The sequence below is a fragment of the Pogoniulus pusillus genome, chromosome 9 (genome assembly GCF_015220805.1).
Source record: "Pogoniulus pusillus isolate bPogPus1 chromosome 9, bPogPus1.pri, whole genome shotgun sequence".
Lineage (NCBI taxonomy): Eukaryota > Metazoa > Chordata > Aves > Piciformes > Lybiidae > Pogoniulus > Pogoniulus pusillus.
In genome coordinates, this window is record NC_087272.1 from 16,838,518 (window position 1) to 16,952,049 (window position 113,532).

The 113,532-nt window shown below is 38.2% G+C and overlaps 2 protein-coding genes across 2 annotated transcripts; both read left to right on the plus strand.

Annotated features, from left to right (window-relative positions):
- Positions 1-28,007: 28,007 nt before the first annotated feature.
- Positions 28,008-64,066, plus strand: GUCY1A1 (guanylate cyclase 1 soluble subunit alpha 1). The gene is made up of 9 exons (XM_064148700.1): positions 28,008-28,124; positions 48,635-49,050; positions 51,384-51,445; positions 52,684-52,742; positions 53,770-54,482; positions 55,929-56,414; positions 56,909-57,052; positions 58,875-59,029; positions 61,228-64,066. The coding sequence occupies exons 2-9, from the start codon at positions 48,802-48,804 to the stop codon at positions 61,427-61,429; spliced, it is 2,070 nt and encodes a 689-aa protein (XP_064004770.1). The 5' UTR covers positions 28,008-28,124; positions 48,635-48,801; the 3' UTR covers positions 61,430-64,066.
- A 5,314-nt stretch (positions 64,067-69,380) lies between these two features.
- On the plus strand, positions 69,381-107,746 carry GUCY1B1 (guanylate cyclase 1 soluble subunit beta 1). The gene is made up of 14 exons (XM_064148701.1): positions 69,381-69,482; positions 69,758-69,831; positions 85,812-85,912; positions 86,906-87,024; positions 91,680-91,877; positions 94,191-94,421; positions 95,472-95,588; positions 96,379-96,512; positions 97,259-97,456; positions 99,148-99,385; positions 100,963-101,103; positions 102,772-102,926; positions 103,219-103,345; positions 106,473-107,746. The coding sequence occupies exons 1-14, from the start codon at positions 69,480-69,482 to the stop codon at positions 106,494-106,496; spliced, it is 1,860 nt and encodes a 619-aa protein (XP_064004771.1). The 5' UTR covers positions 69,381-69,479; the 3' UTR covers positions 106,497-107,746.
- Positions 107,747-113,532: the final 5,786 nt, after the last annotated feature.

Here is a 113,532-nt window from a genome sequence, read left to right on the forward strand (position 1 = left end):
GAATGATTACAATTGAATAATACAGGCTATTATTAATCTTAAAAAAATACAAGAGACTGTATTCTCTATGTCGCTGTGCACTCTTGCTGTCAGAGGTGTGTCCCACCTTCACAATGATTCAAGGAAGAAAAAATACTATCACACAGAGCCTCTTTGTGTCTGTGTCCTGGTCACAGCTTCTTGCTCTCCTTGCTAGTCCTCAAGTTTTGGGACATAGTAATCAATTAGCTATGGACCAATATGTGGACCAATGATGGCAGTTATCCAGTAAAAGTAATAAGGTTTTGTATTTATGTAGTTGTTTTCCAGCCATGTCTGTAAGAGCTGTTTAAGCCTGACACTTCAGAAACAACCTAAAAGGCAATTCTTCTACCATGGTTTTATAATCAGTTGCATATTTTTGTGTTTTCTCTCATGTCATCAAGAAGGGCTTATTCTACTTTCTGGCTACATAAACTTCAGTAAATTCTTTAGAATTATGTACTAAACATTAGCTTAAGAAGGCCTCTGGATAGTCTCGTTTGATCCGTCAAATAAAAGTTTATTTAGCACTTTGTCAAATTATGATTACTTTTATGTGGGTTAAATGCTATTTCTATTATGTACAGTCATGCCATGTTTGAATAGCTGCAAGTGCACAGGCTAGCTGTACTCAAGTTACAACACTTGCAAACCTTGAATAAATCATTTACGCAGTTTAAGCAAAAGTGGAAACCAGCTCTGGCATTTAAGTGCCTTGCATGCTGACTTTTCTTTTTTAAGACAAATTATACTTTCACAGTTTCTCATAATTCAGAATACAAGCAGCACATGAAAGCAACATTTTTTGTTGTTGTTGTTATTTTCAGGTTTGTACGACTACAGACCTTAGCAAAGGACCGAAATAGTGACACTGGTTTTAGAAAATGGCAGTGCATGTAGTCATGGCAACAGAGAACTTCTGTGCTGGCTTCCCAGGTATGTTCTGAATTTGGCAGTTGATGTCAATATGCACTGAATTACTTGCTATCATGGCCACATTTTGTCAGTACCTGAGGTGGTTAGTTTAGTACTAACTCAGCAACAGCCCCACGAGTATCCAAGGTATGCTAAAGCCAAAGAGTGGTTTCTTTCCAGAGTTCATAGTCAGCTGTTCTGACTTTGCCATGCACTCTGATGCTCGGGCAGAAAGTAATCTGCCTTAGATTTAGTGAAGTTTATAGTTCATCCAGGAGTGCACAGGAAAAAAAATGGTTACCAGTCCATAAGTCACATCCAGAGGGTAGTGGGCAATGGCTCGATTCACCAGTGGCCTGGTGAATGCGGGGAAGTCTGTGGATGTAGTCTGCCTGGACTTCAGCAGAGCCTTTGACACTGCCCACCACAACAAGCTCCTGGCAAAGCTGGAAGCTTGAGGCTTGGACAGATTCACCCTGATATGGGTCAAGAACTGGCTGGAGGGGCAGGCCCAGAGAGTGGTGGTGAATGGTGCCACATCCAGTTGGCAGACAGTCACCAGTGGTGTTCCCCAAGGGTCAGTGCTGGGCCTGGTCCTGTTCAATATCTTTATTGATAATCTGGATGAGGGGATTGAGTCCAGCATCAGTAAATTTGCAGGTGACACCAAACTAGGAGCAGGTATGGATCTGTTGGAGGGTAGGAGAGCCCTGCAGAGGGACCTAGACAGGCTGGATGGGTGGGCAGAGGCCAATGGGATGAGATTGAACAAGGCCAAGTGCAGGGTTCTGCACTTTGGCCACAACAAACCCAAGCAGCGCTACAGGCTGGGGACAGAGCAGCTGGAGAGCAGCCAGGCAGAAAGGGTCTTAGGGGTGCTGGTAGATAGTAGCTGAAGTCTCAAGTTGTGCCAGGCAAGCTCTGGGCTGGATGTTAGGAGGAAGTTCTTCCCAGAGAGAGTAATTTGCCATTGGAATGGGCTGCCCAGGGAGGTGGTGGAGTCGCCATCCCTGAAGGTGTTCAAGAAAAGCCTGGATGAGGCACTTCGTGCCATGGTCTAGTTGACTGGATAGGGCTGGGTGCTAGGTTGGATTGGATGATCTTGGAGGTCCAACCTGCAAGCCTTGCAACCCTAAATAGATAGTAGTGGATTCTGAATTCCTTGACCAGTCATATTTTCTTGTTTACTTTTAGTATTTAAGCAAACTACATTAATCTTAGGAGTCCTATTTCTTAATGCCATGCATGTCACCTATTAGCAATATTACTAAAAGATAGGCAGGTTTTTTTTCTTCATTTTCTACCTCTGAAGCCTGCTATGCAATTAGTCAATGTAATTAAAGGCTGCAAATCACAGGAAAAATATTATGTATGTACACAATTTGATGTGTCAGATTATCACTAATGTGCTATAGTATTTCTCTAGCAGCATTTTGGAATCTCTGTCAAATTTTCTACATGTCTTGTAAGTGTGGCAGCTTGTCTCAGATTCCTTAGTGTGTGCATGGCAATATTCCATGACTGTTCTGAAGTTCTGTCATCAGCATCCACTAATAGCATCTGTGAGCACAGGAATGCACTTTAGGAAATTAAACTCTTTGAAAATACATAAATTACATGGAAATTAGTAAATACAGCAGTTTCAAAACCAAGTGACTTATGCTGGGTTTTTGTTTGTTTGTTTATAAAAAAAAACCACCCCTGTGTTATGGACTAGTTCTTTATTGTAATCAGTGGCAAATATGCTAAACTGTAGTAAAAGTGATGAAGTTAAAAAATGTAAAATAAAATCTGGAAGTCTTAAGTTCACTGATATTTTTAGGTCTTTGTCAAACAGCATGAAGGATTTCAAACGTTTGACCCTTCGGAGCGCCCTCCATCTATGCAAACTCGTAACCTAGTTTTTTGGTTCACAGAAAACAACATTTTTCTTCTCTGTTTTATTTGGCTTGACTTTCAATTGGAACTTCTTGTTCCCACACTGTACTCTAAAATGACACAAAGATAGAGAGAGAGATCAAGTATTTTCTTAATGGATGACAGACTCAGCGGTAAAGGTCTGTGACTTGCTAATTTTCAGTCAGCGACCTCTTCAATAGTGGATATGCTAATTCATCATTATGCTCTTCAAGTTTGAAAATGTATTTATAATGTGTCCTGAGGAAGTCAGCCTTTGCCAGTCTGCAAGTCATGCTTTAAAGCACTTAGCACAACTACCTAACCTTTACTGTAGGACATCCATCCGGCCCCTGCCGAAGAGTCAGGCACCCTGCACAGCAGCAAGGCACAAAATCTACTTTTTATCATCTATGTGGATTTCAAAAGAAATCAGTAAATTGCTCTAGATCTTCTCACTACAGTTGTAAACACCTAACAAAAAAGCAGGTTTTGTTTAGTTAGTGGAAAGTCATTGTATGTGAAGCTGTGGTTGGTTTATAAAATAAACCATCCAGATGAAAAATAATGATGTGGTTCATGTTTAAAGTCTGCCACAAGAGCAGCAAGTAATAAGATAAACTGAAAGACCACATGTTGTTCTAGCCTAAGCAGTACATCCGGGTCTGATGCAAAGTTCTGCATCTTCTAAATAAAAGCCAAAATAGAGGAAAGACAATTTGCAGCTCTGAAAAGGTTAAAAAATAAACCCCCAAAACATGATGTGAGCATCTATCCCAGGAAAGAAGGATGTGACTGCATCTTCACAGAACAGCAGTCTTTACTCTTCAGCTGTGAGAGAGACTTCAACCACATAGTTTCTATTTTCTGTCCTGATTCTGGACATCACAAACTTCTAGCACTGTAGCTGTAGCATTATTAAAACCAAACTTATTTTATCTTTCTCATTATGTCTGTAAACGAGCCTGGATTCTCAGCCAGCTAATAACCTATCAGAAATGTCCTCTGACGTGATCAGTGCTCTATGAATCTACAGTGCAGACAATTGATTATGCCTGAACATCAGTATCAGTTGTGGTTATGACCTTTGTAATTTACTTGGCATACAGCAATAACAATTCTTGTCAAGAACAATAATCTGTATTTCCCAAGCTAATGCCAGCCATTCTGATAAGAGTAACACTGTAGTTTACCAACTCAGCAGCCAACCTGATGCTTGTGCATAAGCACATAAGACAGAAAGCCAGGCCTGTGGGAAGTTATGTGCTGTATCCAGAGAAGCATTTTAGTGTGTGTTTATCTTTGAATACAAGAGCAACCTCATCATTCCTGTGAGCTGACTCAGATGTTTCATACCAAGTATATGTTGACCATGTTGGCAGAACCAAAACCATAACACTGTGTGCTTTGCAAGACTGAGCCCAAAGGGCCTTTCTGTCTCAAAAAATGATTTCCAATCATACTGTGAAGTCAGCCATTCATTACTCTTAACATTTTCATTGTCAGTCAGCTGCACAGAATATATCAAAAAGCATTTAGAATAAATCTTTGTATCAAGATTATTTAATAATTTGTTGAAAAAGACTAGGCAGAAGTAATAAAACATTTGAGGCAAATCATACCATGATAAGTTTACATACAGCTTCCAATGACTTCATATCTGCTGACTGCAGGGTACCCATATGCTTCTGTCTGAAAGCAGAATTTGGCTCCATGACAACTTTAAAACAGAAAGAAGCTTTTCAAGCCAGTTGGTGGATAAATACTTTGTAATCAAAGGCCTTTGTATTTCAACCAAAATGAATCACTACTCTCTGCTTAGGCAATTTTTCAAATTAAGTCAGCTTTAGGTAAACCACAAAACCACATATCTGGATAAAAATTAGTTTGAGTGGGTTTTTTTGGGTTTGGTTTTGGTTTGTTTGGTTTGTTTTATTTTAATGAGAAAAAATCTGAACACTCAGCAAAATAGGGATAAGAATTAATTGTACTGACAAGCAGTTTACTAAATCTTTATATTCTGATAACAGAAACCCTGTTAACAAAATTGAGACACTATAGCAACTGTTTAAATACTATATATATAAAACATATACACCTTAGACTATCACGCCTGTGGTAGTTTGAGGCTGGGTGGTGCCTCTAAGAAAACCACAAAATTACAGATCTCCAGGAGTTTGAGTGTCCAGGAGGTGCACTAGAAAATGTAATCTTTTGTGTTTCTTACCGTAAGTCCTTCATCTGTATAAATATGGATGTGAGTCAGTTTTCTTCCCTTCTCCCTCCTTCTCTCCTCCTGGGAGGACATGCAGGCTCTTGTCTCCTGGTCAGCCTTGGGGATGCTGCCAGTTCGGCCTGGAGTGGCTTAATTGGGATCTAGGGCTGCCGAGCCAAATTTTAACTGCATCACAATGGTTTTGGTAGAGGGTAGAGAGGCAAGGTGGAGGGGGGTATATGAAGGCCTGGGTGTTTTGGTCTGAGTTAGAGAGAGGTTTATGTGAAGTGTGACAGAGATGTACTATGGGTTTTTTGGTGTATTTTATATGCTTTTGTACAGTTGTATCTACTTATGCAGTTAGGAATAGTCCTTCCATTTAAACTTTTCAATCCTATCCAATCCTGTGTGTGAAGCATATTTCTTTGATCCCTTTTGTAAGAGGTAAAAGAGCACCTGTCTCACTTCAAGACAACATCTGATTATTAACTACATTATTTTCCCTCATTAGTGTAGTTATACACAAGCTAATAATTAAAGACCCTATGGCTAGCTTACACAGTTTTAAATGTCACCAAGCTCCCTGGTGTGATTTGGACCTGCCTCAGCTAACAGCTAACCTGAACAGTTCAACTGACAGCACAGGCCAGAGACTGGTTAATGCTTGTGATCACTTTCCGAGGGTAAGAGTTTAGATGCATGGACATGAGTATGTATGTCTCAGGATTAGAGAAAACTCCATAGGCCATTAAAAGTCACAGAAATACAGAATAATTTCAGTTCAAAGGTGGTTGCCTGGTTCAGAGCCCTCCTAGTAGAGCTAACTTCAGTTAGATCATGGCTCAAGAACCTGTTTACTCAACTTTTCAATATCTCCAGAGACTGCAGCATTGCTGGACTACCTGCTGCAGTGCTTGACCACTCTTACTGTGAAGTTTTGTTTTCATTAGTCAGAACTTTCCTTGATGCAGTTTGTGTCTGTTATCTTTGCCTGCTTTTGCTGTGCACACAGTGAAGATTTTAGCTCCATCTTCTGTTTGTAAAGACACCAGTGAAGCTCTCCTCAGCCTCCTCTTCTTCAGACTGCCTAAACTTAGGTCCTTCAACTTAATGTTTTCCATATGTTTTCAACATAATGTTTTCCAACCTGTCAAACGTTCCAGTAATTTCCCTTTGTGCTCACTAAAGTTTGTCAATGACTTTGGAAGCAGAGAAGTGGATAGTTACACTCCAGCACAAAAACTGCTGGAGATTTTTGGAGTTGCTTTGTTGGGTTTTTTTACTAACTTCCTGAGTGTGCTTTCCTTACTTTTATTGTGAGCAGCAAAGCTTGATGGTTCCCAGGAGATATTCCCTTGGCAATTCCCCTGCAACATCCTCAGTCTGGGCCTCTGATAAGCAACAGACTTCTGGATATCACTATCACTGGGTTAAATTGACTCCTATATAACTGGAGTAGCTCATATTCAAGATAATGATCTAAATTAATTGCGCCTACAAAATCTGGTTGAGGATATCCCAGATGTTTTATATAGAGCCATGCTTATAGTCTGGATGCTAGATGCAATATAGCAACTTTTCCATTGAAGCTAATCCAACTGGCATTTTAATAAACAAATCCTATGATTTAAAGCAGTAGATACTAATCCTCATAGAAATCTTTGCTAATTTGGCTTTATTGCTCCCAGTATTCAAGCTCCTCCATTTATTCATAACTTCATCAATTCTACATTGTACTGCTATGTGCAGTGTAGTTGTAGCCTTCAGCTGGGCAAATTGTATTCTCTGTGACTAAAACCTGAAAAGTTTCCTTCTATCACATGGCATAGTTTTGGCTCATGACACAGAAATTAACTCATAGTCTTTAATGCATTCAAAAATGCATTCTACTTCCATTTTGAAATGTGTTTGCTGTCTGTTCTTTCAACATAGGTATTATTTCTGACAGCCCACTTTACCCCTGATGTCTTTAACAGTCCATTTCTACATGCAGTAATGGTGTTTTCTGGCATTCCACATCTCACCGAGTTTGGAATGAAGGTGGTTTTGCTGTGTTGCTTGAATGCTAAGTTTAGAGCAAGAGATGACAAGGTGAATGCATGACTTTGATTAGGCCCATTTTAAAAATACAACTGATATATAAAAGCTGCAGGAGATTCTCACCAAAAAAACTCTTGCCCTGTTAATACATGCTGTATTTCCTCCAGCACTGTATTAAGGGATAAGTACCTATTACTATTGATAACATTATATTATTAGAATTTTTTCTGCTTAACTTTGTTTCAAACTGATAGAAGTCAATCTTAAGACCTTCACCATAGGTGAAGGGGCAAATACCTGAGACATGGATGCGGTCGCGGGAAGACAGCGGAGGTGGGATTGGGGTACTGACGAGACGGCTCAGTCTGAGTTAGCTGCAAGTGGTACAGTATGCTTCATTGAGGCAATACAGCAGCTTACATGCTACTTGGAAGAGGTGTGCACAGCTTAGTTGGAGATTGGTGCATGTGCAAAGTACAGATTGGCTCAAGGTTATGTCTGTGATACAGATAGGTCAATCTATACCAACAACCTGTATAGTCCATCCCCTGCAGCTGGCAGGCTCTGCCATGCAGCTGCATGTAGGGGATGCCACCCTCCGCCTGGTTTCCTGCCTCCGAGATGGACTCAAGGACACTTTGCAGCATGGGTTTGCTCACTGCTTATCAGCTCATGTCCTGTTAGCAAGAAATCCTTCCACACATGGATGCTTGATTTGTGCCCTTTTCTAATCCTGTGTGCCCTCTACATGATGCCATCAGAAGAGTGCAGGGTATGGCTACCTGTACTTTTTTGCAATAGAAGACAAAGTAAGGTGCAGAAACTGTTCCCTTGGCTTTACTCTAGCCCAGGGCAATTCAGCACCAGCTGAACTCAAAGTTATGAGCTTTAAAGCTTCTGTGCTTTACCTCATAATACAAAAGGAATATGATATTGTCTGACTCAGAACATATCTCTCTAAGTTATTTTATAATATTTTCCTCACAGCTTAGCTGCAGTAGCAATAGCAGTTTGGTAAGTGATAAAGGTTTCATGAAGTCTCAAGTTGTGCTGGGGAAGGTTTAGGCTGGATGTTAGGAGGAAGTTCTTCCCAAAGAGAGTGATTTGCCATTGGAATGGGCTGCCCAGGGAGGTGGTGGAGTCACTGTCCTTGGAGGTGTTCAAAAACAGACTGGATGAGGCACTTAGTGCCGTGGTCTACTTGACTGGATAGGGCTGGGTGCTAGGTTGACTGGATGATCTTGGAGGTCTCTTCCAATCTGCTTGATTCAATGATTCTATTCTTCTGAGAGCATGCTTATTTCTTGATTTTTGTATCATAATCAACTAAAGTATGTGTGGGGATTCAGCTTCAACTATGACTATGGCTCATTTAAATGATACTGAAATAAGGCTTATGCTCATGTAGCTGGTAGGATCAGCTTTATTACAGAACTTAGGTCTTTTATTGAAGTTAGGAAGTCTAGTAGCTTATGTGAAATGTATAATGTTCCTAAATAGCATTAAATATCATCTTCCACATATATTTCAGTGCAAAATTTTTAACATGTAAAAAACCTGCATCTCAACAGTAACAGACATTGATGCATTCTTCTTGAAATGGTCATTACGTTTTTTTATCTATCTACATAATACTGTGTCACAGCATAAACACCAAGGTCATCTCTAAGTTGCAATGGGCCAATTCAAGTTTAAGCCTCCGACTGTCATTAAAAAATCCTAAATTTTCTGGTTATTTCTGTCCTGTCTCTTACTAGTAAGATATATCAATGCATAGCATCTTTAGGCAGATCTGCTGAATGTAACTATAAGCAAACCAGATTGAGCATGTCCACTGGCTTAAGTGTATAAATTTAGTTTGGCATATAGCTATTTTTAAGATTTTTCAAGTTATTTTCTCACACTGTAGGTTTACACCAACTGGTAGACTGAAAAACCTATGTAAAGATAGAGACTCCAAAAAAAGACATTCCTGAAAATATTTTGGTAACTTCTGAGATGCATGTCTCATATGGCTGGCCCAAAAATACATGGCAAGAATACACCACCCACACTGCAGCATTCCACATGTGCCAGTGTGTGGAACAAAAAAGGATTATGCTTTCTTCATGCTGCCCATTGCAAACAACTGGCATCTTGTTTGTGCCGTTGTGAAGATCTGGAGCTTTCCTCTGCTATGGGATATTAGATTCTTTAATTTGCTGAAGTAGGGTTTATTTATAACCCAGGATCAATGGATTAGATGTTTTTCTATGCATAAACACATAAACACAAAATTGTAACTTTATTCTCTACATAAATAAGAAAATTATTTAAACTCCTATCTTCTCTGGTTTCCAAGACCACAGAATCCATTTAATAACTAACTTTGACTATATTGATGTTGTAGAACTATACAAAGCAAGGTAAACAGGTCCTAAACTTGCACATTTATTAACTCCTGAGAAGATGAGAGAACTTTGCTTGGCTCCATAAATTAATATTAGTTGCCATGCAAGGATAAGGTCTGATTTTAGGAGTAAGCACATCTGCAAAACACTTGCCAAATGGATCTGTGTACATTAACTGAGTCACACTGAGGATGATCAATACTGAAGCTGTATGTTGTCACTGCAAAGGATCCTTCCAGTGATATTTACTGAATAATTACATGAATGCACTGCAACATAAAAAAGAATATGATATGTGTCCTCCTGGGGTCTTCAAGAAAAGACTGGATGAGGCACTTAGTGCCATGGTCTAGTTGATTGGTTAGGGCTGGGTGATAGGTTGGACTAGATGATCCTGGAGGTCTCTTCCAACCTGGTTGATTCTATGATTCTATGATTCTAAGGGATGCCCCCCACCCCCAGCTTTAATATGGTAAAGATAAGAAGCTATGATGGAGCTGTTTGCCATATTTGTTACAATAATTACCATTCATAACTTGCCTTTCTCCATTCCAAAGCAGAAACTTTGCCAGAAAGAAGATATTTTCTTTTTAAAATAATGCCCAACCCCTTCCACTCTCTGTGAGAGGTACTCTGCAATTTAAAGAGTTTCAGAGGTCAATGCTTCTCATATTCTCTAACAGACTGCAGAAGGGTGAAGCAACATAATCCTTCCCGATGATCAATTTTGCTCAGTTGGCTTATCCTGATTTGTATCGTGGGCTGAAAAAAACCCTGAGAGACATATAATAATCTAGCCATTCAAAATTAGGAAAATTAGGCGCCTCTTCTAAACAATGTATCTAAATATAAAGCCTACTATAATGACATAATCTTCCTGAACACTTGAGAAAAAAAAAAGAAACTAGACTTTCATGTGCATTCCCGAAGTGTGAAAGGCTAGAAACCTAAATTATATTTAGCATACATCATGCAAAAGAAAAAGTCCAAAGATTATACATACAATAATTTTGTTCAAGTTAGACATTGACATTTACTAAATCATAGCTTATATTCCAGATGGGTTCTGAAAATTCGTACAAGAAAAGATTTTTAAATGCTCAGACATGGTAAAAGAAATCTAAGAGAAGAAAGGAAAGAAAAACTAAAAAAAGGTATGTTGAGAAAAATGAGAGAACGAATGGAAAAGAACAGGATCAAATCCAGCCAGCAATACATTCATTCCATCTCTCAGGGGTAGCAACTAAACAGAAATAAGAATTTAAGATGGTCAATAAAGAAAAATAGTAGCTAAAAGGCTTACTCTACAGAATCACAGAATCAACCAAGTTGAAAAAAGGCCTTCAAGATCATCAAGTTCAACTTATCACCTAACACCTTCTTATTAACTAAACCATGTCACTAAGTGCCTCATCCAGTCTCCTTTTAAACACCCCCAGGGACTGGGACTCCACTACCTCCCCAGGCAGCCCATTCCAACGAGCAATCACTCTTTCTGTGAAGAACTTCTTCCTAACACCCAGCCTAAACCTGCCCTGTCACAACTTGAGACCGTGTCCTAATGAAATATTCCAATGTAACAAAACCCTGTTGTAAGCTTCCTCATATGCTGGAAAGTCTTCCCATTAAATACATTCCTCAGTGTATTTTTCACATTAAATACCTCTGTTCAATTTTAAATGGCATGGGTTTCTTTTTTTTTTTTTTTCCTAAAGCTGACAGCTCCTGAGTGGAGATTTCATAGTACGATGAAATTTTGTGGATGCTTTCCCTAGGTCTGTGAACCCTGATGAAAGGCAGAAGGCCAAAAATAGGTTTTTTACATGAATTCTGTTTCAATTTCCATCACAGGTTTACCTTTATGCAGTTTCTAGCCTTCCTTCTTTCTCTGTTTTCAGCTCCATTCTACAGGGCTCTACTTGTACATATATTATACATCATTACAACACTTGCTTCTTATAATTATGCCATTGGTATTTGCAGTGTATTCTGAATCTATATTGAGATGCTGAAGTTCTGTGTATTAATCCATACTGGGAAAGCATGAACATTCTTGACAGATTTTCAGACAGAAGCAGATATTACCCAAACAAACATAACACAATGTGTTCACAATTAATTAGTTTAACCAGGGCACTTTTGTTTCTCCTGAACAGAAATGTGAATTAATACAAAGAAAAAATAATTTAATTATAAATATACTTGCAGCTGAACATCCATCAATTTTTTATCAGACTCCATATTATAGTCCATGGGGGATCTCTTAAAATATTGATAGCAGGATATGGCCCATTATGAGAACACACAATGTGTTCTATTTTAAACAGAGAATTAATAAAGATCTGTTTGAGAAGGATGCTATAAGAATAAAAGTAAGGTTTATTTCAGTATACCACTGGAGCATATAAAGGAATCTAAACTATTGCCTTCCTCCCCCCCCCCTTTTTTTTTTTGCCTTGCAACATCTATGTTATTCATAGGAAAGAAGAAAAGAAGTAACTGTGAACTAAAATATTCCTATTATGTAACACATACACACAAATACACACATATATATCTATATATCTGTGTATTTCCCCCTCTCACATAATAAAAAGTAGACTCCCTAAATGGACTTGAGTACTCAAGGAAGTGGATTCTTTTTTCTTTATTTTCTGGTTTTATTTCATCCAGGTTTAGCAGAATAACAAAATATATTCCCATTGTTCAAAGGGAAGGAAATGGAAGACTCCTTTTTCAACCTCCTTGAAGCTTTGCAGAATGTGCAACAGACACAGACACCAATATAATATCTCATATATCTTGTCCTTTTCCTGCTTCCTTAGAAACAACTGAGGTACTATTTACAAATGTTTTCTAGCTAACACTTTCAAATGCTCAAAAGGGGAGAATATAACACTGGTGGCAACTCAATCTTTGGGATTTTTATATGATCATATTTTCTTATTTTATGTTTTGTTCCCTCCAAAAACATTCATTGTTCCCCCTAACTTACTTCCTCCTCTGAGGAAAGGGCAAGAAGTACAAGTATACTGGGGAAGCAGAGAATAACAAAGCTTTTCAGGCCAGCATGGCCCTTAGGACCCAATAGTTCTGATTGATAATCTCCTTCTGTTTGCTGCACACTAGGTTCATCTCCAGGTTTTGGGCAGCTTTGAAAGCCTACATTGGAAACAAGGGGAATTTATCACTGTCTAGACAGGGATCATGAAACGTGATGATCAAATCCTTTATCTTCAGATTTCACAGATTAAGTGGAAGCTTACATAACTTATTATTGATTTTAGCTAGCACAACAATATATGAAGATAAACTATGCGAAGACAGCTAGCTGACAATGACAAGATTTTGGCTGAAGCAAGTTTTTGGCATTCTCTGTTGGCAGGGCTAGGATATCTCTCTGAATAGCGATTAGGAGTTCATATCTCCCCTTACCCTCCAGAAGGGACAGAAATCTGGTGTGTCTGTGTGTGTGTTGTAGCTGCCAAGTCTGATTGAAGCTGGGGAGATTTTACGCTGGATTCCACTCTGCAAGGGCAATTAGAATGGATAGATCTTGGAAACACACGTGGCACCTCTACAAATGCCAAGTCAGAACATTAAAATTGGTGAGATTACACTAAATAATCATTAAAGAAATCAGATTTGACTGAGCTGTCAGATAAAGGGGAAAATGCCTATTTCCAAATCCCCAGTATCTAAAGTTATCTCAGCTACCTGAATTTCCTGTTTCCTTTTTAATCCATCTTTTACCTCTGTTGTCTAAGTATAGTTAGTATACAGTGGCTTGGTCATGGTCTCTCTAATATCAGTTTCAGCTGAGTTCTGGTAGGGCATAAATACTGCTAGGCTGGTTTAACCCTTGCTCTCCTCCTGTTGTGCCGGGGTCTGGGAGTCAGATGAGCAAACAATACAGGTTTGAACCTAGCAAAGCCTTGAGGGCTAGGGGGCTTAGCACTCAAATATGCAAAGAATTCTGGATTTTACAAATATTAATATTAAAAAATAATGCTACTACAGAAATTAATATTTATATTATTAATTTCCAATGCATAATCTTGATGCTATTCAAAAGTGACAAATGAAGAATATCCAGATGACTGCAACTGAAACAGCAGTCTCAAACAGTGTGATCAGGTGGGGCCAAGAGTCATTCACACTGATAAAGTTATGTTTGCACCTGGTGCTCCAGGATGTCCTCTCCTTTTGCAGAACAAGTCAACAAGTCAAGCATTAGATTCCCAAGGTTTCTTCTCTGGCAGCTGCACCACAGGATGCAGTTTTCATCATCTATACATCTGTGCCTCTTAAACTTAAAAAAAAAAATTCATTTAATGCAATCCTTGATGTGAGTATTTAGTGCTTGTTTACATAGGAAGATGTTTATGTGGAAGATCTGGAGGTCACTTGAAAACTTAAATACAGGAAATTGTACTTTTTTTTATGATGGGAAAAGTTATACCTGGTCTATGTGGCCACATATAGAAATGAGTAGGAAAAGCATCCTCTTTTCATTTGTCTGAGCTCCTGTGCCTGCATCTAAAATGGGGATAGAGACTACACACCTTCTCATATGAAGAAAGTGCTAGCAGTTTGGGCAGTCTTCATGAAGGCTTTTGACTTCAGAAGACATGCACAACACAAAATCACAGCTTTATAGAGATGGTATAAAGACTGCATTTCCCCTGAGATTTTCTATGCATGATTTTATCTGAAAGATTTATTTAATCTATCTTGCTTCTGGGAAAGAAGATAGGTACTAAATATTTTAGCAACAACAAAAACAATTTGGCTTCTGTAAATTCTGAATGCCTGACTGAATTGCCCGTTGGTTGAAGAGATGTATAGCCATGACCCACATTGCGTGTTACAAATATTTCTCCTGCAGTTCTGCATCAGGCATCATGATGGGGACACTCCTTCAATGTCACATCATGTTTTCTGGTGGGACAGCATGAAAAGGTGGGATTTTCTGACCTCCTACACTGAGATACTGAAGAACAAACAAATATTAGCAAAAACAAGAGTGAATCACAGAAATCCTTGCTTTCAACTCCTGATAGGTTCTATGGGAGTTACAGGCAATTTTGGTTTGTCTTACAGCTGTAATTCCTGCCATCAACAGAAAGATGCACAGCCCCAGTAGTGGTTTTGGCTGAATGTTTACTATTTAGGTACACCATAATGAGGTACAGAGGTTCCCAAATTGCAGTTTCAGAGACATTCCTTCCTTTCAGGGAAAAGCAGAGAGCCTATGAGTCTCAAATGTGCAAAACTGGCTGCATGCCTAGCAGGTCATTACAAGTTACTGTTATCTACATGAGCAGGCACAGAGATCATGGATTACTGAATTACTCTGTGTTGAGTCTATGCTTCTCATCTGAGCTGTTAACATTTCTAAAAGAGAAAATGAATGAATCAATCTTTCTTGTGCAGTATCCATCCATCCCAGGAGTAGAACTACTGAATTCAGTGAAGAATGGCATGAAGTAGAAATAAAGGAGAGCAGATATTGAATTTACATGTTGCCATACATTTTAGCCTTGTCTGTACATGTCATGGCTGGCCTTGAACTTTGTATTTCAGTGCTGTGAACCACATTTAGCATTTCCATTTATAAGGCTAGTCTCTTTTGGATATAATTATAATAGTAGATGAGTGTGGAGAGTAGCTCTTTTTATTTACCAGAAATGTAGCTTTTTCCCAAAAAGTCAGATGGAGGTAAGAAACAGTATGCTAAATACACTGTATTTTGTGTGCCTGCAATGCCCAGAAGAGCTGCCTGAAAGAAGACAAATGAACGGTGTCAAGCAGTCTTTTTTTGCTTTAAGTATGTCCTGAAAATACTTAGTATGAGGCCAGAACAATGGCTACAAAGTTCAGAAGACCTGAAGCTGAAAAATTGTCTTTGTTGAGTTGGGTCTTTTTCTTAAGGGAAAAAAAAAAAAAAGAACATTGGAAAATTGTTTAATCCAGATCAAAGCAGCACATTATGAGACTAAGTAAGTGACTTTCGTAAGAGTACCTGGCTCTGAAAGTATGGTGGAGTGATTACAGATGAGGTCTTATGAGATAATTATCACAGTACAGTTTATATCAGCTGATGATCAGTGCTTAGATGTCTTTCTTGTCAAGGGGAGGGACAGTAAGTGGTGGGAAAGAAGGTGATCATTTCTTGAGTGCAGCTTTATAATCTTCCATGATCTAAGACTGATCAGCCGAGGTTAGTGTTTAGTTGCTACATGACTCAGCCTGTGCTGTAACTGTAAATAGCCAGACCTACACACCACATAAGGAATATCACAGCACTTGATGTATACAATTATTTAACAAAGTACTGAGCATAAGTACTTCAAATATGGTTCAAGTAATTACCACTTCATATGATAAACTCAAGGGTTTATCTAGATTAGGGACTGCAAAAGTATTTCCTTTGCAATAACAAATAAATAGGTTGTTCTGGTATCATGCAGGGAGAGGAAAGTTAAGTAGCTTTAGTCAATGCCTGTCAACCCCTTGTATAACATATGCTGCATTCAATCTGGTGACATATTCCTTTACATAGAAAAAAGCTCGTTCATGATGAGCATTATCATGTGCATATTTATTCTCATCCATAAAAGAAATATAAACATTGCTCCAAGTCTATGCATGTAAGAGTAGGACATGGTGAGTCACCTTTGGGAATTAAATCCTTGGAACCTAAGATAGACCATGCTGTATGGTGGTGCAATACAAACCAGTACTGTTACATTGTATCCTATTTCTTTAGAGGAAACAATGGAGAAGAGAAATAGTCTTTCACACAAGTAAACCAATAAAGTTATCAGAGCAAGATATAGCTTGGCAGGACTAGCCAAGGCCTCCTACACTTGGAGGTTACTTTCTGTGCAATCTTCAGCAAAGATTCCTCTAATCATGACAGAAAAGCATGTCCTCTTCCACGCCAAAGATAGGTTTCCCATTGAATGCAAACATTGTCAAAATGTGTTGGCAGACAAGATTTTTCACAGGCCAAAATTCCACAAAGTACAGCCTAGGAACCACTGGGGCTTTAAACAGTGCTTGCTGGTCCACATAATTTCAGATGACAACGATGCTACCCACTTCTATTTTCTGGCAGCTGAGTTGCATTACAAGATTTTGAGAAATATAAAGAATGGTTTCTGAAAGTTTACATGCTCTGGAAATACCTCCTCTTGTTGCACATGAGAATTAAAATGTCTGTGAAGATGTAGTCTGGAGGAGCAATTTTCCAAGCAGTTCTGGTTTAAACAAGTATTCCACGTGAATGACCAATAAAGAATTACATTGGGTGACTGCCTCTGATAGGTCTTGAGGTCTAAGGCAAGAGATAGCAGGACAGGAGGGCATCAGCCAGGAATGAGGTAATTCCAGTCAGGTGTTCAAACCAGCCTGTGGCAGTGTGAAAATATAGAATTTGCCTCAGATACATGGCTGCACTTCCTAAACTTTTATGACACTATTTATCATTTGAAACTCAAAGTTCTTTGACTAAAGTATGGGATACACTAAGAGATAATATGTTTGGTAGTTATAAAAATCAGCTCTTTTAATTCTCTAGGAGTTTTAATTGAAGGGCAAAATTTGAACTTTCTGGTAGTTTTGTTAGGTGAAAGCAACTTAAGTTCATCTCTTTTGCTGAAAAGCTCTTCAGACACTACATTAAACTCCACATTTGTGAAGAGACCTATGTCAGTGACTAGATGTTTGGGGCTAGAAGTCACAAAATCCCTTGACACTCTAGAGACAGAAAAGTTAAAGAGGGTACCTCCCAGGTATATTCTGTATTCATCTTGATGTGTCTTGTTAATATTCATAAAAGAACTAAGCTGAATATTTTGTGCAGTGCTCTCCTAAATGCAGATGTGACTGTGACAGGTACAAAAGAGTACTGCCACCCTAGATGCTGAAGAAAATACATTTTTTTTACTCATGACTAAAAGTCTTTATCTCTCTTTCAATAGAGTTCTTTTGAAATTGCATAATAAGCTTCCAAATAGGCCCCATCAATGCTTCAATTCAATTAGTAGATTAAATTGTCTATCTCACAAAGTAATATATTTCCCATAGAAGATGGCAATTACATTTTTTAATGTACTCTTCTGCTGGGTTTATTTTCTTTTAACTAGGAAAAAATAATACAATCACAAGTATTTAATCTATTCCAAAAGTGCATGGGAAAAAATATATTCACTGAACCAAAACCAATTCATCATTCTAAGACTCAGGTAAGACATTTTTAGACAAGAGGCATGGAAGCTTCATGTGAACAGAGCAAGCCTGCAAGATTTCTGGATGCTTACTTCATCAGCCTTCTGTCCTGAAATACATTTTTGTATAGTTTGCCTTTTACAATCTCAGTGAAAAATGGTTTATCCCCTTGAAAATCTCATTTTGTGTTGCCTGCTTTCTGTCTGGAAACCTACTGAAAGAGCTCTATTCATATAATAATATATGCCACACTTCATTTCTATTATGTATTTTTCATAGGCTTATTTGCATTTATTTTAGTCCTTCCACTGGCTACAGTGAACTGGTTAAAGTTTTGCCTTTATCTTAAGCCTATGGAGGTATTAAGATGACAGAATAGTATCCTTTTAAGTTTCTGCTGGGGTCGATCCAGGCCATGGATAAAAGCAGACAGATTGATTTTAAATGCATATTTTAAACAAAATGATAGAGCATAGATATAAATATGGCACTTCCAGAATCACTGAGCTCGGAAAAGACCCTTAAAAACATTGAGTCCAACTGTTTATGCAGAACATCAGCTTCTGTCACATCTGGTAACAATCATTGCCAAAGGAATGAGAGTAATGTTACTTAATATTTAAAATAACAAAGGATAGCATAGAAAACTGCTGCATTTCTGTACATCACTTAGAAAGTTATTATCAACAGTAATTCTTCTACATACGAATCCTATTCTTCTGAGACACCAGCAGTCCACACTGACGAACAAGCAGCCACCAGTGTGCCTCTGCTGTCTTTTTTTTGGAATATGGGATCCTACACTGAGCTATCACTATTAATGTTGAAAATAATGCCCTAGATAATGAAGTAATCTGCATGTTAAAAGTACAACTGACAGTTTAGTAGGAACCTGCACGTTAAAAATACAACAAACAGTTTAATAGGAACCAACAGTTTGACAGAAATACAGGAGATTTGATATAGGTTTATTGGTTTGGGTTTGGGTTTGTTTTTGGTTTTTTTTTTCACACCAGCCTTTTCCAGAAAAATGCTGTGTATAAAAAAAAGAAAAAAAAAAGAAAGAAAAAAGAAAAGAAAAGAAAAGAAAAAAGATAAAAAAGAGAAAGAAAAAAAAAAAGAAAGAAAAAAGAAAGTTCCTTTGTCTGTGATTGGAAGACAACACATTGTTCCACTTAGTTTGGCTCACTGCCAAGAGGTACTTACATTTTCACTGGAATGTCTCAAGTTTACTCCTTTCAGGAGTTACAGAACAATGAAGTTTAGAAGTCATAAAGCAATTAAGAACATAGTTGTGGGTTTTTTTAATCCCCATACACATTAAGATCTAAATCTAGGATTTACCTAGCTGCATATATTTTTACATTATTTTTTCTAGGTGTCAAACACCTTCTTCTAACATTTACTCACCCACAAATGTTTTATTTTAAATGTGTGCATATGTGAGTACTACCTGCTATTATTTTGTACATGATTAACTCAGTGTCATGTTTGGACCCAGGGCAGGAATTCCATTTGGATGCTTTGAGATTCCTGCTGAAGTCAATTAGTCGTTTCAGCTGTCGCTTTACAAACCCACATCCCCACAGAGAGGCAGATACAAAACTGCACATCGTAGTCCCTAGCCTAGGCTAGTAATCTATTTCAGAAGTTCCCCGTGTACAGATTGCTACAACAGGACACTACCAGCTGTTCCTATTCTAGCACTGTTAGAATTTCAAAGGAAACTGTTTGGCAGCACAAATGACAAAACCACATGTGGGACAGCAGCAGTTTATACACTGAGGTGACACGTCTAAGTAAAACAAAATAAAGCAAATAGAGGCAACTTTGACCCCTGCTTAGAATGTTTTATGTGTATGAATTGTCTCATCTTGAGAGCTCTTTGTTATTGTGAGTTCTGTGATAACATTAAGATTTAAAGAGAGAAAAGCAGCAATGCAGCGACATCTCAGTTTTGACAGTTCTAACACTGTGGCTGCTAGGAGAAATTATTACAGTAAATATTCACATTTTCATCTCATTCCTGAAAGCAGCAAGCAGATTTTTTTTTTCCAGTGAACATTTACAAACAGTTATGAACAACCCATTCACTATGGACTTGATCAGAAACTGGATTGACTATCACCAGAGATGAGTAAATATACAGTATATGAACAGGGAGAGCAGACTTTGTCAGACTTTTTCTTGAGTTTAGGAAAGGACTGGGAATCTGCCATTTAAAAGATATCTGATTCTAGGATCTTTGGTGGCAGCATCTGCTTATGCAGGAAGAAAGTGAACGCTGGTGCATGTGTCTGCAAGACCATGCATGTGCTTTCTATTTTCCTGGTTGGTAGTATAGGATACAGGATTTGAAAATATTGCAAACATAATTAAATGTACTTTTCACCTCACTTTCTTAATATTTTCCACATAAGGAGCTACTTCAAGAAAATCACATTAAACTTAATGATATTAAACAAGCACCAGGAGAATGATGAGGCTAGGAACAGGTGTATGCAATCCTTAACTATTTGAGGAAGACTTTCTACTCGGCTGGTTGAAGGATGTTTGTTTGGTCTTTTTAACTTCAGTTTTAAAATACATTATCCATCTGTGCAAATTTCCCCTAACAGAAAGTTCTAACATTCAGGTTCTTTTCCTGTATCAAACTAGTTACTATAGGACTGGAAATATCATACTTTTGAAGCTTTTTAATATCGCCTCATTAACTTTGTCAGCAGCATTTTGGACACAACAAGCCTAAGCAGTGCAAGGACAGATTTTTATAACTGACTACTTTGCAGCAAGTGCAGTGGCATTTGGTGTCACCTAGCAGTGGAAATTTTCATAGAACAACTTATGTGTATGAGTGCAGAGGCAAAAGAATAAAACCACTGATGCTGCTGCTCTCTTATTGCCATTCACATTTCTTAATTCTTCTTACCTATATTTTTATTTTTCACCAGCTAGCTCTTCTGGCTTTTCAGAACTTGCCTTCTTTCCTCTCTTCCTTATTTTGGTTCTAGTCTTTATATTAACTCCATTTCAGATTTCCTCCTTTTGTTGTCTTATACTTAGCGATTCAAAAACTGAGAGCATAAGTGTTACTTTGTACTAATTTTGTACAAAGAATCTACTCATAGACTTATTTCATGGAAAGGTCTACAGAACAAAAGGAGTGTCAGGCTCATTATAGGACAATGTGCACTGCAAATAACTAATTGTCTGTGATGAATACAAGTGTGCGATGAGGGAAAATGACAAATGTTCAGGCATAACATAAAACAGAAGGTTTCTGCCAAATTGTGGAACATATGAAAAATTACTTGAGGAAGTTTTAGAATGAGGGAAATTTACACATAAATTTGGTGGAGGGTGAGGAGAAATCACTTTTTTATATTACAGAAAATCAAATCTTAATGAGCTTAATATGTCACATTCATGTGAGAATAATACGCTTCCACCTCTAGTGAGTATTGAATTCATTAATATGTCATTGTTCTTACACCATCAGTGCTCAGCTGACAAAATGCATGTGGCTTCCAAAGTTTATTGGAATAACTTTTTTCTTGTATTATTTCATAGAAAGCACTCTGCTGGCAGGAGGCGGGAGGCAGTTCTTTGTCAGTTCTATGTAACCCACTCCATTCTATCTTCCTACAATAAATGTGTTACTTCTTGCCAGGAAAGGAAAGCAAAAATGAGAAAGAAATGAAAGATGAGGAAAGTTACCTGATGGTAATCTGCATTACTGATGAAAAGTAAATAAGGACAATGTTAAAAAGCGGGGGGGGGAGTGTGAGGAGAAAAAGAAAATTAACAAATTAACAGGCAGGAGGAAGAGGAAAACTACAAGAGATTCCTTGAAAGTTTTGCTCCTATTTGGTTGATAACCCCAGAGAAGAAAACAGGACTATTTGTATGTGCATTGTCCACATGAGAAATACTGTGAGAAAGAGATTCTTCTTTGGTATTTTTCTCAAAAAGAATAACCTGAAAAAAACCTCTGAATTATATATTTATTTTCTCCTTATGAGCTCTAGCTAGGTTTCCATTATCTAGCTGTGACTTCTCTAGCTAAATTGAGTTACTGAGGTCACAGTTTAACAAGGTGAGGAGGGAGGGTTTGAAGGCTTTTCCTGATGAATTAGAAAACTAACTCTGATCAGTTCTTCACAACATGAGAAGCCTTCTCAAAAATTCCAGAATTCAGTAACAGCTCCTTAGAGCTAGATACTATTGATGACAATATATTCACTCTGTAGCTAGCCCATTCATTTTAACTCCAGGTGAACCAGGCAAACTCTACCTTGTTTACAGTATGGTCAGTAAATTTCGCCATGGTAGACAATTAGAATAAAAAAGAAACTTTTGTCTATACAAATCAGCATTTGCAAAACTAAGGTCAACCTAATTTTATTTGCAAACAATATTCTTACTTTCTCAATGATGCCTTTTGACCAAAAAGCTTTCTGGAATGAAGTCTTTTTAACTACTCCTGACAGTTTCCCATAAAAACAGGAGTGGATCCAGATGTTTGCAGAACAGTATCCAAAAGAGAAGCTTCCTGGATTTGCTCAATCATCTTTTTGTAAGTGATTATATCAAGAGAAAATTGAGACATTATGTGTACAAGATGTTGGATCTTAGTACATATTTGCAGTCTCAACTAAACATGAAAAATTACTAGAGGCATTGCACTTGACGCAATGGAAATAGAAACTCCTTAACAAAAAGCAAATGAGTGATTTTTATGATGAAGTAAATACAAAGGTTTATCTAATTTAGAAGCTCAGAGATTTAAATATTGAATGAGAACTACTGTAATGTACAAGAATAATATTTGATCCTGTTTTCAATAATGCTATGATATCAGCTAAAATGAGTGTCTCAGATCTGTTTGCCATCTTGTGCTCAGCTGCTTTTCTTTCTTACATCAGTTCAACAGCTGAATTAAGATGATACTCAGAGACTCAGCAGGAAGCGTGACATTACAGCAGTGGACAAAAAAAAATAAAGACTTCTCAAAATGGAGCAGTTTAGATACAAATACATTTTCCATATAGTAAATTTGGAATGGCTTTGTTGTCAAGTTTTCAACCACTGTCTAACGTAGTTGTGTCTTTCTTAGCTGTAAGAAATACATTGAACAGATTAATAATTAAATTTATATACATCGAGAAATAAACCTTTGCTAGACTTGAATTTCAGTATTCACAGGAAACAATTCACTATTCTGAAGATAAAACATTTTAAAAGACAAAAAAACTAATGCAGGATAAATGTACTTTATGGTGTCTGCTCCCTGCAGTCCTAATTCCTTGAGCTCTGTACTCCCTTTGGGAGCACTCTGAAGCTGCCTCCCTGCTGCTTGCCTGCCTAGGCTTCCTTTGAATGGAAATTGAAGCACAGTGCAAAAGAAAGCTCTTGCAGAGCTCATCCAAGACAAAGTCAGGGTGTCATCAGGGCATGCACCTGGAACAAGGAGATGAAAAATTATTCTGGATCACACAGCATGGACATAGCCAATGTTTAGCAGAATGCTTGACAAAGATTTCATAACAACTTACTTGGGACAGGAAGGATACATAACAATTTAAATTAGAGGAGGATGCTAAGAGTTTGAATTACCCAAGCTGGAAATTGTCCTTGAAGTTGAGAGCTTCCTAAATATGTTTGCTTCCCTGTCTAAAAAGAGGCAGGGATACTTGATCAGTACAAAGAAGCTCTGCACCCATCTTTCAACTGGAAATAAGACTGTTGGGGAAAAAAAGACAAAACCAACTGACAAGAAGTTTCCACAGGAAGTTTGACCACCTGTAATGTCCAATGAAGAAGTACAAGAATCTTGTTTATCTGTTGCTGCTGCTAGAACTGTTGTAATACTCTGTGAGACTCCAAGATAAATTACCACGAGAAGTTCACAAAACTGTCTTTCTATACAAAATACAGACATATTGTCAGAGGACATGAGGAAACCTAGTCTAATCTCCAGGAAACAGCAGCTTACCAAGAAAAATTGCAACAGCAACAAAAATTCTGATCCTCAGAAATCTTGTGTTCTGGACAGCTTGCTTACATGTGTATGAGGTCTATGAAAGAAAAGGGAACTTTTGCTTTTATTCATTCCTTGAAACGAAACCCTTCTTCAAGGCAGACTTGAAACTGCACAAAGATTTCTTTGGCGGAAATGCAGATATTACTCCTGATAAATACCCAGATCTGACTGCTTAAAGTTGAGTAACAGTAAGAATATGGCATCTACTATTTGAAAATTGGTCTTTCAGTGGAGAAGGGCAATGTGAAAACATTTTAATATTGCTACCCTTTTGAATGTGGTATATTTTTAAACAGCAAGACGTGTTCCTGAGGAAGGAATTTGTGAGCGTTAAGGATAGGTAATTTCTAATGGACATGATTTAACACTGTCCAGAAGGAGAAATTGAGCTGAATGTGGCTCAATCACTGAAACCTGCTTGGAATTTGATAAGAAGTCCATTAGATGCCATTAGACATATCAGTGACAGTATATTTTCCATAGTTTTTTCAATTTCTTATAGCAAGAACAAGTGAAGCAACAAAAGAATACTAATCAGGTAGCAGAGGTATCAAAACCCACAGTTAATATGATTTCAGATATATTTTAGATAGTTCAAAACTGAGTTAACTCTTCAATTTGCATCACACAATTTAGAATTTAGATTTGTCTTAGAAGACTCTTATAGTCTCATACAAGTGTATGAGACTTTTTTTTCCCCCAGGTTTTCATATTCTTATTTGCCTTCAGGAATAATTGTCATTTCTTGCTCTTGATTGCTAGTGCCATGGATGAGTTGACTGTCACCTTTCTGTGTCATGTGCACCTCCTCTGCACTGCACTGAAAAGCTAATGTGTTCCTCATGTGAGTCTCCAATAAATGTAATTGAATGGCAATACTAAAAACGTATAATTATGGAGTGAAGTAGAAATTAGTATTACCAACAAGAAACATGGTGACAAAAATATAAAATAAAATTCAAAGTTAAAAGTCCAAGTATTACAGTCAAGGCAAGAATTAAGTTTGTCCACGTCTTGAAAGAAGATGCACAGCATAGCCACTTCACTCCAGGTCCACAAATTAAAGGTTTAGTGAATCCAGGGAGTCCATGAGCACTGTTTGACCAGGCTGGATTAAAAAGCTGAAAACCTCAATGGACATGGTACTACAGCCAAATGGACTACTAACTGAAGTGGAGCCCTGTACAGTGACAAGAACACTATTTCTAATGTCAGCAATAAATGGAAATAGCATAATTTGGGCTGCAATAAACATTAAATGGCCTGCACTAGGAGAAAGGCACAGCTAGCAGATGGAGGATGGAGGTGATGCTTCCCCTATGCTCAGCAATGGTGAAACACATCTGGAGTGCTGGATATAGATCTGGGCACCCCAGTACAAAAGAGACTCACCACAGTGAGTCCAGCAAATGGCTGCTGAAATATTTAAGTGACAGCAGCACCTGACTTATGAGGAGAGACTCGAACAGTTGTGACTGATCAAGCCGGGTAAGAGGAGGCTCAAGGAGATCCTACCTCATGTATCTATCTGATGGGAAAGACATTAAGAGGGAGCTGAAGTCTTGTCACTGGCATACTGTAAAAGAGACAGGAGCCTGTAGGCACAAACAGAAATACTAAAAAATCCATTTAAATGTGGAAACTTGCTGTGAGGGTTGTCAAACAGTACAACACATTTCCTGCAACAGTTGTGGAGTCCTCATTCTTGGAAACACAAAAAACCTGACTGGACACTGCACTGAACATCATGCTCTTGTTGCCCCTGCTTTGAGCAGCAGTGTTGGACCCGCTGAAGTCCAGGGCTGCCTTCCAAACCATTTTTCTGCAGCTCTCTGATCTGCTAGCATCTCTAATCCCACAGTGCTGGTGCCTGAAGCCATCAAAGCTGAGCCATCAGTTAGCTGCTCAGCACCACAGCTCTGGGCTGCAGCTTTCTGTATTTTCAGAAATTCAGTTGCCACGGGGGAGATGATAAATTTGCGAGGTGCTTCTTAAAGACATCTGATTTTGAGAACTTGATTTAAATACAGCAGATGCCAGTAAATGACAGTTTAGGAGTGCTAATTATGCTCTGAATTCTGATGCCCATACATCTTAGCATGCAAACTTATAATGTAATCTTTACATACCATTGTTAAAAGGAGACCTTTAGTTTAAAGGAGAAACTGAAGAAAATGTAGCCATTTTTAAGCATGACAGAAGTGCTTCTCGATGGAAACATGGTATCTTCTTGGTATTTGGAAGATCTTATGAAATAAATTTATCTAGTCTAATTTTGTTTAGGGAACTAACTTTTCAAGGGCTAAAGTAAAACTAATCCTGCCCTAGGCAAATAATTCAATTAATATAATTTGAAATACTATTTTTCTTCCAAAATACTTAGGAGCACTTTATTTAGTTTTTATTTGGTGCAAGTTCACAAGTCATTATTAGTATCTACGTAGTGACCAGTAAGGACAACAGTGGCTTTTTAAGAACTCTAGGAGACCTTTGGTTGCTGCTGATCCAGTTACTCACTGCATATTCGAATTCACCTTTGCTGTCTAGCATTAATTTGTCCCAATGGGCACAGCACATTTACACTACACTAATCATCATCATGCCTAAACTTGCACAGCACATCCTGGAACAGGCATCCTCTGTGCAGCAGATGCTCTTCCTCATTTTTGGTACAGAAACTTGCCAATGGAATTCAGTTGTATCAAGTACTTAGAAGATGGTACAGCTTCTTTTTACAGAAAAAGCTGGTTCCCTGAGGCAAGCAAAGAGAGGCTGAACAGCAAGAGCTAGAATAGTTTGCAGGTGAGGGCAACATTAGCAAGGCCTTGTCTTGAGACTAAGCTTTGTTTCTAGAGGCAAGAGTCTGCATCAATACAACAATTTTATGAGGTACACAGTGTCCTAGATTATTTAACATTCAATTAAGCTTCACATTGCTTGTCAATAACTTCAGAAATGGCAACAAAATGGGCTTTGGCAGATTATTTTCAGCTAACTGGTGGCTGAAGGACTTCATCAGTTCTTTAACTGACAGGTTTCTCTTAACACTGCAGAGAGGGAAGCGTGGTGTGAAGCAGATATATTTATTATATCATTTTTCAGTTCTGACAGCCAGGAATGCAAGAGAACCTCCACACCTTGAGCTTTGATACCCTCTCATGTAAAACTGGTCTATTCAAAACCACCTGGAGATGTGCAGCTTTTGTTTTGGTTGATTTGAACTCTCTCCCTCACTAGCTTGCTGATGAGCTACAAGTGATCTAAAAGACATGATACTCTTTCTTCTTCTGGTGTGTAAGTATGATGCTTCTCCAAGGTCACCCTTTAGCATACAAAAGCTGTTTTTCTTGGTGAAATCTTGTGTTTGCTTTCACGTGACTTTATAAGGAAACTAATCCTACCGTGAGGTCATTCGCTGTTCATTGTCCAAGCCCAACAAAAGAACTGTTTCTCATCCTGGGCTTTCAAAAACCATTGAATGTTTTCACAGTGAAAATACTATGAAGATGTTATGGCGTTTTTGAAGATTCAAAAATTGTTAAGCTGCTGTTCATTTGAATGGTGACATGCAAGAGTAAGATTTTCGACCTGGGGAACTCAATGCATTTGTGTTCTGCGTTGAACTTGGCTCTCCAATATTTCAAAACTGGTCAAATGATTTTAGTTTTCCATGCTCATCTGTGGTCATCTGTTTCCTTCCTGTCATTACTTAGCTATTAAAGTCACGCTACAAAGCTACAGCAAAAATGTCTTGTAGTATAGATACACAGAATAGCACTATCAACAAGTAAAAGTGTTATAATGCAATTCCAAAACTGAAGGGCATTCGGAAAGATAACGTTGTGGGAAAGCCCTCAGTAGCTACCCCGCTTCGCCCCGACGATGGCTCCGGCTTCTACTGGTGCGGAAGCTGCACTCGGCAGCTGCTGCCTGCGCAAAGGGACATCTCTCGAAATCTGAAGCCGTGCGGTGCTGCAAGGCCAGGGGGAATCCCGCGACCCCGAGGCAGGAGGGTGCGGCGACAGAGCGACAGACGCCTCTCTGCAGCCCCGCTGCCGCTTCGCACCACAGCCAAGACCGCGCGTCCGCCGCGGCGCGGCACCGGCAGCAGGCAGGCAGCGCGGGGCGCCCAGGGGCAGCGCCTCCCCGAGCCGCCGCCGCCGCCGCCGCAGCCACCGCCCGCTCCGGCCTGATTGGGCCCGCGGGAAGGCCCCTCCCGCCGCGCCCCCGCCCGCCCGCCGAGGCGGCCCCGCCGCCGCGCCGCGCCCGCTCCCCAAATACACCTTTGAGGCGCCAACGAGCGGCAGCGGCGCCCTGGCCAGAACCCCTCGGCAGGGCTTGCGCAGCCGCGGGCAGTCTGCGCGCTATGGTGAGTGAACGGCGCCCGGGGCGCGGAGCGGGACGCGGAGCGGAACGGCGGGGACCCTGGACAGCGCTGGGACGGGGCTCCTGGCCGTGCCCGCGGGGAGCTCTGGGCAGGGACGGGCAGGGCTCTGGCCGGGTATCTTAGCCGCCGTGCGGTGTGAGGCTGAGCCACGGCACTGGGTGGGGGGGAGGGAGTGGGGGTTGCGCCGGGAGCCCCTTTCCCACAGCACCCAGAGCCCCATTTGCACCGTGCCACGAGCCACATAGGATCTGGAGCGAAATATGCATGGAGGCGAGGCTGGGAGCGGTCGGGCAGCGCGCTGCGGTCTGCAGCCGGGAGGGGTGTTCGGGCAGCCTTTGTGCATTGTGAGGCTTTCTAACAATTTGCTAACTGCCAGTGCCCGTCAGGCTGGTTCAACCCATCCAGGCGCCTCTTACCGCATTGTATTTGGGTAAGGTTTTTCAGAGTAATTCATGTTATTGCATCTCATGAATTAGACAAACCCAGTGTTTAATCGCATACTTCATGCTCTAACAATAACTTGATTTTTGTGTTTGCTATCCCTGCTGTATTTTTTTTCCTAGGAAGAATAAATGAAACCCTAAATTGTGTTGTATTCGTTGTGACTGGCCGTTTGCTTTCCGCAGACTTTCATGCCTCCACCATTCTTTATATTATTTTGAGACTTGTAATTCCTTTTCGTAGTTAACAGAGCTATTTCTGTGGCTAAAGTTCGGCAACCATTACTAGCCGGGGCCTAGGCCTAGGTCTTTATTAAATCATCTCCATGTATAAAGGTAGGGCATCTGAATTCAAAAGTTTTCCTCTCCCGTGTAAAGGAGTACTTTTTACACCATATGTATGTACTCTCAGGCTTGACCTAATGTTGCTTCTACAATGGCTCTCCTTTCAGAGCTGGTCACTTATTTCTGTGTATGAAGTGGGATGATTTTCTAAGTTCAAAAGACAAACTAACTGGACGAAAATCCTAAGCAAGGATGCAGCATTACTTGCAACGCTGTATTTGGGCTATGCACTTTCACTGGACTACAGGCTATGTGTATGGGCTGGCATAAAGAGAAGTGGTAAGACTTTTAAACTAGTCTAGTTTAAATACTAGTAGGAAAATAAGATATTTTTACTCACTCAGATTTTCCATTCTGAAGTCTCAGAATATAAAGTAACAGAAAAAAAAAAGTGACAGCAATTTTTCATAACAACTGTACAAGTTTCTATGAATAGAACAAAGTGTTTTACTTATTTGGAAATCATCTAATCTTAAGTTTTTCATAAAACAAGATTCCCAATGGAGCCACTCCCTTTTCTTGTAGTTAGGATTAAGGTGATGTTTCCAGACTACAGAAAGAAAACTCTTGGAAGTATACACTTCAAACCACCTAACTGGATCTCCTGCTGGAAAAGGATTCCCGTAATAGGCTATTTCACATCATTAATCAGATAAATTAAGTAATTTAAGCAACCAAAGAATGCATGCTAATGTGTTACAAATGTAAGCATGGGAAGTTCTCTTTATTGCGCAGAAGTTTCTTGCCTGGATTGTCTTGCTCTGGGATGCTACATATGGCCATACATTCTGCAGCTCTGATGACTGTTATGTTTTACCAAAAGCAAGAACCTTAAATGAACCATGTGATTGCAAGGAAACATGAAGGAATACTGTAATGGTGATAGAAAGACATCATGCTCCACATTCTCAAGAGAGAAGAGCAGTTGCTGAAATCAGACTGATCTAAAACAGACAGAAAAAGTATGGAAGGATAAAGAAGGAAGGCACCTGTTGAGATCTCTTGGTTGTATTTTTCCCCGTGGAATTATGTAGCTTGCAGCTAATAAGACTTATGACAGTGCAAGATCATGAGGCAAACACACTGGAGGAGAAAGTAAGGAATTTAGTTCTGCGGTGGGTTATTACTCTCTTAACCATCAATAAATTTGCCCACCATTCTTATCTTCTACTGGTTCACTTGCTGAATATTCACATAAATTACTCAATTAAGTTATTGGTGAGCCACTAAAAATGAGAAGTCAAATTAGTCTTTAATGTTGAGTCCACAGAGTACTAAAGTCTTGCATGTCTGGGTTTTTTTTCTGATTAATGATTTCTTTCTAAATTTGCTTTAGCCATTCTGACAGTCTATTTCAAAACAGATCCCACAGTGAAATTAAAACATTAAGTAAGAATTTATATTAAAATATACACTTGGGACATCAGTAGGAGTAAAATCTAGGAGTAAAAACCTGGTGATGTGGTGTAATGAAAGGTAAAATATCACAGCTTTTGTAAAGAGAAATACTATTTGTTTGATTTTTTTTTCTTTAATACTGAGGTTCAAAATAAGCAATCCAAGGAGTCAAGGTAGAGTCTGTAGCAAATACAACTATTTTCTGTATAACTTAAATGAGTTGTTAAACCAAAAGATGTCGTAAATTTTGTCTTTCTTAAAAAACTAAGTACCTCAGTAATCTGAAGAATCAGACACAGCATTCTAGGTTATCAACAAGGAAATAGTATTAGAAGGTACTGGCTGTATTTTGTACTTTGTAGAGTAGCAGCAAGTTTCCTTTTTCTTCTTTTTTTCTTTTTTTTTTCAGGTAAAGTTAAGTGTGTGTTAAATGAAGTGTATTTAATTGATTGGACACTATAGGACATGTTTTAAGGAATTTTTGGGTAATCATGTTTAGAAAATGTGACATTCCTGCATGGCTGTTTTATTAGTAAATGCAAACTGAGCTGTGGAGTGCTGCCATTAGAGTTTCTTTGCTGAAATTCCATGAACATTTTGTACTGTTTTCATTTTTAGGGATTTTTATTATCAATGTGTTTATTAAAATTCATGGTATTTATTTAGATGCTTAGTGCTGCAATTAAGATTTTTAGCACTTGAAATTTAAATAAAGCTAAATCTCACATTTGACATTACTTTGAATATTCTTTTCAGCATGTTTTGAGCATCTCAGATGTTCAAACTTTTGAATTTATTTTCTTGCATATTCATAGTAGAAGCAGATGTTCCAAGAGAATGGTGCCTTGCTAGTACAAGTGTTCAAACAAGTCACCTCCTCATGCCAGTCAGCACCAGCAGGCTAATTTCTTAGAGAAAGTACATTAAAGCTAGATAATAACCAAGTTGTAACCTTATATATTATTTTAGAGCATTTGCTTCACTGTGACTAAAGATGTCTTACTATCAGGTGGTGTGTTACAGTCCTGTTACAATTTTGTCCACAAATAGAAATTGACAGAAACACACATTTATGAAATGAGTATTTTCCTCAGCTCCATTCTAAGGTATCCATAACAAAAATACACCACTCCTTTGAGAAAAATCTGTTTTGTGGCCATCCTCCTGGTGTAATTCTAGAATGTTATTGATTCCAGAGGGTGCAGTGAACTTAGGCTTTCTGTGATGCCACATACAGTAGCTGCTGCTAAACTCTTAGTTTTTAATTAATAATAGCAGTTATTTTTCAGATTCTAGAAATAGGTTTCTTTATGGTATATCAGACAGGAATGTGCCAGCCTTTCTAATGCTGACCAAGGTAAACGTGTTTAATTTATTTCATTTTAACCTTGCATTTCGCTTGGCACTTGATACAGATGGAGACTGACAAAAGTTGCTCAGGGAAAGCTGATTTCCCTCCTCGGCAAATAGAGAAACTCTTCACACACGAAAGAGCATTAGTAAAAGGCTGAATACAATGGAGGAACAACTCAGCAAGATTTCCAGTTTGTTGCTTGAAAAAATTGGGCTTTTGCATTTGTTCATAACTATTTCTGTGATTTGAAAACACAAGACACTATACCCAGTTGCTATCTTCTGGTTATATAGGCAGGGGTGTCTGATTGTATTAATAGATGTGTGGCTCTCTAGTCCTGACTTCAGGCACCCTGGAGCCTAAAACACACATTGCAGTTCGTGTTTTAAATAGCACTGCTAAAAATGGCAAGATTTCCATGTCTTTGGAGAAAATATGCATCAATCTAATTTTAAATTCTCTCATTTTAATTTTTTTTTTTTTTTAATGAAATTGTCTTCCTGGTTTTCTGTTTGCACTGGCAATCTAAGAATGTAAACTCACTTGCCTCACACTGAGAAAAATATTCATTGGATTGATAAGTAGTTCAGATTTTAGTGAAAATGTAGCCATTAGTCCATAGAGTTCTCAAGGCATATTTAGAATTTCCACATGGGAAGAATGTTATGAAGGTCAGGATAGTCTTGTGGCTTCAGAAACTCAGGAAGGCTTTTGGTCAGTGTGGAACTGATCTTTTTTTCTTTTTTTTTTTTCCCTCAAAAAATTCAAGGAATTGTGATGGGAAAAATTACAATTAATTGTAGATTGAATTAAATGCTTGTTAAAGTGAAATGTTCCCAAACAGATTGCATGATGCTAATCAAACCAGGCAAGAGTAAACCTCTTTTCTGTGAGGATTTGCAGAGCCCTCCAGAATGAATGAAGTCAAAACTGGTGTGTGTTAGGCATGAAGCTATAGAGTGAGGACTGGTTCCTGCTTTTATTTATAGCACCTGTGCCCTCATATTAACCTTATCTGCAAAATCTATTTGAATTTCAGTTGCAGAAACGTGCAAGTGTTTTGATCCCATGTTTATTTTTAAAATCTTGTGCAACTGCATTCAAAAGATGTGTATTCACTTCTTAGCTCAGATGAAGTCTTTGTTCTGGGATCTCCAGCATGTCTTATTTCCCCAATTCAAAAACAAACATCGTAATGCTTACTTTCATATTCTTGTTTTCCATCTTAGCTATTCACAGCTCTTTAAGTCAAACATCATCTTTTACTGTGTATTTGTGTGTAGCCCAGGACTTAGTTTGGGCTTTCTGAGAGGTTCTAATGAACAAATAATATACCTGGCAACAGCAATAGTGAACAAGCAGAACGCATGATAAGACAGGCATAATTTCTTTGCTGATGGCCTTGCCAGAAAGAAAGTAAAATACCAGCACTCAAGTTTATGCAGGAGTCCATCAGAATTTTCAGACGTTGACCAAGTATCAGTCTCACTGACTGACTAGTGGCCTACATGAGCACTAAAAAACAATTAAATAGTTCCCTTCCCAGATAAAAACACATGGTTATGTGGTGGCAATGAAAGAGCACAGAGCACACATGTCTTTGAGTTACAAGTTAGGCATGGCTTGCAAAACATTTTGGTAGGTTCATGAAGCAACGACATTTGTAGCATGATGCTGGAAATCTATAGTTGATCTGAAAATCTGTGTTAATTTACACCAGCTCTACACTTTGCGTGTCACGTGCTCCAGATCTGTAGGAGACACAGCATGATAGTTAACTATGTGTGGAAAAAGTCCTTGAGCTTAACAGTGGTAAATTTTGGAACCAAAAGAGTCATGGCTTAGTCAAAGTCTGAAGTGTGCAGTGATACCATGCGTGAAATAGTCACAGGTATCATGACAGAATGGTTATTCTCTTAGAAGATTAGAGACTGCACTGGCAAATGCCAGTAAAGAGTGTTTCTAGCTTTTGATGAATATATGTAATATGGTTTCATGATATCTTCCTTCCAGTTCCTCTTTGAAAATAATTTGCAGTCCTAATCAATACTAAATTCTAATTAAAAAAACACATTTAGACGATAGATAAAGGGGAGATAAGAGGCAAAGGTATCTTTTCAGATAGGCTTTGAAGCTGTGAAGAACAAGGACTACTGATGGAATACAGGATTATAAATTACATGTAGCAAAAGCTAAAAGGGAACATCCATCTCTGTCCATGTTGTGGGCAGACTTTTTATAATAATAAATCACAATAGGAAAAAATTAAGAGACTGAAATGAGAGTAGTAGTGGCAGAAAAAAAAAAAACATTTAATGCAGCTGATGTATTAAAAAAATACAGTTAGATTTTATTTCAGTTGCTGTAATGTACTTTATTGTAACTGGCTGAACTATCTAGAGCTGGAATAAATATGGGGGGAAAAATCAGTTATGCAAGTATTTATATAACATGTCTTCACTGTTTTCCTTGCCAACTGTTGCTCTACAACTATGGAAAACATTCATAATCTTTAGTAAAATATTAGTAAATGCATTCAGGTCTTTAATGCTAAGCTTAGGTTTGATACTTTCAGCAAAGAAGTGGCATTACTTAAGAACGTAATATTTTTGTCAGTTTAATATATTGTGGGTACTGTGGGATTTAGATGCCTGTTATAAACAGCTGAAAACCCAGAGCAAAGGTTTACAACATGAATATTCTGCAGAGATACTTGTAGTACTCTAAGAACCTCTCTTTATTGTCACAGGATACTTGTAAAGTTAGTGCTTTTGTCTCATTGGAATTTGGCAGGTACAAATATTTCAAACAACTGTTCTAAATTTTCAACATCACCTAACTTATAAGCAGAAAGGTTTCTGGCCCTGTGTAAAGGAAGACCATACACAGTGCAGCAAACTTTCTTTTGTCCCTGGTTTTGTTTTTTTCGTTTGTTGGGGGTTTTTTTGGGTGCCTTTTTTTTAATGTGCCAAGACTGCAAAATTCACAAGATTTGTGGTGCTTCTGGATGCTCCTTAATACCTAAAGGGTGGGAAAAAAAATGCTGTCTTCATCTTGGCAGGAAATTCTTCACCAAAAAGATACTACTTTTCTTCATCCTTCAACTTGAGTCTCTGGCTATGTCCCCTAGGAGAGCATGGCTCTCATTCCCTCCCTGGGCCCCAACTATACACACAGCCACAAAGTCTCTCAGCCTTTTCATTGCAGAATACTATACATTTCTGAAAATCCTTTTCTCTACAGAGAAGCCTCCTGCACCAAACCTTCTCTTTGTTTTTAAAAGGTTAATTCTTTCTTTTTTTTTTTCCTTCAGTTATAATTTCAGAAACATCTGCATCCTGATTAACCAGTCCTTTCTCTCTTAAATCCATGTTCATCTTCATTATCTCGAAGTAAAACATGTATTAGGTTTGTCTGTTTCTTATGGAGGCTCTATATGAGTCTCTTCAACATGTAGTGCTCTTCAGTACCAAAGTATTGTGTAAAAGCTGATGCTAATACAACAGACTTGACTGGCTAGGGCTGGGTGCTAGGTTGGACTGGATGATCTTGGAGGTCTCTTCCAACCTGGTTGATTCTATGCTTCTATGCTTCTATTTCTAGGAAAAGGGAGATCTGTACATAAACACAGAGATGGAACCTGTTATTTCTTACAGGATTTCTTTTATCAAGAACCTAGTTAACAATGACTTAAGCTTTCCAGTCAGAGAAGCATTTATTTTCAGGATAATATTTGAGTGACATTTGAAAACTATTTGAAGTACTCCTCTAAGTAAATAAAGGCTTATTAGGACGAGAATTTAGTTTTGGTTCAGTTTTAGGTTTTCTCTCACAGCTCACTACCCAGTGTTTCTGCCCTTTCACCTCTGAAACAGCTGAACTGTTTGCTGAGCTGTGTTGGAGCTACTATTCACGGCACCAGTGTGTGACATAGCAAGTTTGGTACATGCTATTGTGTGACTCCATTTTGAAATGAAATGAACATGGCTCAGATATTCATTGGTGATGTACTTGAAGGGCCTTTGATGTGGGACAGCTCTTAAACCAAGAGTATTATGAAGTCTGGGTAGTTTATCATTGCACAATCTAAAGACTCAAGACAAAGGTGTTTAGCAGTTACTATTTGGTACTAGATGGCTCCACTACCTCAGTAAAGGCAATGCAGCCTGGAACCTCCACAGTCTTTGTCTACCACTTCAGAGTTGCTATTTCAACCTTCAGGGATGACTGGCAGCTGTCCATTGGTCACATGCCATTTCCACATGCCTGCTTCTCTTTAGCTGTCATGTGGAACCCTAGCTTCTCAAGCAAGATTCTCAGTGTTCTGTGCTCATTTTCCTTAAGGACTGAAATCCAAAGACTCCCAACACTGAAGCATAAATTGCTATACCTTGAACCAAGTACCGAGTGCCGTCAGTTTCTGACCTTCTGTGGTGGCACACAGAGGAAGGCCTGGCTTGCAGTTACTGGCCATTGCTGACATTAGTGCACATTCGTGCTGCCTCATAAGAATGCAGGTCATGGCCTCTGAGGAAGTCAGGTAAGTAATGGTTCCATCCTGCCAGGATCTGAGATGCATGCGAAGCACTATCATACTTCAGAAGGCCTGATGGAGATACAGAAGAGGCTCCTTATAGATATATTATGGAAGTGAAATATCTATACATAAAAAAGAGTGAAATTATGAAATCTTAGTGTGTATCTGGCCTTTAACTTAAAAATCAGTGCCATTTAAAACAAATACTAGAAAATAATGTGTGAAATGTCCAAGTCTAGAAAGTTTTTGCTTCTTTATTAACACAGGATGACCTCATTAAGCAGTGAAGCCAAACAAGGTATGTCACTCCCTGCCTCCCATTCGATGCTAGTGAGACAGAACACCGGAACTAAACATTGGATCTTGGCAGCCAGCTCAGGGCGACAAACATGTATCCTTTCTTAATTGTGCACCAGAGAGTAATACATAACCAGCAGAGTTGATTGAAACACAAGCTGCTAACTACTGAAAAAAAAAATCCCCTTAAATCTAAAGTATTGCTGAAAAGCTCCTTGAAATTATCATTTCAATGCTTTCTATAGGATATGCTGACAGATTACAGAAAAAACATTTGCATAAGTACCCACCACACTTGAGTGGATTTGTTGCAGAGAAAATGAAATATATCAGTAAGAGAACTGTGTGTGCTTTGCAAATTGTTTCCCTTTTTTTTGTGTTTTTTTAAATCCTTCTATCTTTCTATCTTCTATCTATCTTCTTGCTTTCTTCTGTTTTTTCCTTGCTCCTTTATTCTGTCTGTATTTCCCTTCTCTCCTTTTTTCTCTCTCACATAATAAGAACAGCAGATATTGCAAAATAATGCTAAAATAAATGAGAACTATGCTGTGTGAGAAATGGAGGAAAAGCATTCCAAGTTTGGTAAGAATACTGTAATGTTAACATCATTGCAGCAAATGTAGTTGTACAGGTTGTGAGATGGCAGCAGAGTGGACTGCCCAGGGAGGTGGTGGAGTCACCATCCCTGGAGGTCTTCAAGAAAAGATCAGATGTGGTACTTGGTGGCATGGTTTAGCTGATGTTGTGGTGTTAGGTTATAGGCTGGACTGGATGATCTCAGAGGTATTTTCCATCCTTGGGGATTCTATGATTCTGTATGAAGAACCATGAACAGTTACAGGTACGCTACCTAAAATAATTCCAAGATAAACCAAATGGTTCATTCAATGCAGCAAGTTCAGGTTCCATACCACAGAATCATATTAGTTTGGATGACAAACACATTTTTGGTAAGGATTTTTTTCATATGCTTCTAGTCTTCTGGAAAATCCAAATGCTCTGGCAAAATAATCTCCCTTGTTTTATGGAAAAAGTGCCTCCATTTTCCCAGTGAGAGGAGTTAGGGGCCTGGCCCAGAAAGCCACAAAAGCTCGTGGAAAAAATAGCAGGAGAATTCTTACAGTTAGAATACATTTCATCTGCCTCCATGTTTCAACCCTGAATTTGAACCTCAAATTAGAGTCTGGTGTTTGGTACATGCAGTCAGAGATTCTGCATGGTGTTCTTTTTTAATCCTTTCTTAGATATCTATTCCTCCAGATCTCTTAATCTGTTTAATCTCTGTTAATCTGAAGTGCCTGCCACAGAAATCAGTGAATTTCAAAGGAATGTACAAGCATTTTGAGCCAAGCATATGTTTCTGTGCCAGTCTGTGCCTAGCACCCTGCCACTAAAATATACAGACCTGAAACAGATAGTAGTGAATTTCAAAAAAGCTAGATGATACTATTTCTATTTGGGGGGATTTAATTTTCAACTTTGATATTGTGACAAGAAGGTGCAATTCAACAGCTAATGCACTTGAATCAGTATACTGCGTGGTTTGAAGCACGCAGTCCTTCTAAACGCATGTTACAACTGAGAGCACCATTGACTGAGGCTTCTACTGTTTGATAACATTATGTAGCTACAGGCATGGATCTTCTCTCAGTTGTTTGGCACTATTGAAGGTCTGGAAAAGCAGCATATATATCATGCATTTTCCTTTGCGTCATGATCAATGCCTCGATCGTCCTCTGATTTTCACTGAAAATATTATTAAACCAGGAAGCTACATTTTAACAATGATTAGAGCAATTTCTTTATGAATGCTCTACATTTCTAGATCTGAGTAAACCTAGATTTCTGCAATAATCTATCACACACTTTCATTTTGTTTTTAAATAGATGGTGTGTCAAAGATGAGTAACCCATAAGTACTTTCAGCTTGGTCTTTACATCCAGCTGCCACCAAGGCCAAAGGGAAGTTCCCCATACAGAGTATGTGGTGAACATGGCCCTTACCTCTGAGTTAGCTGTGCGTGCTGCCTTCTTCCTACTGCTGTCATTTGTATGTGCTGACTTCTCCTGTGCAAAAGTAATCTGAAGAACAGTGTGCAATTTAATTTCTTTCATATGCTTAAAAGTAGAGTAAGTGGAACGAAAGGATTTGCAAGATCAGTAGCTGTGATAGCTCCAGCAATTGCACTGGGGACAATAACAAGCATCACAGATTGAACATTCTAAGGGAAGCCAAACTGTGTCTCTTGATTTATTTAATTTATAGCTTTGTTACAGAGGTGGTATACTCTATCAGCAGCCTAGCGTTAGTCATTAAGTGCATGTTTACTGTGATTAATTAACAACGTGAATTTATCTTACTTCACATGTGCAAGCTCAGTATTTCACAAAACATCTTTACTTCATCATTTTAGAGAAAACAAAAAAGCCTGTGTTTTTAGAGACAAGATAAATTCACATATTTACCACATTTACCAAGCTTTCTCTGCTTTAAATATGTATCTGCTATATTTTCCAGTAGAGTATTAGAAAGCAATTAAGTGATACACCCAACAGGGAAATTGGTATTTTATTGTATTCCTCCTACAGCATTCAGTCTCACAAGATGTGTGAATGGCACTGTGCTTTTTAAAAGATTCACTGCTTTTTGTACTTGATTCTTTTTTTTTTTTTTAATGCAGATTTGGAAAGGGATGGGCCATGAATAATTAATCTGCCTGTACATTATGTGAAAAATGATAGGCCAATCAGGGCAGTGCAAAATGAAGGTACCAATTTACAGTGCACATGGCCACAACAACTTCAGTTATTTTAAAAGTTGTTTGTGGCAGAAATCGTCTGTAAGCATCTAATCAAAAAAGGAAAGTGATTGCAGGTCTTACCCTGCAGATACCATGAAAAAGAACAACTGGGAAAGTTCCTGATTTCTCCTCTTCTTAGGGTTGCTTTCTTTGCCATGGGCTCTAGATAAAGCAGAATCGGTGGCATCATGATGTCTCTGAAAACACCTCTTGAAACATCAATTCTGGTTGAATACACCTCTTTGATCGATGTGGTTTTTCTCTGTCAGAAAAACTACTAGGACACAGCCTCACTGCTGCAGGATAAGCCATTTTCATTAATTAGAAGTTCCTGTTATTGGCTTCCCATGCATGTTTATTTTGCTTTTCTTGAATCTCAAATGACTTTGGTTCTGTGTTTACTATCATATGTGCACACCTACCTGCAAAAGCCCCAAATGAAAAAAGCCAAAGCTGTATTTTGCTTCAAAAATAAGAAAACATTTGCTTTAATCCTATTCTTGCTATATCTAGAAACCTGCTGCTGACTTCAGTGGGTGTTGGCATGAGTGCTTAACTATGAATAAATAAGAAAGGTAGTTGTCAGTGATTTTCAGTGTGAAAATGATTTTGTAGACACTATGAACAGAAGTGGCAGGTGGCAAATAGAAAACTCTGCAGATTAAATCTACTAATAAAATACTTTGCTTTCTACAGACCTAGTTTTCAAACAGTTCTTTAAGATCTACAGAGTTCAGGGAAACTTATTTAGAAAACCTGCTGTTCATTATAATTTAAAGCTGTGAACACAAAGGGAATATTTAAGCATATGCGCTGTCATAAGACACTACAATCGATGTTTTCTATTGCACTACAGTGCTCTAGTATCTTTGGGAAAGCACTAAGTAATTGTGTCTATTCAAACCTATGTGTCAGTTTCATAGAATCATAGAATCAACCAGGTTGGAAAGAGACCTCCAAGATCATCCAGTCCAACCTAGCACCCAGCCCTATCCAGCCAACTAGACCATGGCACTAAGTGCCTCATCCAGTCTTTTCTTGAACACCTCCAGGGACGGTGACTCCACCACCTCCCTGGGCAGCCCATTCCAATGGCAAACTGTTTGCTAAACAGTTATCCACATTCAGCTTCATGTACAAGGCTTAGCGAGATAAGCATCTTTGAAGAAGCAGGAGAATTACTTTATCATCTCTGAAGATGCTTCAGAATTAATCTGGATCATGGTTCTAGAATAAGAAGTTACTTAGTGTATGACAAATTTGGCATTTTTTTATGGTTTATTGTTTCCTTTGTTATAGAAGATGCAGCAATCCTGTCTAAGTCTTGAACACTAGATAAAGATAACACATTCTAGAACCACAGCCCATCGTCTTTTGTGGTTGCAATTGATATTCTGTTGGCTATGGTCGAGTCTTTGGACTTTCCATTTAACTCCTTTTAGCTGTTGTGAAAACCGTATGTCTTCAGGACAAATGTTAATTCTTGAAAAGAAAGAGTTCTGCAGATACACATTTATTTCTTAGCTTCCCATTTGTGATTTTCATTCAGGAGTTGTACTTTCACAGACTGGAAATGCAGGTTAAATGCTGTATTTAAAATACATTCTTTTAAGGAGTGAGGAGTTCCCAAACACTTTGGATAGGTTTTGGTTTTGCTTGTCCTTATTGCGTCACGTCTGTTTTAATTGCTTCGTCATCTAGGTACCCAGATCACTTGAGCTATCATCAGTTATGTCAGCTCAATATAAATATTAAAAAAAATCAACTTAAATAATGTGTTGTGGTTGCATACAGCAGCTTCTTTCTAATGTTTGTGAGGTACCTTTAGCTCTGCCTCAGGAAAAACACCCATGAACAGTCAACCTCAAGAGCCACCTCCATGTAAGAAGGCTGGGGTTTTCAGGAATAATACTTCCATCATATGTGGCTTAGCTGGTGATACAAGCCATGAGTTGGACCAGGGGTGAGGGTATGAGGATGTGCTGTAGCCATGCAACACAGGGAGCAGAGAATTAGGTGCTATGAGACTGCGTGCTTGGCCTGCTATGGAGTGTTTGCACAGATAGGCTTTGACTCACAGGAAGAGAATATTTTTCCCACGCTATCTTCTCAGCATGCCTCCCTGTTACTTGGTCCTAGCACAGGAAAAATATTTATGCTATGAAAGTACATGTGATACTTCAAATGACAAATACACATTTTATAAGCAGCCTTTGGGAATCAGCCCTTCTTTAGCTACATGCTAAAATGTGGGTGCAGTAATTAGACTTACCCTTGTGCCCTTAATTGAAAGCAGACATGTGGCTGCAATGTAACTTTCACATCTGGAGTCTGAGCTTCTCCCAGGGCTATATTTGAATGCAGGGATTTACTACAGGTCATTAGAGGGAAACGAGTCAGTCATAAAATCAGTGTAAGAAATTCCGTGATACTGTAGGGAGTTTCCCTGTCTTTAAGAGCACTGGTTTCTATATAAAGGTAGGGAGCTCACTGTTGTTGCACAAATGTTAACAAGCAGAAAAAATGTCTGTAGTGTGATGACCTTAAATTGAAACATATTAGCAGTTTAGAAGGTTACGTATGTATTCAACTGATTACAATAGGGAAAGATGGAAAGGGAGATAAACTTATTTTCTTCTCAGAAGACAAAGGTAATTATTTTCTTCATCTCCTGGCTCGGTAGCTGTCTAATCTTGCAGCAACACAGATCACAATCCATTTGACTTGGAGCAAAGAAGAAATACCTGAGTGTGTGTTAAAACACTTCATAAAGAAAAAAGATAGAAAGGTGAGAAAACTCCACAGTATGTAAGGAGAGGACTAGATTTTTATCTTTCCCTAAGGACATGTATAGGACACTCACTGAGATGAGTTACAACACTGAATTTACATTTACTGAAAGATTTGGACTGTTAATAATTGAGTGCTGTGGCTTGTATTATTTTATCATAGCCACTGTACTACTTTGTACTTAGTTTGGAAATTACTGCAGTTCCACTGTGTAGTTCAGGAAGTGCTATATGTGTGTAGCACATTATTAAAAGTATGCTGCAACTTAGAGAAATTTCTGATTATAATTTGTTTAGAAATAGCCCCCAGCAGGGCTACATCTGGCAGTAAAGATACTGGAATTGGGCTTGCACACAGTGGGAATTAGTGCTTTGGAGAAGAAGTGGTAAAACTACTTTAATGGGTCTTGAGATGCAGATGGATTAGAACTAGGGATGACGTGTCAGAAAGATGAACAGAAGTTTGGAGGAAGAAGCAGAAAAATTAATGGATCAAGCATATTTCTTTTGAGAGCTAGAGTAGAACTTGAGATTGCTGAATCTTGATAGTTTAGTGGGTACCAGTCAGTTATGGTGAAGTCCACTGGCCAATATCATGTCTAATCCTTATCTACAGAGAGGATAACAACCTTTTAATCAGTTATTACCTTTGCCCAAGTAGCAGAAATACGTGCTGTGAAAAGTCTAGAGTTTTGCTGGGGAAAAGGTACTACTTTGTAGCATAAGTAAAGCCCATATCTACACAATGTTGGTAATGATTTAGGATTGAACAGTCACCTGTATTTGGGATTTCCTAGAGCTCAGCTCTAGGATTTGTAATTTTTTTTTGAAGAGTTAAATTCTGTATGCAGTTTGATCTCGTTAATGTATTAATTATGTTTGTGTTGCTGCCGCAGACTTAGAAATCCTATTCTGTGAACTTTACCTACTGTGCAGGTTACACATGGTATAGTTTTTAAATTAGTCTTGCATAATAACACACTTATCCCGAGGTAGGCTAGCAAATGTATTTTCTGTGTTAATGATAGGACCAAATTATTGGGAAAGAGAAACTGAGGCATCCTCAAGTTTCAGTTGATGCGTTAGCCTCTGACTGGGGAAATGCAGGTAAAATCTCACTCCTCTTGACAAAGATGCATCTTAAGATGTCCTCTACCTAGGTCAACAACTGGCACTTTTCTGTTAGGTATGACTCACTACCACTTAGAAATTTGTAAACAGATTTGCCTGTCTTCTCCAGTTACTTACCTCTTGCACCCTCCAAGCCAGCAATATGCAGATTAATGCTCCTAAGGCATCTGCACTCTTAGTGTATTTAAGTTAACAATGAAGTGGCCAGAGAATGCTTATTGAGTTGCACAAGATTTAATAAGACTAATAAGCACTTAGGCTGATTGCTTAAAATATTAACATGTATTGATGCAGGCTTGAGCAATTTTGTCTATTTTGGAAGCCTCCTTAAAATCCTTGGAAACAGACAAATCACTAGGGCTTTGATGCTGTTGCTACACACAGTACTTGAAGTAGAATAAATAAAGTGTGGAAATTGCACTTTGGATTACTAAAAGAGAATGGCAGGATTTAGTTATTTTCCCTATGTTTGTCTGCTGGCAGGCACAACAGCTGAATCCACAATGAGCTGCTACCGGCAGGGTGAAGGGCACTAACCTGTCTTGCCAGAAGCTGACAGGTTTTGCCTATGTGCAAAAGTAAAGCTCCTGCCTTGCTTTGTGAAGAGGTTGAGTGACTTGGACTCTCCACAGAGATTGGAGCTGAGTGGGAATTACAATCCTCACTTTGACATGAAGGCATTGTAGAAGTTAACAGCTGCTTCTGTTGAGGCAATGGCTCCCAGACCACACTGAGGTCCTTTCTGCAAGTACTGCAATCACTCTTGAAATGGAGAATATTAGATTCAGTCAGTGCTATTTTCTAACTGCTAAAAAACAAACCTTTTCTCAATTTTATTTGTTAATTCACCTAACAAATTTAGTTCACCTAACAAAGTGGTATGATTGATTAGCAATAAAAAAGTGACATTGTCTTGTGAATAACCATATTCTGTCCTACTCTGAGCAAAAGGACTCTCTTTGTAATGAGAAAATAAGTATTTGATGGTGCCTTTTTATGCCATGTTCATTAAGCTAAGGTTATAAACCACATTTAACTACTGTTAACAAGTGGTATTGCTTAGTTTTTATAAATGGCTGTGTTAATGTTAGGGGGGTTTACTGTATGACTGATTCATTGCACTGTATTTCATGACACTGTCAAGGAAATGCTTTAGCAGAGGAAAATTTTCAGAAGAAAGTAATACAAATAAGTGTACAGGAAGGCATTTTCCCTGTAAGACAAATATAGATGTAAATTTACAGTGATATGTTTCGACAAAGCATTTTGAGCACTTTTATTTTGTTCTGCTCCTGTGACTATACTACGTAAAGTCATCTTCATTTTTTTTCTGAGTGGCACAGTGCCATGTTGCATTCAGCCAGACACTGAATAAATTGGTTGCTTGTAGTTCAATCTCACAGTGGGTTATTTAATTTTCATTTTCAGTTTGCTTCCCGAGGTAAATATGACATCAATTAATATGGCAGAGATGGAGAACTCACATTAAACACTGCTGCTCCTCTGGGATGAGCTCTGTCAATGCATGTCTGGAGAGGAATTAAAACCAGAAATCTCTCACGTTTCCTCATGTTCCTTGAATCTTTTCTTATGCTTAGAAAATGTCTTTGCAATGGGAGGGCTGGTTTTCATCGTTCTTGTAACATATCTGCTTGATTTTACCTGTGATGTGTGAAATATTTTTCCCTCTTATCTTCTAAAGGCCCAATATGCTGCTGAAATTCCTTCTGTAAACTACACTGGTGGCTCATTATCTTTCTCCTGTCAGACCTTTAAAACCACTCTCTAATTACCATTTGAGTGAAACAAGTTTTCCTGTAACACAGTAGCCTTTTTACTGAACTTTAGTTATATTAAATGCAAGATGCCCTTAGTATAGCAGACACAAACTTGATATTTTAATAAAGGAAAGACCTAGTATATGAATGTGGTTTTTTTTCATTATTTGAATCTCTGAAGTGTAATGAAGTTAGGTTTGACACTGTTTCTTTAAAGATGGGATTTAGGAGGTCTTGCCATTGCATAGGTCAGGAAGAGTTTTGAATTGATCATTGCTTGAAAATTTGTATGTCTATTAATTAGATGCTGGTTTTGAACTGAGACAATCCCATTGGCTTCTGGGAAAACAAGAACTTCAGGTTACTTGGAATAGTTCTACAGGAAGCTTTCTTTAGGAACTGTGTCATCACCACTTGGAGTTTAACGAACTGTACATAAATAATAATAGTTCTGTCCAATGTCATTCTTAAACATTATAGATCTCCACTTTCATGCAAATTGATGATGATTTTGTCATTGACGAGAGCCTGTGGTCACGCTCAGAGCAAGGGCTCAGATTCCAGTTCCTAACCACGGCAGAAAGAGGCTGAATATGTGTGTTCTTCAGTGCAGAAGGTGGCAGGATCACAAAGAGGAGCTTCAGATACAGTAGCTGGATGTCCAACAGCTTTACTGACTCAGAGCGCTTTGCATCAATGCCCATTCTGCCCCTGAATATATGCTGGTCCATGACTGTCTTCTGGGACCTCTCCTTCCACTTGGCAGCTCTTGGAAACGGCATATTATTCCAGGTGTAAAATAATGGCATTACTTCCTTCATGGAGCCGATTCTACCTTCGTGGATGTCTTTCCTAACATATCAAATGTAATTTAATTAAAATACATTATACAAGCATGGAAGTGAACCTCCAAATAATTCCAGAATATTGTCATCCAGAAGCAGAGAAAAAGCTTTATCTGCAGGAAAAACCCACATCAAAACGATTAGTGATTGCTGAAAGTCATTCTCCTCCTTTGTTCTTAGTGTGAATGTGGTAAATATTTACTGGCATCTGACTTAAGTATTATTCAGTCTTACTTTCTTCACACAGAGAGAAACATTTATTGTGTTGGTTGTTTTGTTTTCCAATAGCAGCACACATAAATGCAATATTAACCTTCACTGGAGATGTTTTACATGTTTTGCTGGGGTTTTATTTTCATCAGAATATATGTCAGGATTTTTTTTTCTTCAAAAATAGTGGTGTACTTGATCAAAAAGGTTGTTTTCATAGTGTTATTTTATATATTTGAGATTTGTTTTGAAATTTAAGGCCCAAATTGAGCAAAGCCCATGAGTATATAGGTAAAATCAATCAAAGCCATATATTTTTAAACCTTTGATACTAGTGCATGTGTATATTAGAGAATCATAGAATGGTTTAGGTTGGAAGGGACCTCAAAGATCATCTAGTTCCAACCCCCCACCATAGCAGGGACACCTCCCATTAGAACAGGTCACTCATGGTCTCATCCAGCCTGGCCTTGAACACCTCCAGGGAGAGAGCAGCCACAGCCTCCCTGGGCAACCTGTGCCAGTGTTTCACCACCCTCATGCTATAGAACCCTTTCCTAACATCTAGTTTAAACCTCCCCTCTTCTAGTTTAAACCCTTCATCCTGTCATTACAAGACCTTGTAAACAGTTCCTCCCCAGCCTTCCTGCAGGCCCCTTTCATGTACTGCAAGGCTACTACAAGGTCTCCTCAAAGCCTTCTCTTCTCCAGGCTGAAAAGCCCCAGCTCTTGTAGCCTGTCCTCATAGCAGAGGTGCTGCAGCCCTCTCATCATCTTCGTGGCCCTCCTCTGGACTCACTCTAACAGTTCGATGACCTTCTTGTGTTGGGGGCTCTGGAACTGTACACAGAACTCCAGGTGGAGTCTGATGAGAGCATATTAAAGGGAGAGAGTCCCCTCCCTTGCCCGGCTGGCCACACTTCTCTTGCTGCATCAGTTCGTGTTACTATTGTGTTACTATTTCTCTTAACAGTTTATTTCTGTACACAGATCAGTCTAACTACAGACAACACGATTATTTTCTGTCCTTTTTTTTTTAACATTCTATAATAGCTCCTGAATAAAAGTATTTTTACACACACACATATATATATAACACAATGCTTACGTGGTAAATAAGTGTATTCTGTATATTTATATATTGAGACCACGGTTCTTGCTTGAAATTCCTCACTGCCTCGCTGCTGCAGAACAGTATTCAGCAATACAAATTAAAAGATTAGTGACGTCCATGCAGGAGAAACAAATGAGTTTCTATGTAAAAACTGAAACCAACCATTTAGAATGTTATGTAAACATTCTTCAGTCTCTTGTTCTTAGCATTGTGTTTATTGATTCTTAAAATAATACTTCAGTAATTTTGATAGATGTCCCCTAGAAGCTGGCCTGACAGCATCATAATGCAGTGTACTCTAGCAGGTCCTTTTCTGCCAAATACCTTTTTTCCCCCCTTTTTTTCCAACAGCAGGGCCAGGCAAAGTAGCTTCTACTCATTTCTCTTTTTAGCCATGCTACTTGTGCTGTAGCACTCCTCTGCTGTGCCATTCATTCCAGCTGTTTCAAAGGAAGCAGCTGATAACCTATATCATGGAATTAGTTATTTTTAACCCTGGTACAGTTGCTGTGTGACCCTAAAAGCCCTTTGGGTGTCTCAGGGGCTGAAATAGGCAGTGTGGTGGATAGGCTGATTAAAGCCATAGTGCTGCTGAGAGAAATCGTTACTGTAGTGTATCTTTAGAGAGACAAATGTAACACTTCAGCTGCTTCCAGAGTTGCCAAAAGCCCTCAAGGATTACCTTGTTAGAGCATTATATGAGGATGAGAGGATCTGATTCAGCGAGATACTGTCAAAGCCTTTAAGGGAAGAGCCTTTCTCATATTAAGTCTAACTGACGTAGGTGTAATAAACAGGGAACAATTACTAAAACTAAGAATTCAGCCCTTTTTGTTAATGTGTTGTTTGAAAGATATCACTGTCAAAAACATAAAAATCCCTTGCTGTTTCCAAGCAACTTCAGTTATGTGATCAAATTGTCATGCTATTGTCACCAGTCAGTGGCTTTTACATGAAGGCCTGACCTTTTGGTCTCCGATGCTGTTCCAGAAGTGCAAGTACTAACTTTGGTTATACCTCTGTCTTTTACAAAAGGGCTATCTTGGGCATCAGTTAAGCTCAGATTTAAGTATCCATAATGAATCAGTTCCATTGTGCCATTACAGGTAGTTTTTAATAGCTTCTTATGAAGAATTAGAAAGATCTCCTCGTTAGAATTCTGATCTCTATCAGAAACCTCATCCATTGATGTGACCAGAGGTATATCTGATGTAATCAGTCTTCTGCCTTAGTCAAAAGAGCTCCTGTTCAACCAAGGATTTAACCATGCATACAACTTTAATTACTTGAAGCACTGAAGTCAGTAGGGATTACATGATTAAAATGGCACATGATCTTAAGTACTTTGCTGAGCAAGGTCCTAGGAAAGCCTTCATTGTAATGCACATATGATAAAAGTGGCACAGCACAGGAATTTAAAAGAAAAAAAAAAATTTTTGCTCTTGTTTTGCAGGGGCACACAGGCGATTTCCTGGGTTCCTGTGGTGATTTATAGCTTCCAATAATCTTCCATAGTGGTTGCCTTATCTACTACCCTGGCATTTGCTGCGCTTGCTAGCAAACAGAAGAGGACTATTAAACACAAAGCCAAGTACTCTTAAGAGAGAGACTACGTACAGTATGTTCTGTACAAAACTGAAAGACTTGAAGATCACGGGTGAATGTCCTTTCTCCTTATTGACTCAAAGTCAAATTACTGAGGAACATGACAAGGACTGCACAGAAGACAGCTCTAGAGCAGCTTTGCCCATATGCAAAGAAGTCCAGGAAAAAGATGCTCAAGGAAACCTTCCACAAAGGAAAACAAGCAGAAGTAGAGTGTACCTCCACACATTAACTGAAAGCATCTGCAAACTAATCTTTCCTGAGGTAAATGGATACTTAGTAATAATAATAGTGATAATAATTTGTTTGCTTTTGTTTACAAATATTAAAAAAGGGTTTCATACAAGCCTTTAGGTGTATGAGTTTAGAAAATTGTTCTGATTTCAGAGTTTGTGTTTTTATGTAGTTCTGCATAGTTTTTATCATCTTCCATTCCTTCTGGACACAATTTTGTATGCTTTCACACTATCCACTCCACTGTATTTCCCAACATTTTTGTCTTGTATTTGCAACTTTCCACTAGTTTTAATTGTTACCTTTAAATCGATACATGACTGGAGCAATATTTTTACGTGGAGATGTAATTAAGAGAAACTCTTGACTTATTGCCTAATTAGGTAAATTATGTGGTCACCTCATTAATTAACTGAATCCATACTGCTAAGTACATTAGTCGTTATCACTAAGAAATGATAATAGCTGTTTTCATCTGTTATGATGCCTTACTGATTTTAAAATAGCACTGTCTGTATTTACCACAAAGGTATTCTTATGTCTCTCCTCAACTCAACTATATAGTGCATACACTGTTTACTGTCAAGTATAGTGCATAATCTGTTTACTCTCTCTGTAAGAAGAATATGAGAAATGAAGCTCCATAACATTCAACACTTCAGCTTGCCTCAGATTCTGTGGAACATAAGAAAGAAGTGACTGGTATATGTTTGGATTGCCAGTGGCCAACTCTGTGTACTCAATAACATTCTATTACTTGGACATTGAGTGTACCTTACTTGGATGTTCAATGTACCTTAGTAAAAATGCTGCAGTTTTGTAAAATCTATTCACAGACCTTTCTTCATAATTCTTCATCTGTTGCCCTTTAGCTTAAAACTCTACATAATAAGTTTTTATCTCCTTTTTACCTCTGCTGCATTTACACAGAAGAAATTAATCTTTTTAAACTATCTTTAAACATGTAAAGGAAATGACTTTCAACTCAAGAATGAGCTGTCAAAGCAGCCTTTCTGGCATTTTTAGTGAAATGACTTGTATTATTTAAAGAGTACTTTAAATGTATGCAGCTGCCCATTATATAATCATAATTGTCTAGTTCATCAGCTGGGCTTGGTAAGGTCAAGGATATTATGACCATGTGCCTCAGGAGCCACTGGAGTTCAAGGTTGTCACTGCTATTTACAAGTATTTAAGTCATATTCTTTGGAATGTTGTGCATACATAGTAGTCTCTTCTCATTCTGATTTGAGATCAAGACTTCAGTGTCTTTCCAATGCTTGGAAGGGTTGTCCTTGTTTAAAACATATTTTTAATTTCTTAGATAATTTGTAGTGCATTACTTAATCACCAGCCACTAACATTATCTTCTTTCCAACTGTAAACTCCAAGCCAGGAGACAGCATCATGACCCTGATTGATATGTGAGCTCCTTATGAAATAGTGACTGATGCACAGAAGTCTAGGACGTAGTGCACGCAAAATAACTTCTGATTAGAGATCTAATGTAGTATGTGTGACCATTGTATTGGCTTCTTTTGGTTTTTACAGAAATACAGAGAATGTTGTTCAGTGATACATAATGAATTGGATGCTGCTCCACTTTCTGCATCAGTTTTTACAAAGATATAATTTACACTGTGTTTGTATACATGGCAGAATAGTTATTCAGTTTAGTTTTTCTGCTTGGAAAACATCTCCAGAATATACTGCCTTTCTTTTACATGATATTTTCTTTAGGTGTGCAGACTTTTTCCTACTGAAAGCAGAGAAAGTAAAAGATGCAGTAGGAAATGCTGCTTTCTTCAGGGAATAAGAACCAAAAGAAAGCCAGACCACAGCAAGCCTCACAGCCAAAATCCATCATGCAGAATATAACTGATTTTTTCTGTTAGGAGAATATATTTTAAACTGAAAAGATTCCTTTCTTAATTTTGCTTCCATGGTAAGGTGAGGTATTTTGGTGGAGGATATGTAATAACAGAGAGTTGGTTTAGTCAGACATAATTCTTAGTAGCACTGCCTTTGTCACCCTCCGACAACTTGGAGGTAAAGCACATCGCTATATTCAAAATGCACAACCATTGGCACACATGAACTAAGGGACTTAATTATAATGGTACTGGACGTGAAGATACCAACATAAACCAACCCCCAAACACACAAAAGACAAGCTGTTTCTACCAACCCCCAAAGACACAAAAGACAAGCTGTTTCTACCAACCCCAAACACACAAAAGACAAGCTGTTTCTAACAACTGTACCATGCTGAAAAAGTAGTTATTTATTCTATGTATAAAGATGTTATGATTTAAGTTTTCAGCAACAGCATTTTAATCAACAAACATTCTTTTCTTCCCCAGTTTGAAAGGCTAAATCTTGCCCTTCAAAGAACGCTGGCAAAACATAGAATAAAAGATACCAGGTATGTGTAATGGGTTTGCAACTGAATTTACTGCAGGCGAGTGGTGACTGGAAATCAGGACTTGTGGAATCTATTTTAAAGTACCTTATCCAATTACTGTGTAGCATTTCATGTAATGTAAGTTGATAATGATTTCATTTGTTTTAAAATACAAGTATTTAAATCACAAAGTTGGCTCAACAGGAAGATGTAGCCACTTGTGCAGGGAAACAGGCCAGGATTTTGTCTAAAATGCACAAGTGTTTTTGAAGAACTCAGAGATTATTCAGGTGAGATTGTTCAGGCACACGTGAAAAGGTAGATATGGTTATATATGGATCTATCTCAATGATTCTAAGATCCCAGGAAAAGAATTTTAAATGCAAACTATGAGTATTATACAAAGAAATCTGGCTTCTGATACAGTGAACAATCATATGCTACAGATATTAACATACATGCTTTCAATGTATCAGAAGCCAAATTTCTTTGTGTAATACTCATTGTTTTAAAAGAAGTCAGATTGATTTTTAACACTCCTTAATATTAATCCAGTATTAATCATTTGAGCCTTGTAGGGAGTGAGAATTCCTTACCATCTTACACATTGAGGATTATATTTGTTGAAAGCATCTCAAATAGTAAAACTCTCAGTTTAAGTCTCCTTTCAGAAGTGGATAAAAAAATGAAGCTGGAAACTACACTGCTGCTAACCATGAGAAAATATGAGAAAATAATTGCAGTCCTTTAAAGTATACTTAATATTTTCAGAGCACTTTACATGCATTGACTGAAACAAAGATAACTGGTCAGATGTGTTGCATTTGCTGATTGGCTTATTGATACAAATATTGTTAATTATGTGGTGCTTCCTGGAGTTTTAGATTGCAACATCCAAAGTTTTAATAATGCAAATGTAAAACACATGTAAATGTCTGTATCGCTTTTGCATATAAATATGTCTAAGATACACAGAACTCAACCTAAGAGTTTTTAATTGATGACAGTCTACTGCATTTGGCCTTAACTCACAATCCAAGCTCAAGCCACTAAAACTTTAAGCTACCACAAATACACAGGATAACCTCAGATTTTACCAAGATCCCATTTTGAATTAAGTAAAAACTGTGTATTTGATCATCAGAATTTGGCCCATATGCATTAAATACAGGATAGATAACTTCTGTTACTGCTACTTTCTATTTTTACTATTTATCTTAAATTTTCAGGTTTAATTTATATTTTTATGATCTTCACAGAAAAACTGGGGATAGAGAAGATTTTGAAAAAATAATCAGTGATTATGCTAACACAGCAGGTAATGTAAGCTTGCTTAGTAATAGACAAATATGTTAAAAACAGATTATATATGTTATATGTATTTTATATATATATATATATATATATGTAAAAATCTGGTTACTAAGAAATTATTTCCTCCATGTAAGGGCTGCAATGGTGCTGACATCAGAGAGGCTAAACTGTGATCTTTGCAACTAACAGTTCAGAGTGTCAAAATTCGAGCTAAAGAGACTAGATTCTTGAGTCGAAGCTGTCTTAGAATCATCCACCCCTAAGATCCAGCATTTAGAGGGAGCTGTAAGATGCATGCAATAATAAGTTACAGTTTTATATTCATGAATGATTGTTTGATCCTTTTAGTCTTCTGAAGGCTTGCAGTCTGTCGGAAGAGATCAGCTGTAATGTGCAATACAGAACTGTCTGGCCACATCTGTAATAGTTTATTAACATTTCCAGGAACTGAAACATAGTCTTCTGTACACTTAAACTGTTAAAGCTGGTCCTGACACACAGTTGGCCTGTGACAGATAACACGTTTCGAAATCATTCCCAGTAACAACTGGAATATTCTCAACAGTCACTCTGCCTGAAGTTCTCCATTAAATTTACTAGCAGAGATGTGCTGTGCTCTGTACCAGCTGGCCTCAGCACCCCAGAATATTCCTACAGTCATTTAATTTATTGGATCGGGGTAGTACTTTGTATTCTTATTTTAAGTGTTAAAGTTATTGTAATTGAGTTAAATCCCATTTCAAAATGTGCATTCATTCTGTCTACAGCTCTACAGTGAACAGTGACCCTTGGATCTTTCCAAAGCACAACGTATTATCTGCCTGTTTTACAGGTAGCAATAGTATGTCTGGTTACTGTACTGGTTATGTACTGGTTATGCAGGACTCCTACAGGAGAGGTTCCTTTGGTGTCAGGGCTAGATCACGAAAGGATATGGCTAATTTGATTTCATCTAGGGTAAGAAGTAGTGGAACATTTTCTGAAAGTAAGCATGATGAGTGCAGTTCTGACTGAAGTGTGGTTCTGTGCAGGTGTTCCTGTGGAGTCTCTACGGGAATCTCTTGGTGAAGAACTGTTCAAAATATGCTATGAAGAGGATGAACATATATTAGGAGTTATTGGAGGAACCCTTAAGGACTTTTTGAACAGTTTCACTACTCTGCTGAAGCAAAGTGGCCACAGCCAAGAAGCAGCAAAAAAAGACAGACTTGAAGAGGCCTCCATATTATGCCTGGAGAAAGATCAGGACTTCTTAAATGTGTATTATTTCTTTCCTAAGAAAATCACCAGTCTTATTCTGTCTGGTATTATTAAAGCAGCAGCTCATATTTTATATGAAACTGAGGTGGAAGTGATGCTTATGCCTCCTTGTTTCCATAATGACTGCACTGAGTTTGCAAATCAGCCTTATTTGCTGTACTCTATACAAGTCAAAACTGCAAAACCTTCTTTGTCCCCATGTAAACCACAGTCTTCACTTGTGATTCCTGCCTCTGTGTTCTGTAAGACTTTCCCGTTTCATTTTATGTTTGACAAGGATATGTCAGTTCTTCAAATTGGAAATGGGATAAGAAGACTTCTGACCAGAAGAGAATTTCAAGCTAAGTCAAATTTTGAAGAGTATTTTGAAATTCTTACCCCCAAAGTAAGCTGCACTTTTAGTGGAATAATGACAATGCTGAATATGCAGTTTACTGTACGAGTCAGAAGATGGGATAATACAGATATGAAATCATCATCTATGGTAAGAGACTTTTTATAACCATTCTGTGAGGAATTGGTTTTCAGACAGAATTAAAACAGCCACAAAACACGGTGCACTTGGCCTTGTCTACCTGTCAGTATCTAATACATCTGCATAATAATGATTTCTCAAGGGCAATCTAATGCAATTCCAATTCTGAAGCCAATATTCAGTCCAACTCTGCTTTATCTCTTTTACAGAGGTAAAATCTGTTCATTTGATTTTATTAAAAAAAAAAGCTGACATATTGAGATAAACTCAGTAAATTGAGATAAAGCCAATGACATGCCATACTTCTGAGAATAAGGGCATCTTCAGCAGAAGGACAGTGGCAGGGAAATGTTTTACCAAAGTACTCCTCAGTCATCTGGAAGCACAGCTCGAGGATTTGGGGAAAGTAGGCATTTCCTGTGCTTATTCAGCCTTTGGTGTCTTTGGTATTTTGTTACCTTTGCTATTGTGATGTTTTTACCAGATAAAATCATCAGAGGTCCCACTCAGTATCGATTGGTATTTTTGCCAAAGCTGAGTCTGTGGCAAACGACCAGGGAAAGTAAAAAACATTGAATATTCTGCAACTGCTTTTATTCATCACTGGCCCCAGCTGAATGCCAGTTTATATGTAGCTGAGGCACTCCAGGATGAACTACCAGTTTAGATTCAACACTGCAAGGACTCAAATGAAGAGCAGTATTAACGGTTTCACCTAATTACTAAAGTGAGAAAAATGAGCACTGATTAGCTGCTTCAGATCTTTCTCTTCTTTGGACAGCACTTTAATAATTAAAAGGGATAATAGACTCTGCTTTCCTTTTGCATGTATTTATTTAGGCAAAAGTCTATAAGCAGCAGGTTTTTCTTAAAAAAACCCAACTGTTTTCAAAGCAGTGTTAAGCAGCACCTTGCATATTGCTAAATTGAACAAACATGAGACAAAAAACACTTCACACAAGATATTTTGATTCTTTAGATGATTAAATTGGAATATTTCTGCTATTTATGCCTTTGGTCTTAAATTACAGTGCGCATTGAATGTCCTATGATAAAACCAGAGCAGATTTTCTCACTTCATCTTACAAAGAAAGTGGTACAGGAACTAAACACTAGATTTACTAGCAGAAATTCATAGGCCACTGTAGTCAGTAATACTTTAGCAATAGACAAAAATGCACAAAATTATTGGGTTTTTTTTGTTCTTTCCTAAGCTAAAACTGATACTGTTACTCAAACATAATTAGGTTTTTATCCTTAAGGTGTGGTTTAACTTTTGCACCAGAAGGCTTAAGCAAAATAAATTTGTTTGGTGACTCTGTGGTCTAGCACCCTATGCCTTCTCTCAGAAGAAAATGTATGGACTTTGGACCAGTCTGATTTTAACAGATTTCAGCAAAATGTTTTTCCTCCAGAAATTTTTGCTTCTAAGCTTTGTTTATTTAACTGTTTCAGGTAATGGATCTTAAAGGCCAAATGATCTATATTTTTGAATCCAGTGCCATACTATTCTTGGGATCTCCCTGTGTGGATAGACTAGAAGATTTTACTGGACGTGGATTGTACCTCTCAGATATTCCCATTCACAATGCACTGAGAGATGTTGTTCTGATAGGAGAGCAAGCTAGAGCTCAGGATGGACTGAAGAAGAGGTTAGGAAAGCTAAAAGCAACCCTTGAGCAGGCCCATCAAGCACTTGAAGAAGAAAAGAAGAAGACAGTAGATCTTCTGTTTTCAATTTTTCCTGGAGAGGTTGCTCAGCAGCTGTGGCAGGGACAAGTTGTGCAAGCCAAGAAATTTAATAATGTCACAATGCTTTTCTCTGACATCGTTGGATTCACTGCCATCTGTTCCCAGTGCTCACCTATGCAGGTTATCACCATGCTGAATGAGCTTTATACTCGCTTTGATTACCAATGTGGAGAGCTAGATGTCTACAAGGTACACAATTTATTACATTTCTGTGGGGTTCTGGGGCAGGAAATGAAATGAAGACTAAATGGGATAGAAGATAATAGAAGTGAAAAAAAATATTTTGCCCTATATCTTCATTCTAAGGAAGATATATTAAGATAAACAAAAAACCCAAATCGAAACCACAGAAGAAAATCAACCGAGTCAGCCATTCACATAGCCAAGGGGGAAACCCATTAATTTCAATGACAGTGCAATGAATCAGGAATAAATAGGTATTTAATGTAACTACGGGTGCCTGGCAGCAGGCAAGCAAGGGGAAGTATTTTAGCATCATGCCCAGCAATAAACGCCCATGCAGTTTTTCCTTTTGAATGATCCTGCAGGATTTACCCAGCTCTTAAATAATTTAGCATAACATAAGACTGAATCAATATGTAGGCAGAATTCTTACAAAAGCCACGGGCTATTCTTTAATATGTCAAACAGTCTAACAGTAAGGAACAATGTGCTTGTTCTAGGTTGAGACTATTGGAGATGCCTACTGTGTTGCTGGAGGTTTACATAAAGAAAGTGAAACCCATGCTGTTCAAATAGCATTGATGGCTCTGAAGATGATGGAACTGTCAGATGAGGTGGTGACCCCCCATGGAGAGCCTATCAAGGTCATATATTTTACTGTATTTTATGTGGCTAAAGTGGGCATTTTTAAGTTGCTTTTGGGGTTTTTGTCTCAAGGAATTTTCACATCACTGCATTAACTCAGACCTAAGTTGGGGAATCAAGTGTGCATGGCTGGAGAAGCTGGCCTTTTTTTATTCCATGAATGAGAATTTTGTGGAGAGGTAGAGTTGAAACAGAGGTCTGAAAACCAACCCAAAATACTTTAATGCAGTGAAATCAATAGGTGCATGCTGACATGCTGCAGTTTTTATTTCAGCGTCAGTGGCATGGAATATTGCGCTACTATTTTCTAACAAGGAGAATAATCCTCTCCCAAAATTAGATCAAATAAGATCTAAGCCTTTTGAGGTAGCAGGTATATATATGAATCATCAAAGACATACTCTTGAGTGCAGTAATCCACACATCTTTAAAGGATTCTGTAGCAGTTCTTGTTTTACGCCGATACCGAACCACTACCATAAGATAATGGTGTTAATGCTGTCAAAGTAACTGTTAGCTTCAGTGGTAGTTACATCTATAGCTTCCTTTCAATGAGGATGTACATATGTACTGAACTTTTCACATAGGTTTAACTCTCACTGCAGAAAAAATTAAAGAGAAAGGCCTTTGTGCATGACAGATTATGTGCACCCTCTATTAAGTCAAAATGCCCTTCAGTGGTGCCCCATTATTTTTTAATACAATCTCAGTTTACTGTCTTTGATTTATTAATTTTAACATTTTTCTGTTTATTTATTAATTTAGAGAACCTCAGGCTTCTTTGACTTTAGATATTTGTATTCCAAGACAAAGAAAATAGTAATTAGGGGATTACAGGATCCACATCTATCACAGAGAACAGCAGTATTATACTTTAAATAAATGTTGTGCTTTTTGTATTTCACAATATCAAATTAAACTATGCTTAAATAATCTGGAAACATCTTGACAATATTATAACATGTTTATCATTTCCACACGAGTGCTACCTCTACAGTTTTGAATGAGAAATGTTCTAACATATTTTAAGTAATTTTAAAATAGACAAAAACTGTGTAACTACCTACTTGAAGCTTCTTGGAAGAAAAAATAAGTATTTTTAATGAAAGCATGCATCTATTTCAATAAAGTGCTTTATAAAAGCATTGGCTGAGTTGCAAAGCAAGAGATATGTCACACTGTCAGTTTATATACCAGACAACAAAGGCATGACTGCAAATGGCTTACCTTAAATCATACTTGTTTATTGATGTACATATTTCAGCCACCTTTGCTGTGTGAGTGGATTTTGCTTTTGTTGCAGGCTTTTTGACTTTTCTGCTCAAAATTAGAAATTGTGACTGCTTCATGATGTGACTTGCTCTTGATATGTAAAGAATAACATGCCGAGTAGATATGCAGGCCTCCCAATATCATGCCATTATTGTGTCAGAGTGCTATTCTGAAGAAAGCACATCTACAGATTTACAATGCACATAGAAGTGCACATCTAAAAAAATGAAAAAAAGAAATAGGAACATAGCAGCACTACCTAAGGAATGTGAGTTACAAAGAAGAGATATCAAAGTGTTTCATCTGCTTTATACTTTGATTATCAAAGTATTTATAGTAAGGATTACTTACTATGAATGCAAAGCAAGGTAAACTTCAGATGGTTTCCACAAACAGTGGTGGTCAGAATACAAACATTTTAAGGAGATGGTAATAACTCAATTGGTATTAGTTATTAATATTTGTTTTTTAATAAACCATGAATTTCCAAAGCTGAATTTAGCCATTTTATGTTACCTAATAGTGCTGTTTTCTGTCTTTTATTTAAAGATGCGTATTGGCCTTCATTCTGGATCTGTCTTTGCTGGAGTTGTTGGGGTTAAAATGCCTCGTTACTGCCTTTTTGGAAACAATGTAACCCTTGCCAATAAGTTTGAATCTTGCAGCATACCTAGGAAAATAAATGTCAGCCCAACAACTTACAGGTGAGGTGTTTCTTATTTCATATGAAATAATTACTGTAATAGCTCATTATCTTCTTGTTCTTTGTCATGGGTTTTGGTTTTGTGGTTTGGGTTTTTTTTATCTCTGAAGTACTGCTGTGTATTTTCCTTTTTCTCTTTTTATCTGACTGCTCATGAATGCACCATGGTTATTTTTAGTCAGAATGCAGCTAGCACCAGCAATAAAAAGGTGAAATGAAACAGCAGATACTTACTTTTCAGATGCCACATTTAAAATAAATGGAGTGTCTGGGCCAATTGTGCTCCTTATCCTGCAGCTATGTACCTCTTGTTGTTTAGGTTTTTTTTCTTCTCTCATATAGATGGTGTCTTTTTGAGCTATGTGATTTTCAGCGTGAACTGGGTGCCAAACTTGTTACAGGTGCCCTCGAAAATAACAGCATAATGGAAGAACTGTTAAACATTGTCCTATGTATCTTCATTCTCCTTTGGTTAGGAGGTATGAATGAATAGGTTGCAATGAATCAATCATGCCAGGTCTTGATACAGGTCTTTATAGAGGTCTTGATTTCAGCTCATTTTAAAACTTTAGTATGGAATTTAGGCTGTACTATTTATCCACTCCAGATCAGACTATTTTAGTAATGTGTGCTGTGTGATTATGCAGGCAGCTAGCAGGCTGTCCCATGGGAAATGCAGCATCTTTCCTTTTCACTCTGAACCTAATACTCTCCTTGTATTATCTGTTTAATTGTACTTGAAAAACACCTTGCAACATGTTCATGGGCAAGTAAGTATCTTATGGGGGCCAGCTACCTATAGGGACAATAGGTCTCTAAAATAATAATAATAGGGATTTGCTTTGAATTTGATGCTGACAAGAGTCTACATCTGAACTCCAGATCCAGGTCTGAGTTTTGTGCTGCTGAGCTCATAAAGACTACTGTTTCTTCCGGAGTAGCCAAAATTAACTGTATGAACAGTTCGGTATGAACTGCAGGGAGTGACACTAGTGTCTCACAAAGCAATATGACTGGTTGGGTATGATAACCAGAAATACAGCATCACTGTAGCCTGGACAGACAGCTGTTTCTACTCAGCTTGTACCCACTGCTATGTGTCTGATAATGCCTTCTGGCAAGGTTCTGTGTCCAATGTCAGACAGGGTATTTGACATGGGATCCTGACATCCCTGCAGCATTTGCTGTGTGATTTAGAGAGTGCTCAACTTTAGATTACGTCATATAGGTGATATAGATAAAGGTAGCACAGATACTGGGACACACAGTAAACAGTATTTCCAGGCACTCCTAAACAAATAAAGAGATAGCATGGATGAGGCACTTAGTGCCATGGTCTAGTTGATTGGCTAGGGCTGGGTGATAGGTAGGATTGGATGATCTTGGAGGTCTCTTCCAACCTGGTTAATTCTTTGGTTCTATGATTCTAAGACTTGCCTATAACTTATGCAGAAGTGGGTTTCTGCATGGCTGTGTATTCATCTCAGAAGAATATCTGAAATCAGTATATTGTTGAAAAAAGAGTGTCTAGAAAATAAGGATTTGGGTTAAAGGGCAAACTATCATTATGGTTGTGATGTGTTCGATTCTTTTTCCCTTGACTGAATGATCAGTCAATCATCATTCTGTTTGGTGTTTTTTCCTTTTTTTATTGATGCACCAATTCTAAACATATATTGATAAGCTGTACACCTTGCACAGCTCCTGTATACTGCAGTAATTGTTTGGAAGTTTGGATACCAGTCATCATTATTTATCCCTACAGATTAGACCACTGGGTTTAGTGGTTCTTTCTATCTAGTGAAAAGGCAAAATTATTAGAATTGGTAAGATTGGAATAGTTAATAAGCTTCTCTGTATTTCATTAGTTGAAACATTAATTATGGTGTCAGTTTCATGTGCAAATCAGAGCTAGCTTTCAGTACTAAATGATTTGTGAAAATATTTACACAAAGCAGCATCTACATGCACAACACTGACCAGGAAAAAAAAAAGAGAGGCCATACTCCTTTTTGCATTGGTGCATAAGTGAAGAAGTTACCAAGGTTACCAAATAAAGAGTAGTAACATAAGTATTAATTGAGATTCTGCCCTGCTACATTCTGCCCTTCTGTACATGAAGAATTATTGAATGTCTGTGCTTATAGTAACAATTTGTGACTGATTAATTTTTAATCGAATGATTCATTTTTCTTCTAGGTTGTTAAAGGAATATCCAGGTTTTGTGTTCACACCTCGCTCAAGAGAAGAGCTTCCACCAAATTTTCCAAGTGATATCCCTGGAATTTGCTATTTTCTGGATGCTTACGTTCAAGGAACAAACTCACAGACTTGGTTTCAAAAGAGAGATTTGGGAGATGGCAATGCCAATTTTTTGGGTGAGGAAACAGGCATAGACTAACTCATACACTCAAAAGTGTATGGAAAAAAACCTTTAAAATATTTAGATTTTTTGGTATAAATTTTAAAAAATTAAACTATCTGAAACATAAAAGCACTTTAGATTGATAACAATTGAAAGCCAGTATTAAAATTTCAGGAAGTATGTCACTGACTACTTTTTATCTTTCCTTTGCATAAGGAACACAGTCACTAAAATAATGTTGCAACGTCACTGTTGAAAATTCTACTAATAACTGCATTTTTCCTGTGGTAATTTCTAAGTGCTACATAACAACTCTCTCAGTTCTCTCTGTGCTGAGAATTCTAGGTGTTATTATATAAGCAGTGTGTCAGGCAATGTAATGTGCAAGTGATGCAGCCACATGCAGTGTTGTGAGCAGGTGCTTATTGATGACTATTAAAATATTTTCTTAGTGATTCCATCAAAAAATATACACTACTGTCACTGCTGTCACATACTCCTTCTAGTTCATCATTTGGGCCCCGTCCTAGAAGCTGCTGGACGTCTTCTAACACTGACAGCAGTCAATGTGTTGAGGGTGCTCCGCAGCTTTTGGATTGGGCTGCTAATTGTAGCTAATATACATATACATAGCAGGGTTTGCTGCTTACTGTTGAACGTTATTTTGTGTATAAAATGAACATAGATTAAACCACTGTATAAATCACATCCTAAAGTCTCTGTAATCATCAAACAGTATTTTAGCTCTTGGTGTTTTTAAAATACTTTACAAAAATACTATCCACTTGCTATTATGTATTAGAGCAATAAATGTTTTCTTTTTGTTGTCATTTAAATTTGAAATGTTTTGAAAGAAGTGTAATAAAACATGTTTTGGAGTGTTTGCTTAGAAAGGAAATTCCAGTCAGACTGTATAAAATGGAACAGAAGCACACCACTTTAAATCTGTGATCCTTATTCAAGGACAGCAAAATGGGTATGATGCATGACTGGAATGCCTGTGGTGCGCTCACTTTACAGTTGTCAGGGGAATCTGCAGATGAACAGAAATGCTTTAAAACATATGAACACATACATGAAGCATTAATATCACTATACAGTACAAGCTTTTTAGTTGTGGATGGTGGAACATGAATGGAGAACTTTCAGGGGTCTGCCTCTAGAACTGACAGAACAATTAGTTATGAGCACTGAGCTTAGGATTCTGCACAGGAATTTTGCTGTGCTGCATGGTTTGTTTCAAATTGAAGACTAGAGAACTGCACTGCTTACATACATACATACATTTCCAGTTGTATTAAGTGTTGTTACTTGTTCTAACCTTTTTATCTCCTGGATTTTGACATACCAAGCAACCTGAAACAAAGTCAGATTTTGATCTCTGAATATTTACAGGGAGCCATTACATTACACTAAGCTGCCATTCTATTAATTTTCTGAACTTGACTGTTCTTTCTATGATTCTGAAGCTTGATACACTGTTTAATCCTCCTGTTTTGCAATAGAACATGTACCGTTGGAGGACTGAGAAAAATCCATGCAAGGGACTAGCACTAAGAACATCATAAAAGCATATTTAAATTAAGATCTTCTGTAAGCAGCATTTGAGCAAAACTTGAAACATTGAACCTTTTTATTGCCTGAGATCTCCTTATCCATCCATGATGCTTAGAAATATTTTTGTAACGCAAAATGCAACTTGGAAGTCTCTCTGTATATTCTACATATACACACATGCATGCACATACAGTAGCACACACATTTGTAACATCATTTAACAGCAGTGTTTCAAAGAAACAAGAACTATGCAAATCTTGATGACTGATCTTTACAATATTATTTTGATTGGAAAAAATCTGTTCTATTGACATAAATACCCAGAGGCTAATAGCAGTTCCATGTAGGTACTCTTGGATTTAAAAATGTGGGAGTATTTCACTATTGCTGGACCAGATGATGGCCATTCTCAAAGCCAGACTTCACATAAATGTGTAATTCAGTAAGTTGTTCATCATTGGCAGTTTCTGACATCTTCCTAAGTGTATCTCTGCACAATAAAATGTGCCCTAGGCCAAAGATGTTATTTCAGATCAAATTCTTCTTCCAACATTATTTATATTATTCTATTTTTTTTAATGCACCCTAGGCTACATTACCAGCTGGGATAGATTTTCTGTAAAATTCCTTTTTATTTCACTATTTTTTTTTCCTGAAAAGTTCAAAACATTCCTTCAAAAAGTTCAAAACTTCAGCCTTAGTTCAGAGAAGAATGCTAACAAGGTGCTTAATTGTACACATGAAGCAATGTGGTTGAATCTCAGTAACGTAAATAGGATTTAGGCTTGTATTTAAGACAATGATCCAAGAAAGTGCTTGTCCAGACTTCTGCAAAAAGACCCACAACTCTATATTTAGCTTTAAGCATAACTGAAGGATTTATATCTCACTGAAGCTGTTCCTCTGTTTAAGTTTTTTGCTGAATGAATATGTACTTAATAAGGGACAATTACTTTTAACTAATCTTTTCACTTGAATGAAAGCCAATGGGGAAAAAAAAAAAAAGGAGTCAGAAAACCAATAAGGCCATTGTTGAGATAAACGAAATGAAGGCCATTTAGCTGCTGTAGTATCAGGAGATTTTGCAAGGAAATAAACCAATTGTTTTGAAGCTGATGCTTAGTATTGTGATATATTATGAAAGTCTTCGGAGACTGTGCAATGCTACTTATATAAATATAGAAATACCTTAGTATTATGTTCCAAAAGAGTTTTGTTATTACATGAGTTTTTATCTTATTCATTAAGATTCTGTGAGGCTGATTCCTGTTCACATTTACACTGTGATGGAAGACATTTTTAACACAGTGCAGTTTCTTTTGCAAAGATCCTTGGAAATGACCCTTGAAATAAATGAAACATGAGTCCTTTGAATCTTAACATTGATAGTAAAAGCTGTATCTAAAGAATTCAACTAGTTTTATTTCACTCAAGACCCAGTAAGATTTCAGGGAGATGTTGGGAAAAAAATCTCATTGCTGGTGTCAGAGCAAGTGCAATTAGTGTGGAGCTGATGTTTTCTTTCTCTCTGAATTACTGTGTAAAACCAAAGCAAACAAACACTCAAACTGACAAAACAGTGAAGTGTGCACTAAGGCACACTAAAGCCCCAGGACAGATCAACTTTCTTCCTGTGAAATTCTGCAAAAGGAAGAATCCAGACCTCTCCTAAACCCATTTTTTTTCCTCCCATCATTTTCTTCTGCATTGTCTGCAGAAAATCTGATAGTACAGGAGGCAAAGTCTGCGTTTCCAGCTGAAAGACATCAGAATTAAAGGGAATTTCTCTTCAATCTTGGCATCAAGACTCTTTTTCTACCCCACCCATCCTACAACCCAGCAGGCCGTTTTATCTGCTAACCGTTTTTTAATGCCTACTTATTGTTCTGCAAACACAGTGGAAGGGGAGCTTTGTTTCCTGCAAAAGCAGTAATTTTTGGTGGCTCTTTGCCATACAGCACACCAGGGACTGTGCTGCTTTCAAAGTTTATCAGAAGTCAGCCCTGAGAGAAACCAAATTTCACTTTGTGGCTGTTTCTGAAATGAAAAGTAGGACATCCATTTTTTATCTTGGAAGTCTGCAAAATGTGTGCCACAAGAGCCTTCAGACACCTCTAAAACCATCTCTGATGGTATGGCTTCTCGCAGCTTCATAGGAAGGAAAAAATCAGATACAGGAATTTTTAACATTTTTATTTCCTAATTCCCCTGTCCTGCTTGCATGAGTTCATTGGCAGTCCTTTTCTGCAGTGCAAAGGGAGAGAGTAAGTCACTGTCTTACATTACTCAGCATTGCTTTGGTACTGAAGCACAAAGGTGGGAGATAATCAATGGTTCTGGAATGTCTACTGTATCCAGATGCAACAGTTTACATATATGTACTCTCCTGGGCACAAACAGTAGGATCTGAATGTTAAAAATGCAGTTAGGCTGGAAAACAAAGCTGGAGAGCAATAATAAATGGTGAAAGAATCCAAAACAAAGTAAATAACCTTATAAAATTGTGTGTCTCATCTGCTTCAGATTTTTGATGTTGACAGTAAAGTTGAGCCAGGAGTTTCCCAATATAAATGGAAAATAGCACATTGCTTTGCAGCTCCCAGGAGTTTATGAAAATTAACTAGAGTCTTTCCACTGATTGCAGAAGGTGTTAGGGAAGTTTTGGACATACCTCTGCATTGTTTGCTCTGCATTGTGAAATGCAACAGGGCCCACAGAGCTCCTAAAATTAACACAGGTTATGGAATTATAGAACAGCATTGGCATACTGAGCATTGTTTCAGTCTAAAATTATAGTGAAATAGTGTATAGTGGTAGAGTAGATACCATGAATCTTGCTGAAGTAAGCATATTTCTGCACCTGGCAAGCAGTGTTATGACAATCCCAAAAGCCAAGTCTCAGCCCATTATGATTTCAAACAGGTAACTAGAAAACACCCATAATTCAACTTGCTGTCAGTAAAATAATTCCATCTTCAGTAAGTGAAATCCAACAATACCATAAAAGGCAGCTTTTTTATCCAGAATTACAGTCACAATACAAACTGAAAGAGCAAAGTCCAAAGTGGAAAAGCAGAACTTAGTGAAATACTTTCTTTGTTATCTAGTGCTTCTATATTAACACAAACCATACTGAAATGAATGGTGATGCTATTAGCTAGCTAGTAGACATCCTAAAGTTATTGTTTCAGCAATTGCCCTATCATACAGCATAAAAAGTGCAGCATATGCTACTTCCTGCATTCGTGGATCTCAGCAAGACTTCCCCAATGAAGTTTGCATCTTAAATCATGTAAATTGATTATGCCACAACTTTTGAAGTGCAGCAGGTGCTTTCCTCCTGTAAACACTGACTGCAGCTCTTGGCTTTGTAATGGCCAGCGCAGGAAGCTCCTGAGAAATATTTTCATGGGGACACAAAGTGAAGAATTTGCTTTGTAAGCAACCAGCATTCCATCCCATATGCATCTCATTTGTGGCTACTGTCACAGCTACCCTCCCAGTCCTGAATACCAAAAAGCATCTGAGCAGCAGATAATAACCTGTACCTGCTGCATGAGTGACCCCACATGGGAAGGAGTTTGCCTGCTATAGTGAATAAATTGCAGACTTCACAGAAGTGTACCAGATGCAGTCCAGAGGGTTGTGTGATATGCATAATGAATGTTTTGACACTGTTAGGGCTGACACTGTTATTATTATCATCTTAGTCCAATATATACTTTATCTTGTTGACTTAAAGACTCTCCTTCCACTGAAATTAAATCTTGCCTAAGATCTACCTCATAGTCCTGATGGACCAAGCAGCTGGAATGGAGTTTGGTCCCGCTTAGTAAACCACTTCTTTAATATCTTCCAAACTTTTTAAATGAGATCACTATTTTATGAAACTAAATCATTGTCTGCTTTAACTCTTCCTGTGTTATTTTCAGTTTGTGTTTTACAAATCTCATCTTGGATGCTAGAACTTCCCCTTGTATTGCAATAGCTTAATTGCAAGAACAGCTTGCAAATGCAACCTACCAAGCCAGAAACAAATCAAAAGCAAGGGAATGTCACAACTGTCTAAAGCAATTTTGACCTTTGCAGATACCAGCACTTTTGAAAAAGTGTCACTTAGGTACCCAAATTTGCCAGGATAATCTACTCTCTGAAAATCATATCCCAAAAGATTTTTATGTAATCAATCATTTTATGAATGCTAGGGTTTACACCATATACAGACTGGACAAGTGGATTCACCTGAAACTTATGAAGAATGCAGATGTTAACACTGATTCTCAATCCAGTCTTCTTGTTTCTTGCCTGGGATGTGCTATCAGGACCTCCTTGACATTTTGTATACTTAAAATGGGGAGATGTAGGAAAGGGAAGACTGTACATCATTAAATGACAGTGCTCACAGGTGTTAGATCTTCCAGTAGTGTAGATTCACTAGCACCAGTGGGCACACAAAGATTACAAAGGGTGTGTTGCAACATTTTTGTTGTAGAAAATGTTTTCCTGTTCTCCCAAAATTTCCTTCCTAACAAACAGAAAAATGAAACAGTGAGATGATGTACTCAGCCCCCGGTTAATTGATGACAAGCTGACTACTTCTCAGCTACAGGGCAATAGAGCCTTTTGCCTGGTTACGACTGCTTACATCATCTCTGTTGACAGTTTCCTAGAGAGTGAAAAGATTCTTAGAGATTTTCATCTGTTCAGTTTCTGGTTGGTTTTCTACACAGACATCTTAAACTGGTAGTTTGTTTGTTTTATTTCCCCCCCTCCATTCAAAATTAGCATATTATTTCCACACTTGGTGATCCTTTAAAAAAACAAGAGTACTTTAACCCAGTAGATTTGGAATGTGTTAAACTGGCTAGATTTCTTTGCTATGCCTATGTGCATAAAATCAAAGCAGGGCTTCCCTCTACTGTTCTTGGAAAGCCTACTGAGATGACTTTGCCAAATTTCCAATGGCTATCCACCTAGAAATTGTCTTCTCATTTACTACACATTTTTACAGATCTTAACACAGATTCAAAAGTTTGCCAAGTAATAGATGAGATTTCCAAAGATGTTGTAACTTTCACGCAAGTTCCAACATGCTACATCTTTGCTTTTTGAAAACAATTTTCATGACGTACACGAACAGTTCAAATTTTAGAGTTATTTTGCACATGCTAAGATCTGAGTTTTTGCAACTTTACTTACATCTAGAATCCATCTGGATTGATTACCATCTGTGGCTCTACTGACTTCATGGAGCAAGGTGTCTAGCCAAGACAGCTGCAACAGTAGGAGCACATAAAGTATTCATCCCATAATCTTCCTGGATAATCCTCCTATCTTTTGAAGATACCTTTATTCTTTTAAAGAAAACAAATAATAAATCGTCTTCTTGGGATTTTTATTTCATACACCAAACCCAGGTCTTCAGCTGCTACAAAGGGCTCTGAACTGAATGGGGTTTTTTTACGCACGGCTCTCTTTCTTTTGTGGCATGTACCTGATAACACACGGTGACAGCGTGCCGTTTCTGAACTGTCTCTGGCATGTCGTCCTCTGCTCACAAACTCCTGTTGTAAGGATCACACCTTACTCGGAGAACCCTTTGAGAATCCACACTTAGTGGAGGTTAGTGACACGATGCAGTCTCTATTCACATTGCCTTTATTCACATGGACAAGGACTCCACACGCGAAAAAGAAAGCTCAGTTAAGTGGATTCTTTATTAGGCTTTTAACTTCACTAAGCTTTGAAAAACAGAAGTACAGGAGCATAAATGTCTGCAGCCATTTTGCCCCTCAAACTCTTCACTTTATAGGGAGCATTATCTTCCTGAAAGACAAGTGGTTGCATTCGGTGTTAAGCAACCGAGGATGTATTCCTGTTTCTGCGAGGGCAATCGCAGCCAGGGCCACTGTCACCAGCGCCACTGTCACCAGTGCCCTGCGCGCACACACTCAAACCGCTAGGAACCTGCCCGGCTTTTCGATCTATGATCTGGCTCAGTGTCAGGCGAGTGTCAACGACTCTAGCTAGAGTCTGGAGACGAAGATTTGGAAAACCTTCTTTCTTGCCTAGGAAACTGCGCGACGAACGTCCCAAGTGCTCCCTGCTGAGGCGAGCGTGGGGGTGAATGAAAGCGAGTGATGTGGGCATCTCCCAGGCCTGCCCCTTTCTCTCTCTCTCCTACATGTGGCCTGGGGCGACAGCAAACACCGCAAACTGCAGCACCTGAGGAGGAGTAAGAGGCTGAGCCACAGGCCCGCATGCAGCCTCCAGCCCAGCCAGCTCCCCTACTCCCACCGCTCCCACGCACTCAGCCTCCTCGCACTGTCGCGTCCCCTGACACTCGTAGTCCCGCCTCCGCCTATGATTGCACGACAGCACAGAAGCCGCGCCTGCCATTGGGTGTCAGCGTAGCGGCCGCGCTCGCCATTGGCTATCGGCGGGTGCCACTCGGGGCGGTGGCGGCCAAGGAGGCGGTGAGGCGATCGGAGCCGGTCTTCTGCTGCGCGGCGGTGGCGGCGGCGACACCATGGTGAGCTCCGCCGGACAGCCTTCTCTGCCCGGGGGACCGAGGCTGACGGAGGATGTCTGGTCTGGCCGGGCCCACGGTGGGAGGGAAGAGGCTTGGAAAGAGCGATCCGAGAGGGAAGCCGTCCTTAGCCCTTTGTTTTGGGGGGACATGGTGGTGCTGGTGGTGGTCGGGAGGGTGCCCGGCACGGGATGGGATGGGATGGGATGCTGCGGGCCGGTTGAAGGGGCTCCCTCTCCCAGTGCCTGACCGTGCCGCCGCCTCGCTCTGCTCCGCAGTACGGCTTCGTCAATCACGCCTTGGAGCTGCTCGTCATCCGCAACTACGGCCCCGCCGTCTGGGAGGACATCAAGTAAGTGCGTGTGTGTGCGTCTGCGTGGCCCTCCGCCCCGTCACGGGGGCCGGGCCGGGGGTTGGAGCCGCTGCCTGCCCGGCTGGTACGGGGCAGTGCGGCCAGGGCCCGGCGTAGCCGCGACTGCTGCTCGTGTCGCGCACCGGTACCAGCAGGCCCACGCAAACATCTGACAGCAGTGCCCGGGAGGTGGCTGTCAGCCGTGACAAGGCCAGCGCGGTTCTTAACGGGGTTCGTCCCGCAGGGGACCTTTCTTAACGCCGCAGAGACCCACCTTGTGGCCTCTTCCTGATCCCCAGGAGCCGCGGCGGAGATTGCGTTGACTCCTGCTGTTCTCTCGGTTGTACGAAGTACATGGCCGCAGTAACACGCAGGCAAAACCTTTCAGAAACCACAGAAGCCAGCCCTTGATCCAGACCACCAGAAAAGCCGTCCATCAGTAACATCCCTTTGCAATCCTGAAGGCGCTAAAATGCATTCTTTGACTAGTAAACTCTATCTAAAACTACTGTGAGATTTTGATATTGAATTTAAAAGGAGCTCATTGCTGTGGAGAAATACACATAAGAAGCATTTTTTACTTTCTTCTCTTGAACCCACTTTCTTGTGTCCAGCCCTTTCTTGTCAGGCAGTATAGCATTTGTCTTCACTTCAAACTTTTGATGAAGGATGAAGTTGCACAAACAGTTTGAAATGGATAGTGCAAAATTCTCTTTGCCATAAATGTGGGAGAAGCTACAAGCAATGTTTTTTAAAAGACATAAGCGTTTACAGAGTTGCAAGCTTGCTTTGAAGGCTTCGGGTAATTGTGTAGAAGAACAGGTTGAATATGTTCACTTGATAACCATGTGCTTTAAGGGAGAAAGAGATGGTTCAACTTGGAAAAAGTCGTTGTATTTCAACAGGACATCTACTTACTTCTCTCTCGATTTATTTTGAGACAAGTTTAGTACGTCAGTAGCTACTGTCTTAATTCAAGTGTTTTTAATTAAAAGACTGCTCTGGAGCATGGGATCTTTTGTGGCTTTTACACTTTATTTCATTGATCCATTCATTAACAATGTGGCAGTCTTTACAGTATCATGAAATCACAGAATCATATTAGTGTTGCTTGGAAGGGACCTCTGGAGTCCAACCAGAACTGGCATCAACATTAAATTAGGGCTTAACATTAAATTAGGGCTTACCTTTGACTGTTGTCTAGCTGGGTCTTTAAAATCACCACAGACTGAGAGTTCACATCTGGTTCAGCAGACACTGTTCCAGTGATCCCCGACAGTTACTGTACAAATCATTTTTGCAAATGCAGTTCTGTGGATTATATAGCTGACTCTTCAGTGAATGCCACACAGTTTTGTGCTATGTGGGCTTCTGTGTTTATTTTTCTTACAGACCTTATCTAAACACACTAATCTATTTTGTATTCTTATAGTTTGGGGCTGGATTTATATGACACATGTAAATTCAGAGATTAGTTTTTTGTTAAAAAGTGACTTCATCATTTTCCATAAAAACTAGAATAAGATGTGTTTGAAATATAATAAAGAATCTTCACTTTTTCCTGGCATGCCACCCCTTGCCAAGATGCCTTTGGGTGTTACTTTTCCACAGTTGTCCACATTACCCACTGAACAGAGTTTGTGTTTACTGTTAATCCATCTCAGAAGATAGAGTTTCATCTTCTACTAGATCATGCTGCAGACTGTCAGAACCTGGCCGTAATTCCTGACACACAGTGCTTCTTGAGATTGTACACACACCAGGCCTGTGAGAAGTATTTCACATTTAACATAGCATTAACATTAATTTTCTCATTGTAGAAATTTAATTAAAAGAGATTAAATATTTTGTGAAGGTCAGTTCTGAAAATTCAGGAAGCTGCTACATCCTGTTTCTGCTTTTCAGCTAGGAAACATTTCTGTCTTGTAGTAGCCCAGCAGCTAGGCTCTGTTGTTAACTACCAGAGGAGATGGCTTTCTGGAAGGAAACTGTATCATAACACTACCCAAACAATGGAATATTCAAGAAAGAGCCAGTGTACATGCAACAGCTCCTTATGCAGCAGGTGTTTGCAACAGAGTATTTATTCAGCTGGATTTATCTTAGAATGTATTGTATCCTAGAGTTTAGAAACTGGAAATCACTGGAACAAATTATAGTGGTGCTGGTTTAGGGGATGGTACAAGGTCAGTTCATACCCACTAAATGCTTGTTCCTTTAGACACAGAAGTGTTGTGGAAGAGGTTAGATGTTGTAATTTATGTAAGCAAGTATAGATTTAGTGCAAAGGCTTTGTTAGAACTGTTAATCATTTAAAAAACAATGGGAAGATACAGACCAGTGTTGTGGCTGCTAGATGAAGTAAGGTGAATCACTGATGATTAAATCGGAGGAGTAGTTGTTACAGTCAACAGTCTTTGGCTGTTAGAAAGAGAGGAACTTTGCACACTTAGGGTGGTTGAATTTGCAACTACTTGAGCATTTCTGTGACGCAAAAAGGCCTTTAGGTAGTTCAGTTCAAAATTTGACATTTAAGTTTTTGTTTTTTTTTCCTGTTGATATGATCACATACTGCTACTTTCGTCTCCCTCATGTCACTGCAGAAGCTGTGAATCAGAATTGCAGTGGTGTGTTGTGATTGCCAAGTGATTCTCAAATGCTTATGGATGAGTTTTTACCTGTTACAAGTGAAAAGAAAGTATAGAACTGAATAAACTGAAGAAAACAGGTCATTCTTCAAAAAAGTACATTCAGAAATGTTAAATACTGGATTGGAAGGGTGTGCTCCACTGGAAGCAGGAAAACTCTTCTGTAGCTTCTTCAGTCAAAAGTTATATTGAATGAAGTTCTTAATTACAGAATTTTGGAGGGCAAATAATTGAATTTGATGCTTTTATGAGAATGGTGTTGCCATCTTTTGCTGTTAATTGAGTCACAGTGATGATTTCAAGTCTCCATTTTGGCAATTTAATTAATTTTTCAATGTCCTTGTGAAACCACAATCTATCTGAAAAAGATCCATGCTGATTTTGGTTTTCAGTGTCCCAGGGGAATTCTTGGTGAAGTTAGACTTCATGTATTTTCACTCACTTATTTAAAAGGGAGCATAACTAAATAACAGCCTTTATTTTTATACGTCAGTGTTCACAATGAGGCACTAATCTCATGGAGGAATAATGGCACATAATCTTAAATTTTACTGAGTCTTAGTTTGTTGGCTTAATGGAAATATTACTTGCTTTTGCTGGAGAGCTAAAAATAATGTGCTTAAAATTCAAAACAGTTCAAAGCCATCTATTTGTGAACCAATGTTCTTGATCCCAAATAGGTAGAAGTCGAAATAAGATGAAGATAATCTTGATTTATGAAGCCTTTATTAATATTCTCAACTACAAAGTCTCAGTTGTTTTTTTTTCCATAAGTTTTCTCTGCTCCTCATAGAATTGAGAATTTGGGCATGTGGACAGACTTGTTTTTTTGTGCTGAAGCCCTAGAAACATTTTTGAGATCTAGCAAAGCTGGGTGAGAGAGTTGGGAACAATTGCCACTTGGGAAAGTCTTTCTGCAGTTGCTGAAGTCTGCAGTAGCAGATTTTTCTTAGTGCAAAGTGAAGACTACTCAGCATAATCATTTATTTTGCATACAGCCAGTGGTAGGATGCATATATACTTGCCATGTAATTAATTCCTTCAGTCCTGGGAAAGAGGGACTTAGGACCTGCTAAACATGGAAAGATGCTTCTTTGATCAGAACTCCACTAGCTCTGCAAAAAGTTATGAATAAGTAAATAAACTGTTACTTAAAGCTGTTCACAACATTTTTGCAGAGAAGACAGTTTTGATTTTCCCCTTTCCTGCTTAAGAGAAAATTTCTCTCCAATCCCTTATTTTGTCATTGTGGAATCCAGAAGGCTATTTCAGATTGTGTGGCCACGATTGAAATGGCTTGAAAAGATGCTTCTCAAGATTTCTTTGGCATTGCATATCTTCAGTTCCTCTGCAGCCAACGAAAACACTAGTTAACATAAACCAAAAACTGTCAGGCCTGACGATTCTCACATACATGCATTTGTGTGCATCTCTGATCGAGGCCACATTTGTACTGCTTGGTGGTATAATGGCATTTGAATGTGATAGTGTGGAATTACTGTCTAGGTACATAGTCAAAACAGAACAGATATCACCCACATTAAAAAAGAAGTGAAGTTCTTCCTTTTCTGGTGTGCTTTTTGAGATGGACATACTTAAAGAGGTGAATGGTACAGATTTTTTTAAGGGATTCTATTGTGATAAAATCTGAGCTCTTCTTTAACAGGTGTTACATCTGACTGAGCTGAATAGCCCATATATATGAAATTCGGATCATTCCAGTTAACAGTGCTAAAGGTTGTGTAAAGAGCATTAACAACAGCTGCGGGACAGTATGTGGAAGATAATATTGCTATCAGCAAATATGTACAAAGTAATTTATCCTGTGTTTCCCAACCACATCCCTCCGTACTTGAGTAAATGAATACAGGGTTTTCCCATGGGCTCTTGAGTCTAAATTTAGGCCAGGTTAGGTGTTAAAACTGTGACACTTTCAAATATATTGCCAAAAAGAGGAGTGAGAACTTAAATATCTTACAAAGAAACACATTAAAATGCTTAATTACAAGACTACAGAATACATTAGTATTTTTCTCACTAAGGTACATGAAAGATCTGACTTTGGGAAAATAAATGGCGCTACCAGTCAACTCTGGTGTTCATCGTCTGTCTGTTTCTGTGGTAGAATTCCACACAAAAACATGGAGCTTGATGAATGTGGAAAAACTAGAAAAGAAGTTGAAAACTCTGTGTTTGCAAAAAAAAACTACCTAGAGGTCAAACTACTTTTTAATTTATTGTAGAAAGTAATATCTGTGCTGAAACTTGCAGAGCACCGAAGTAGGCATTTTGTATCTTGGGAGCCATATAACCTTTACTGGCTGCAGAAAGCAAGTAATAGTCTCATTTTCCTGGTGCTCCACATTTAATGTAGAGTTAAGGCTTCATTTTGACTTGCCCTTTTTTGTGGATTAGGCTGGTATGTGCTGTCTCACCATGATCTTAAATGCCAAGTCCCCAGGTCCTGGGAGCCTACTGGTTAGCATGAACTTCACATGGACCCCATGGTCTGGAATTGCATATGAAGTCAATCCCTTGTCCTAAGAGGAAGGAGATTTTTGTTGTTCTACCCCAGACTTCAGACATTATGACCAGGGCTCTGGGCTAGTTGACTCTTCAGATTGTGACTGCCCTGTTACAGTTAGACTGGTAAAACACTAAGAGTTGAGAAATTACCCTGGTGCAATGTAAGTGGAAAGTTTCCATCCTCAGTATGAATTCTGTTCACATGAAGTGGTACAATATAGGGAAGTGAAATAAACACCAGTTTATCATTTGCTGTTAGGAGACTAAAACAGACACAGAAGCTTCTGCATCATATGGGTAAAGGTTAACATAGATCAGAGTTTAGTTTCTCAGTGTGGCTTTTGCAGCAAAATCTTGATGATTTAAGAAAACATGTTTAATGGCTAAATTTTCTAAGGCATTCCTAGAAGTTATGTCCATTAATATTGTTGCAGGTTGGCTGTTTGAGTCAGGAGAGGTAGATGCTTGAATTCATCTGTGCATTTGAAAACATCTTCCGCCGACTTCACTAGAATTTATGTGCTTAGAAATGCATTCACAGGATATGATGCTATGAGTCATTTTATTTGCAATTACATTCCAAAACAGTGAATAATATTAAATGAAATAATATAACAGAAAATCTGCTTAACTCTGCCTGTAAGACCATATATTATGATTTTTTTTTTTAACAGGGGACAGAATTTGACTGTTTTAAAAGATCACACTGTTCCCTGAGTATGTCTTGTATAGCAAAACCTGTCCACTTTCATGCTTCTTACACTAAGGAGATAAAAACTCTTTTGTAGCTGTAGAATGAGGGTAGTCACTTGACTTACCATGCCTGTATGCTGAGTGCAAAATGTCATCTCATCAAAGATGTTTTTCATGCTTGCTAATACGTTACATCTATTGACAGATCCTGTCAAAATTGAAAGGTTTGATCTATTATTGTTGCTCAGGACGATGTCTACATGTAGTAGTAATTCATGCTGCAGTATACTTTAACTTTCAAAAACCTGGAAAAGTACACACAAAAGCTCTAATGAAAGCCTGTTGTTTCAAGTTGCAGCAGTAAACTCTTAAAGAGGTGTTGGACTTCAGACGACTTGTATACCTGACACCAGTGATATGTAAAGTCCATGAAAGCTGTGCTTTGAGCGTAGAAAGTGCTGAATACCTTGAAAAGCAGGTCTACGTATCTCAAACTGGCTACCCCAAATTAATGGAAGGTGTAATTTGCCTCACAAGCTTGTTGAAGTGCTGATTAATGCTTGCACATGCAAATAGTTTAGGAATGAGTTCCACAGTAGGGCTTGCTAGGAATAATTCTCTCTTGAGAGAGAATTATTTACAGCACAGAATAACTGTGCTGTAAATCAAGGCTGAGGTTGTATATCAATGAATGGGATAGAATAAAATATAGAATAGTTGGGCATTAACTGAATTTAGCCTCAGTGCTGAAAGAACTGGTAGCTTGAAGCAAAAGGAGCAGGTTCTATGAGGTTGTGGGTGTGACTGGTAGATTGTGTCATGCAGGCTTAGAGAGAGACATAAAAATGTGGCTTGGAGCAAACTTCACTAATGCATGGTGACGATGAATTTTGCTTGGAGCAAACTTTACTAAAGAGTATTATGAGTAGTACCTGAGTCCATCTTTCCTATGCTTACAGAACAAGAAATAAGTTCATCAAACGCCAACAAAAAATGTTTGCATCAAATGCTTATGGCTCTTTATGAGACCCTAATTTTATTTCTTCACAACCGCTATGGAAAATATTTAAGTTTTCATCTGACTGTAGTTTCTGTACATAGGACAACCTCTTTAAAAGCATGCAAAACAGTCCCATAGTCTGTATCAATCTGTCTAGTGTTAACAGTGTCTCTTCTGCTAGGAGAAAAATGGATGGAGGATCATCAGCTTAGAAGGTAAACTATATTTGTACACATAGATACACATGCATTATGTGTGTGCGTGTGCATATTATGTCTACATAATCACATGTGGCCTGGGCAATAAAACTGCAAACTAAACAGCAGATGAGAATCAAAGATCTGTACAAGATCTGAAGTCTGACATTTCAGTTAGTTACTGTGTATAGTTGAAGTAAGTATATTTGTGGTATTTCTCAACCAAGGTTGATTTGCAAGAAAACTTTGATGCCAGGCTCCATTTAAACATTTAAGTGTAGGTTTGGATGTATGCAGGACTTGAATTATTTAAAATTTATTAACGCTTTGGGGATTTTCTCATCAAATTGCTGTCTTTCTTACTCCATTTTATGTACTTCTCTTCCCAGGAACTGTTAGAAAAAGTTCAGGTGTCTTAACAAGTTGCTTACAGATTTTACCACATAGACATATATTGCAGTTGTGGTAATCAGTCCTGTGGGAATAATCTCTCCTGCTTTGTTGAACTGTTGTGAACTTGTTCAGTATTTCCCTTTCCCAGCCCACACCAAATGTTACATGAAGAATGCTTAACCATTCACTGAAGTTACTGATTCTTTCATGCTCTTAAAGTGTTGTACACATGCTGTGTTAATTACCTTAATTTTTTTCTCAATGCTGATATAAAAATAGACTATTCACCAGAGCTTTACATGGAAAGTCCATACTTATTTTGATCGTTTGTGGCTCAGTTATATTTAATTACAGTGGTCTGTGATAAAACCATGAAAACTGATTGTTCATTACCTCCTTGGAACCATGTGGGTTTACACAGTGCTGAAGGTGAGGATATTCTGTTCAATCAACTTCTAACAATTTTGAAAAAAACCCAATTGCTTCTAGATACATGCAAGAGGCTGGAAGGCCCATTAAAGGTGAAAGAAAATGTTTTTTTCAGTGTTTATCCAGAAAATGGCATTACAAACATTTCTTATTGTTTATGTTCTGAGTCCTGGATTTCATATTATTCCAAAGTTCTAAACAGTATTTTTGTGTATTTTGTAAATCTGTTGCTGAATAGATGATTCTTCCTGGATCTGGAAGTTAATACTCACAAGAGTTGTTAAGGTCATTACCTCACTTCTTGCTTGCGGAAGGAGCTGTTTGGAGGTCAGGAGTTTAAACTGTGCAAATGCCAGAGTCTTTAATTTGTATGGGAAAGACTTGGCTGAAAGGAAGTAGTGGCATGTTGTGAAACATGGTGTGAGTGTTCTTGCAGTAGCTCTCAGGTACTTTGCAGTTTTACCAGAACTGGAAAACCTGTCAGGACACCAGGTGTTAGAAGCGTAGCTCTCACTCTCATATATTTAAAATGCATAAAAGAGTATTTTGTAAATACCATTCCTTTTAGTCCACTTATGCAAAAGGAAGTAAAATAATAGTGGTTTTATGTTTTGAGGGGTAATATTTTTAGTATTTGGAGTAGCAGCAAGGAACTGTTAACTGTATCTTCTAGGATTATCTTGTTTTGAAAACCTACATTAAACACTCTCATATCCAGCCTGTAAAACTGGGAAACAGCTCAGAACTCTGAAGTCTATAAATACACCTATTTACTTTACCCAGAACGTCATTTTCCTGGACAGATTCCCATTTTTTATTAATCTTGTAACTTAATATAATTTGTGTTTTTTTCCAGCTGGATGTTTTAAAATATCTCTGGACCATCCATAAAGTGTACAAGTCTATTTTCTCTTTTTTTTCCCTTTTGGGAGGAATGAGAAGAGTGGTTCAATGTTTTTAATAATTTTTAGCAAAGCATCTTTGTGAAATGCACCAAAAAACAAACAAAAAAAAAAAAAAAAAAAAAAAAAAAAAAGATGAGAAGCATTTTGAAAGCACAGACCATCTGCAGAGTAATGTAATTGCAATGACCTAACCATTTTAATGTAAAAGAGATGCAAAGATGATGATTCTGGTTTCACTGACACGATCTTTAGCTCTGACACATGTAATTCTGTTTAACAGTGTTACTTTTGGAACAGGATTAAACTTGACATGCTCCTATCAGTTCAGAAACATGCTGAGTTTCTAAGTGTGATCATGGTATTTTGCCATTAAGATTTGTTTTGACTGATCTCTTCAGTTTTAGGAGCACTTTTTCTATCCTTGGTACACCAAGAACAGTTAAGCACAATGGTGGCAAAGTCCCAACAGAAACAATTCCCATCATGGAAGAAGTTCTAGAGGTGATCTTGGAACTAGCTTTTGTTTTGGTGTGTTCAAAGTGACACACCCAGGGCATGCACTTCAGACTGGAGTTTTGATAGGAAGAGATCCAGATGTGCTTTTGGGACATTAGATGATCTGTTGAAGTGACACCAGCAGTTTCTAAATAATAATTCTGCATCCAGAGAAGCCTGTGTGTCGTCAGGATACAAAGTAATAGTACCATCTTTTTTTGTTTTTCCTTCTTTATTCCCATTACACTTTTTTCAACATTTACTACATGCAAAGTTCTGTATTGAGAAGGGTTCTTTATCTGTTTAGGTTTTTTTGTGTTTAGGGTTTTTTGTTGGTTTGTCTTTCGCTGCATTTTGTTGTTGCTTTTGGGGTTGTTTGGTTGTTTAATTCCAGCTTTATGACTGACTGCAGAGGCAGGATAGAAAGTGCTGCTTCATGGGAATAAAAAAGTTGTCAGCAGCAACTTTCTTCTTCATTGCAGTTATTTTTCAAATTTCCTTGAAATGTTACAATCTGACTGAAAAACTACATTCAAATCCACTTAGTGTGGAATGGGGTATGTACTAAGAACAGCCTGATGTGGCACCTTGTCCAGCTGTCATTATCTGTAAAGTCTCTGAAGATGTCAAAATAAATTCTAACTGCATCACAATTTGAAAAGTGTTTCCTTTATGTGAAATGAAAATGTGTTCCACCTATGGTTTAAAAATCTAGAAGTTCTGATTCGAAGAATAGCTTTTATTGGAATGTATGCCCACACTTTAGATTTCTTCTGTCCCTGTGAATTATTAACAATGCCTTTGAACATAGTAGCCTGCTTTCAATTTTCAAAGGGCTCATTGTACATGTTTAGTATCTGTCACCTGTACTGTTCTGTGCTGCCAGAGAAACAGCAGTTTGAGGGATGTTAGCATGACTGATAGAGGCAACTATAAGACTTGGCACTGCTTTGATCTGCTCAGTAGGAATGTTTCCATTGATTTCTAGATCATGTGTGTGAAAAATGGCCTCTATATAGCTGTTTTGTCTTCCATGTTGCAATGGTTAAGATTCATTTTTTTCCCCCAAGTAAAGTTCTTCACATTAACCTGGATAATAGAAACATTCTGGAGGAAAACAAAGGCATTTTAGAAAAGTCTGGGCTGGAATCTTTTTTCCCACACTTCAAATAGCTGTGTGTAATTGTTCAAAATTAGACTAGAGTAAATAAAGGGCTGCCAGACTGTAGCAGTTAGGACAGGCATAACATGGGATGTGAGTTTTGAACCATGACATACCACATCCCATGTGCGGAGAACAGGAGTCAGTTTGGGCAAGAGCATTTAAATCCTAGACTTCTAAAAGTTTTGAATATGAAGTTAATGGGAAGCATAGCACACTCTTTTATCTCTAGAAATGTAAATGAGACATTGATTGTAAATTTTGTTCTATTTGACTCAAAAATTATTTTGAAAGAAAGGCTGTGTAAAAGTTGAAAGTTTGCTACTGTAGTGCTGCTACTTCTCTACAGAATTAACCAGGCCTTGGGCATTTGCCAGAGCTTGTTTCTTTTGGCTCGTTTCCAGTCAAGCCCTTAAGAAAGCAATCAACACGTTGTTGCTGTTACTGCCTTTGTGATCAAACGCCATGGTCTGCAGCATTAGTTAGAGCAGTGCTATTTTACTTTCGTAATATTATCTGGTCAAAAACTTCAAATAAAGATTTCAGCAAAACCTTAAAAGGGAGATGCCACAGCTTCTCATAAAGCTGTGGATTATGAAGTGTTCTATGAAATATGACCAACAAAATGTAAATTCTTTGCATCTAAGGGTGCCATATTGTATTACAGTTCTAATTCCAGCTCATGAATCATCTGTCAGCCAGGACATGTTCACATTTGTAACCATACCTTGATCTACACAGGCAAGTTTGCTTACCTACATGCTAGCTATTATAGACTATGGAGTTAAAAGCCGCTATGTCACACTACAAAAGTTACTATTGATGGATAGTGAACCACAGCAGCTCTGCAAAGCTGACAAGTCTCAATTTTAGTAATAGTTATAACAGTTTTCTCAACACTATCTTATATTCTTCATGTTACTCGCTGTAGAATGAATTCCTTAGTGTAAATGCAGACAGGGTTCAGGTAATTAGGTCAGAAAAGTACAGCCATAAGGAAACAAATTAGGAGTTGCTCATTCACCTAAAGGAACATCTCAGTACCTTTATCCTATTTCCTAGACTGCTGGTCACATTATGGACAGCCTATCTGGTGCTGGTAGCTGTGATAGCTCTCCAAAACAAGTTTATTAGGGGACTTGTGGTTTTGTAGACCTGCTGAAAGAACAAGTGCCTTTGTAAAAATAGGAGTGTTTTCACATGGCATTGGCCATTTTGGATAAACTTACAGCAGCATTACTCCATCACATATAGTCTTAAGGCTAAATCAGATATTCAGAGAGGAAGACTTTGCAGAGTTCTTACAGCTGTCAAATTACTGAGGCACAAAGGCTTCACAAGCTGCAGTTTCTGTTACTAGGTGATGAAACAGGCAGGGAAATCCATCCAACAGAAAAATAACCCAGAAAGACAAATATGTACCTGAATTATATTTCATCTCAGCATCTATGTAAACAATTGGGGTGTACCACCACATCAGGGCTTACAGATAGGAAGAAGAAATTTGCCTTGGAGGGAAGGAAAAAAGTTTTGGGATTTATTAATTTTCAAGCAGAGGCTTAAAGACAGTTTATCTTTTGACATAGGTTTAGATCAGACACTGTTGTGGCATTTACCGCATTTGTAGAAGCAAAGAGATTTTTGCCCACATGATTTTGAGTGAAAAGTGTGATCCCCCGAAGGAATAAATGTTTCATTTGACAAATTTTCTAGGAAAAAAATATTCCCAAATGAAGTTAGCTTTTATTGGATTACAGTTTTTTTTATAAACAGTCGTTTTCTGTCTTAAAAATTCAACTAGAAGGCAGAACACTATGTTCTTTTCCTGTGCCACTGCAATGCCCAGGAAGACTGTTGATGCTGAAGGAGAGTAAAGCCTTAGAGCAATGAATTTCATCCCAGAAAATGATAATCTAAGGAATGCTCATGTGATTGTTAATTGAACTATTTTTTAACTCTATCAATAAACTTATATTAATGGGAAATACAACATTAACACTGCAGAGGAGTTGGCTACCACATGATCCAAAGGATCTGGAGTAAACTGGAGGAAAACCAAATAGTGGAAACAATCTAAATAGAATAGATATTGAAATCACCAGTTATGGTTTTAAAAAGTGGTGATTCCAAGCAACTGCAGGTATTGAAACTAAAGACAAATAAGAAAAAAGGGAGCTTGACACAGAGAAAGAAACAGGAAAAGTCATTAGTTGTTGTAATTGGAAAGAAATGTAAGACGTTTTGAAAGATATACCAATATCATCAAAGTGGGTCAGTTTTTAATAGGAAAATTCTCACACAGAAAAACTGCATCTGCTGGGTTGTGCAAGTATGCAGTATTTCTGGAGACATTCATTGCTTTTCCAGATGTGTGTTATCCCTTGTGGTTTGGCTGGGATCAGAGAGACTACAAGAAAGCACAGCATGTATCAGAGATGTGGGAAAGTTTGTCCACCCATGGCAAACTTCTGTCTGAGCTGTATCTGTCTTCCAGTTATGCATTGTGTTACGAGAATCAAAGAATCAAGATGCCTTTCTTCTCTCATTAATTCTTCTCAGTTCTGAGAAAATGTAAACTTTACCTTCTTGTCTCTGACTGACCTCTTATGCCTCCTATTCCCACTAATAATTCCAGCTGTCTTCCTACTTAGGAGAAGAAGGAAGACGTGGGATGGGAGCAGTTTACAGGAATTGGTGAGACTTGATATCCTGCAGGCTTATCTGAAGTTTTCAGAGAATAGCTGGAGAAGAGGACTAGAAGTACTGATTTGGAGCATGAAAATAAACACCCCCACTAAGTTTATTAAAGTTTTTCTTGCCATAGAATAATAAATAATGCTGCTTTTTGTAGAGTGATGTGAGATGTTTAGTCTCACCTCTCCTATAGCTTTCTCAGGTTGCTTTAGGAAAACTGCTTAGCTTGTTTTTATCTCATTATGTCCATTTATAGAGTATGAAAATGTATATTTCATACAGCAATATCTGCATTTTGCCCATATCTGGGGTAAACTGTAGCAGTTGTTCTATCACTTGATAACCCTTCACCAGGCAGAAACTAGGATAGGGACAAAAGACCTGTGGGTTGAAATGAGAACAGATTTAATTAAGTAACAAACCTAATATTAATGGTAATGCCTATATAAAATGTACAAAGTTGTAGTCAGCCCAGTAAATGTACAGCAGCCACAATAAATGGAATGAAGTCTTCAGGAGCAAAAAGATGAGCAAGCTTCTCTAGAGATAACAACCCTGGAGAGGAGGAAGAGGAGAAGAGGACCCCATATTCAGCAAACTTTCCCCTTTATACTGTGTGACATTTATGGGTGGGGATGCACCTCTGGACTACCTCAGGTCAGATGCCCTGGCTGACACAAAACTAGTAAAGGCCTGCAGATCATGGCTGGTCTCACTCTATCCCAGTGAAACCAGGACAAGCAGTTACCATTTTAAAAAAGTATATATGTATTTTAAATACAGAACAGCATAGTGTAGTATTTGCTTAGTAGTAAAGATGCAATGAGCAGGATAAAGTAAGTGAACAGGTTATCAAAGACTAATGATTACCAATTGGAGGGTGAAATGACCAGTGATTTTGTTTACATCAATATAATACTACCATATTGGAATTAGGCTTTATCAGCAGTGCCACTTGCCATTTAGCAGTTTTAAGATTAACATGAGTACTTGATTCTCAAACCTCTTTCCAATTTGAGTAAAGCAGAAATTCTTTATGTTTGTGTGGCTGGGTAATTCTGCTACAACTATAAATACTTGGGTTCTTGTGCAGGCATTATGACACTGTATAATTTATAAGATAAATTATGTCTGTTCTAGCAAATTAGAATCTTAAGTTTCACTCAAAGACTTGATTTAATCGATGTCTGATCATGCTGTGATGATAGAGACAAATATTTAGGTGTAAAAGGGGATGTTGATTTTTACATACTTGATTTAGTTTTGACTGGTTATAGGTATAATTGATGACCATTATACATTTGGACCTATTAGAAATTTTAGTTCTTAAAAGGTACGTTTGAGTCTTTTCTCAAAGAGCATTTCTGCCCTACTCTGATAAAAACCCTTCACTACCATAGCACTAGTAAATAGTTTTAACTCATAGTTCTTTGTTATTTGTACATTGGAAAAATAATTATTCCAGTCTTGAGTTGATGAGTGTCTTAATTTGCATGACACGCAAATTTTGTAGAAGCCAGACCTCACCGTCTGCAGTTTTGTTGTTGTTGTTGTGGGTTTTTTTTTTTTGTTTGCTTCTCTAATTCTAAGGCTTTTTCTGAAGAACAATTCCTTGTACTAATTATTTTGTGTGTGAGTGACATAAGGTGTAGTTCAGTCATTCTCTTCTAGGCTTTTATCCTGTTTTTTGTCTTTCTGAAGTCTTTTGCAGCATAGAGCCACATTTAGATGAAAGGGTATATTTTGTTTTTGCAGTGAGGTAGATGTGACCCTCTGTCTGCAAGAATACTATTGATGCCGTCATCATATTAGTTTTACTGTGCAAGTACATTCCAAGCATGTAACTTAGAACAAGACTATCTACAGATGTTTGCTCTTTTGTCACTATTTCTGCATAGAACTCTGTGTCTATAGAGAATCTTTGTAGGCAAGTTTACAGAAGGTGAACAGCTGTTATTAAAAATACACTGAAAGGGGATGCTGTGCTTCTTTGCCCGATGTAGCCTTCCACGAACAGAGCATGGCTTCACCAGAGACCACAGTGTGTCCTCCTGCACATCCAGTTCTCTCTGATGAAAGAGAATGTGCAAGGGGATGAGTCTCAAATAGGGAATCTGACTTATTTTTGCAATAAGGCAGAGTCAGGTACATGTCCACCAGCATTCTCTATGTGTGGCAGGACCAGCCACATAGGGCAGCTGGCCCTTAAGGGTCCTAGGGTTTACTGGCCTATGAGGGTGCTCCTTGTCTTCCTCCCAAGAGCTGGGGCTCATCCACCACTGCAACACAAGTGGTCTGGCTCTTCTCTTACATGCACATGCGGTAAAACAGGAAGACACTTGTGGGCACTCCCTAGTCAAATGCAAGGCTTGAAAGGTGCAAAGGTTCATTGCTTAGAGATATCAATCTGTTTTCCTCAGTTGATATCTCTAAAAGAAAATAGCCTACAGAGCTGTGCTGCCTTTTGGACAAGCTGCTGGTTCAGTGCTCAACCTGAAGCAAATAAGAAATGATCCCGAAAAACAAAGGGTAGTGTTGTTTTGTTGTGTTCTCATTTAGCCCTAGCAGTAAGCGTGCATGGGACATATGCATGGGTCTTGTCTTAAATGCAAGGTTGGCAATTACTTCTTTAGTGAGGAAATTCACATTCTTATTGTGCTTCAGCTAAGTGGTGACACTTTATTCATGAGGAACTGATGTGCAGTGCGAGAACAAGTCCTTACAAAATCCTAGGATTTTTTTATTTAAAAGACTAGTAACACAAATATATATAATGCAGAAATGACTTCTCAATGTGGTGCTTCTCCCTCAATCAGGTTTTTTTTTTTTTCTCTTTAGGAAGGAGGCACAGCTGGATGAAGAAGGACAGTTTCTGGTTAGAATAATTTATGATGATTCCAAAACCTATGATCTGGTTGCAGCTGCAAGCAAGGTTCTTAGTAAGTAATAAAAAACATTTTCTATGCACATTCATCACAAAAACATGACCCCCTGAAACAATCATGTAGCACAGAAAAACAGGATGTAGTACAGAGAAAGTGAAAACAGGGCATTGGTCAGAGATTTTTTTTTTTAATCTCAGAAGAAAGGATTGTATTCATTTGAGTTATCTAAGATACTTTCCTTTGTTTTATTCCTTGAAGTGGTTTTTATTGCTTCCAAAAGTCTTGCAACTCATAGGTACACCTTGAACTGTAGTAACAGACCTCACCTACAGAGAGCAGTCAGTGTTACCAGCAGTCATGAAATAATGCTGTTAACATAGTAACTACCTTGCCAATACACCCAGGTTTCAACCACTGCCTGAAGAACAGCTCGTGGGTATGTACTTGTTCTCTCTGCTGAACAAGCATGCAGGTACGGAAACGTTTGTGTTCTGTATCTCCTTTCACATCTACCATTGATTTGGACTGCATTAATTTTCAACCACTTCAGCTATGGTCTGAAATTTAAGAGCTAAAATTATGTCCTTCACCATTGCTTTATCTGCAGATTAAAGTATGGTATAAATTTGTTCTGAAGCAGTAATTAGCCAAGAATCCATAAGACTAGGAGGACTCTAGTAATGTTGAATTGGTGCAGCTGATATGGTTTCATGCTGTTGTAAACCAGAACTCCCTTGAGACAAGAACTACTATCAACTGAGTTCTTTTATTTTGAAGAGGTGATTTCTTACCTGTACCAAAATTTCTTATCTGTATCAAAATCTAAAATGCTATACATGCTTGAAATCCACAATGCGGCAAAGATTGGTAAATCCTAATTAAATTTCTCTATGGAATCCTCATCACTTGCCACGTGGACCCTGAATCTTGTTTTTGTCATATCCTTGGCCAGCTAATTCTTTCTAATTTAGGAATATGAGACTAAAGTAGTAAGCAGTGTGTGAAATGCAGTGTTTGGACTGAATCATGTTTTGCTGTTTTAACTAGATCTGAATGCTGGGGAAATTCTTCAGATGTTTGGGAAGATGTTTTTTGTGTTTTGTCAAGAGTCTGGTTATGATACAATTCTACGTGTCTTGGGCTCAAATGTCAGAGAGTTTTTGCAGGTAAGAATTTTGTGTCAGATTATTTCAGACGCCAAACAGAAGTAAGGTCTAATCTGTTGATAAAACTGAGATTTGGAAATAAGGATTGTTCTGCATGGTTAGGTGTCTGTTGAGAGGTGTCTAAAAACTTTATTTCATGTTGCTTTTCACTGCTCAGCAGTTTTGTCATTGTTCTCTTTCCCTCTCAGTTAATATATTACTTGGTTACCTGATTAATAATTTTCCCATAGCATCTTTCACTGCTCAATTTCATAGCAAAGAAGTGAGGAGGCAGGTGAGCTGAGGTTGTAGAGGCATTCATAAATCTGAAATTCCAAAGAAAAATTTTGATCAGAATTCTTCATATGTAACGAAAGTATGAAGTGCAAGAGATGTTAAAACACCACTTCAGATTGTTTGTGTGTGAAAAGACTTATCTTGTTTATGCTTACAGTAAACATCATCTTCAGATTCACAGGGTATTTCTTCTCAATTCTCTTTGACTAATTCTAGATACTGATTAATTCTAATAGTACATTAAATACAGAGATAGGACTTATAAACAGCTTATCTCTTAATACATTTTCCTTCATCAATGAACTAAGAGTGGGATAGAGCAGCAGTCTTTAAGTTAGCTTTTGTACTTTCTTAACGGCAGAACCAAAATGAAAATGGTATTTCAAAAGCATGGAATAAATGTAGTGACTTCTGAAGTGTGATTTGTAGGTGTAGAAAAAATGGTCTTCCCTTTTTTGTCACCTGAAAATTGCTGACTTCTAAATAACACTTTGCATTTAAGATATGTGAAATATATCACTTACGGAAAGAACTATATGCTTCAGTGAGTTTAAAAGCACTGAACTGATTAAGATTTCGTAGGACATTACCCAAAAGCTGAGTGACTACTGATGTTCACTGGAATTTAACAGCTTCTTGTCATTTTTTCCCTTAAATTCTCTCCAACAATGGTAAGTGGAAAGAGCAGAGTGCAGTTTTCTGAGTTACTAGGATATTTACTGCAATATCTTGCTTCTTGCCCCAAAATCTGAATTATTCCAGAGCATTCTAGGCATAGCCAACCCACACTTCTTGTACAAATCTCATGGAGTGTAATTGCTGGGCAGACAGACAGGATATGTGTGTGCTCCAACACATGCACACCATCTGTGATCTGTGTACTGTTGTCTGTCTATGGAATGTGACATCCTTTATGCTCAATAGCTTCAATCACAAGCTGCCCTCAAAGCAAGCCTTCAGATAAATATAAATTTTAAAGTGGGCTCATGTACCGAAGCTGCAGTCATAGCTGAGCAAGAATAAGGGAGGAGGAGGAAAAAAGGTGTACACATGGATGGGCCAGTCCTTCCCTATTCCTCTCCCTTATGCCTTTTCCCATGTACTTCTTTTTCCATTTTTTACTATGTGTGATGATGAAAACACTGGATGTGTTTATAGTGTGCACCAAACATCTATAAAAGCATGAACAGATTACATTTATATTCTTCTCACAGCAGTGTTTTAAGGTGCTTTGTTTGAATTTCAGTGTCAACAGATGACATTGGCTATTATGTACTTCTGTAAATTTTAACATAATAATGTATTAGTAGCTGTGCCAGAAATGTACTTTTTAGCTTTTTATTATGACAGAAAGTCAACATTATCTGTAATTTATTGTTTTTGTGTCTTCAGCAGTCAGATTAGGGCAGGAAACTAATTTGTATACTCATTACAAAAATAGGTGGAGATTTGGTTTAATGTGCTGATCTTTTGTCAGATTCTTAAAATACACAATACAGTTCCAAAAGGTGCTTCTTGAAATCTACACTGAGTTGAGGATGCATGGAATCATCAAGGGTTGCATCCTTTTAAGGCATGTGAAAATAAAGTGGATATTTACATTCTGTTTCCCTTGACATCTCAGAGAAAATTTAGTTTATTCATAGATGAATGAAAGAGGAAAAAGATAAGACAACTAAATCTAATATTTATACTTCCTGTGAAGAACACAGACCTGGAAAACTTGGAAATTATAGTGAAAGATACTGTAAGAAAGAGAAATAGTGTGAAGAGGTACCTCCTAAAAAACCCAAAGTGCATTTTTATGTTCTTTTCCATAGCTTTATACTGAATAAAAATCAAATTCCTGTGTAGTGGTTAATTCTGGTTTGTGGAGTCATTTACATGGCTACTCTGTTGTTGATAATTGCAGTGCAGTAAATTTCAGGGGACTCATTCCATTTTTAGAAAAGTTTCCAGGTTCTATGTACCACACAGAGCTGAATAATGTGTCTTGGCATTTCAGATGTCAGCCACAACTTTTTTGGTTTCAGATGGGCCAGGATCTGCCTAATTTATTATGACTGCTTGTTCTTGCTTGGAAATCTCTTTGTGTTTTGTCATGGAGTTGATCCCTTTGTCCAGAGCTCTAGAATTAGTGTCTTTGGTCTTAGCATAAACTCTGGCATACATCTGAGCAATCTAGGCACCGAGAATTCAGAGACTGAGCTTAACCTAGTATTTATTGTTTGTACCTGGCCACATCTCTGGCCTTCAGTAGGTGACTCATTTATTCCTATAGAAGCTTCAGTGTTGATTTAGAATGGATCAAGCACAGGAAAAAATAGGAGTGGGGGTATCAATGACAATGTTAAATAACAGGATCCGAGAATGATTTCAGGTCTTTGATCTGGAAGCATATCTCTGTTGTTTCTCAACTGTTGTTAGAGCAGGGTTCTGAATATGGTAAACTCTTTGCTCACCTTGGAGTCAGTATGCCTGGGGAGAAAAGAGACACCGGGGGCTGGAAAGCAGCTGCAGTACATCCTGGGCAAATTGCAGAGGAAAGGCTGAAGGGCATATCATATAGTCTCACTTGTGATATTGCTTGAACCAAGTCTGCAGTACTGGGATAGTAGAGTGGCAAAGTAGTCTTGTAGAGTGAGGCTACAGCCATTTGTTAGCAGCACTTGTGCCAGACTTCAAGTGTTACTAATTAGAAAAACATATGAAAATTCTGTCCTTCACATTGGACATTTCCCACAACAACCTCCTGCAATTCTTCAAGTGTTGATGACACTGTAATTGAATTATTGCCTTTTCTTATGTATCTCCTTAAGAGATTTTGTCTTCAAAAGACCAGTATATCCCAGCCGTTTCCAGGGCATATGTTCTGAAGACCAGTTCTGCATCCAGTTAAGGAGGTTGTGGGCTACTCCACAGGAACTAATCAGTTCATTTGCTCTTTTCTCATCCATACTTTTTAAAGCAGTCTCATCTAACTTGATTATCTTGAACCCTGCAAAGACCCTACAAGAATTTGCCTTTAAGCATTATGCTTTCTCTAATTGACTGCTCACTAACAGCTGGAGTGGATTGACTCCCCAGCTGCTGCCTCTTCAAGTTTTAATTTGGAGATGTTGATATAACAACAAAAAAATCTGAAAGATTGAAGGAGAGAGTTCCAGGCTGAGTGTGCATCCTGTGGAATTAAGTTCTAAGAGTCCCAGTTCTTCTGGAGGCTTCCCAGGAGAAGAGGCGGCTGTTTGAGCTCTTCACAGCTCACTTGAGATGAAGTTCACTACACTTCCACAAATTTGACATTCGGCAGATGCTGATGAAAGGTAGAGAATGGCCCAGACACCACATTTGAAAATACTTTTATCTCACTTGTGCTGTCAGAAAACAATATGGAAAGCCTGGTAGAAGTTACTTAAGGGACTGAGAAAACAACATTTGAAATATGCAGTAGTGTTCTGCGTTTAAGATTTAAAGAGGTTGCAACACTCTTCAGCAAATTGCTATTTCTGTGTTAAATATACAGCAAATAGCAACCTGGAGGCTTGATAATTGCTTCACAATGAAAGATGGAACTCTCGTTGTATTCTGTGATTTTGATCTTACTGTGCTCTTAAATCTCCTTATAAGATGTACCTATCAATTTGGCTTTCCTCTCCAGATAGCAATTTGTCTGGTCAAGATTTTAAATTCAATTTATAAAATGTCTGGGGCACCAGCTGGTAAAATAAAAGACCTCTTCTCTTTCCTGAATAACCTTTGCTGAAATTATAGCAGCTGTGACATACTCTGTGTATTCTGTGGATTTTTTTCAGTTATTGTCAAAAAAACCCCATAGTTCATGTTGGTCTTTCAAGCATTTAGATCTTTACTTTAAAATGTGAAATTTCAGCAGGCCCTGTCAACTGTCATGATGTCAGAACTAGCCTGTTTCATTGAGAATAGGGAAAGAGAGTCATGTTTATTCAGACACACATAATTATTTATATTTGACATCTAAACTCACATCTGCAAAGGAGATTACAGGAACTAGAACTGGAAGGGATGAAAATGGATGAGGTAAAGGATTGAGAAACACACACAAGGTCTTTAATCATCAAAGCATTTCAGAATGCAGCATAATCAAGTGTTAATTCTTACTCTCTGGAGCAACTTTTAATAGTGTTAATTTTGATGCCATTCATTGTCCAAATATTGCTGAGCAGATGGAAAGAACAACACAAGCTACCTGAAAAGCCTACTGATGACAGTTGCACAAGTAATAAGGCAAATGCACAGGAAATGTGAGCAGTAAGATGAAGTTCAAATTAGACAGATGATGTACTTTCTTCAGAAGTAGTAAGCAAATACTTTCTAATCATGTTTTTAATTTCTTCTTCCAGAATCTGGATGCGTTGCATGACCACCTTGCTACTATTTACCCGGGTATGCGAGCCCCTTCCTTCAGATGCACTGATGCAGAGAAAGGGAAGGGACTCATTCTACATTACTATTCAGAAAGAGAAGGTCTCCAGGATATTGTCATTGGAATCATCAAAACAGTAGCTCAACAGATCCATGGTACAGAAATAGATATGAAGGTAATGTCTAAAGGGATGTACACACTGAAAATTTGTGCCATTAGGACAAGATCAAGACAATCAAAAGTGAAGCGATGGCAGTCGATTGTTTTTTTGTTGTTGCTGTCCCCTGTGAATCAGTGTTATCAGTACTGACTGGGAAAGAGCCATCATCATTTACATTGCTTGAGGGACAGGCCAGCCGTGTGTTGAAAAGGCAAGCACTCGTTTGCAGACAGACCCAACTGGGAACAATTCAGAACAATATCCCCGTATTTGAAGAAGATGATGACATGTCCAGAAATTTGATGCTGGTTATTTGGATGCTTTTTTCCACTTTGTTTTATACTTGACATGCATTTCTTAATGTCTGCTGAGTTCTGTGAGTCCTTGTGTCCTAGATTATTCATCTGTGTGCAAAGTATGAGGTTGATGTGTGTTGGTGAGCCAGGCTGGTAAGCACATTTTTCATCCCATCCTGCATGCCAGGTCCTTCTCAGAATCAGGATATGTTTGTGGGTCTCATACTACCGCTCTGGGGGAGTGTGGCTGGATATACCCCTATAGCCCCAGAAGTGGAAAAATGTTCCTCAGTCACAAGGTTTATGTAATGTCATGTGTGCCAAACCACTTGTGAAATGGGAAAGAGGCTTCTACGTAGTGTACAGAGCAACAGAAAGATTTAATTGATCAGTTAAATCCCAAATTCAGAGGAAAAGTAGCCTTCTTTATGTACTGTGTTCCATTTTCCTAGACAAACCCACCTAACTTGTTATCCTCAAAGCAACATTGCATCTCCTTTCTGAGATTTACCACTTCATAATTTCTGACCTTTTGTTGCCACGCACTGCCGTATGGACTACCCACGCAGTTGCTTGAGGAAATCAGGTTTTATCATTATTAATATTTGAACTTGTTCATACATCCAGGTGAAGGTACCTACCTTAGCTGGTTAATTTAGTAAGGCTGATCTTTAAGGAAGAGACTGCTGCAGCACATGTTAAAGGGCACCTAAATGAGGCTTCTGCTTTGAACTGTTGTCAAGAAAAGCCTCTCTTTCTCTTTAAATGAATAGTGAAATAGGAAATCAAGAAACACTACCTTCCTAAATTAAGCATCATTTAGCTATAAAATATTGGGGTTTTTTTGTTTTATACACCTCTATTTTGTAGGAACAAATAAAGAAATTAATGCTCCCCAGCCATGAGCTATCATGGCTGACAGTTGTGGAGGAGAAATATTTAGTAAGGTGAACTTGTTAAGGATCAAGTGCAGTGTTTGTGTATATCTGTTCTGCCTTTCGTAGTGTAAGTGTAAATCTCTGTGGTTAGACTATGTGTTAAGGGCAGAACGAGATTGCATCAGAAATTTAAGAAGTCTTTTTTTCCTTTAGTGGCTGTAGGATTAAACTCTACATGAAAGTAGAATAGGCTGCAACATGTTCTAGAAGTTGCTGCTTAACAGTACTGTGTAAATAGAATTGTTCTGCTCCAGCCATAAATCTCATTAGGCTTGAGAAGAGGTGAATATGAGAAGAGGTAAATTACATTATTCCATTCCTTATTATCTTGAATTATACTGGAATAGATGACTGTCACTGAAAACAAAATAATCCCTATTAGCTTTTTTACTGAGTAAAATTAGCAAAATGTGAAATGCTACATATAAGACATTTCCTTGGCTGGTGTAGATGACTGCTTTTGCTGCAATTTCGTGTAATCTGGAATGCGGCTTGGGAGAAGATTGTCATTGCTTTTAGTTTTGTCAGCTGGTCCTGATCTTGTGGTCATGTCTGCTTGAATTGTGTAAGGACTGTATGTTCAAACATCTGCTCCATTCAACTTTCTTCTGGCTGTGACATGTCCATCCTTACATCAACACTGCTTGCTCTTATGGTAGAAACCTTGCAAACAGCTTTCAGTGGGATGAGGTTTCAAGTGGTCTGTGTAATTTAAAACTTGCTGTCTGCTCATACAAAGGAGGGGTCCTGTTCTCTGGCAAGTACTGGTGAAAGCAAGCATAACCTGAGCCTTGACCCCTAATTTCAAGATGTGCAGTTCATTTTGGCTTTATAAATTCTGTTTGAGCGATCTTCAATATGTTGTTCATGTAAGGAGCAACTGTGGCTACGCAAAGGCATAATTATTCAGCTGGAATTATAAATGCTTTATAAAATCAGAAATACTTATTAAAATGTAATGTTTTTTCAACATTTGCATATCATTCTTGAATTGATCTTTCTGCTCTAAATGTATTCCTGTCTTCATGGTGACGTTCTAGTCATTAATGAGTAGCAGAGCTTTCGGGTTTTCATTGTTTCCTTCATTTTTGTAGGTTATTCAACAGAGAAATGAAGAATGTGACCACATTCAGTTTTTAATTGAAGAGAAAGAATCTAAAGAAGAGGACTACTATGAAGACCTTGACAGATTTGAAGAAAATGGTACCCAGGAGTCTCGCATCAGTCCCTATACTTTCTGCAAGGCCTTTCCTTTCCACATAATATTTGACAGAGATCTGGTGGTCACACAGTGTGGCAATGCTATATACAGAGTACTTCCACAGGTTAGATGATTTTCATGCATGAATAATTGTAGAAATTGCTAATGCTAAATGCTTCACAGGTTTATTTTAAAGATCAATTAGATTTAGAATTCTCTGTCTAAATATCATTCCTATGTAACTGTTTAATATTTGCTACATTGTGCTCCTATTGTTTGAAAAAGGACTACAAATATACCCCTAAGTCTACAGTAGCTCTGTTCCTTATGATCATGTGCATGTGCAGTGAGAAAATAAGCTAGACCAAAGAAAACCTGGTCAGCCTCACAGTTTAGGTGTTAGCTTGATACCTGATTCTTTCTCATCACTCATGTTAGGTGTTCTGTATATGAATAGAATAGCTGCCTGAAAAAGCTGAGTTTCTAAAAAGCAATGGTAAAAGCAGTCAGATGAGAGAAGCAAAAAGTAAGATAATGAAAATATCGAATGGTTTTTACAGTTATGTAGGCTGATGTTGCACATACCATGTTGTTTCTGAACCATTGAGGTACTTTTAATATGCAATTTTATGCTGTTTGTTTTTTTCTGAAGTTTGTTTTCGGTTAGTTGTCTCTAAATTTTACAGAATGATGTAAAGAGCTTTTCAAGTAGCTATGCAAGATTTTTCCCAGAGGCATCCACTGAGCAGCTGTAACTGTTCAGCCTACTGAGGTTGACTGTCAAAATCCTTATCAAAGTCCATGCCTTAGAGAACATAGCTTATTGAAAAGGAAGCAGGTCGCTAAGTAGGAAAACACTGGAAAGCTTTTTTTTACAGCAAAATGGACACAGGGGACCAGTTTGACAGATAAGGAATGTGATAGTCTAACACAATTTCACAAAGTCATCTTGCAGACTAGAATTGGACTTTGAAGTCAGTATACATCTGATGTAAATTCCATAATTTAAAAACCTTATTTTAATGGAGTAATGCATAAATTATGTATTGTTTTCCATTTGATATTGTCATCCAAGCAAGCTGAATATAATTAGCCCATGTATATAATTAGTCAATGTGTATTTTTATTGTATAATATAGCTAGCTTATTTTTCTTTGTTTTCTTTTGGTTTTAGCTCCAGCCAGGAAACTGCAGTTTGTTGTCAGTGTTTTCTTTAGTGCGACCTCATATTGATATTAGTTTCCATGGGATCCTTTCACATATCAATACAGTCTTTGTATTGAGGACCAAGGTAACTAGAGAATATTTGTCTGGCTTTTTTTAAGTAAGTATGCTTTGGAGAGGTACTAAGAAGTGCTGGAAGCTCAGAAGTCCTCAGAGAAAATTCTCTGCACAGTAGTACAGTCAGTCCCCTTTGAGTCTTGAGCTGAGAAAAAGTCACGGGTGTGAATTCTTGTGTAGCGGTTGAGCATTTCATGGGAATAGCAAAGTACATATACTTCAGTCTGGTTCTTTCTTTACCCAGAGCTAACCCATTATATGGCATTGTACCAAAATAAATTTAGAAAGGCAGTTACATTACTTTTACTTCATAACAATATGGAAGATAAACATGAAATGTGTTCTTGCTTGGGCCTGTACGTTCAGACACACTTCTGTGTCCTTTTCTCTAGAGAGGGCAGAAGAGGTGGGTGATAGGAATATATGCAGCATGTAGAGTAGCACCTGCTCTGACAACAAGCCTATTTACCAACAAGATTCTTAGAGATCCTTCCAGGCACTGATAGAACTTCATCATATAAGCAATACATTAGTACTGACAGAGAAGAAAACAAAAGGTTATGAACATGAACATAAAGAAAGATGCCATGCTTTATGTCTTTGAGGTAGCAAATCACAGTATTGAAGTACGAGTACTGTATGGTTTTCAGTTGACAAATCAATTGGAATTTAATGTTGTCTGTAGCTCTATTCCAAAATTCCTGACTGTTTTCATAGTGAAGGCACTTACTTGCAGACATGGCCTGGTGCATTAACACACACACCATTGCCTTTCTATAATTGTGGCTTTCCATCACCAGGAGGGGCTGTTGGATGTGGAAAAGCTGGAGTGTGAAGATGAACTGACTGGCACAGAAATCAGCTGCTTACGTCTGAAAGGGCAAATGATCTACTTGCCTGAAGCAGACAGCATTCTCTTTCTTTGTTCACCAAGGTACTTGAAACCTTAGGAGTTCTATAATGCTGATATTCATTTTACAATTACTAATTTTAAGAACACTTATGAGAGTAGTAGTACAGAGATTGGTATTTATTTAATGGATTTTGATGTGTTTACACTGTATTTAAACATCAGAACTTGATTGATTATTAAATAATTCAGTATTAACATTGGGATGCTCTGGCCCAGATTGTACAAATAAGAGGTTCTCATGATGCCATGATTTTTGGTGAGCTTTGTTCTTTGTTTCTTACTCTGAGAGTGCTAATAAATTCCAGCATTATTTGTTTTCCTATTTGGATTCATGTATTTTGGCAATAGTTTGAATGCAGTATAACAGTGATGATTATAAAGAAGTGATTGAAATGGAGGATAGAATGGAGAGCTTCTTTATCTTAAAGCATTTTGAGCTAACACATCAGATTACACAATTAGGATACATTAATCTTCTGTATAAAAAGGGGTGGATGAAGACAGAAAGGGAAGGGGCTACCTTAATGTAATCTGTGTACTGAAATGTGTACAACTGATGTATTCATTCAACTCATCAATGAGAGTTCTGTATTTAAATGCAAAAGTCAAGAACTGTATGTTAACACAAATGAACACAAGGTATTTTGTGGAACAGGTATGGTGTACAGCTCATCACAGATTTGGAAGCAAAATCTTTCAACTGTTAGCAGGTTCTGCTGTTCATTGAGTTTAATTGTATCCATATTATCTATTTCTTCATATTGCAGTGTAATGAACTTGGATGATTTAACCAGAAGAGGTTTGTATCTGAGTGATATTCCACTGCATGATGCTACTCGTGATCTGGTTCTTTTGGGAGAGCAGTTCAGAGAGGAATATAAACTGACTCAAGAGCTTGAGATCCTCACTGACAGATTGCAGCACACACTGCGTGCACTGGAAGATGAAAAGAAAAAAACTGACACGTAAGAACCAAATCCTGACTTTGAGCTGAAACAGTCACAGCAGTAGAATATTTATAGCTACTGTCTTCAAAAAAGAACAGAAACTTGGAAGGAATATAAGAGATGTTCAGGGCAGATAATTTTGGAGTCAAGAAGGAACATTTTAGTTTTAACACCTTTAGATTGTCAAATGTCATCTGCAGTCTAGGCTGTTACATACACAGGTGTTTTGATAGCTCCTTCCCTGATAAGGGAAGGTATGAGAAGTGAAATGGCAATCTTTTTTGTTTTGTAAATTACCTGAAAGAGTGGTTTGGCAAACTTTTCTTACATGTAGTCTCTGTAGCCAAGACAAATTTGGTGACTGCCCAGGTGCTACTGTTTGACAAATTTCTGTAAACCAGCTGTAGACCTCCTTGTATTTCTGGACTGTCATGCTCACAAATCAATAGAACAGAAAAACATATCTCATTGTCTGTGTAAAAGTGATTTTTTTTCAATAGGCTAATACTACAAGTTTGATTTTATATTTACCTATAGAAGTGCTTTTGGGTCTATCTGGTTAACGCTGCTGTCTAGACAGAAGTACATAACAATAAGGTGTACAAATTGGGCTCCAAATCCATTTCTACAGGCAACTGTAAAATCATACTTACATCCTTAGTCTATGGCAATTCAGCTCCAGAATTTACTGACAGGTAAATTAAACAAAAGTTTGTGTGGCAAGCAGTGTGTAGCTGATGCTTGACTGCCATTTCTAAAACATGGTTCCTATCTCTGGAACAGAAAAATATTCTTGTGGATTATGCTTGTTTAGCAGTAGAATCAACGTTTGTTGTGGTATTAATTCTATTGACACATACTGTTTTTCTGTAGAAAAGTAACGGAAGTTATTGTAAAAAGACCTGAAAAGGATGAATGGAAGAGTCAGAGGGAAAGGAAAACTAAAAAGTGTTTTTCTGTTCATTTCTGTTGACTCACGTTATGAAGTCATTTTATCTGCCTTCTTGGCAGCTGCTGGAACAGTATCATTGCTACACCATGTGCTAAAAGTATTTGCTCATGTGGGTTTGTGCTGGAGACTGTGTATAAAATGATGCTCAAGATTTTTGAAACAAGAGATCTTCAGCTTGCCCACTTAGCTGAGTAAGGAGGAAAATACAGCTTAAGATGGCAGTTAGAAAGTTGAAGGAATACATATGAGACTAGGATGAAGCTCTTTGTGCAAAATTTGGAATTTATTTGCATGATTTATAATATGACAAATGTTAATATGTCATAAAGACTATTAATTAAGAAGAAATACAATAAACCCTAAAATCGGGATTGTAAAGAAGAGGAAGAATTTAGTAATGCATGGATTGCATTTAAAGGTGGAAAACTTTGATTTCTTTGTGGCCTTTTTTGTAGTTTTTAATGGTTCTGTGAGCAAAAGCAGATGACATGAGCTGAGGATATGGCAGAAATGCTTAAGAAATAAACAAAAGTCATCCAAGATACTATTAACAGGTCATGTCCGAAGAACTGCTGAAGTAGTTCAGTTCCTGTTTCTCAAATAATATATTCTTCAATAAACATTTTGCATTGCTCTTTGCTGATGTGTGTTATAAACTGTATGGGAAGTACTAAGCTGATATTTGAAAATTGATGATGTAGAGACTTTTCTCACATTCCTTTATTTTGCTTTTACCTTTCTTTTCTTACACATTTAGATTACTGTACTCTGTCCTACCACCATCAGTGGCAAATGAGCTGAGACATAAGCGTCCTGTTCCAGCTAAGCGGTATGACAATGTGACCATTCTTTTCAGTGGAATTGTTGGATTCAATGCCTTCTGTAGCAAACATGCCTCTGGAGAGGGAGCTATGAAGATTGTTAATCTTTTAAATGATCTTTACACAAGATTTGATATTCTGACCGATTCACGAAGGAATCCATTTGTTTATAAGGTAAGCAGAAAATCTGTGGCATTTCAGTGCTGTCATGTCACACTTTTCCATCCTTGGATTTTAGGCTTTTATTAAGACTATAGCTATGTTACCAATTTTTGAACTGTGTTACTTGATTTTACATAGCTAGAGAAGGGTATGTTGTTTATCTCTGAATGTGTGGAGGAACAAAACGAACTTAGTTCTCAGCAGGATTTCTGCACAGCCACCCAACAGGTGGATGTATAAATCTGCTTCCATGGTGAGCAGATACAAATGCTTATGCAGACAGTTTGTGGTTCTGCGGGTCCTCTGCTTTTTCCTCCACTTGAGCGTAAATTATGATTTATTATACAATTTTTCAATGTGAATTTCATTCCTGCATTAGGAATTGCAGAATCACACAGGATCACAGAATGTCAGGGGCTGGAAGTGACCTCAAACGATCATCTAATCCACCCCCCTGCCAGAGCAGGATCACCTATACTAGATCACACAAGAACACGTCCAGGCGAGTTTTGAGTATCTCCAAAGAGAGAGACTCCACAACTCTCCTAGGCAGCCTGTTCCAGTGTTCTGTCACTGTCACAGTGAAAAAATTCCTCCTCGTGTTTAAATGAAATTTCCTATGCCTCAGCTTCTACCCATTGCCTATTAACCTGTCACTGGCATCACCAAGCAGAGCCTGGCTTCATCCTCCTGGCACTCACCATTTATATATTTATAAACACTGATGAGGTCACCTCTCAGTCTCCTCTTCTCCAAGCTAAAGAGCTCCAGCTCCCTCAGTCTCTCCTCATAAGATATATATTCCATTCCCTTAATCATCTTTTTGGCTCTGAGCTGAGCACTCCCAAGCAGTTCTGTGTCCTTGAAGTCCAGATGTGGCCTCACTAGGGCAGAGTAGAGGGGCAGGAGAACCTCTCTGGACATACTAGCCACACCCCTTCTAATACACCCCAAAATGGCATTGCCCCTCCAGGCCACAAGAGCACAGTGCTGGCTCATGGTCAAACTCCCATCAACTAGGACCCCCAAATCTTTTTCCCCTTCGCTGCCTTCTCACAGATCAGTCCCCAACCTATACTGACACCTGGGGTTGTTCTTTTCCAGGTGCAAGACTCTACACTTGCCCTTGTTGAATTTCATTAAATTTCTTCCTGCCCAATGAGGTGTACTTGCAGATGTGGATGGTAGCAAGTAGCTAGGTGGAGATATATATATCTCCTCTCTCCCCCTATATATATATATATATTCATAATAGCGTACGCTTTTGTGTTTATAAGATTCATTCCTAGCTTTCATTAGAAATCAATTTTATATCCTATATGTAATTAATAATGTGAGTCAAAACCAATGTTTTACAGAAATTCAGAAGACTCTACAAGAGAAGCTTAAGTTCACACAATCACAATGTAATTTTAGTTTGTTGCATCGTGAGTGTATAGAAATTCTCTCCAATAACAAGCAGAGATGACAGGAATTAAGGGACGGAAAACTCCTTGAAAGGAGAAGCAGTCTTGAAGGAAGCACTATGCCCGTTCCAGTATTATGAAGCCCACAATAAAGAAATAATTGAAAAATATATCTCTTGATAGGTGGAAACAGTTGGGGACAAGTATATGACAGTGAGTGGCCTACCAGAGCCTTGCATTCATCATGCCAGATCCATCTGCCACCTAGCATTGGATATGATGGAAATAGCGGGGCAAGTTCAAGTAGATGGTGAGCCTGTGCAGGTCAGTAAATGTGGGGCCTCAAATGAAGAGCCCATTCTTTGATATGATGGTAGTGCTTTGAAACATGATAATACCCTGTCTATGCAAGCTTTTTTTGTCATTAGCTTTTGAGACTGAAATCTACAAATAACATGAAGAGTCACACATAGGTGTGGCATGCAGAGCTCCCCAGCCTTAAATGTAATTATTGTGCTTAACCTTTTAAAGGACTGAAGTTAGGTGCACATCATTCATGTCTGTTTTCTGATATTTCCAATCCAATCCAAAAATTCCCACAGTGCATCAAGTGCAATTCATTGAATCTTCTTCATCTCAATCAACAGAACAGTAATACTCCCTCATCGATCTTCAAATCCTCACGGCACCGTGAGCGAATGCTGTATTAAAAAGAAAGCAGCAATGTGTGTCAGTGGAAGCTGACTTGAGATCTTTTATGGATTGGCTGTGCTATTACTACACAACTGGGGAGGCTGTGTTGATCTTATCAGAAGGCTGCAGTAGCAAAGTAATGAGCCTGATAGGTGTTTCTATTTACATGAATGTTACTGGTCTAACACCTAGTTTAGATCTGTGTGCTTTGTGTTGTAGGTTAAAGGGAGATTAAGAGTTAACTGGTATGACCATAGAGAAGAGTCCTCCGGAGGCTAGAGAGTCCCAGGAGGGTGGGCACCTCTGCCCAGGGTGCTGTCATTTGTTACTCTGTTCTGATTTCCTGCACATCTCTCATTTCAGAGAGTGCACAGCCCATTTTTGGTCTCTTCTCTCAGTCTTGGGGTGTGGTGTGTGGGGAAGAGCTTTTCTGCTGGCCTTGGCTAGAAGCTGACTTTCCAGCTGCGCCGCAGGCCCTGTGGAAGCCTGTGGTACGCGGGGTGCAGTTCGGCCTGCTCGTGGGCCTACTGAGGCTGCATGGGGCAGAGGCTTTTGGAAGGCTCTGGAAGATTTTTGGCCTGGTAGGCCCAGATGAAGAACTGAACCTGATTTGTGAACGTGTTTCTTTCACCTGAATACCCTTTGTATGTATCTGTAAATAGAATTTCCATTTAAACTTCCAGTCCAGTGTGGAGCATTTTTTGTTCTACTCCTTTGGAAGGGGTAAAATCCCCTTTCTGTTCGTTTGCTCTGGGCAGAGAGTGCCTCACAACTAGGACTCTGTCACTGGTAAGAGAAGTGAGAAAGTTTCCTTTGGGGCTTTACTCGAGTAACTCAAGTGCTGTACAGATGAGCTTTTCCAAACTGCTGTTCTGTCTTGAGCTTTTTAAACGCACAATATGATGGTGTTTCCTCTGAGAAACATCTGTTTTCTTGGCCTACACCGTCCAGTTTTACATCTGAGCACGGTCATTAAACAGCCCTGCAGAGTGTGCCTGTCCGCTAGTTTTTAATTTCATAGTATCTAACAGCAGCATGGAATGGTTCACACTGGAAGAATATCGAATTTGTTCTTTCATATGGGAGGCAAAGCTGTGACACCACACTGCAAGGAAGAGAAAAAGAAAAAAAAGTGAAGCAAGCCCACAGAATACAAGGCTCTGAAGAAACCCAAGTGACACAGTGGGAAAACTGACTCTGTCTAGTAGATAGAAATGTCACAATACCTGTGTTTAGTCAGAAGCATCAAATTAGTTATGTTGATTTTGAGTATTCAAACTTTACTTTTTCTTTCTGAAGATAACCATAGGAATTCATACTGGCGAGGTAGTCACAGGTGTGATAGGCCAAAGGATGCCACGTTACTGCCTCTTTGGAAATACTGTCAATCTGACAAGCAGAACAGAAACTACTGGAGAAAAGGGAAAAATCAATGTCTCTGAATATACTTACAGGTGAGTCATGCAGTATTTATATTGGCATTGGCATCTCAAAGAAATCAATTTATCAAAGTGATTATGGAGTTGAAACTGGCAGGATTCCTGCAACGTTGTTTAAATACACGAGTTCCTATGAAACTGTGTTGCAGACTGCCTTAGGATATACTGTCACTGGTATGCAAGTAGAATAGTGATTTAGACATAGATTTGACTCTTGTTAATTTGCTCAAGTATCTGTAGCATATGCAATATTTTATGTAGTGCATGCATAGTATACCTATTTACATGTTTTCTTTTTCAATTTCAGGTGTCTTATGACACCGGAAAATTCAGATCCTCAATTCCACCTGGAGTACAGGGGTCCAGTTTCTATGAAGGGTAAAAAAGAACCAATGCAGGTTTGGTTTTTGTCCAGAAAGAATACAGAGACAGAGGTATGACTAACCAGAGTGTAATTTTTAATTTTTTTAAACAAGGCATAAACATGAGAAATTAAATCTAAACCACTGAGGTCCATTTGCATTTGCAGAACTAAATGTTCTCTAGAGATAATGTAGAGTTTTGTAGAACAGTATTTCATGAATGCATTTACTATCTGGACAGCACATTAAAGTCCTTGATTTTTTTTTGTCCTTGTAACTTATGCAGTCCCTGAAAGAACACTTTTGATTTTAAAAAATCCTTGAGGGAAAGCCAAGTGTTTCAATATTTATATCTCACTCTTACAGATTTCTCCACTGTACTAGGTTTTGCAATATGATGTCCATTTTGTTTAGCTGACATGTCTGGGTATCAGCACTTCAAAATTCACTATTTGCTTTCTTAACAGTGAGTGAATAAATGTGCCTTCAAATATTTAGGCAATAGTCCAGCAACTGCTTGCAAGCAGGTTCATACTGAGTATATATGGTGGTTTGTTAACCCTAGGTGGATCTGCTTGTTCAGAGACTGTTGCATGGTAGGGGTCTTGCTTTAGAGATATACACAGTGAAAGCTATTTTCTTTAAAATGACATATGAGCCTAAATCCTCTTCTCAAGTGATGTAGGGTAAAGCTCTTAAGCTTATACCTCAATGTCAGAAATCTGAGCATTTACTAAACAAAATCTTACTAGAAGTCAATGAGATCTAGGGTTATAAGTGTGATACAAACCTAGACAATCACACTACAGTATGCCAGGGGGTGTGACATATCTGAGCAGGTGCATATATTCAACCCATTGCCAACATGGAGTTAAAAAAGAGTTAAAATAATTTATATAGCTTGACTTTTGTCCTGAAGTAATAAAAAAGGAAAGAGTTGTAAGCTAATGTATTTAATCTCAAAACACACTTGCATAAAATACTGAAAGTCATCATCTACCTTGCCTGAAATTATTCTCATACGTCATAGGAAATTAATTATGTGTCTGGATACTCATTTGCTTCTGAAAATGAAATTTAGGCTATTAAGCTGGGGTCTTCAGGTGATCTGATCCAGATTTATAACCACTGGTACCCAAGTATATGAATATAGACTTTTCATGGTAACTCTCAGTATTAACCCCCAGTACTCTGCTGGAGTCTGTATTTTAGTGTATCTGTTATTTACAGTAATACTCTGGGTGCCATTTTTGATAACACTTTTGTTATTCTTTATCAAGATTATCTGTAATTTCACATGATTACCATTCTTTCAAATCTATAGTTGTATTGAAAGTATATTTTATTAAAATACCTTTCACTTTTTTTCTGCATATAAATTATGTCCTATCATATTTAGCAGAGCACATTGTAATTTTAAAATGTAACATTTCAGCGGGGTACTGAGTCATGGGCATATTTTCCTTATATTTGCCTCACAGATGTTTAATATAACTATAGAATTCAGATAGGTTAGAATTTTAAATATTGCAATTTCCTTTTCGAGCTCTTGTACAACACCTGCTTTTGTTAATCCTCATAGCAGTCCTGAGAGGTGCTTGCTGGTACTAGCACCTAGTAATCAAGCTTTGTAGAGGAGGACTTGGGAGCAGGAATAAATCTGACAGAAAAATACTTTCAGACTGATTTTAAGGAGCACTTAAGAACTGCAGTTGAAGCATACTCAAAAAATCTCTCTAATTTTTGTTACTTAAAAAAAAAAATCTGAAATTCATATATGCATGTCATTCTTATAGGTAGAAGGGCTTCTGCCATTACAGATATCTCTTCTAAATTGTAGGAAGTTTGGGAAAACAGAAGACTAGAAAGATAGATTCTTGTTGTGAATCTTCTAATCTTTCCTTTCTTTTTCACTCCCTGCACAATTTCACCTGTTCATACACAAAAATATTTACTTCTTTAAGATTTTCTGAGTTTCTCTTTGTCTTCTGAAGATACTTTTGTTGTTATTCTGGCACTTCACAGGCTGAATATTACAGTTGTAATACAAAAGCAGAAATCAGATAATCAACTTTTTGCAATAATCACTTTGCCTTTGGCAAGGGTGTAGTCTTGGTTTCCTTTCCAGAATCCTTCTCTGATCTTTCAAACATATACACATGCTAGTTTATTACCATTAATTCCAGGGGGCCTGTTCATAACATTAAAGTTGGTGTGTTAATAGATTTAGAAACTACTTCATCACTTTTCTGGAAGGTCACCCCAAAATATTGCAAGAAGTGACTTATGGAAGTCAACATGAAAGTATTTCTTAAATCACCTTGAAGATATTCTGATATGCTGATTATTATTTTACTGTGATGTTTTCTACCTCAAATATCTTTAAATCTAAGATAGATTCACATTAGTTGACATATTCTTCTTTTCATTGTATCCCTTAGCTCAACATTTGAAAATCTGTATTTTACCCCAAAGCCTATTAAGTAACATGTGGTTGAAGTGAGCATAGAGATGTGAAAACAAGGCTTAAATATGCTAGGCAAGTAGAAAATGACAGTGTTGGAGCAGCTTAGCATACCTCAAACTTGATTCTTAAGTTGCCACGAGCAGGAGTTACTTCCGAGAAAGACCTGAGTTACAAGAATCAGTGTTGGAGAGCTACTCCCTTACTTTCTTCCTCTTAATCTCTTCCATGATACCATTACAGCCAAAATCAGAACTGCATCTGACATATACATAGAATAAAAGCAGCTGTGACCAATTACTCATTTTGCATCTGCTTTTTTGCATGATATGAGACTAATTATTGCTATTGCTATTATTTTAAGAGGTTCAGCTGCAGCTTCTTTCTTGAGAAACAGGTTTATTATAAACAATAAACCTTGCAAAGAGCCTTAGATGTCAAACTGATGTGATTTCCCAGTTTTCAAACATACGTCTCTTCTTCACTGTCCCTACATTACTGATGGAAACAAGTTAAAAGCATCTCAGTGAGAGCTAGTGTTTCATCAAGGAATGTAGGAATTGTTACATGTACAAAATAAAAATGTGCATTACCCATGCTGTGTTTTATTATTTTTATTATTTACTGATACTTGTTACAAGCTGTAAAATTTATTTTGTCAATGCATTGACCTACTATGTTGTTGCTTCAAAGAAAAACTCTGAACTTCTCAAATTCTACTTGCATGCACTCAAGGAAACAAAGCAAGATGCTTTCTGAGCTGAGGGAAGAGGAAGAGGACGTTGGATAGGGCAGGCAGTAAGGTTGAATGTTATTTCACATCCTGTATCTCCCATTGTCATGTGAAATACCATTGCCTTTTTCCCTACTCTTGAAATCATACTCAGCGTTTTTCTCCAGGCTTGCTTGCTATTTTTGTTTTCCTTAGCACTTGGTACTGTTATGTCTGCTGTAAGCATGTTCTTCAATCTTTTGGTTTTTGCTATGCATTTTTGCACATCAGTCATGTGTCCCTTCCTTCCACCACGTAATCTTAACTAAAATTTTGTATTATGCACGCCATAACTGATCACTTCAATCTGATGCTTCACTCCTTCATCTTCATCTCTCAATTGTAGTGGTTACGTGAATCAGTGATATTTATGGAAAGACAGCTATTTCAGTAGTTGGGAAGAACAATGAGCCTGAAGAATTGTTTAAAAAAATATACCTAAAGCAGCATTATTAAAATAATTGTATAAATGTTGTTTATTGATTTAGTTCTGTTGTTACTGTACTTCCCATTCAGATTGTGAATAACATGTGATGCACTGTAAATTCCTGGTTAGAAAAGGATTCCTCTTTTGATATCGTCCTGCATTTTCCCTTTGTAGACACTACTATGTAAACATTTTCTATAGTGAAAGAGAGCAATCATTTGTCTGATACTGCCATTTGAAGCATGTGCCAATGTACTTCTGCTGAAATGCTGTTCACTTGCAGTGTATTTCTTACTGGTTTGTATTAACTAAATCAATGTGTCATATTAATAATAGATTGCTGGACAATTTTAGACAACTTGTAGTGCTTTGACTCTTTTTTAATGGAGCCTTTAGAACTAAAAGGCATGCTGCTGAGACTTTGTTGTGATTGCCTTTGGTTTGATCTCTGATTTTCATGAATGATCTTATTCTAATTCCTTGGGAGGACCTGGTGATGTTCTAGGCATCATGGCATAATCAAGAGATGTGAAGCTGGTAAGGGGACACAGTGTCTTTTATCAGCTTATACAGTCAAAGTGAACAAGGTTTCAGATGCATAGACCTTCCATAGCTTCAACATACAGTGCATTTTTATGTGAATAATATCTGTTCTTATCTGAATATTTGTATTATTAAATAGGATAGTGCAATTACTTCATGTATAAAAAAAGTCTATATCTGTTATACCTTATCAGCACAGAATATATATGTATAAATGTTTCATGTTAATGTGCAGAAGAAATTGCAATAAATTATTTTTTCCACTGACTTACAGAAACTTTGGGATTTTCTTTTCAGTGAAAGCTGTTTCATTGTTTGGTACGCCATAAGTATCTTTTCCTTTCCATAATTTGAAATCCCAAGTTTCAGAAATTTATCAAGTCATGGTTTCTATGTCTGCAAAAGTGCAAGAGTCTCTCACATTCAGGTTAATCAAACACATCCTCAGATTACTGTTCAGAATGTGTAGATTAATGCTCCAAAATAGGAGACAATGTCCGGACCTGTAGAAGTCACCAAAATGCTTATGCTCTTTTGAAACTCTTGGACAGTGTATAACAAGCAGAAATTATTAGCCATCCACTTTGAGCAGGATGTATATTACCAAATGAATCTGGGAAATGAAAAGGAGACGCCACATACATTCCTTTCAGTCACCTCACTGTTGGACAGCAACTCATCCCAGCACTCTGTGAGAGATTGCTCTTGCTTTGATAGACACACAGCAGCAATTTGCATCATTCCTACAGACATGGGATTTGAGACGGCTATGGTGATGCAGTGGCATAATTCATGCAGATAGATGTGAAGTACCTGAAGCTTTTGTACTACACTTCAAGCTGATGCAAGATGGCAGGCCAGAAAACTCAAATAATGCTCTGAGTTTGTATTTTACCTCCTTAATGATTTCAGATTGCCAAAGCTCCTGTGAAGTTATTCTGTAACATAATCAATTTCTCAAAGCACTAGAAGAATAGCTTGCATATTGTATTCACATAAGAGCTTTTTATCTTAAGGAAACCAGTACAATTCAGGCACTTAACCACTTTATTGCAAAAAACTGTTCTTTGTTTAACTGCTTCATTCAGGTGCTAAGATTATACTTTTGTTAAATGTTGCTGAAAATTCCTGCAGGTATTTAATTATTTTGTGTGTGCTCTGTTGCCTCTTTTATTTAACTATAGCAATTTATTTTTTCAGTAGAAGCTCTCTAGCTGAAACACGAGGCAGAGTGATTACCAAAGTCTGTTTCAAAGGCTCCTATGAATGTGTCTGTTTTATTTTAGTATCTCTTGTAAAAAAAGTTGAAAGAAGAAGAAGAAGGAGGAGGAAAGCAGCAGTAAAATTGCAGATTATGGAATGCTTAGCTGTTTGTAATCTGGGTCGCATGCTGTCCTTTGAATTCAGATGTGCAAAGAAATTTTGGTTTCTGTAGTATTATTAATTAAGGCTGTGGCCATGCAGAGGACTCTGCTGCACTACTGCTGCCTTGAAATTGGCCTCCATAATTCAAGGCTGAGCAGTCTGATTGTTGCTAGTGTTCCTCAGATAGTGTATTTGCTTTTTTCCCTAATACAAGTCCTGAAAAACTGCAGTAAGACTTAAAGTCTTTAGTAAATCTTGAAGCAAGCTTATTGAGTGCATACTGTCAATTTGTAGAAGTTACACTGTAAAGACATCTACAATCAATGAGGCTGTTTGATAACATAGCCCACATTTTTAGGTGCCCATCTTTTCAATGACCTTCTGCATGTGGAATTCTTTCATAACTTGATTTTTAAGAGTGTACATGGGTAGGCAAATATGTGTTTTAAGCGAAAAATACTATACTATCAATTCTAGCATAGTAAGAGGGATGTATTAGTGATACTTTTGAATTACAATTCTCAAAACCCCTGCTGAGATACTAGAAGTTAGGAGTCAGTTTTCATTGATGTTTGTATGCCATAAGGTAAAAGCCAGATCTAGTCATCAGAGGGAGCAAACTCTGGGGCCATGTATTCATGTTTGATAATTGTGATTATTCTGGGATGAAGATGTGTGGTTTTTGATCGAGACAATGTGACAGCAGTCACATTGACACTGCCTTTGTTTTTGGTTGGTTTTTTTTCAGAGATGATTCCGTTTAACATAAAACATACAAGCAATCTTAGGAGCACAATTATTGGCAGGAGAGGGTATAGTTAGGAACAGGAGGGGAACACCTGAACTCCAACTAGAATGACCAGAAAATGTCTCGAATTGCAGACATTATTTTCTCATCTGCAGCTTGTCTTTTTCTCATCTGCAGCTTGTCTTTTTCTCATCTGTAGCTTGTCTTTTTCTCATCTGTGTAACTTTAAGGTTTAGTGTACATTCATTGTTAAACTGGAGATATCAGTATTTTCTTAAACTATATTTAATTGTTTTATCATGGAGATGCCAAGAAAAAGTCAACATTTGTTTATGAAATACGTGTCCTAGGATGGATTTTTTGCTTACTTTCGTTACTAGGTATGAGTAATTTTCATGCCATGGTATCTGTGGGTAGTTTTTGACTTGTATGTTCAGTTAGGAAACAGCATTACAGTTGGAGACAATCTCCATTGTCTCTTGTACTCCCAGGTATGTCACATTTTAACTATGGTGCTTCCTTATCTGTGGAATATGTTTTTCCTGGCACCATGGCACTGCAGCAGTAGGAAGCATTACTGTCTAAGTGCTATAGCCTGTCAAAAAGAATCAAGTGACAAAAGGCCATTGTTTACTTTTCCTACCCCACTTTCTTCATTTCTGACCTCAACAGGCTAAACCCTATCCTGAAAAATTGTTCAGAAAGAACCTACAAAATGAGCAGATGCTGAAACATGGGAGATCATTCAGTAGCCAAACAATAAATCTGAGTAGCTGTTCACTGGCGCAGCTGCCTGTTCCCAGTTTTTGTGTTGCTTGTCTAATGGAAAAGCCTGTTCTGTGTCAGATGATGCTGTGTTTTATAATTAAATGCTGCAGAGCACTAGTCTTTTGTCTCTCTGTTGCTACAATAATACCAAGCAATCTATGTAGAATGTTACAACAGCCTTGGGGGGAAAAAATGGAAATCATAGAAGACTGTTGTGTCAGGTTTTGAAAGCTCTGCAACTGTGACAGGATAAAGCCATAGCAGTTGCTTTGTGTATGATCCTGCCTGTAGGTCTCTGACTCAGACCTGACTTTGAGTGCCATCCTGAGGTAATGGCAGTGAAGTTGGCAGAGGTCCTCTATTAGTGTTGCAGTGCATGAGTCCACACTGCCCTTGTTTGTGCCCTCTAGTATGAAAGTAAAAATGTACTTCACCTTCCAAAAGTAATAGGAATACTTCTCCTACGTAAAACAAGACAGTGCCCTGGAAAAAAAAAACCAACAAAACCAAAGCAACCAAAAAGCCAACGAAACAAAAACACTGGAAGAGAGATACCTGTGTGTCCCATTGTAATACCACTTGGAGAAAATGTCTCAAAAGCAATTCCAATTAGCTTTGTAAAACTCTAGTGGCATGGAGGAACACACTTTAGAAAAGCAATCTCTACTCAGTTAAAACTTAAAGGGAGATAGAGTTCTTTTTCCAAAGCTAAAACCTGCTGCTGCTCTGGACCTGTGCTGACTCTGCTAAATTCACACTCAGCCTGGCACTGGATGCCATTTACTGAAGCACCACAATATTGTTAGAAACATTTTGTTTAAACACTTGCTCAAGTCCAGGCCTCTATTTTGTTTGTTAACTTTTATCAAGAAGAGCAATTTTCCTTGGACAGCAACTCAACATTGGTTAAACAGAAGTGTTACATGCTTTTAAACAATGGGAAAAAGTAACAGTAGCAGGGCCTGATTTTGCCCTGACCCTCACAAAAAAGACATTAACAGTCTCAAACAGGTCATTGAAAGGTGGTAGAACAAGAACTGCATGAAGAAGAAAAATGTCTATTTTGTTTCTTTTAAAATCAGTGTCTGTAGAAGAAAGTACTGTGGACTGGGTAGTTGTACCCAAACAGGTTTTAATGTTTATTATCTGTTTATATACAATTTATGCATGATGGAAAAGAGGGGTTAGTTGACAGGCCATGTCTTTGGTGCTGAGTTACTTTTTGTTTATTAGGCTGTGTCATGAAATCAGACATTACACAGTGTTCCCTTCAGGTGGTGCTTGTCTTTCTACGTCCTTCTGGCTGCTTGCCATTGTCTTGGACTGTCACCACTACCAAGAGCAGAGATTGCAGTCCCAGTAAACCATGTTACAGGATGTAAGGGCTTGCAAGTAACGTCCAGGCAAAACTCCCATTGAAAGCAGCCAATAAATTTTGGATTAAACAAACACAGACAGACAGTAAGAATAACTCACTTCCACAGATAGACTAGGGCTGGAGATCGTTCAAAAGACTGCATATGTTTTGCAGGAATGAGGAGGAAGAAAAGGCAAAATTAATCAAAATGTTTCTCTGGCTGTGGGTGCTCAATTACCCTTCCTTCCCAGTTCACTGAATGGCCTAACCTTGATAAATCTTCACATGGAAGAGGAGAAAGAAGGTGCCTGAGGTTGTACCTACGTACCAAGTATACAGCTTCAGTATGTTAACCTCTATGATGTCAGTGATGTACACAGATGGCATGCCATGTGTCTTCCTTTTTCAAATGAGGACAGTGCCTCAGGAGGTGACCTGATGCTGGTGTTTCTGTCCCAACACTGTGTAGATGTGAAGAGATGCCCAGGAGTCTGATCTGCACTCACAGGGCAGAGAATCTGTTGCCAGACAGGGAAGGGTCAGAGACTTTGCTGTGGCTTCAGGACTGTGCACCTCCAGGGTCTTGTCAACCTCCCCTGCTGTCACCATCCTACAGGGAAGTAGGTGTCCATCAACCTGGAGGCCTCTTTTTGCTTAGAAGGTAGCAGGATTTCACAGGTATTAATGAAGAAGCACAAGGTCACCTTTCCAGTTGTTGGCTTTCTCCTAACTAGCAGACAGCTCTCTGCTGTGCCTGTGGAACTCCTTTGTTTAAAAGATACAGAATTAATCACCAAGCAAACAGTCATTCATTTGACTGTGCACACATTTGTGTACTTTTGCATAGAGTAACAAGAGTGGCATACAGACTGAAAAATCTAAACTCAGCAGCTGTTGGAAGAGCTTGCTTTCCTGAGATACTCAATTCACCCTCTAAGGAAGACCACGGAAATAACTGCTGCTTTGCTTTAGTCACTTGGAAAGAGGGAAAGGCAAAAAAAAAATCAATTTTGTTATGCAGAAAAATACCTTTTTTGGAAATAATTTCTTCCTTCAACCAGGAATAGGTACACTATTTTCCATTCCTTATTCTATAAGGCAAGAAAGAGAGACTATCTTGGTGAAAGTGCTGGTTCAACAATCAGATCTCAACCTCTCAGCTTCAGTTTTCACCTGAGGGAATTGTCCCCAAACCGTGCTGCATACTGGCTGAGGGACACTGTCCATCATTCTGGTTAATTTGCTTTGTTTTTAATGAGTGCTGAATTATCTTACCTCTGCCTGCCCCCGCCACCCCCAAGAAAATCTCAAGCCTCTCCCTTCTCGACTTCGAATTCTCCTATGGGCTGCAGTCATCAGTTTAACATGTTTGGCAATATTGTTGCTGTTTTAAAAACATACATCTTGTGGTTCATTACATTTTCCTTCAGCAATTCACAAACCAAATGTTTTGCCTCTGGTGGCTGTGTTTATACTTTGCATTGTAACAGCCATAATATGTAAAAGAGTGTGATTAAAGAGTGTGATTAAGAGTAGAATTACACATTCCAGTATCTGCATAGGAAATGGCTAGAATGCCCTTGATCTTTGGTAACTTTTTTAGTAAGGATTGTGTAACAACACTGTTGTGTAATCACAGAATGTAGGGGTTTGAAGGAATCTCAAGAGATGGTCAATTCCAGCCTCTCTGCCAAAGCAGGATCACCTAGGGCAGGCTGCACAGGAACACATTCAGGCAGGTTTTTAAAGTCTCCAGAGAAGGAGGCTCCACAACTTTTCTGGCCAGCTTGTTCCAATTCTCCATCACCCTCGTGG

What these genes read in the sequence shown, in the direction of transcription:
- GUCY1B1 (XM_064148701.1), top strand. An exon ending in TCTTTGTATTGAGGACCAAG is followed by an intron (nt 95,589 to 96,378) that starts GTAACTAGAGAA and finishes TTCCATCACCAG; the next exon opens with GAGGGGCTGTTGGATGTGGA. An exon ending in CTCTTTCTTTGTTCACCAAG is followed by an intron (nt 96,513 to 97,258) that starts GTACTTGAAACC and finishes TTCATATTGCAG; the next exon opens with TGTAATGAACTTGGATGATT.
- GUCY1A1 (XM_064148700.1), top strand. Translation starts at nt 48,802, where the DNA reads ATGTTCTGTACAAAACTGAAAGACTTGAAGATCACGGGTGAATGTCCT. An exon ending in GCAAACTAATCTTTCCTGAG is followed by an intron (nt 49,051 to 51,383) that starts GTAAATGGATAC and finishes TTTCTTCCCCAG; the next exon opens with TTTGAAAGGCTAAATCTTGC. An exon ending in CATAGAATAAAAGATACCAG is followed by an intron (nt 51,446 to 52,683) that starts GTATGTGTAATG and finishes TGATCTTCACAG; the next exon opens with AAAAACTGGGGATAGAGAAG.